At 43.0% G+C, this 143,110-nt stretch overlaps 3 protein-coding genes across 3 annotated transcripts; all 3 read right to left on the bottom strand.

The window, feature by feature from the left end:
* Positions 1 to 64,379: 64,379 nt before the first annotated feature.
* Positions 64,380 to 103,656, bottom strand: LOC106567624 (exocyst complex component 3). The gene is made up of 13 exons (XM_014137127.2): positions 103,515 to 103,656; positions 90,018 to 90,517; positions 89,038 to 89,258; positions 84,327 to 85,050; positions 83,794 to 83,908; positions 83,526 to 83,636; positions 83,226 to 83,326; positions 83,004 to 83,114; positions 82,539 to 82,674; positions 82,227 to 82,349; positions 80,311 to 80,466; positions 67,666 to 67,787; positions 64,380 to 66,080 (listed from the first exon to the last, which is right to left on the bottom strand). The coding sequence occupies exons 2-13, from the start codon at positions 90,488 to 90,490 to the stop codon at positions 65,762 to 65,764; spliced, it is 2,712 nt and encodes a 903-aa protein (XP_013992602.1). The 5' UTR covers positions 90,491 to 90,517; positions 103,515 to 103,656; the 3' UTR covers positions 64,380 to 65,761.
* Positions 103,657 to 108,944: 5,288 nt separating this feature from the next.
* On the bottom strand, positions 108,945 to 126,085 carry LOC106567623 (protein phosphatase 1 regulatory subunit 14A). The gene is made up of 4 exons (XM_045693484.1): positions 125,788 to 126,085; positions 114,595 to 114,675; positions 114,438 to 114,470; positions 108,945 to 109,476 (listed from the first exon to the last, which is right to left on the bottom strand). The coding sequence occupies exons 1-4, from the start codon at positions 126,052 to 126,054 to the stop codon at positions 109,306 to 109,308; spliced, it is 552 nt and encodes a 183-aa protein (XP_045549440.1). The 5' UTR covers positions 126,055 to 126,085; the 3' UTR covers positions 108,945 to 109,305.
* Positions 126,086 to 127,688: 1,603 nt separating this feature from the next.
* LOC106591243 (delta-like protein B) lies at positions 127,689 to 134,613 on the bottom strand. Its single transcript, XM_014182461.2, has 7 exons — positions 134,356 to 134,613; positions 134,022 to 134,261; positions 133,853 to 133,910; positions 133,475 to 133,732; positions 132,293 to 132,654; positions 131,714 to 131,930; positions 127,689 to 129,251 (listed from the first exon to the last, which is right to left on the bottom strand). Exons 1-7 carry the CDS (start codon positions 134,404 to 134,406, stop codon positions 128,530 to 128,532), a joined length of 1,908 nt encoding a protein of 635 aa, XP_014037936.2. The 5' UTR covers positions 134,407 to 134,613; the 3' UTR covers positions 127,689 to 128,529.
* Positions 134,614 to 143,110: the final 8,497 nt, after the last annotated feature.

Genomic DNA, 143,110 nt, shown 5'->3' with positions numbered 1-143,110 from the left:
TGCATGTCTCAACCTTCACCTCTCCTGAGCCCGTTGGGGAGTTGCAGCGATAAGACAAGATCGTAACTACCAATTGGTATCATGAAATTGGGGAGAAAAATGGGCTAAAATCCATTTACATGTAACAGTGTTGCTTCCATCCTGGGCTTGAACCAGGAACACATCGACATCTGCCTCCCATGAAGCATTGTTACCTATGGCTCCACAAAAGCAACGGCACTTGCAGAGCAAGGGAAACAACTACTTCAAGGTGTCAGAGTGAGTGACGTCACCAATTGAAACGCTACCAGCGCGCACTGGTAACTAGCTAGCCATTTCACACCAGTTACATATAGGCTATCGTAATTGATCAGCAGGAAATCCTGTGGATTTGTGGCTTTAAGTTACAAGAAAATCGAAAAATAATTATGTTCATTTGGAGGGTCATAAAAATGTTTTGAAAAAAAAAGATTTTAGGTGTATCACACTGCAAACAACTTTGGAAATAATTGATTTAGCATCCTATTGTTCAATGCTGTACTCTGCCTCTTCTAGCCTCTGGGTAGCGACAATGAGCTGTGTTTGTAATATCACTACAAGCCAGACTGGTGTAAGCATTCAGCAATGCATGCAGTCCCTCGCTGGATTAATAAATATTCACATCAATACATCTTAGCATTCTTAGATAAGAGGGACAGGGACGAAGACAGAGAGGAAAAAAGGAACGAAGGAGAGAGGGATAAAAAACACAGAAAGGGGAATACCTTCCAGTTTCGGAGACAAAAGAAGAAGATGAGTAAGCACCCGTCTCAAAGGTCTTGTGGTCTCATTGTAAACTGTGGAAGAACTTTGAGGTTGTGTGGAATCAGAGTATGCGACCCCAAATGGCTGTTCCGGTGCCATTTGGGACGAGGTACCAGAGAGACAAGGTGGCAGGGCCATGTGGGGACTGGGGAGGATGTCATGTTAACAAGGTCAAACCACAACTCCCTAATGATGGAAGGGGATTCACGCAGAGGTGACAGGTGTCACAGAGAAATCATGTTTGTCTTTTGTCCCAAGGCATGATTGTCCATATCTCTCCAGGGAGAGCATGATGTCCCTGCCACATGTTTGGGACTCATTTAGCAATGAATGTTATTCCGTAAAAACACCCTTCCACAGTAAATTAGCCAAATGTTCATGTTGTACGATGTACCGTCTTCTGCCTGGTAGCAACCTGGACACCTGTGCTGCTGTATTTGTTTGTTTACAGCAGTAGGCCTACTGTGAGTCCTAGAAAATGTTCCCCCTCAGGGACAATAAAAATGTTTTACTGTTCTACGATATCGTTTCCTATACTATCCTAAACCCTATCCTTTCCTTTCTTTTCTTATCCCATCCTATCCTTTCATATCCTATTCTATACCCTATACTTTCCTTGCTTATCCTATCCATTTGTGTCCTATCCTATTCTATGATTAGGGACTGTCTTGATGTACTGCATGTTCAACAATAATCATGTTGACTCACAATAGTGGGCTTTATCGATAAACTACAATAATACATGTAGCCTACATTTTGACAACAACAATAAAATCTGATAATGAGTCCCGGCGGTATTCATTAAGCACCAAACTGAAGACAGCGGACTGAAACAAGGAGGGGAGGGGACTATATCTGACTGTCAATTACAGATTAAAAAGGAATACCCAGCCATGATCTGTCCAACGATGCCTCTCTACCAGACGAACTCAATGCGTGCTTCGACAAAAATAACAATGAGCCGTGCATGAGGGCCCTTAGCGACCCAGGGGACTGGGTGATCTCGCTCTCCGAGGCCGACCCGAGTAAAGTTTTTAATGAGGTCAATACTCTCAAGGCCACGGGACCGGACGTTATTCCAGGGCGCATTCTCAGAACGTCCCTTCCGGTACTCCCTGTTCACCCATGACTGCGTGGCAGCGCACGACTCCAACACCATCATTAAGTTTGCTGACGACATGGATGTGATAGGCCTGATCGCCAGTAACCATGAGACAGCCAACAGGGAGGAAGTCAGTGACCTGGCAGTATGGTGTCAGGAAAACAACCTCTCCCTCAACGTCAGTAAGACCAAGGAGCTGATCGTCGGGCTGCAGTGGAGTGGGTCGAGCTGTCAAGTTCCTTGTGTCCAAATCACTAAGGACTTAAAATGGTCCACACACACAGTTCTACAGCTGCACCATTGAGAGCCACTTTACTGGCTGCATCACTGCTTTGTATGGCTACAGAGGGTGGTGTGGACAGCCCTGTACATCACTGGGCCCAGCTCCTTGCCATCCAGGACCTCTATATCAGGTAGTGTGAAAGAAAGGCCCAGAAAATTGTTTGACTCCAGCCACCCACGCCATAGACTGTACTCTGCTTCCGTACAGCAAGCAACAAGTCTGACACCAGCAGGCTCCTGAAAAAGCTTCTATCCCCAAGCCATACGTCTGATAAATAGCTACCAAAATGGCTACAGAGACTATCTGCATTGACCCTTCTATTTTATTTTTTACTTTTGCACTGACTCTATGCACACTCACAGGACTACACACTCACACTGACACTCCAACACACACACACACACACACACACACACTTAATTTGCTCACACACACAACACGCACACACATTCATACTGACTCTACACACAAGAACACACACTCACATACAATCATCATATACACTGCTGCTACTCTGTTTATCATATATCTCCTGACGCCTAGTTACTTTACCCCTATACTGTACATATCTACCTCTCCAGCATCCCTGCACATTGTAAATATGGTATTGGCACTGACCCTGAAACTGATCCTGTATATAGCTTACTTTTCTTGTGTTCTTCTTCTTTCTGTTTCTCGTGTCTTTGTTCTACTTCACTTTTTTTTTACAGTACTACTGATATTGATTTCTGCATTTTTTGGGAAAGAGCTTGCAAGAAAGACATGTACATGTAACAATAAAACATGAAACTAAGAAACAATCAATTTTGTTTTCCGTTGTAAAATATTTTGTTACGGTGTGCCCTAATGAAGACAACCAAGTAGTAGTTCCATGTTGGCTGACTTCAGCGAGGATGCCAAAGAGTTCCATAGGTCAGCATGTCTCCACAGGAGGGGGAAGTGGCAAGCTGAGTGCATGGTGCTCTCAGCTCGGGGATCTCCGATAAGGATCACACTGGGGGTCTAATGCTGTGTGTTTACCCTTGATTCTACCTCAGGTTTGGGCTTCCTGCAACGCCTCGAGAGAGCAGGGAGCACAACCTTGCTTACGTAAATAAGGCAGGGGGAGAAAAGCACACAGAGCCAAAGGTGAGACCCTGTTGCCATATTTCAAGACAGCCACCATTGTTTGTGTTCCAGACTTCTTTCTTGTCATGTAAAGTAGTTTCCGTTCCTGGGATCGGATCGCGCCAATAAATGTGTTGTTCTGCAGAAACAGACAGATTTTTTGGAGGGAGGTGAACAATAAAAAACAAAACACCGTGGGGGAGGCCCCTTAGAGAACAACTGTCTTTATTGTACTCTTTGTCTAGCTATTAGCTCCATTTGTTCACAACTCTGACACTTTGCCTAAAGCACCTTTAAAGGAAAGGTCACATTTAGGAGGGGTAAAAAGAGGACATCATTCACAATACAGACATATTTGCTGTACACGTGTAGAATATTAATTTGCACACTATTGTCATAGCTAAATAATCCTGCAGCAAAAAGATTTAACATTTAGTCCACAATGTTGCTTGATCAGCAGTTAGGCTATTAGCTGGACAAAGGTAGTGAACATGAAAAATGCAATGTTAATATAACCATGTGCTATGTTGTGTTCATAACCAAGAGGGAAGGTGGCAATTTTCAGTTGTGAAGTAATAAATACAAGTTGGATAAATGCACATGCTTTGAACTTGGCTAATGGCGATTGGCTAATGGCATACAAGCTGTGTCAACCATAAACTAAATGTACAGGTATCATGCTCACTAACAAATTACAGTGTCAAAAACCATATTAATAGATTATGTTTTAGAAATAATGTTTTGTTGTTGCATTTAAAGGAATAATCCACTCAAAACCACAAATTCCTATGATTTACATTGTTAAATAATATAAATACAGTATCATTCAACAGTTTGGACACACCTACTCATTCCAGGGTTTTTCTTTATTTTGACTATTTTCTACATTGTAGAATACTAGTGAAGAAATAGAAACTATGAAATAACACATATGGAATCATGTAGTAACCTGTCACGTCCTGGCCAGTATAAGGTCAATTGGTATTGTAGTTTGGTCAGGACGTGGCAGAGGGTATTTGTTTTATGTGGTTCGGGGTGGTGTTTTGGAAAATAGGGTGTTTGATTTAGTATTTCCGGGTTTTTGGGTTATGGTCTGTGTTTATGTATTTCTATGTGTTATCTAGTTAGTTGTATGTCTATGTTTGGTTAATTGGGGTGGACTTCCAATTGAAGGCAGCTGTGTGGTGTTGCCTTTGATTGGAAGTCCTATATTAGTTGGGTGTGTTTGTTTGTCTAATTGTGGGAGATTGTTTTTGCATTGCGTGTTTTGTAGCCTGTAAAACTGTTGCACTATCGGTGTTTTTTGTATCGTGTTCACGTTAGAGATTTATTAAATTCAAAGATGAACACGACCTCCGCTGCGTATTGGTCTACCTTTTCTGACGAGGACTTTTCTATTTCTTCTGAAGACGATGAATGCTGTGACATAACCAGAAAAGTGTTAAACAAATCAAAATATATTTTATATTTGAGATTCTTTAAAGTAGCCACCCTTTGCCTTGACGATAGCTTTGCACACTCTTCGCATACTTGACGGGTTCTGTAGACGGATGGATGTGTTCCAGACAAGTATACCCATACCATCTATTGGCTGATCTGGAGTGCAGGTAATTGTTTTTATAAGCTTTATGAAATGTGATGGTGTGTTATCCCCTATCTCCAGTGACAGAACTATATAGCTATAGTTCCTACACAATATCCTGATTTCACAGACCGATCACGTAGAAGTTAAATCATGGTGAAAATTGTTATTTTACCCGTTGAGGTAACATAGGCTTTCACCAAATTGACAGGAGTTTCAAGAGGTCAACATGTGGGAGAAGTCGGAGGTCAGGGATGATAGACGAGTTTCCCACTAGTAATTACCAGTTGGAGGGGTGTTCAAGTGGACTTTTCCCAGACATATGTGGAAAATACCACCTTTCCACTTTGTTATGAACGCAGGGTAAGTGCAGTTTTCAGTGAATTTATGTCAATCGGGCAGGACAATTCTCAGCAACAAAAGAGTCATCAAATTAAGATCCTACATCTGTAGTAGGAGTGTTTATCAAATGTAATAAACATTTTTTGACAATGTAATAAACCAGCTCACATCAACAAACACAAATCTACTAACCACATGTCATTAGGTGCATGAGATTTTGGAAAAGGCTCTGACTGCTACTCTTACGACTTGACAGTGACTATCACAATATCACTTTGTTTACAGGCCCACATACTAAAACGTTCCTTTTAGTTCACCGTTTCAAATGTTTGCGTAGGGGGGGGTAGAAAAACTCAAATACCTGACTAAGTGTAAAGGTGAGAACTATAGCCCCCTAGCATGGCCTGTGAACTTCCCCTTATGATCTATAATGAATACACAGCCATTGAGGATATCAGTTTGTCCACCCTGTTTTCTATTAAAGGTCTGACAGCACAGTCCCTGGAGTTAGAGGCCGATTATAGGCAGACTATCACATTCAACCTATAACGTATCCCTTTTAGCCCATCTATCCTATTTAAAATGGATTGAAGACAGAAACAGATAACTTGGATCCATTTCAACATTAGTGAGACCAAAGTGCTGTAACATATATAAACTAAATCATATAAACTAGTACACACATGCCTTTCTTTTTCCCATTGCAGTTAAGCCAAAACCACACCCGGCGTTCTACTACGCTCCCATTGGCTAGCTAGCGTTGTCTCACTCACAGGCAATCAGCGCAGAGACAGGGACCTTGCAAGGTAAGGATGGAAAGTGTAATTTAACAATTAGCTGCCTACTGTAATGCAGGTCTATTATCATGTTTGGTAACATTTGCCCATGTATTTATTTTCAGAGTTTCAATGAGTTGTAAAAATGTCTCAGAGCTCTGCTGAATTCCCTCAATTGAAGGTCAGCTAAGTTAACCAAGGCTACTTAACGTTACTAGCTTGGTATTTGAAGTTGTTATATTATCATTAGTAGTCTATTATCAGGTTAAAGCATATGCTCATTAATCATAATTTCTCAAATATTTATTAGCTAATCATTCAGTCGAATACTCTATTCTACAGCCATTGAATCTGTCTTTGAGCGTTAAGGGATGTTAATGGCTAGCTCGGTCCACGACATTATGTTATTATATTTTTCAATCTTGAAATACAAGGGCAAACATTATTAATTAGTGACTGAAATTTCTATCTACATGATATTCACTTCTGGATTGGAGAGCGCTCAAAGCGTTGTAGAACGCCCGTCTGAATAATGGGGTGTGGTTTTGGCTTAACCTCGTTGGGAAAAAGAAAGATGCAGTACACAAACACTTTTCAAATGTTCAAATCAAAAGGCGTTTGCACAGAAGAAAGTTCAGAACCGCTGGACAGCAACATAATAAACTAAAGCACTGATCATTGGGAACAGAGTGACGCTAAGGCTTGATCCATAAATGAAATAATTAAATAGGTAGCCTACAAAATTCAAACAATGCATATGTTCAATTCAAAAGGCCTGATTAACATGACATCACACAGCCACATCCTGAGTCCCTGGTGCCGACACATTCAGAAATCAAAAGATGGCTTAGTATTTAGTTAAAAAGCTCTGAAGGCCAAGAGAACAAGAAACACTAGGCCTATTCAATGAGAACAGTCCACTTTGGGTAAATAAAAAATACTTTGTTTTCAAAATGTAGCCTACGATGCAATACTTGTGATAATTGTAAGGAGAACAAATACTACCCAGCCTACATTTGAACACCACTGCAAAACCTTCGCTATTCGGCATCTTCCCAATTAAGTAGCCTAGTTTTGTTGTTTGGCAACTTGAAGAGAACTAGGGCTTCATCACTCGCAGCCCACCTATTCCAATGCATTGTGGAAACATGTGTATTGAATTCTACTATAGACAAAGAGCCAAAATGAGTAGCCTATAACACCCTGGCATGTAAACTATACTCGATTTTAGAAAATTCACATACTATAAAATGTTATATTTTTGCGTACTGATAATGCGTTGGGGGAGCGAGACCGAGTCAAGACCTAAACCCAAAAAATTTGAGTCCAATTCAAGACCATGATTGTAATTTTGTCAAATCACCACCAAAGTTAGTTCAAAATGTCCGGTATTTCTGTATTCATATTTCAGAGCATATTGATTCTTTATACATTGAAAATAGTGACAAAAAAATGCATGCAGGGGGGGAAAATAGAGACACTATACAAACTATTACTACTCTAACACAGTGGGGAACAATGGGACTGTCACTCCCTGATCTGTTTCACCTGTCCTTGTGATTGTCTCCACCCCCTCCAGGTGTTGCTTATTTTCCCCAGTGTATTTATCCCTGTTTCCTGTCTCTCTGTGCCAGTTCATCTTGTATGTTTCCAAGTCAACCAGCGGTTTGACCGTTCTCCTGCTTTTTGCATTCGGTTTTCTTGTCCTCTGGGTTTTGATCCTTGCCTGTTTCTGGACTTTGTACCCGCCTGCCTGACCATTCTGCTTGCCTTGACCATGAGCCTGTCTGCCACTCTGTACCTCCTGGACTCTGATCTGGTTTTGACCTTTTTGCCTGTCCATGACCGTTCTCTTGCCTACCCCTTTGGATTAATAAACATTGTAAGACTCCAACCATCTGCCTCCTGTATCTGCATTTGGGTCTCGCCTTGTGCCTTGATAGGGACTTTTACGCCTTCAGAGAAAGGTTAAGGATTTATAAAATATAATGATAATTCAATTATTTTCAATGTTCTGATTTAATCTCTTCAGTTTTTGTTGGAAAGGAAAGGGTTAACAATGAAGTGGAAAAAAAAGATCCAATCAAGATCCAATTTGTTTCTTTTTTTCTGGTCTCTGGGGAAATAAATCTAGCTAGCTAAGTCAGCCATTGGCTAGGCCATCAGAAGCTAGATAAAGGCATCTGCCATTGAACTGTATTCTTTTTTTATTTAACCTTTAGGCACATCTGTTCTCATTTACAATGACAGCCTAACTCCAGACAACTCTGGGCCAATTGTGCGCTGCCCAATCACAGCCAGATGTGATACAGCCTGGATTCGAACCAGGTACTATAGCGACACCTCTTGCACTGAGATTCAGTGCCTTAGACCGCTGCACAACTCGGGAGTCCTATTAACGAAAAGTTTGGAGTGACAGTGGAATCAACCAATCATATTTTTACTTAATGGGTGGGACAGTTTTTTTCTAAAACATATGGAAACTTCTGCCTTCTTGAAGGCTAACAGGTCACTGAGCAATAGATAGCAGTAGTTTTCCCACAGTCTAGCTAGATGGCTTTTGTTGTCGGCTAGTTTGCAGTGGCTGCAGAAGGTATTATCAAAGAGGATGTTGTTGCTAATTTGCTTTTCCCTTTGAAGAATAACTATCAACAAGAAGTTAACTTTCAAAAGATCATCACCTGGTGAGTGGGACTGTGTTTTTGACTGCAGCGCGCTTGCTGTTAGCCATCGCTCTGTTAATAACTTACAGTGGCAAGAAAAAGTATGTGAACCCTTTGGAATTACCTGGATTTCTGTATAGATTTGATATTAAATTATATCTGATCTTCATCTAAGTCACAACAATAGACAAACACAGTGCACTTAAACACAAATTATTGTATTTTTCTTGTCTATATTGAAACATAATTTAAACATTCACAGTGTAGGTTTGAAAAAGTATGTGAACCCCTAGGCTAATGACTTCTCCAAAAGATAATTGGAGTCAGGAGTCAACTAACCTGGAGTCAAATCAATGAGACGAGATTGGAGATTTTGGTTAGAGCTGCCCTGCCCCATAAACACTCACAAAATTTGAGTTTGCTATTCACAAGAAGCATTGCCTGATGTGAACCATGCCTCGAACAAAAGAAATCCCAGAAGACCTAAGATTAAGAATTGTTGTCACGCCCTGACCATAGAGAGCCCTTGGTTCTCTATGGTGTTGTAGGTCAGGGCGTGACTAGGGGGTGTTCTAGTCTTTTCATTTCTATGTTGGTGCTCTTGGTATGGTTCCCAATTAGAGGCAGCTGATGTTCGTTGTCTCTAATTCTCCATTGTTCCCACCTGGGTTGTGGGATATTTGTGTTAGTGTTTTGTAGCACTACATTACTTCACGGTTGTTTGTTTATTGTTTAAGTTTCACTAAATAAAATATGTGGAACTCTAATCACGCTGCGCCTTGGTCCGTCTCTCAAAACGATTGTGACAATTGTTGCCTTACCGTGGAACCCTTTCCAGCTTTATGTAAAGCAACAATTGTCTTTAAATGGAGAAATTTCAACACTGCTGCTACTCTCCCTGGGAGTGGCCATCCTGCAAAGATGACTGCAAGAGCACAGTGCAGAATGCTCAATGAGGTTAAGAAGAATCCTAGAGTGTCAGCTAAAGACTTAAAGAAATCTCTGGAAGATGCTAACATCTCTGACGAGTCTACAATATGTAAAACACTCCTCCAGCTCCACAATGAAATAGGGTGCAGGCCAGGCAGCAGGCTGTTAGCCAGCCTGCCAGCTTAGTGGAGTCTGCCACTAGCACAGTCAGCTCAGCTTTCCCCATTGAGACCGTGTCTGTGCCTCGATCTAGGTTGGGCAAAATTAAAAATGGCGGTGTTCGCTTTAGCAATCTCACTAGTATAAAGACCTCCTCCATTCCTGCCATTATTGAAAGAGATTGTGATACCTCACATCTCAAAATGTTAGATCCCTCACTTCCAAGGCAGTTATTGTCAATGAACTAATCACTGATAATAATCTTGATGTGATTGGCCTGACTGAAACATGGCTTAAGCCTGATGAATTTACTGTGTTAAATGAGGCCTCACCCCCTGGTTACACTAGTGACCATACCCCCCGTGTATCCGGCAAAGGCGGAGGTGTTGCTAATATTTACGATAGCAAATTTCAATTTACAAACAAAAAAAACAATGACGTTTTCGTCTTTTGAGCTTCTAGTCACTCACTTTTTATAGCTACCGTTTACAGGCCTCCTGGGCCATATGCAGTGTTCCTCACCGAGTTCCCTGAATTCCTATCGGATCTTGTAGTCATAGCAGATAATATTCTAATTTTTGGTGACTTTAACATTCACATGGAAAAGTCCACAGACCCACTCCAAAAGGCTTTCGGAGCCATCATCGACTCAGTGGGTTTTGTCCAACATGTCTCTGGACCTACTCACTGCCACAGTCATACTCTGGACCTAGTTTTGTCCCACGGAATAAATGTTGTGGATCTTAATGTTTTTCCTCATAATCCTGGATTATCGGATCATCATTTTATTGCGTTTGCAATCGCAACAAATCTGCTCAGACCCCAACCAAGGAGCATTAAAAGTCGTGCTATAAATTCTCAGACAACCCAACGATTCCTTGATGCCCTTCCAGACTCCCTCTGCCTACCCAAGGACGTCAGAGGACAAAAATCAGTTAACCACCTAACCGAGGAACTCAATTTAACCTTGCGCAATACCCTAGATGCAGTTGCACCCCTAAAAATTAAAAACATCTGTCATAAGAAACTAGCTCCCTGGTATACAGAAAATACACGAGCTCTGAAGCAAGCTTCCAGAAAATTGGAACGGAAATGGCGCCACACCAAACTGGAAGTCTTCCGACTAGCTTGGAAAGACAGTACCGTGCAGTATCGAAGAGCCCTCACTGCTGCTCGATCATCCTATTTTTCCAACTTAATTGAGGAAAATAAGAACAATCCGAAATGTCTTTTTGATACTGTTGCAAAGCTAACTAAAAAGCAGCCTTCGCAAATGGAGGATGGCTTTCACTTCAGCAATAATAAATGTATGAACTTCTTTGAGGAAAAGATCATGATCATTAGAAAGCAAATTAGACTCCTCTTTAAATCTGGGTATTCCTCCAAAGCTCCATTGTCCTGAGTCTACACAACTCTGCCAGGACCTAGGATCAAGGGAGATACTAGTGTTTTAGTACTATATCTCTTGACACAATGATGAAAATAATCATGGCCTCCAAACCCTCAAGCTGCATACTGGACCCTATTCCAACTAAACTACTGAAAGAGCTGCTTCCTGTGCTTGGCCCTCCTATGTTGAACATAATAAACGGCTCTCTATCCACCAAGCTCACTAAAAGTGGCAGTAATAAAGCCTCTCTTGAAAAAGCCGAATCTTGACCCAGAAATTATCGGCCTATATCGAATCTTCCATTCCTCTCAAATTTTAGAAAAAGCTGTTGCACAGCAACTCACTGCCTTCCTGAAGACAAACAATGTATACGAAACGCTTCAGTCTGGTTTTAGACCCCATAGCACTGAGACTGCACTTGTGAAGGTGGTAAATGACCTTTTAATGACGTCAGACCGAGGCTCTGCATCTGTCCTCGTGCTCCTAGATCTTAGTGCCGCTTTTGATACCATCGATCACCACATTCTTTTGGAGAGATTGGAAACCCAAATTGGTCTTCATGGACAAGTTCTGGCCTGGTTTAGATCTTATCTGTCGGAAAGATATCAGTTTGTCTCTGTGAATGGTTTGTCCTCTGACAAATCAATTGTAAATTTCGGTGTTCCTCAAGGTTTCGTTTTAGGACCACTATTGTTTTCACTATATATTTTACCTCTTGGGGATGTCATTCGAAAACATAATGTTAAATTTCACTGCTATGCGGACGACACACAGTTGTACATTTCAATGAAACATGGTGAAGCCCCAAAATTGCCCTCGCTAGAAGCCTGTGTTTCAGACATAAAGAAGTGGATGGCTGCAAACTTTCTACTTTTAAACTCGGACAAAACAGATGCTTGTTCTTGGTCCCAAGAAACAAAGAGATCTTCTGTTGAATCTGACAATTAATCTGGATGGTTGTACAGTCGTCTCAAATAAAACTGAAAGACCTCGGCGTTACTCTGGACCCTGATCTCTCTTTTGAAGAACATATCAAGACTGTTTCAAGGACAGCTTTTTTCCATTTACGTAACATTGCAGAAATTTTCTGTCCAAAAATGACGCAGAAAAATTAATCCATGCTTTTGTTACTTCTAGGCTGGACTACTGCAATGCTCTACTTTCCGGCTACCCGGATAAAGCCCTAAATAAACTTCAGTTAGTGCTAAATACGGCTGCTAGAATCCTGACTAGAACCAAAAAATGTGATCATATTACTCCAGTGCTAGCCTCCCTACACTGGCTTCCTGGGCTGATTTCAAGGTTTTACTGCTAACCTACAAAGCATTACATGGCTTCTCCTACCTATCTTTCCGATTAGGTCCTGCTGTACATACCTACACGTACGCTACGGTCACAAGACGCAGGCCTCCTAATTGTCCCTAGAATTTCTAAGCAAACGGCTGGAGGTAGGGCTTTCTCCTATAGAGCTCCATTTTTATGGAATGGTCTGCCTACCAATGTGAGAGACGCAGACTCAGTCTCAACCTTTAAGTCTTTACTGAAGACTTATCTCTTCAGTAGGTCCTATGATTAAGTATAGTCTGGCCCAGGAGTGTGACGGTGAACGGAAAGGCTGGAGCAACGAACCGCCCTTGCTGTCTCTGCCTTGCCGGTTCCCCTCTTTCCACTGGGATTCTCTGCCTCTAACCCTTTTACAGGGGCTGAGTCACTGGCTTACTGGTATTCTTCCATGCCGTCCATGGGAGGGGTGCGTCACTTGAGTGGGTTGAGTCACTGACGTGGTCTTCCTGTCTGGGTTGGCGCCCCCCCCCTTGGGTTGTGCCATGGCGGAGATCGTTGTGGGCTATACTCGGCCTTGTCTTAGGATGGTAAGTTGGTGGTTGGAGACATCCCTCAAGTGGTGTGGGGGCTGTGCTTTGGCAAAGTGGGTGGGGTTATATCCTGCCTGTTTGGCCCTGTCCGGGGGTATCATCGGATGGGGCCACAGTGTCTTCTGATCCCTCCTGTCTCAGCCTCCAGTATTTATGCTGCAGTAGTTTGTGTCGGGGGGCTAGGGTCAGTCTGTTACATCTGGAGTATTTCTCTTGTCTTATCTGGTGTCCTGTGTGACTTTAAATATGCTCTCTCTAATTCTCTCTTTCTCTCTTTCTGTCTTTCTCTCGGAGGACCTGAGCCCTAGGACCATGCCTCAGGACTACCTGGTATGATGACTCCTTGCTGTCCCCAGTCCACCTGGCCGTGCTGCTGCTCCAGTTTCAACTGTTCTGCCTGCGGCTATGGAACCCTGACCTGTTCACCGGACGTGCTTGTTGCACCCTCGACAACTACTATGATGATTATTATTATTATTTGACCATGCTGGTCATTTATGAACATTTTAACATTTTAACATCTTGACCATGTTCTGTTATAATATCCACCCTGCACAGCCAGAAGAGGACTGGCAACCCCTCATAGCCTGGTTCCTCTCTAGGTTTCTTCCTAGGTTTTTGGCCTTTCTAGGGAGTTTTTCCTAGGGAGTTTTTCCTAGCCACCGTGCTTCTTTCACATGCTTTGCTTGCTGTTTGGGGTTTTAGGCTGGGTTTCTGTACAGCACTTTGAGATATCAGCTGATGTACGAAGGGCTATATAAATACATTTGATTTGATTTTAAACAAGAATGGTGTTCATGGGAGAACACCATGGAAGAAGCTACTGCTGCCCAAAAAAACATTGCTGCACGTCTGAAGTTCGCAAAAGAGCACCTGGATGTTCCAGCACTACTGGCAAAATATTCTGTGGACCGATGAAACTAAAGTTGAGTTGTTTGGAAGGAAGGAACACGCAACAATATGTGTGGAGAAAAAAATGCACAGCACACCAACATCAAAACCTCATCCCAACTGTAAAGTATGGTGGATGGAGCATCATGTTTTGGGGCTGTCTCAGGGCCTGGACAGCTTGCTATCATCGACAGAAAAATGAATTCCCAAGTTTATCAAGACATTTTGCAGGAGAATGTAAGGCTATCTGTACGCCAATTGAAGCTCAACAGAAGTTAGGTGATAGAACAGGACAACAACCCAAAAGTAAATCAACAACAGAATGGCTTGAACAGAAGAAAATACACCTTCTGGAGTGGCCCAGTCAGTCCTGACCTCAACCCAATTGAGATGCTGTGGCATGACCTCAAGAGAGGGGTTCACACTAGACATCCCAAGAATATTGTGGAACTGAAACAGTTTTGTAAAGAGGAATGGTTCAAAATACCTCCTGACCGTTGTGCAGGTCTGATCCGCAACTACAGAAAACGTTTGGTTGAGGTTATTGCTGCCAAAGGAGGGTCAACCTGTTATTAAATCCAAGGGTTCACATACTTTTTCCAACCTGCACTGTGAATGTTTACATGGTGTGTTAAATAAAGACATGAAAAATTATAATTGTTTGTGTTATTAGTTTAAGCAGACTGTTTGTCTATTGTTGTGACTTAGATGAAGATCAGATCAAATGTTATGACCAATGTATGCAGAAATCCAGGTAATTCCAAAGGATTCACATACTTTTTCTTCCCACTGTATGTGTTTGAAATTGTTGCACTTAAAGTGGAAATGACAGCATTTTTAGCAACATGAGCTCTTATTCAAATCTGATCATATATAGTACCCTCCCAGGAAGGAAATTACACTTTTTAAAACATTTCTGACAAGCGACCACTTAGTTGAAGTTTTGGGGAATTACGTATACTAAGGCATTTGTGAAAATTCTATATCAATATAGAGTGGGAAAGCGGCTGTGCATTTGGACAATAAATAGACACTGCAGTAAAGAATGAATAAAAACATGTCTTGTCAAGGACTGGAGTCTACACAGATCGGTGCGCCATAGCCAATCAGAGCTACAGTAGGCCTTCATACAAACAAGCCATTTGCCACACGGGCCTGCCATCATTCACGTTGAACAGGACTGCGTGTTTACAGGCAGTTGGAACAGTGACTTTTGATTATTAGAACTAATTTGCCAAAAGCCACAAAATACACTTGAATGGATTTCTGCAAAAATAGAAACACCACGGGGTCTTACATTTGGGAACTTTACAGTCCTATTCAAATCACATTTTTTGGGGTCACACATATTTAGCTAATGTTATTGTGGGTGTAGCAAAATGCTTGTCTTCCTAGCTCCAACAGTGCAGTAGTATCTAACAATACACAAATGTAAAAGAATGGAATAAAAAAATATAAATATTAGGACGAGCATGTCTGAGTGGCATTGACTAAAATACAGTATATACAATGAAATGCATTAAACAGTATGTAAACCATTAAAGTGACTAGTGTTCCATTTAAAGTGACTAGTGATTCCATGTCTATGTGCATAGGGCATCAGCCTCTAAGGTGCAGGGTTGAGTAACTGGGTGGTAGCTGGCTAGTGATGGCAATTTAACAGTCTGATGGCCTTGAGATTGAAGCTGTTTTTTTTAGTCTCTCGGTCCCAGCTTTGATGCACCTGTACTGACCTCGCCTTCTGGATGGTAGCGGGGTGAACAGGCCATGGCTCAGGTGAATGATATCCTTAAGGATCTTTTTGCCCTTCCTGTGACATTGTGTGCTGTAGGTGTCCTGGAGGGCAGGCAGTGTGTCCCCTGTGATGCGTTGTGCAGACCGCACCACCCTCTGGAGAGCCTTGCGGTTGCGGGCAGTGCAGTTGCCGTACCAGGCGGTGATACGGCCCGACAGGATGCTCTCATTTGTACTTCTGTAAAAGTTTATTAGCCTTTCCTGTGGCTCAGTTGGTAGAGCATGGTGTGTGCAACGCCAGGGTTGTGGGTTCGATTCCCACGGGGGGCCAGTACAACAAAAAAAAAATGCATGAAATGAAAATGAAATGTATGTATTCACTACTGTAAGTCGCTCTGGATAAGAGCGTCTGCTAAATGACTAAAATGTAAATGTAAAATTAGGTTATTAGGGGCCAAGCCACATTTCTTCAGCCTCCTAAGGTCCACCCACACTGTCTGTGTGGGTGGACCATTTAAGATTGTCAGTAATGTGTTCAACTTCTCCACTGCGGTCCCATCGATGTGAATAGGGAGGTGCTCTCTCTGCTGTTTTCTGAAGTCCACAATCAACTCCTTTGTTTTGTTGATGTTGTGGGAGAGGTTATTTTCCTGGCACCACTCCGCCAAGGCCCTCAACTCCTCCCTGTAGGCTGTCTCGTCATTGTTGGTAATCAGGCCCACTACTGTTGTGTAGCTTGCAAACTTGATGAATGAGTTAGAGGCGTGCGTGGCCACGCAGTCATGGTAGAACAGAGAGTACAGGAGGGGGCTGAGCATGCACCCTTGTGGGGCTCTTGTGTTGAGGATCAGTGTAGTGGAGGTGTTGTTTCCTACCTGGGGGCGGCTCGTCAGTAAGTCCAGGACCCATTGCACAGGGCGGGATTCAGACCCAGGGCCCCAAGCTTAATGATGAGCTTGGAGGGTACTATGGTGTTGAAGGCTGAGCTATAGTCAATGAACAGCATTCTTACATAGGTATTCCTCTGGGATAGGTTAGTGTGCAATTGCGATTGCATCATCTGTGGATCTATTGGAGCGGCATCCAAATTGAAGTGGGTCTAGGATGTCAGGTAAGGTGGTGATATTATCCTTAACTAGCCTCTCTCAGCACTTCATGATGACAGAAGTGAGTGCTACGGGGCGATAGTCATTTAGTTTAGTTACCTTTGCTTTCTTTGGCACCATAGTTCCTGTACCCATCTTGAAACAAGTGGGGACAGCAGACTGGGATAGGGAGAGATTGAATATGTCAGTAAACACTCCAGCCAACTGGTCTGAGCATGTTCTGAGAACGCGGCTAGGTATACTGTCTGGGCCGGCAGCCTTGCGAGTGTTACCACTCTTAAATGTTTTACTCACGTCGGCCACGGAGAACGAGAGTCCACAGTCCTTGGGTGCGGACCACGTCGGTGGCACTGTGTTATCCTCAAAGCAGGTGAAGAATATGTTTAGTTTGTCCAGAAGCAAGACGCCGATGTCCGCAAAACATTGCTGGTTTTCCCTTTGTAATCCGTGATTGTCTGTAGACCCTGCCACATACGTCTCATGTCTGAGCCGTTTAATTGCTTTTCCACTTTGTCTCTGTACTGATGTTTTGCCTGTTTGATTACCTTATGGAGGGACTAATTACACTGTTTGTATTCAACCATATTCCCAGTCGCCTTGCCGTGGTTAAATACTGTGGTTTGCGCTTTCAGTTTAGCGCGAATGCAGCCATCTATCTCTGGTTTTTGGTTTGGGTAGGTTTTAATAGTCCCAGTGGGAACAACATCTCCTATACACTTCCTGATGAACTCAGTCACTGTGTCCGTTTATACATCAATGTTATTCTCAGAGGCAACCCGGAACATATCCCAGTCCGCGTGATCAAAACAAGCTTGAAGCATCGATTCTGATTGGTCAGATCAGCGTTGAATAGACCTTAGCATGGGTACTTTCTGTTTGAATTTCTGTCCAGGTTTCTGGGTTGAATTCCCGATCTGACAAGGTAAAAATCTGTTGTTCTGCCCCTGAGCAAAGCAGTTAACCCACTGTTCCCTGGATGCCAATGACGTGGCTGTCAATTAAGGCAGTCCCCTGCACTTCTCTGATTCAAAGGGGTTGGGTTAAATGCGGAAGACACATTTCAGTTAAATGCATTCAGTTGTACAACTGACAAGGTATCCCCCTTTCCCTAGCCAGAGCAAGATGAGCTAAAATCTAACGAAGGAACATTAGATAAACCCTCTCAAAATGTTCAGCTAGCTAGCTGTCAAAATTGTACTGATAAACAATGGGGAATTGTAGCCTCCTCGTCCTTCTGCAGCTTGCATGTCAATGCATGCTTGTCCCAACCAAGCACCCAAGCTAACTTGCTAAAGTTGGCTAGCTTGCTAGCCACTTCAAGACACAAATAAGAGAACACCTCACTCTGACAATTTTACTCGCCGTAGCAGAGCTGGTTAGGCTGTTTGTTTACATGTTATCTAGGACGTTCTTGGCTAACTATTACATTTTTTGTCTATGTTTACTGACACAGGTCATCTTCAGCAGGTGTTGCATGTTCGTAAATCCATCAGTTGTTCTGCCCTCTGGCACACTCAGACGAGAGTGCTCTGAATTCAGAGTAGATAACCAGAGTGATTTTGCAAACGCAAGAGATATGCTAACTGGATTACATTCGTTCAAGTTCTTGCTAGCTAACCAAATGACACATGCATCTCCAGCTGTGTATAGCCACTGAAAATTGATTTGAAAGGAAAAAGTCACTCACCCACTCCTCCAATGACATTACATGTCATCCTCCTAGCAGCTAGGGCGGGGAGGGCCTTGTAGCCATCTCGGAAGAGAGAGTAACAATGGTCGAGAGTTTTTGTAGCGCGAGTACTACAGGCAATGTGTTGATTGAACTGCTGTAGTGTTTTCCTCAAATTTGCTTTGTAAAAATCCGCAGCTACAATAAATGCGGCCTCAGGATATGTGGATTCCAGTTTTCACAAAGTCCAGTGTAGTTCCTTGATCAAACAACCATGAAATAGTAGGTCTTATAAAGTTGGTTTTGTAGCATAATTTGATATTTATATTTTTGACTGATATTATGACTGTCTGTTTGTTTCATATCTGCAAAGTAGTTAAAACGCTATCAGTTCCACTTTAAACTTTAGGTCACTGCTTACTTTGTGTGCTAAATGTGAAAAGTTTTTCAGTTGAAACGTCTTTACTACCCTACCGGCTACCGATGTCATTCTTCTGTGAGATGCTCCATGCCAAAACCAGTTGAGAACTGTACACTCTTGCTGCCTGCAGATGATATTAAACCGAAACTGTGCTATGTGTGTGGCACGCATGTGAATATATTTCACATGCCTGCATCAGTAGGGATTAAGAACCCATGCCCACTGAAAAAAATGGTGTATACGTTTACACCTGCTTATAGCCTCCACTACACCACTGGCCCTTTGCAGTGGTGATTTTCGCATGTGAATCTTGGTAGGGCTAACTAAAAAAAAAATGCCAGCAACTACACAATACATGAATTTGACTATAAGTGACAAATGGTGCCCATGAACTGTTAGGGCCTACATAAAACTGTCCCAAAAGCAGAGTCCCAACAGCAGTCCCAACACCTTACCAATGTTACACCTGGCTATCAATGGAGCCTTGTCTGGCAGCGAAACAGTTCATTCAGCCTCATTTACTGCCTTTAAAAAAACATAGCTGATATGGCTGACTTGCTTAAACAAATATGTTTTATACTGACAATTGAGATGTACAAACTATGGCATAAGGGGACGACAAGCGGATAAGACGTAATTTCGATTAAGACAATGAGCGAGCTAGGATGGACGTAGTCCATCAGAACATGGCCCGTTCTTACAGTATTCTCCCTGTACACCAAGTCAGAACCGTAGAATAAATAAAGGGGGCATATAAGCTCTAACAATATTGGATGATGACATTTCTCTAAAACAGGCTATAGGCTACATGTGCACCACCAAGTCAGAACAGTAGGCTAAATTATGTGGGGAAAAGGGACACATTTTTAGGGTGAGACATACACTTAGTATTACTTACTTTCTTAGCTTCAGTATACATATCTCCCTGGCATATTACATAATTTATGCACTAGCATACAATACATTTTTGGACTCGCCTTGTTGTGCTGTGCTCACTTGAACAGGTAGGTGGCGCAGAGCTCCTTCATGGGAAAATTTTGTCATCAAACTTTGTCATCAGTCTGGCATTCTCTGGATTTATGGTGCTTTCAAGACAACTGGGAACACAAACAAGGTCGAATCATGACATTATTGATCTTCAGGTCGGAGCTCTAGAAAGAGGTCTGAGTTCCCAACTTCGAATTCCGAGTTGGATGACCGTTCAAAACGTATTTTCCCAGTCTGGGGGCTAGTTTTTTTCCAAGTTCCCAGTTGTCTTGAACTCACTGAAGTCTGAGATTTCCCAGTTCTGAGTTTCCAGTTGTTTTCAATGCAGCAGAAGTCATGCTGGATTGACAGCATGGCCAATGTTGAATGTTTATCCTTTTAAGCTTGGAAAAGAGACCCTTAAACCCAGACTTGGGACCACACAGCCACTCCACTAAATAACAGGCTAGTGATTGCTTTGCAATGCTTGCAGTTAGCCACTGATTCCTTCCAAACCACTCATTGTTGACTTTGCGATTTCCAACTTGTTGTGTAATGTTTATGGCCAATGAGCACCGATACGATTTATCTATAATTTCTCTTCATATGACAAGGATTAAAAATCATTTGTCAGTAGACTGTCGACTTGAATCATCATGATGATGACTGCTAGCTTGCTAGATTTTTTAAGTATGATGTTGACATGATCAGTCCAATCAAAGCTACTGTAGATATTATATAATATAATGATTTGATGTAATTTTGTCTGTGGCCAATGACCTTGAGCCTTCTTGGATGGGCACTTCTAATGTAACTCTATGGCAGAACCCAAGAGGCTTGAATTTTTTACCTCTCCTCGTAGATTTTGAGGTGACGTAGTGTCCCAATGAGGGACAGAACACTGAGCCAATCACTGCGCAACTAGAGGACATTATCAACCCCTACGTTCTGTATTTTCCGCTGGCCCACCTGCCCTGAATGACGAGTTGCCACTGGCCCTTTGTGTTCTACAAAAAGTGCACTCTCCTACATGAGTCCGCTGTTATTACGATTGCTGTCCTTTTCAGAATCACGAACCTATCATACACTGAATACCTATAGCAGCTCTTAGGTATTTCCATCTGGAGGATGAATGCATTCACCACAGCAATGTCAATGAAGTGATAGAAAAATGTAATTGTCTTGTAGAGAACATTGTTGTAGCCAATCAGTGCATCTGACAGGTCCACACCTCCCATGCTCTTGAGCAGGTCATCTCTATGAATCCATCGCATGGTACCCCTATCAGCCCTCTTGGGCATGTTGTTTACTTTTGTTTTGGGAAAACCCACTCTGTTGGGATCAATGGTGCCAAAGGAACATATATTCAGCTTCCCTAGGTCTGTAAACAGGGTAGGGCTTGTGTAAAAGTTGTCCGCAAACAGTTTGTAGCCTGTCCCCAGCACAGGAAAATCCAATAATTCCATAATGGAATCATAACTAAGTCCCTTACCGGTGGCTAAGATGGATTTCCCCTCATAAAACAAAAAAATTCAAATTGTATGCACACACAGAATCGGCCAAAACAAACAGTTTTTAACCCCATTTTGTTGGCTTGTTACACATATATTGTTTGAGGCCAATTCTAGCCTTTAAGGTGGGCTGAAAATGGGTCTTGCAGCCCTCAACAATGCTGGAGTAGAGAGGTTTGATTTTGCAGAGCCTATCAAAGCTTGCTGCGCCTCTTCTCATTGTCATCGTAAGCTTATGGGTCACTGATATGAAGCGCCCTCAAGATAGTCAGAAACCTGTTAGAAGACATGACAGTGGTGGGGAAAGGCAGTTAGTTGAGTCTTGAGCTTATCCAGTAGTCCTTCAGGTTTTTCAACTTCACAAGCCCCATGTAAATGACCAGTGAGATGTAACAGAAATTAGCCCCATACTTGTTGGTGTTAGACACTAACGAACCAAGAACTGACAAGGAGAAAAAGATCTGGAAAAGATGAAGGGCGCTGTACTTTCCAGTCATGTCCAGTTGAGTTCCTGGCTGCTTCTTAGGTCGAAATGTTGGTGGAAGTGGCTCCACATCATCCTCTAGCACAGTGTGCCAACGGTCTTCTCGCTCGGTGGTAGTTGCCGCTGGTGCACTGGCCCTACTCCGCTTCTGGGCCGGCCTCTTCACACCTCTAGATGGCCGGGCAGGGGTGGATGTGGAGCCAGAGACAGCCGCAAGGGTCACACTGGAGGAAACAGTTCCTGTTTGATTGAGAGGGGGACAGAGGACTTGAATATGGTCTCTTTGGAGTTGGCTCCCAGAGGTCATCTAAGTCAGAGTCTCTAACGCTATTGAGAATTGAAAAAAAAAGTATACGTTTACTATTACTTATTTTATGTTTATTTAAGAAGGGTGTGAGCCTGTAAAACATATATATATTATATAGAGTATGGGGAACACAATCACTATACGGAAATATGTGGACCAATAGGCAATATAACATTCAAAAACCATAGCATGTCATAGCCAACGTAACATACACACAGGCTATGCTAATGCATTGTATTCCTCAGGTCTATATATATATATATATATATCTAGGAGCTGGAAACGGTAGATTTTTTAAAATGGAATATCTACATACTGTAGGCGTACAGATGCCCATTATCAGCAACCGTCACTCCTGTGTTCCAATGGCACGTTGTGTTAGCTAATCCAAGATTAGAAAACCCTTTTGCAATTATGTTAGTACAGCTGAAAACTGTTGTGCCGATTAAAGAAGCAATAAAAATGGCCTTCTTTAGACTAGTTGAGTATCTGGAGCATCAGCATTTGTGGGTTTGATTACAGGCTCAAAAAGGCCAGAAACAAAGACCTTCTTCTGAAACTCATCAGTCTATTCTTGTTCTGAGAAATGAAGGCTATTAGAAATTGCCTAGAAACTGAAGATCTCATACAACGCCTACTGTATATAGCCTCGCTACTGTTTTTCACTGTCTTTTTACTGTTGTTTTTATTTCTTTACTTACCTATTGTTCACCTAATACCTTTTTTTGCACTATTGATTAGAGCCTGTAAGCATTTCACTGTAAGGTCTACACCTGGTGTATTCGGCGCACGTGACAAATAAACTTTGATTTGATTTGTACTACTCCCTTCACAGAACAGTGCAAACTGGCTCTAACCAGAATAGAAAGAGGAGTGGGAGGCTCCGGTGCACAACTGAGCAAGAGGACAAGAACATTAGAGTGTCTAGCTTGAGAAACAGACGCCTCACAAGTCCTCAACTGGCAGCTTCATTAAATAGTACCCGCAAAACATCAGTCTCAATGTCAACAGTGAAGAGGCGACCCCAGGATGCTGGCCTTCTAGGCAGAGTTCCTCTGTCCAGTGTCTGTGTTCCTTTGTCCATCTTAATCTTTTCTTTTTATTGGCCAGTCTGAGATATGGCTTTTTCTTTGCAACTCTGCCTAGAAGGCCATCATCCTGGAGTCACCTCTTCACTGTTGATGTTGAGACTGGTGTTTTGCCGGTACTATTTCATGAAGCTGCCATAGCCAACGTAACATACACATAGGCTATGCTAATGCAGGGGCCAGAGCGAGCAGAGGGTCTAGGAGCCCATGACCTCAAAAAGGGGACCCATAACGCACTGGGCATAGACATCAGATCAACGTCTATTTTTTATTTACATTTGGTTGAGTTGTCAAGTAACGTGAATTCAATGTGAAATCAACAAACAAATTCACCATGTCATTGGATTTAGGTTAAACGTTGGGTTTCAGGTTAAACGTTGGGTGAAAAAAATACTAAAATCCCTTTTTGCAAATCCAATCAGTTTCCTTTATTGATTCAATTTTGATTTTGTTGTTAAAATGACTTGGAAACAATGTTGATATTACCAGTTTTTTCCCAGTGGGCAAACATTCTGTCAGAGTGACTATCGGGTTCTTGGTCACCTCCTTGACCAAGGCCCTTCTCCCCCGAATGCTCAGTTTGTTCCTTGAATGGAATTGGCTGTGGTTTTGGGGGCAGCAAGCAGCCGGGGAGACAAGGCATCATTCAGGGCTTAAATGCCCTGCATTGTGATCAACGCAGTTACAGGGCTCCTTGATGAAGTGGTCATCGTGCATCTGAAAAAATGAATGGATGATGCGTGGTACTTTTGATTATCTCGTGATCTTAACAAATCAACTTTTATTATGTAGTGATCATGAGATAAATAAGTCGTGATTTCGGGGGACGAGGGAATTGTTTTATTTATTCATATGTCCTCTCTGGACTTCCGTACTTATTAAATACTTTATAAATCACATTACACTGTAATGAATACTCAGGGAGAAAAAGGTGTAGATTCACGTGCAGAGTGCGGCAGGTGTTTATTTTGCCTTCGCGGAAGGCAGGAATCGTGGTCACAGGCAGGCAAACAGACAGGTGAATCAAAACTAGGACTGAAGGCCATGACTGGTTCTCACAAATGAGCTAGGAATAGGCTTAGTAGAGTCAAAACGAACAATACCTCACAAAGGCACAAACAGAATGAACTGAACTAAATAAGGAGCTGATGAGACCAGGTGAGTAACTAACAAAGGTGAAATCAATGAACAAAAATGAACGCTCAAGAACACAAAGAAACAGGGCTACATTCAAGAACACAACGAAACAGAACAATAGGTTGACTAAGAAAATAAATACAGAACCTTACATTCGCAAAGCATTTATAAACCTGTCATGAATCTTGGTAGAGCATTGCAGTGCCAGGATAGTGGGTTCGATTCCCGGGACCACCTACATGTAAAAATAGATGCACGCATGACTAAGTCACTTTGGATAGAAGCATCTGCCTCAAGAAGTTGTATATATTATATTACTCTAAAACAATTCTAGAACCAATATTGGCTATGCACTCCGTCTAGGGCGCATAGGCAAAATTGGACCTGACCTCAACTTTCCCCAAAATGCTGTGATGCAGGATGACACACTCTAAAGTGCAGTCATGCACGTCAAAACACCCTTAAAAGTTTTTATTTTATGCCTAATTCAGTTCTCGGTTTTGTTTTTCCAGGTTTTGGATTTCCTCTCCAGGAATCTGTTTTCCCCCCCAGTTTTTTCACATTTTTTTTATAGAAAAACAACAAAATTAGATTTTCTGTGGTTTAAGCATTGTTGTGAACACATCAGGGGACGACTTTTGAGATCTGGAAAAATCTAAGAAACATAGATAGTGTAGTTGCCCTTTAATTCATTGTACATGCCCTGCCCTGTTGTTCGGTTAGCCGTGTTTCTGTAGCGCAGTAAGTGCACATGTGATGAGTCAGAAAATCAAATGTCCACTTGTGGTGCCCCTGGACAGCGAAAAACAAGTAAGTTAAACTTTATTGTAATTTAAATTTGTGAGTTAGATTACATAGTGGGGTGTTGTAGATAAGTCCAAACTGACTAAATTATGAAAACACTGCTGGCAGAAGAATCCAATACAGCAGAGAGTTCCCACTTCAATGCAACTCAAACACGAACGCGATGGATATCCCAATGGCCCTGTCACGTTCATCGTAATAATTGGACCAAGGTGCAGTGCGATATGGTTTCCACATATTTAATAGTAGAAATGCACAAAACAATAAAGAAAGAACGAAACAAACGAACGAACCGTAACTAAGAGGTGCTACGTGCACTAACACAAAAACAATATCCCATAAAACACAGGTGGAAAAAATGCGTCTTAAATATGATCCCCAATTAGAGACAACGATAACCAGCTGCCTCTAATTGGGAACCATATCAAGCACACCAACCTAGAAATATGAAAACTAGAATACCCACATAGAAATAATAAACTAGAATACAACAGACATCCATATACTAAATCACCCCCTATTCATGCCCTGGCCTACTATACCATAGAGAAACAATGGTTCTCTATGGTCAGGGCGTGACAGTACCCCCCCCCCCCCCCCCAAAGGTGCGGACTCTGGCCGCAAAACCTGAAACCAAATGGGGAGAGTAGGGAGGGTGATCAGTGTCGGCTCTGGTGTGGGACAAAGAAACCGCTCATCCCGTGGATCCGCCAGCATCGGGGGTGGCTCTGGTGCGGCGTGAAGAACCTGCTCAGCTCGTGGATCCGCCAGCTTTGGTGGCGGCTCTGGTGCGAGCCGAAGAAACCGTTCATCCCGCGGATCCAGCCATGGACCCAGGCTGAACACTGTGCCTGGACTGGATCTCGATGCCGAGGAAGGCTCCTGCCATGGAGCGGGACTGGACACCGGCCCTGGCCTGAACATCGGTGCAGAGGAAGACTCCTGCCATGGAATGGGACTGGACGCTGTGTCTGGACTGGGCATCGGCGCCGAGGAAGACTCCGGCCATGGAGCAGGACTGGACGCCGTGCTTGGACTGGGCATCGGCGCAGAGGGAGGCTCCTGCCCTGGAGCAGGACTGGACGCCTTGCCTGGAAGCTCTGGACCGTTGACCCCCGCTGGAGGTTCCGGGACCGTTGACCGTCGCTGGAGGTTCCGGGACCGTTGACCGTCGCTGGAGGTTCCGGGACCGTTGACCGTCGCTGGAGGTTCCGGGACCGTTGACCGTCTCTGGAGGTTCCGGGACCGTTGACCGTCTCTGGAGGTTCCGGGACCGTGGACCGTGGCCGGAAGTTCCGGACTGGGACCTGTCGCCGGAAGCTCCGGACTGTGAACCGTCACCGGAGGTTCCGGGACCGTTGACCGTCGCCGGAGGTTCCGGGACCGTGGACCGTGGCCGGAGGTTCCGGACTGGGACCCGTCGCCGGAAGCTCTGGACTGTGAAGGTGCACTGGAGGCCTGGTGCGTGGAGCTGGCACAGGACGCACTGGGCTGTGGAGGCGCACTGGAGACCTGGTGCATAGCACTGGCATCAATGGTACCAGTTCGATGACACACCTCGCACGGCAAGTGCGAGAGGCTGGCACAGGACGTACTGGGATGTGGAGGTGCACTGGAGACCTGGTGCGTAGAACCGGCACACATGGTACCGGACTGGTGACACACACTTTAGGTCGAGTGCGAGGAGCAGGCACAGGACATACCAGACTGGGGAGGCGCACTTGAGGCCAGAAACATGGAACCGGCACAGGTTGCACCAGACTGCTAACCGGATCCTCTGGTCGGATGTTGAGCAGAACACACTTGCACAATATCTCTCTCATCTCACTCTCTCCCAATTTCGCCATTGCCTCCCTGACAGTCACTGGCTCTTCCCTCTGCTCAGTCGGCAGCTCCATGTGCCCCCCCCAAAAAAACTTGGGGTTGTCCTTGGGCTTTCTGTAGCCGTGAACCCTGTCGTCGTCGCTGTCCTCCATTATCTCCTTCCGATGTCCAGAAATCCTTCACCTGGTGAACACACTGCTTGGTCCTGGTTTGATGGGATATTCTGTCACGTTCGTCATAATAATTGGACCAAGGTGCAGCGCGATATGGATTACACATATTTAATATTAGAAACGCACAAAACAATAAAGAAAGAATGAAACAAACAACGAACCGTAACTAAGAGGTGCTACGTGCACTAACACAAAAAAATATCCAATAAAACACAGGTGGAAACAATGCGTCTTAAATATGATCCCCAATTAGAGACAACGATAACCAGCTGCCTCTAATTGGGAACCATATCAAGCACACCAACCTAGAAATATGAAAACTAGAATACCCACATAGAAATAATCAACTAGAATACAACATAGACATCCATATACTAAATCACCCCCTAGTCACGCCCTGACCTACTATACCATAGAGAAACAATGGTTCTCTATGGTCAGAGCGTGACAGGCCCATCTAATCCCTAATTGTCTGCGAGCGGATTACAAACCCAAATGCAAATGTGGAAAACACGGGGAAATCGGAGAGACTTAAAAAATGTAAGAACAAACTTCCCTTAGGGAAAGCGGATGAGCTGTCAGCGACTCTGCGCTTCCAATATGAATACCGGTAGGCCTGTTTGCTGGCGTTTGCTGACACTTGGCTGGATGACAGAGTCCCAAACAGGGAAGGGGATCTGTCCAGCTTCACACTGGTCGGAGCGGACCGTGATCAGACCGTTACAGGGAAACATCACGACAGGGGCATCTGCCTGCTTGTCAGGGACCAGTGGTGTAAATCGATCCTGGTAAGAGAGAGACTCTGTACCCCTGACATTGAACTGCTTTCTGTGTCACCCAACTATCTATCCGGTGAGTTCCCCCAATTATTTGTTACCGTTGCGTACATTCAACCAAAAGCTAATATAGAAAAACCATCAGAGATTATTTATAATCTGTCACAGAAACTGGAATCCATCTCCCCCGACGCACCCAAATGTATTTTATGTGATTTTAACAACTATACTTTGCACAAGGTCCTGCGCACGTACCACCAGTATGTGAAAAGTCATGCTAGGAAAAATAATACTCTTGATTTGTGCTATGGGACATCAGGCCACAATGTTATCTACCTCCGGCTCCTTGAGGGGGAGAAACCTACAGTAAGAACTGTCCAGATCTGGAACAACAATAGCATCACTCGTCTCCAAGGGTGTTTTGACAGTACTGTACGGGAGGTATTTGAGGACAGCAGCTCTGATCTTGATGAACTCACAGATGTCGTTTCAGACTATGTACACTTCTGTGTTGAGTCAGTTGTGCCTACTAAAACATGTCAAATCTTCCCATCAATAAACCTTGGGTATCAACAATCTAAAATCACTACTTAATAGGAAGAAGGCAGTTTATGCTGAGGGTAATAGACAGGCTTTAAGAGATGTACAACGTGAGATCCAAAGACAGATACTGGTGGACAAGGAGGCATACAAGCAAAGGGTGGAGAGGACCCTCTCCTCAGGAAACGCAAGGGTGGCCTGGCAAGGGATTAAATCCATGGCTAGTGCCCCCCACATAGGCAGGGGAAAAACCAATGATGACCTTGAGGGCCAGAACATGGATCATGAACTGAATGTTTCCTTCTCAAGATTTGAATCTGACGACTTTGTGTCGGAGGTAAAACAAAGGGAAGCGTCATTACAAATGTTTGTTTTTAAACAGGCTGATGTTGTTCAGGGGATGTAGCGCACACAAAAGCTCAGGCCCAGACAAAATAAATGGACATGTGTTAAAGCACTGTGCTGAAAAATTGGTTGGTGTTTCTACAGACATTTTCCAATTATCGCTCGACCAGCAACACGTGCCAGTATTGTGGAAAAACTCAATAATTATACCCGTTCCTAAAGCATCTAATCTCTCTGTGCTGAATGACTACAGCCAAGTCGCCTTGACATTCTTAGTAATGAAATGCTTTGAGAAAATTGTGAAGTCATATTCTTAGCCCCACCCAGAAGCTCCTCGACCGTTTCAGTTTGCCTATCAGCCCAGCAGGGGAGTTGATGATGCCATGCTTAATCTCCTCAACATGGTCTATAGACATCTAGAGGGTTCTAAATCCCATGTCATGGTTCTGTTTGTTGACTTTTCTTCTGCCTTCAACACAATCCAGCCTTACATTCTGGCACAAAGACTCATTAGGGACTTATCCTTAGGAAGGGGGCTGGTTTAGTGGCTGTTGGACTTCCTGAGCCAGAGGTCACAGGCAGTCAAAGTAGATCCCCACGTGTCAGACATATGCACCACCAACACAGGCTCTCCTCAGGGATGTGTTTTGTCCCCACTCCTGTACGTCTTGTACACTAATTGTTGTACTAGTTCCTATTCTGACAAACACCTTGGTAAGTTCTCTGATGACACTGCCTCGATCAGCTTGTTGCATGATGACGAGGAACACCATGGCCCAGTCCTAAATGCCTTTGTAGAGTGGTGTGACAAATCACACCTGGTCCTCAACACCAACGAGACCAAAGAGATGTGCATAGACTCATGAAGCGTACAACACCTAACCCTGCAACATTTATCAGAGGTCAGAACATAGAGATTGTAGAGGGATTCAAACATATTAGTGTCCTCTTGGACAGTAAGAGTAAATGTTCTGATCTACAAAAAGAGTCAAGAGACTGTACTTTCTCAAAAAGCTGGAATCTTTTAATGTTGACTAGCACACTGACTCTGTTTTACAAATCTTTAATTGAGAGTATTTTAACTTTTTGTATTGTTTGTTGGTTTGGCAATGCCACTGTCAGCCAGAGAAATATGCAAGCAAAGTACTTGGAGTCAGACAGGCCTGGATGAGATCTTTAAGGTCAGGGCCCTCTTCAAGGCTCACAAAATAATTTTAGACACAAGCCACCCCCTGACTTTAAACTACTCTGGATGCAGGTATAGGGCACTCCTCGGCAGGAGAAACAGAACTAGATAATAATTTGTGCCAGGTCTGATATCGCTCCTAAATAGCTCAGGCTAATGTTCCTATCAACCCAGTAAGGCCAATAGGCTAGTCTCTTTTTATTGCTATGTAACTGTTATGAAAGGTGTATTGTCAATTTGTTTTGTATTTAAAATTCCACTTGAAATGTGTACATGACACTGCAACAAAAGTTCCCCATGGGGACAATAAAGTCAGTAAAGTATAGCTACCTCAATCACTAGTTCAAATAATTTCAGCGACTTCACAGCAATTGCAAGCTACGAAATGTAGCTAGCTAGCAGGCTCAGCTAAATAAAAATTCCCCTAGAAACAGCCACGTCTCAAAGTCACGTCATGAGATTTGTAAAGGAAAGAGGAATAAAATACGAAACAAATGGAGTTTCCCATCTCCTCATTTAGATTATTTCTGGTGCAACACAGCAATGCCCTTATCCAGATGGCGTGACAAATGCATTTTCTAACAGACCTGCAAATGTTTTTGTTGTTGTTATTTTTAAGATTTAACGAACATGCTTTGGAAATGCTGGAAACATGAGTTTCCATCATTCAGAGAGGCAAGAACCATTCGTCCACCAGCTCAGGGACAAGCTACACAATTCACAGCCCTGTGTGATGTTTCAATGTATTGTTAGACTTTTTGAAACAATGTTTTTGTATTGTTTTAATAATGTAAAAATAGGCCTCATGAGCGGCGCAGCAGTCTAAGGCACTGCAACGCAGTGCTTGAGGCCTCACTACAGACCCGGGTTCAATCCCGGACTGTGTCACAACCGGCCATGACCGGGAGTCCTATAGGGCAGCGCACAATTGGCCCAGCGTGGTTAGGGGAGGCTTTGGCCGGGGGGGTATTCCTTGGTTCATCGCGCTCTAGCGTCTCCTTGTGGAGAGCCGGCGCCTGCAGGCTGGCTTCGGTCGTCAGTTGAACAGTGTTTCCTCCGACACATTGGTGCGGCTGGCTTCCGGGTTAAGCGGGTGTTAAAAAGCTCAGTTTGGTGGGTCATGTGTCAGAGGCACATGACTCAACCTTTGCCTCTCCCGAGCCTGTTGGGGAGTTGCAGCGATGAGACAAGATCGCTATTGGATATCACAAAATGGTGGAAATGTATGGTTTAAAAATCTCTTTTAATGTTTATTTGTTTTAGCTGTTAGTGAATTCCCCTAGTGTTAAAACATTTATGTTTACATCATTAAGCCTTTATGTTTGTGTTATGAATGACCAAAGGTGTCTGTCCTTTATAGTAAGTACAGTGTCAGTTGTTAGAGCATGGTGTTTGCAACGCCAGAGTTGTGGGTTCGATTCCCACGGGGGCCAGCACAGAAAAAATGTATGAAATGTATGCATTCACTACTGTAAGTCGCTCTGGATAAGAGCGTCTGCTAAATGACTACAATGTAAAATGTAAAAATATGATACACTGCAGTAATGTATGTGTTATAAATAACATGAGTCTGACTTTAAATTAAGTACATGCAATATATCTATTATAGACATGATAATGCAGGGGCGAACCAAAAGGCCAGCCAAACTCAACTGGTGGACCGCGGTCCAGGTCCGGACCCAGAGAAGGGTCAATCCAGACTGGACAACATCGCATTTTTGTTATATAAAAGTCTATCTTTTTTTTAGACAGTTCAAAAAATCTACCGGGCGCAGCAGCCTCTAACTCAGCAACCTCTCCTTATCACTTTCTTTTGGAGCAACGGCCATCTCTACGAGTGCGCCGTCTAATGCAATTGTGTGGTTATATGCAATGTCAGGAATCCCGCTTCCTGAGTCTGTTTCTGCCTGAGCTGACTGTTTTTTGTTTGGAGTGTTGTCTAAGGTTCCTGAACGCACCCTGTCTGGTTGCTAGGCAATGAAGTTAGGCGGGAGATCTAGTAATTACCCGCACCTGCATCTCATCAACCTTCTGCACACCTGGTCCTGATCATCACCTCTTCTTAAGCCCTGAGCTGACATCCATTCCCTGCTGGATCATTAGCAACAAACAGTATGTTGTGCCAGCGTATCAGCCTCATGTTTCCTGAGTTTGTTTTGTTATTCTGTACTTGTTGCCGGTTACTCACTCCCGTTTACTCTGTCTACAGTCATTCTCCCGGAACATTCAACTCCCTTGCCTGGCCGTCGGTGGATTCAGTGACTTCATTGGATCAACCCATTCACTCTCATCAACTCACCTCCGCTGCCGCTCCGTCTCCTGGATTACTCAATATACACATCAAGACGACCAATAAATACTCCCTTTCATTTTACTCACCTTGTCCTGGTCTGCTTCTGGGTTCTGTCTTAGAGAATCGTGACATGCAAATACAAGAGGCAGCGTCTTACCCAATCACATCAATCCAAATATCCTCTGCGGAACCTTGGGACAAACAGGCAGAAAGAAACAAAGATTTGACCATGGTTCAACTGTTAATGTCACAGATAGAAGGAGCTTAGTTACCAGTAGTGTCCCGAAATCAGGACAGTTGCTGCTCAAAATGCAATATTTGACTAGAATGGCGTTGTAAACAAAAGCCAACTTTCCAGGACATAGACATGTCTTATATGGTCAGAAAGCGTATATGATTGTTAATCTAATTGCAATGTCCAATTTACAGTAGCTATTACAGCAAAAAAAATACCATGCTATGGTTTGAGGATCGTGCACAACAACAAAACACTTATCAAGGCAACTGGTTTGATACATTCACCTCTGACGGTATATAATGTACTTACATTCAGTAATCGTGCTCTGATTTGTCATCTTGAGCGTCCCAGAGATAAAATGTAGTGTAGTTTTGTTTGATAAAATCAATTTTTATATCCTAACATGATCCATGTTGTATACAGCGTTTTGCATGAATTCCGAATCTTGCAACAAAACAATTTATGAAATCTAATCAGCAAAAGGTTGTTTAACCCGGTCAAGTTCAGTTTCTGTACAATCCTCAGATACTCTAGAATGCAGCCAAACTTGTTTCATCATTCTACATTACGTATTGGCTACACAACACCTCTTTTAGCCCACGAAGGACACACATTTTACGCACCAATGAGACGGGCGGTGTTCACTTGATTGACACTCTCTTGGTCCAATGACCAACTATCGTTTTGAAATGTAGCTAGCTAGGTAGCCAATGATCTGTGCATTCCAGCAGTATGTGAACGCACTTTGTACGATAAACAGCCATCATGCTAGAACTGTGTGCAACAGTGTTCATTCTCAGGAGAAAGCAAACAGGATGCACGGTAGTTTATATTACGCAGCGGTTCGTTCTCTTCTACAAACTTTTCTCAAACTTAAAAAGTAAAACATGGCTACTAAGAGTGGAAAAGCGAAATTGAAGTCCAAGTATACACATTTGGATGAGATAATTGCAGAAATTGACCAGGAGAGAGTGGATGAGGACTCTCCTGGTCTTGGACTTGATTCCAGTGCTGAATAAATGTTTTTGGAAGGAAACTATCCACTTTTAGATCAGTAAGTAAAATATGTTTTTTCTTCTCATGCTAATGCAGTTGTTTAAATGGGTGCATAATCATTTAACATATTTTTATTTGATTTCTATATATAAATGTCCTCTCACTGTCAACTGTGTTTATTTTCAGCAAACTTAACATGTGTAAATATTTGTATGAACATAACAAGATTCAGCAACTGAGACAAACTGAACAAGTTCCACAGATGTGTGACTAACAGAAATGGAAAAATGTGTCCCTGAACAAAGGTGGGGTCAAAATCAAAAGTAACAGTCAGTATCTGGTGTTGCCACCAGCAACATTAGTACTGCAGTGCATCTCCTCCTCATGGACTGCACCAGATTTGCCAGTTCTTGCTGTGAGATGTTACCCCACTCTTCCACCAAGGCACCTGCAAGTTTCCAGACATTTCTGGGAGGAATGGCCCTAGCCCTCACCCTCTGATCCAACAGGTCCCAGACGTGCTCAATGGGTTTGAGATCCGGGCTCTTCGCTGGCCATGGTAGAATACTGGCATTCCTGTCTTGCAGGAAATCATGCACTGAACGAGCAGTATGACTGGTGGCATTGTCATGCTGGAGGGTCATGTCAGGATGAGCCTGCAGGAAGGGTAACACATGAGGGAGGAGGATGTCTTCCCTGTAACGCACAGCATTGAGATTGCCTGCAATGACAACAAGCTCTGTCCGATGATGCTGTGACACACCGCCCCAGACCATGAAGGACCCTCCACCTCCAAATCGATCCCGCTCCAGAGTATAGGCCTTGGTGTAATGCTCATTCCTTCGACAATAAACGCGGATCCGACCATCACCCCTGGTGAGACAAAACCATGACTCGTCGGTGAAGAGCACTTTTTGCCAGTCCTGTCTGGTCCAGTGACGGTGGGTTTGTGCCCATAGGCGACGTTGTTGCCGGTGATGTCTGGTGAGGACCTGCCTTACAACAGACCTACAAGCCCTCAGTCCAGCCTCTCTCAGTCTACTGCAGACAGTCTGAGCACTGATGGAGGGATTGTGCATTCCTAGTGTAACTCGGGCAGTTGTTGTTGCCATCCTGTACCTGTCCCGCAGGTGTGATGTTCGGATGTACCGATCCTGCGCAGGTGTTGTTACACGTGGTCTGCCACTGTAAGGACGATCAGCTGTCCGTCCTGTCTCCCTGTAGCGCTGTCTTAGGCGTGTCACAGTACGGACATTGCAATTTATTGCCCTGGCCACATCTGCAGTCCACATGCCTCCTTGCAGCATGCCTAAGGCATGTTCACGCAGATGAGCAGTAGAAAGGCCTCTTTAGTGTCCTAAGTTTTCATAACTGTGACCTTAATTGCCTACCGTCTGTAAGCTGTTAGTGTCTTAACGACCGTTCCACAGGTGCATGTTCATTAATTGTTTTATGGTTTGTTGAACAAGAATGGGAAACAGTGTTTAAACTCTACAATGAAGATCTGTGAAGTTTTGGGATTGTTATGAATTATCTTTGAAGGACAGGGTCTTGAAAAAGGGACGTTTCTTTTTTTTGCTGAGTTTATTACTCAAATGTAAACAGTTTCCCAACAGTTGCCCCTTGCACTAGCTTAACGCAGTTTCTCTGGACCCCCCCTCCCCCCACCATCAAAACACTAGCTTACTAGGGATTGTTTCATTATGCAGTGTTGCCTACTATCTATAGTTATACAGCCTACCGTATTTAATTACTATTTAGCTGCTATTTATACATTTTTATGAAAAATTACACCAAGTAGCCTAACAATGAAGACAAAAGTAGTCGGATTGAAGATAAATTCAGCGACTACTTATTGTTGAACTCAGCGGGTTTTGTCTGGCTAATAGCCTACACAAATGTGCTGTAATATGCTGTACAAGGTAAATCAAATGAAATTAAATCCAACTTGAGACTCCCCTGGTCTCATGAAGTCCTCCTCGCTGCTACTTTTCTCTTTCTTCAAAAAAAGTCTGTCTGTTGTCTCTCTTTTTTTCTACACAACAGCCTGCAGGTCCAACTGTTTCCTATACTGAGTATTGCCAACCCAGACAGTTTTTCATGAGACATTGTGTATTATTTGTCCATTGCGCTGCACACGATTTAAACTTAGTCTTCAAAGATGCATGCCAAGATATACCATAGATAAGGGACTGTTGATATTGCAACCATACAACTGAAATGCCAGTATGAACGATATCGCAAACTGCTTTTTTTTGTTCAAACGATATCGCAAACTGCTTTTTTTTGTTCAAGCCCTCAAGAACTGTTGTAAATATAATAATCTGTTGCATCTGCCAATTTATTGGCTGTCCAGTGTCCAGACGACCTGTCCCCAGAGCTTTCTATACAGTTAATCTCTTTCCTTAATGTGTTGAGGAGAGCAAATAAGGAGAATGAGAGGCTCAATTAATTATTGCTAAACATGCACCTGTTAAAGAACACCCTCTGTTCTGTTAGACAAGTAACTCTTTATCCACATTATAGCAGGGGTGTAAAGCCATAACACATATGTTTTTCCAGCAGCAGACTATGATCAATAATGTCAAAAGCTGCACTGAAGTCTAACAAGACAGCCCCCAAAATCATTTTATTATCGATTTCTCTCAGCCAATCATCAGTCATTTGTTGAGTGTCCTTCCCTATAAGCCTGCTGAAAGTATGTTGTCAATTTGTTTATCGTGAAATAGCATTGTATCTGGTCAAACACCATTTTTTCCCAGAAGTTTACTAAGGGTTGGTAACAGGCTGATTGGTCGGATATTTGAGCCAGTAAAGGGGACTTTACTATTCTTGGGTAGCGGAAGGATTTTAGCTTCCCTCCAGGCCTGAGGGCACACCCTTACTAGTAGGCTAAAATTGAAGAAGTGGCTAATAGGAGTGGCAGTATCGTCTGCTATTATCCTCAGTCATTCTCCATCCAGATTGTCAGACCCCAATGGCTTGTCATTGTTGATAGAAAACGTAAAAAAATTATCTTCCACACTGACTTGACGGAATTCAAAAGTACAATTCTTGTCTTTCATAATTTGGTCCAATATACTTGGATGTGTAGTGTCAGCATTTGTTGCTGGCATATCATCCCTAAGTTTGCTTATAATGCCCCCCCCCCCCCCAAAAAAAGGAATTAAAGTAGTTGGCAATATCAGTGGGCTTTGTGATGAAAACAAAGGAGATGATCGTGGACTTCAGGAAACAGCAGAGGGAGCAGCCCCCTATCCACATCGATGGGACAGTAGTGGAGAAGGTGGAAAGTTTTAAGTTCCTTGGCGTACACATCACGGACAAACTGAAATGGTCCACCCACACAGACAGCGTGGTGAAGAAGGCGCAGCAGTGCCTCTTCAACCTCAGGAGGCTGAAGAAGTTCGGCTTGTCACCAAAAACACTCAAACTTTTACAGATGCACAATCGAGAGCATCCTGTCAGGCTATATCACCGCCTGGTACGACAACTGCTCCGCCCACAACCATGACGCTCTCCAGAGGGTGGTGAGGCCTGCACATGGCATCACCGGGCCAAACTACCTGCCCTCCACGACACCTACACCACCCGATGTCACAGGAAGGCCAAAAAGATCATCAAGGACAACAACCACCCGAGCCACTGCCTGTTCACCCCGCTATCATCCAGAAGGCGCGATCAGGACAGGTGCATCAAAGCGGGGACCGAGAGACAGAAGCTGTTTTTCAATCTCAAGGCCATCAGACTGTTAAACAGCCATCACTAACATTGAGTGGCTGCTGCCAACATACTGACTCATCTCAAGCCACTTTAATAATTAATAATTGGATGTAATAAATGTATCACTAGCCACTTTAAACAATGCCACTTTATATAATGTTTACATACCCTACATTACTCATCTCATATGTATATACTGTACTCTATACCATCTACTGCATCTTGCCTATGCCGTTCGGCCATCGCTCATTCATATATTTTTATGTACATATTCTTATTCATTCCTTTACACTTGTGTGTATAAGGTAGTTGTTGTGAAATTGTTAGGTTAGATTATTTGTTAGATATTACTGCATGGTCGGAACTAGAAGCACAAGCATTTCGCTACACTCGCATTAACATCTGCTAACCATGTGTATGTGACAAATAAAATTTGTTTTGAATGAGCCATCTGATTCAATGAATGATGGAGCCTAGTTTTTTTCCCCAAAATTTAATTTAAGGTGCCCCAAAGCTTTTTACTATCATTCTTTATATAATTTATAAGGCAAAAACCCTGTGCTATCCAGGAGCACGGGTACAGGACATCACAAGGCTGCTTCCGACTGTTCTATGACAGATGCCTGGAGCTGACACTGCCATAGTCCATGTGGGATCAAACGACATCAGGATGGCTAACTTGGAACATTTGAAAATTGATTTTAAAGAACTGATTTTAGCATTAAAAGACAAAAAAAAACAGCCAATCATTTCACGTCCAGTACCATCGTCGGGCCACGGGTGTGAAGGATTCAGCAGATGCTGGCATTACACATCTGGATAAAAGAATACTGCAGCTCTGCTAGTCACTTTTATAGACAACTTTGACACCTGTCAGGGAAATTGCAAGATTATGTTATAATGCTTGTATTGCATTATAATGGTTGTTTTATTCGACAAAATAGAGTATTCTGTTAACTATTGTGTGTGTGTTCTACTGAGGATGGGTCTCTATGAGATAACACTGACAGAGGAGATTTACGATGTCTTTGGGTGATAAAACCTAAAGAGCATTCCAGAGAACATGAGTTATTGTTTCTGCTCTATACCGTACCAGGAAGAGATGGTTCCAGTTTGGAGTCTTAACCTTGTGAACATTCTATGTATCTGTTGTTCGTCATGTAGGTTGAAAGGGGTGTATCATGGCTATAAAAAAACTTTGTACTTTTCTTTTATGACTCTCAACGGATCATTAGAAATGGTGAATCGTTGAAAGTCATTGCTATTGCAAAGCTCTTATTATTAAAGATTTAGTTTAAGTATAACTCTGACTTGTGTGATAAGTTTGTCTCTTCTTATTTGATAGTAAAGAAATTAACCACCTTATAGGAAACAGAAGATACTCTACAGCAGTGGCTCCCAAACTTTTTATAGTCCCGTACCCCTTCAAACATTCAACCTCCAGCTGTGTACCCCCTCTAGCACCAGGGTCAGCGCTGTTCAGATATCGGTAAGTGGACTGGAGGCGGGGCATGAAAGGGATAAGGAATACAGTTGTTTGTGTCATCCGTTTCGGGAAAGTACCTGCGTAATTGCGCACCCAACTCACTCAGGTGCTTCGCTATATCACATTTGACATTGTCCGTAAGCTTGAGTTCATTTGCACACAAAAAAAATCATACAATGACGAAAAGACCTGTGAGTTGTCCTTGTTAATGCAGACAGAGAAGAGAGCCAACTTCTTAATTATAGCCTCAATTTTGTCCCGCACATTGAATATAGTTACGGAGAGTCCCTGTAATCCTAGATTCAGATCATTCAGGCGAGAAAAAACATCCCCCAGATAGGCCAGTCGTGTGAGAAACTCGTCATCATGCAAGCAGTCAGACAAGTGAAAAAGATGGTCAGTATAGAAAACTTTAAGCTTGTTTCTCAATTAAAAAAGAGGTGTCAATACCTTGCCCCTTGATAACCAGTGCACTTCTGTATGTTGTAAAAGCGTTACATGGTCGCTGCCCATATCATTGCATACACGAGAGTTCAGGGGCCTTGCTTTAACAAAGTTAACCATTTCACTGTAGCGTACAAAACATCTTTCAAGCTGTCAGGCATTCCCTTGGCAGCAAGAGCCTCTCGGTGGATGCTGCGGTGTACCCAACTGGTGTCTGGAGCAACTGCTTGCATGCGCGTTACCGTTCCACTATGTCTCCCTGTCATGGCTTTTGATCCATCAGTACAGATACCAACATGGGCAGCAGCTACGTTTGGCTACATACGGACCGTTAGTGAAATTCCCGTGAGAGAGTAATGGTTAATGTGATTGGATGTTAATTATTTGACTAGGCTACCTGTATTTGACATTGTGTTGTTATTTCGCTGAACACTAGATGGTTTCATTATATTTTTGGCAGTGAAACAAGGCTACTCAGGCGAGGGGGAAAAAAACTCACCCAAATGTATAGCTCCGTTGGAAAACATAAATGGACTGTTTTTGAAAATGTTTAGGAAAAAAAATTGAGAGATGAAGTTTACATACACTTAGGTTTGAGTCATTAAAACTCGTTTTTCAACCACTCCCCAAATTTCTTGTTGACAAACTAAGTTTTGGCAAGTTGGTTAGGGACATCTAACTTGTGTGTGACTCAAGTCATTTTTCCAACAATTGTTTACAGACAGATTATTTCACTTATAATTCACTGTATCCCAATTCCAGTGGGTCAGAAGTTTTCATACACTAAGTTGACTGTGCCTTTAAACAGCTTGGACAATTCCAGAAAAGGATGACATGGCTTTAGAAGCTTCTGATAGGCTATTTGACATCATTTGAGTCAATTGTAGGTGTACCTGTGGATGAATTTCAAGGCCTACCTTCAAACTCAGTGCCTCTTCGCTTGACATCATGGGTAAATCAAAATAAATCAGCCAAGACCTCAGAAAAATAATTGTAGACCTCCACAAGTCTGGTTCATCCTTGGGAGCAATTTCCAAAAGCCTGAAGGTACCACGTTCATCTGTACAAACAAGAGTGCGCAAGTATAAACACCATGGGACCACGCAGCCATCATACCACTCAGAAAGGAGACGCTTTCTCTCCTAGAAATGAACGTACTATGGTGCAAAAAGTGCAAATCAATCCTAGAACAACCGCAAAGGACCTTGTGAAGATGCTGGAGGGCACAGGTACAAAAGTATCTATATCCACAGTAAAACGAGTCCTATATCGACATAACCTGAAAGGCCGCTCAGCAAGGAAGAAGCCAATGCTCCAAAACTGCCACAAAAAAAGCCAGACCACGGTTTGCAACTGCTCATGGGGACAAAGATCGTACTTTTTGGAGAAATGTCCTCTGGTCTGATGAAACAAAAATAGAACTGTTTGCCCATAATGACCATCGTTATGTTCAGAGGAAAAAGGGGGAGGCTTGCAAGACAGAAGAACACCATCCCAACCGTGAAGCACAGGGGTTGCAGCATTATGTTGTGGGGGTGCTTTGCTGCAGGAGGGACTGGTGCACTTCACAAAATAGATGGCATCATGAGGGAGGAAAATTATGTGGATATATTGAGCAACATCTCAAGACATCAGTCAGGAAGTTAAAGCTTGGTCGCAAATGGGTCTTCCAATGGACAATGACCCCAAGCATACTTCCAAAGTTGTGGCAAAATGGCTTAAGGACAACAAAGTCAAGGTATTGGAGTGGCCATCACAAAGCCCTGACCTCAATCCTATAGAAAATGTGTGGGCAGAACATAAAAAGCGTGTGCAAGCAAGGAGACCTACAAACCTGACTCAGTTACACCAGCTCTGTCAGGAGGAATGGGCCAAAATTCACCCATCTTATTGTGGGAAGCTTGTGGAAGGCTACCCAAAACGTTTGACCCACGTTAAACAATTTCAAGGCTACCAAATATTAATTGAGTGCATGTACACTTCTGACCCACTGGAAATGTGATGAAATAAATAAAACCTGAAATAAATCATTCAATCTACTATTATTCTGACATTTCACATTCTTAAAATAAAGTGGTGATCCTAACTGACATAAGACAGGGAATTTTTACTTGGATTAAATGTCAGGAATTGTGAAAAACTGAGTTTAAATGTATTTGGCTAAGGTGTATGTAAACTTCCGACTTCAACTGTATATATTTTTTTAAATGTGAACCACATTTTTATTTGGTGTACCCCCGATGGCATTACTCGTACTACCCCAGTTTGGGAATACCTGGTCTAAAGTCAATGCAAGTCTCGTATCCAGGGTGAATACATTTGTATTCATGTATATTAGACACATCACACAGGTGTCAGCTAAAATACACATCCCAGACAACACTGAAGAATGGGACAAGTAGACAAAGTGAAAATAAGTCAGTGATTGCATCCGTAGCAGTTTGTTTGAATTTGAGTGGTTACATACAATCCATGTTGACAGAATGTCTGTTCGACAGAGACGGACTGTTGCTGTACTCCCAGGTAAGGCCCTTACTTCTGATACCACTGAAAGCCACAGCATTCAGTCAGGCAGCTTAATTAAAGAAGATGTGTGTTACAATCCAGGCCCATGTCACAGCATGACAAATTCATTATGTACCTTTCATCACCAAAGCCATATTAGAATTTACCACACATGTTGATGAACAATTCAAATCTTTTGTTAGTGTCATTGACATATGGAAATACATATACAATATTCAATTAATAAGCATTGACTGCAAAAACGTATAGGGCAGGGTTAGGCAACCCTGGTCATGGAGTGCCGCAGGAACTTCATGTTTTTCATTTAACCAACCTGGAAGACCAGGTGTGTTGAATTTAGTCAATCACTGAACTAAGCAATTAGCTCAGTTGGTCAGAGCTGCTTTCAGTACATAAAAACATAATAGAACGTTCAATTGTACAGAAACGGTGCTGTACTGAACTGCCAGTTGAAAAATGGGGAGGGGTTGGGTTGTGGGTTCAAAATGCACCGCTGCCCTTTAAATATGTCACTGATTCCTTCAAGCCACACCCACGCGCACCCACCGAACGGAGCAAACGTATCTCAAAGTCTGTTCAATAACGTACAAGAACATTGTTGAAAAACGTGTCGTTCAGTACAAAACATTCTGTAATGTCGCAAACGTTCAAGCGAACTGAACGCACCCCTGGTGTGGTGCCTAATTGGAGCAAAATCTTGCAGTATTTGCCGCACTCCAGTAACAGGGTTGCCTGTGGTGAAGCTACTGCTGTGCTAGGTATTGGGCAACAGCTTTCTTCCAGGGCCCATATTCACAAAGCGTCTCAGAGTAGGGATAGTGATCTAGGTTAACCTCCCCCTTGTCAATGTAATTGTACTCAGTGTGAAGGCAAAAGTGATCATAAAATCAGTACTACTACTCTGGGATTCTTTGTGAATATGGGCCCTGGCCTGTCAGCATGCTGTCCGGTTAGCAATGCCAACAACAAAAACTTGAATAAGAATTAGCTTGGTCAGTCAGTAACTTGTTTTGCCACATAAACTGAAATTAGGCGAACAATTAGAATTTTATCAACCAGGAAATGGTGGAGCAATTTCTGCGTATTTTGTATTTGTATTTATATGGATCCACATCAGCTATTCTTCCTGGGGTCCAGCAAAATGAAGGCAGTTTCATAGACTCAATTTCCATAGGTATCAGCCTATTCAGTGAGACCCACAGAACTGTGAAGAGTTTACACACATATTAGTGTCATAGCTCTTATTGCAGGACTTTGAATGTGGGAAATCACCTCACTATTCAAGTTCAATTTTAAACTTTATTTTCCCAGAGGGCAATTGGTTTTGCAGAAAAGAAGCATAAAAAACAACATTGACCATATAAAATCCACATGGATCACAATGACCCACAGTTATTGTGAATAAAACGATCTAGCTCGTACATCAAGTCATAGGGCTGACAGCCATCAATACAAATATGTGTGATTTTGAAAATATGGGCCTTTTTGTGTCTCAGGTTTAGATTATTTAGATAAAATGTGAATTTAGATTTTCTTTATTTTACATCATTAAGTAGAGACAAATAACCTTAAGTTTTTTTTTCTTTCAATGTTTTTTCTTTTCTTAAGCATTTCTGGATTTAGTTTTTCACTGTTTCTGTCCTGTCTCACACCCAGACTTTGGCATTCTGCAATGTATTACACTTACAAAACTCCTTTATAATTAGAAAATATTTAATGCACCTGTTTAAAAAAAAGAGTCAAATAAATGTAAACTATATACATAGATGTACATAAGCCACTTGTTACTTTTTTTTGCACAAAATACAGTCGTCTCTAAGTATTGGGTCATTACCACCATGACAAGCAAATTACATGATAATAATGTTTTTTCAAAAGTTTGTGTTCTTGGTTACCATGGATGTGAATAGTGACAGTGGACCACATGGATGTCATGGAGGGAGATTATCACAGTATCCACAGAAAGTGGCGCCTCTCCCCGGTTGGGCGGCGTTCGGCGGTTGTCGTCGCCGGCCTACTAGCTGCCACCGATCTATGTTTCTGTGTTGTTTGGTTTTGTCTGTCTAGGTCTGCACCTGTTCCTTGTTTGTAATTAGTGTGGGGGGTATTTAGTTTGTCCTTTTTGTTCAGGTATTTGTGCGGGATTGTTTTGTGTCATTTCGAAGGGCTGTTCGTATTTTGACGCTGCCTGTTAGCTCAGCGTTCTGTGGAGCTGTCAATTATTATTGCAGGGCTGCGCCCCGTTCTCTTTATTGTTTTGGAGCTGTGCTCCTGTCGGGTGTTTAGGCGCCCCCCGAGTATTGCGGCTGCCTATTTTTCCAGGACTGGCCAGGGGAGTGGGCGAGGTTCGTGCCATGGGCCGCGATTGGCCCAGAACTCTCTGCGCCACTCCTCTACTAACCTGTCACCTTTCCAGGTTGTGTTAGGTTATCAGCCGGTCCTGGTGCCATGGCATCAGAGCCAGACGGAGGCTCCTGTGGTGGAGGAATGGGTACAGTGCTCGAAGGAGACCTGGAGTGCTGTCCAGGAGTGTCTGAAGCGGGCGGGAGGATGTCACAAGGAGAGCGCTGACCGATGCCGCAGTGATGACCCCGTGTTTAAACCGGGGGACAGAGTCTGGCTCTCGACCCAGAACCTGCCCCTCTGCCTGCCCTGCCGGAAGCTGAGTTCGCGATTTGTGGGGCCGTTCAAAGTCCTGAGGAGAATAAACGAGGTGTGTTATAGGTTACAACTTCCTTCATATTACCGTATTAACCCCTCGTTTCATGTGTCTCTCCTCAGGCCGGTGGTAGCTGGTCTGCTGCAGGACACTGAGGTGCGGGAGGGGCCCCGGTGTACACAGTCCGGGCCATCCTGGACTCCCGACGTCGGGTAGGGGGCCTGCAGTACCTCGTGGACTGGGAGGGGTACGGCCCGGAGGAGAGGTGCTGGGTCCCGGTGGGGGACATTCTAGATCCAGCCCTGCTGCAGGAATTCCACCGCCTCCGTCCGGATCGACCGGCGCCTCGCCCTCCGGGTCATCCCCGAGGCCGGCGTCGGCGCGCTGCTGGAGCTGCGCGTCGGGGGGGGGTACTGTCACAGTATCCACAGAAGATGGCGCCCCTCCCCGGTCGGGCGGCGCTCGGCGGTCGTCGTTGCCGGCCTACTAGCTGCCACCGATCTATGTTTATGTGTTGTTTAGTTTTATCTGTCTAGGTCTGCACCTGTTCCTTGTTTGTAATTAGTGTGGGGGGCTATTTAGTTTGTCCTTTTTGTTCAGGTATTTGTGCGGGATTGTTTTGTGTCATTTCGAAGGGCTGTTCGTATTTTGACGCTGCCTGTTAGTTCAGCGTTCTGTGGAGCTGTCAATTATTATTGCCGGGCTGCGCCCCGTTCTCTTTATTGTTTTGGAGCTGTGCTCCTGTCGGGTGTTTAGGCGCACCCAGTATTGCGGCTGCCTATTTTTCCAAACAGTGTTAATAAACATCTGTGTTTTTGGACCTCCGTCTCCTGCCCTTGACTCTGACCCTTCCTGCTACACTGATAGCCGTGACAGAGATTCACATTTTGATGCCTGGAAATGACAGAAAAATGAAGGTAAATATGACTTGAGAAGATAATGTTTTTATTGTACGTCATTACCAAAAAGGCTATAATTTCATAAAATTATGTCCGATTTTTTAAATGATGTATTAATTATGTGTATTTAGGATACATTGTATGCTAACTGTTCAACTGGAGTTAGCATGCTAGAATCCCTTTTATTTATGACCAAATACTTTAAAAATGTAATTTACACCACACGTCATTACCACCACATAATGAACTGTGATGGTAAGGACAGAATCTGGTGGTAATGACTAAATGTATTAGTTCATACATTTTGATTTACCTTAAGACCTGAAAAGACACACAAATTACATATATGATCATGGTTAAGTTTAAATTGAACACTTAGTTGCTAAGACTATAACATTTTGTATTATGTTAGGAGGATTGAGTGATTTTGATGTCTATTTATGTGACTTGCTATGGTTATTACTGACTTGAATTATTATAATAATGTTTTTCTATAAGATGCCCCCTAAATCAACCAAGGAGAGGACAAGGACATACACTATATATACAAATGTATGTGGACACCCATTCAAATTAGTGGATTCGGCTATTTCAGCGACACCCGTTGCACACAGCCATGCAATCTCAATAGACAAACATAAGCAGTAGAATGGCCGGTACTGAAGAGCTCAGTGACTTTCAACGTGGCACCGTCATAGGATGCCACCTTTCCAACAAGTCAGTTCGTCAAGAGCTGCCCCGGTCAACTGTAAGTGCTATTATTGTGAAGTGGAAATGACTCAGTCACAACAACGACTCAGCCACAAAGTGGTAGGACACACAAGCTCACAGAACGGGACCACCGAGGTAAGATTTGTCTGTCCTCGCTTGCATCACACTACCAATTTCCAAACTGCCTCTGGAAGCAATGTCAGCTCAGGAACTATTTGTCTCTTGTTAAGCAATAGAGTGCATTAAGGACAAAACCTAATCTTGAGTGAGCACACACCTGTCTCATGTGTCTGATTCCATAGACTGCCGCCGGTGAACAGTAATTTGTTTAATGTCAACCAGTGTTTTCAACCTTGTACATGTATTTATGCCTAATGCATTAAATCCCAAATTGTTCTAAAATATGCTTTAAGTTCTTGAGGCATGTAACCTTTGTTTTTTGAGGTTTTAAATGGTCTGTTCTATATCTTCAAAAAAATTAAACATGTACAACTGTGACAAAATGTTTAATGGTATTTTATATGAAATGTAATTTCCACCACAATCTGCCATTACCACAACGGTACATATTTTTGAAGAAAATGTGTATTAAATTACAATTGATATTGAGGATTTTTCCTATATGTGAACCTTATATGCATGTTCTTAAGATAATTCCTAAAATAATGTAAAATATTAAGATTTTGATTTGGTAAATATATGTTTCTGAGTATCATTCCCTTGGATGCTGCAGTGTACCCAAGTGGCGTCGGGAGCAACTGCTTGCACGAGCGTTACCACTCCACTATGTCTCCCTGTCATGGCTTTTGCGCCATCAGTACAGATACCATATTGAGCAGCTGCTACGTTTGGCTATATACAGACCGTTAGTGGAATTCCCGCGAGAGAGTAACAGTTAATGTGATTGGATGTTAATTATTTGACTAGGCTACCTGTATTTGAAACTGTGTTGTTATTTCACTGAACACTAGATGGTTTAAGCGAGGCTGTTCAGGCGAGAAAAAAACCTCACCCAAATGTATAGCCCCGTTAGAAAATATAAATGGACTGTGAAAATGTGAAGATTTTTTTATTTTTTTAAAACGTGATTCACATTTAAAAAATATGTGAATCACATTTTTATTTGGTGTACCCCCGACAGCATTGTGTGTACCCCTGGTTGGGAATACCTGTTTTAGGGTATCTGTACTTTACTATTTATATTTTTTACAACTTTTACTTTTACTTCACTGCATTCCTAATCTGGCAGACTCACTAAACACAAATGCTTTGTTTGTAAATTATATTTGAGTGTGCCCCTGACTATCCTTAAATAAATAAAAATCAAGAAAATTATGCTGTCTTGTTTGCTTAATATAAGGAATTTGAAATGATTCATATTTTAACTTTTGATACGTACGGATATTTTAGCAGTTACATTTAAAACCAAATACTTTTCGACTTTTACTTAAGTAGTGTTTTATTGGGTGACTTTCACATTCACTTGAGTAATTGTCTTTTAAGGATGGCAATTGGGTACTTTTTCCACCACTGCAGCATTCAACCTACATAATGCATAGTGCATTTAATATATTTTTTTAATTACTGAAATTGAAAACCTTGATTATTTTTTCATAATCAAACCGAAACTGAACCAAACTCAAGAAGAACTTATCGCTCAGAACTAGTTGCCGTACCATCACATAAAATAAAATGTTAATACAGACTCTATATAAGATTTATAAAAGAGAGTCATCAAGGTCCTGTCTACATGGAACTTTGCCAGTTTCCTGAGACAAAACTGCGCTTTGTCATATATTATCTCAGAATATACTGTAGTCTGAACATGTGGGAAACATGGTGGAAGAACCTGGATAATTTGAAATGTAAGAACACTGCACTATTGATAAGTGAAATAAATGATTATAGGTAAATGAGTAAAGAATCCACTCTGAAACTTATCCAATTAGTAATTAGTAGTTGATGTAGAATGTATAATGAATAGTTAAAGTACTGAACGTAAGTCCCATAAAGGTCTAGTAGAGGCTGGAGAGGGAGAGAAATGTGTGTGCGTAATAGTGGACCTAAGAGAACTGTAGACATTTGTTCTACCTTACCTAGCAACTTTGAGAGGCTTTGGAGGAAATATGGGAGTAACTCTCAAGGTCTCAGTAATCTCGGGGGGAAAGCACAGACAGCGCTGGATAGTGATTAAGAGTTGTGAGAGGTCCGGGGAGACATACATTCATCTACTGTTTGTGTGTATGTATGTGCGTAGGTTATCTACTGTTTGTGTGGAGGTGTGTGCGTAAGCGGAGAGAGAAGATAAAATGAACTTCTTTGTCAATGTTGGGCAGAACGTTCTCTTGAGTAAACTGTACAGACCTTTTGCAGAAAGCTGAGTCCTTGCCTAATTATTAACCCATTGTCTTACAAACCTTGGGAATTAGTCAAGGCTTATTGATTGTTAATTATTATCATTTGGATAATTCCCTTGACAACTATACACCACGGGAAAACACATTCATTTCAATAGCTAGGTTTCCATCCAGTTGGTGACAGATTTTCATGTGAATATTCTAAAATCCGCATCAAAATAATATGTGCATTTTCCCACCAGCGATGTGTTTCCGTCAAATTGACTTGTTGCAAATAAAAAGCTGTGTATGATGACGTAGTGCAATCAGTTTTTTGGTTAAATTCCCATGTACCAAATAAAAAAATACAACTCTACTGATGGTTTTCTCACCAAAAATGTTGAGTTATATAGCGAGTGTGCCAACTCTGGTATTGGCATGTACGCTCTTGCCAACAGCACTCAGGGTGCAGACTATATACACTAAACAAAACTATAAACACAACATGCAACAATTTCAAAGATTTTGCTGAGTTACAGTTCATATAAGAAAATCCATCAATTGAAATAAAGTCATTAGGCCCTAATCTATGGGAATACAGATATGCATCTGTTGGTAGGGGTGTGGATTAAAGAAAGGTAGGGGTGTGGATTAGAAAAACAGTCAGTATCTGGTGTAATCACCATTTGCCTCATGCTGCGCAACACATCTACTGTGGAATGTTGTCCCACGCTTCTTCAATGGCTATGCGAAGTTGCTGGATATAGGTGGGAACTGCAACACGCTGTCGTACACGTCGATCCAGAGCATCCCAAACAAGCTCAATGGGTGACATGTCTGGTGAGTATGCAGGCCATGGAAGACCTGGGACATTTTCAGCTTCAAGGAATTGTGTACAGATCCTTGCAACATACTGAAACATGAGGTGATGGCGGCGGATGAATGGCATGACAATGGGCCTCAGGATCTCATCACGGTATCGCTGTGCATTCAAATTGCCATCGATATTTGTGTTCGCTGTTCGTGCCAGCCCATACCATAAAACCACCACCACCATGGGGCACTCTGTTCACAACGTTGACATCAGCAAACCACTCGCCCACACAACGCCATACATGCTGTCAGCCATCTGCCTGGTACAATTGAAACCGGGATTCATCCATGAAGAACACTTGTCAGTTGTCATTGAAGGTGAGTATTTGCCCACTGAAGTCAGTTACGACGCGGAACTGCAGTCAGGTCAAGACCCTGGTGAGGACAACGAGCACGCAGATGAGCTTCCCAGAGATGGTTTCTGACAGTTTGTCTGCAAAAATTATTTGGTTGTACACTCACAGTTTCATCAGCTGGGTGGCTGGTCTCAGACAATCCCACAGGTGAAGAAGCCGGATGTGGAAGTCCTGGGTTGGTGTGGTTACACTTGGTCTGCGGTTGTGAGGATGGTTGGACGTACTGCCAAATGTTCTAAAACGACGTTGGAGGTCGGCTTATGATAAATAAATGAACATTCAATTCTCTAGGAACAGCTCTGGTGGACATTCCTGCAGTCAGCATGCCAATTGCTCGCTCCCTCAAACCTTGAGACATCTGTGGCATTGTGTTGTGTGACAAAAAGGCACATTTTAGAATGGCCTTTTATTTTCCCCAGTACAAGGTGCACCTGTGTAATGATCAAGCTGTTTAATCAGCTTCTTGATATGCCACACCCGTTAGGTGGATTATTTTGGCAAAGCAGAAATGCTCACTAACAGGGATTTAACCAAATGTATGCACCGAATTTGAGAGAAATAAGCTTTTTGTGCATATGGAAAATGTCTTGAATCTATTATTTCAGCTCATGAAACATGGGACCAACACTTTACATAATGCGTTTTTATTTTTGTTCATCATGTGAAGTTCATCATGATTTAGTTTATCTGTAGCCTAATAAACTGCATGCTTTCCTGATGAGTTGAAGTGGGAGGACCTCACAACATGTCATCGTGGGACTCCAAATTTACCTAGATATGATTCTCATTATATCAATATTTGTGCATAAAAGCATTTCCACCAGCATTTTTTACATAATGTGAATTTTCTCATAAGTGATGTGTTTCAATGTGTTTTTTTTTTGCTTAAGTTTTCATGTACCAAATAGAAATCTAAAGTTCAATGTGTTTCCATCACATTTTCAACTCTACCGATAGTTTTGTCACAAAAACTGTTGCATTAAATAGCAAATGTGCCTACTATGGTCTTGGCAGATGTGCTCTAGCCAACAGTTTGCAGATACAATGCGGGTAGCCTGTGTGGATAGGCTAGTCTACATGAGGAGCTTTGTATTTGTCAAACAGCATTCCAGCATCGATTTAATTTAATATTTATGTTGAACATACAAAATTACCATAATTGACATCAGTCCTCATTTAAGTATGCTTACCTACATATAAAAGCCATTGAAGCAGACCTAAAGGCATTTTTTGTAAAATCATTGAAATGAGTAAAATTGCTATGCAAATTTCCCTTCTAATATGGCATTGCTGGTATGACTCTGTTTTGACTTCACAACCACCTGGTAGAGCTCTGTTATTTCCAAAATAAACATCAAGTAACATTTTTTAAGAAGAGACAGTTAAAGGGTAAAGCTAAAAGTAAAGAGAATTTCTTGGCCAAATTATCGCAAAAGGTATATAATTTGATTGTGTAGCTTAATTAAGTTACTTTAAGATGATTTGTGCAGGTAATTTAAAACCTGCTAATTTTGACTTTGTATTGACTTGCATTGGTGTTTGGACAAAAATGCTGAAGTTAGCATTTGGTGACAGTAGCCAGGTAAACTGAACCAAAGCATGGATTGCTGTCTCTCCTTGTCCAAAGACTGCTTACAGGGCAAGGACACAACTAAGGGAGACATGGGATCAAGGGAGACAAATATGTCTCCCTTGATCCAGGACCTAGGATCAAGGGAGACACTAATGTGTTTTAGTACTATATCTCTTGACACAATGATGAAAATAATCATGGCCTCTAAACCTTCAACCTGCATACTGGACCCTATTCCAACTAAACTACTGAAAGAGCTGCTTCCTGTGCTTGGCCCTCCTATGTTGAACATAATAAACGGCTCTCTATCCCCCGAATGTGTACCAAACTCACTAAAAGTGGCAGTAATAAAGCCTCTCTTAAAAAAGCCAAATCTTGACCCAGAAAATATAAAAAACTATTGGCCAATATCGAATCTTCCATTCCTCTCAAAACATTTTGAAAAAGCTGTTGCGCAGCAACTCATTGCCTTCCTGAAGACAAACAATGTATACAAAACGCTTCAGTCTGGTTTTAGACCCCATCATAGCACTGAGACTGCACTTGTGAAGGTGGTAAATGACCTTTTAATGGCGTCAGACCGAGGCTCTGCATCTGTCCTCGTGCTCCTAGATCTTAGTGCTGCTTTTGATACCATCGATCACCACATTCTTTTGGAGAGATTGGAAACCCAAATTGGTCTACACGGACAAGTTCTGGCCTGGTTTAGATCTTATCTGTCGGAAAGATATCAGTTTGTCTCTGTGAATGGTTTGTCCTCTGACAAATCAACTGTAAATTTTGGTGTTCCTCAAGGTTCCGTTTTAGGACCACTATTGTTTTCACTATATATTTTACCTCTTGTGGATGTCATTCGAAAACATAATGTTAAATTTCACTGCTATGTGGATGACACACACCTGTACATTTCAATGAAACATGGTGAAGCCCCAAAATTGCCCTCGCTAGAAGCCTGTGTTTCAGACATAAGGAAGTGGATGGCTGCATACTTTCTAGTTTTAAACTCGGACAAAACAGAGATGCTTGTTCTAGGTCCCAAGAAACAAAGAGATCTTCTGTTGAATCTGACAATTAATCTTGATGGTTGTACAGTCGTCTCAAATAAAACTGTGAAGGAGCTCTGGACCCTGATCTCTCTTTTGAAGAACATATCAAGACTGTTTCAAGGACAGCTTTTTTCCATCTACGTAACATTGCAAAAATCAGAAACTTTCTGTCCAAAAATGATGCCGAAAAATTTACTTCTATGGGTTAGGTGGGACGATCTTCATCAGATGACACTCCTAGGACATTATGTTACACAATACATGTATGTTTTGTTTGATAAAGTTCATATTTATATCCAAAAACAGCATTTTACATTGGCGTGTGATGTTTAGAAAATGTATTCACACCAAAACGTCCGGTGAATGTGCACATCAATTTACAAAAATACTCATCATAAACATTGACAAAATATATAACAATTATTTTAAGAATTATAGATAGACTACCCCTGGATGCAACCGCTGTGTCAGATTTTAAAATAGCTTTACGGAGAAAGCACATTTTTCAATATTCTGAGTACATAGCTCAGCTATCACGGTGAGCTATCCAGACACCCACCAAGTTCGGGGCAACCTAAACTCAGAATTAGTATTAGAAATATTCTCTTACCTTTGCTGATCTTCGTCAGAATGCACTCCCAGGACTGCTACTTCCACAAGAAATGTTGTTTTTGTTCGAATTAATCCATATTTATGTACAAATACCTCCGTTTTGTTCGTGCGTTCAGGTCACTATCCAAAGGGTAACGTTCGAGCCCAGAACGAGAGACGAAAAGTCAAAATGTTCCATTACCGTACTTAGAAGCATGTCAAACGCTGTTTAAAATCAATCTTCATGGTATTTTTAACGTAAAATTGCGATAATATTCCAACTGGACAATAGCATATTCATTCAAGAAGAAAAGGAAGGAGGGGCGCGCTCGCGGGACCGAGCATTTCCAGTCCCTTTGTTGCCAGGCAGACCACTCGGTAACTGAGCTCCTATACTCTGCCCAGTGACAGGAGAATGCTCAAACCACTTTCTGAAGGCTTTAGACAGCCAATGGAAGCCTTAGGAAGTGCAACGTCACCCCACAGACACTAGCTTCGATAGAGAATCAAAAGAAGAACTACAATTCTCAGACTTTCCACTTCCTGCTTGGAATTTTCTCAGGTTTTTGCCTGTCATATGAGTTCTGTTATACTCACAGACACCATTCAAACAGTTATACTCACAGACACCATTCAAATCTACTAATAATATGCGTATTCTAGTTTCTGGGCCAGAGTAGTAACCTGTTTAAATTGGGTACGTTTTTCATCCGGCCGTGAAAATACTGCCCCCTAGCCCAGACAGTTTAATCCATGCTTTTGTTACTTCTAGGTTGGACTACTGCAATGCTCTACTTTCTGGCTACCCGGATAAAGCACTAAATAAACTTCAGTTAGTGCTAAATACGGCTGCTAGAATCCTGACTAGAACCAAAAATTGGATCATATTATTCCAGTGCTAGCCACCCTACACTGGCTTTCTGTTAACCTCTATGGGCTAGGTGGGACGCTAGCGTGCCACCCGTGGTGCACTCCATCAACAGCCGGTGCATTTCAAGAGCGGCAAATTTGAATCCAAATAAATGTCAAAATTCAAATTTTTCAAACATACAACTATTTTACACCCTTTGAAAGATAAACATCTCCTTAATCTAACCACGTTTTACGATTTCAAAAAGGTTTTACGGCGAAAGCATAAATTTAGAGTATGTTAGGACAGTACATTTACAAGAGTTGTGTGTAATGTTTTGTCAATTCAAAGACAGGGTCACCAAAACCATAAAACCAGCTAAAATGATGCACTAACCTTTTACAATCTCCATCAGATGACACTCCTAGGACATTATGTTAGACAATGCATGCATTTTTAGTTCTATCAAGTTCAAATTTATATCCAAAAACAGCGTTTTACTATGGCATTGATGTTGAGGAAATCGTTTCCCTCCAATAACCGGCAGTCAAGTCAGCGTCACAAATTAAATAATTAAAATTAGAAAACATTGGTAAAATATTATATTGTCATTTAAAGAATTATAGATTTACATCTCTTGAACGCAATCAACTTGCCAGATTTAAAAATAACCTTACTGGGAAATCACACTTTGCAATAATCTGAGCACTGCGCCCAGAAAAATACGGCGTTGCGATACAGACTAGACGTCATGTTGGGGAGATCTAAAATCGAAAATACTATGTAAATAATCCATTACCTTTGATTCTCTTCATCAGATGTCACTTCCAGGTATCACAGGTCCATAACGAATGTAGTTTTGTTCAAAAAAGCTCATCATTTATGTCCAAAAATCTCCGTCTTGTTAGCACATGATCTAAGCCAGCCGGACTTCTCGTCATGAACGAGGGGAAAAAATATATTTACGTTCGTTCAAACATGTCAAACGTTGTATAGCATAAATCATTAGGGCCTTTTTAACCAGAACATGAATAATATTCAAGGTGGACGAATGCATACTCTTTTATAACGTATTGGAACGAGGGTACCCAACATGAACTCGCGCGCCAGGTGTCTAATGGGACATCATCGTTCCATGGCTCTTGTTCGGTCAGATCTCCCTCCAGAAGACTCAAAACACTTTGTAAAGGCTGGTGACATCTAGTGGAAGCAATAGGAAGTGCCAAAATATTCCTCAGCCCCTGTGTTTTTCAATGGGATAGGTTTAAAGTCAATACAACACATCAGGTATCCACTTCCTGTCAGAAAATGTCTCAGGGTTTTGCCTGCCAAATGAGTTCTGTTATACTCACAGACACCATTCAAACAGTTTTAGAAACTTTAGAGTGTTTTCTATCCATATATAATAAGTATATGCATATTCTAGTTACTGGGTAGGATTAGTAACCAGATTAAATCGGGTACATTTTTTTTATCCAGATGTGCAAATGCTGCCCCCTAGCCCTAACAGGTTTTAAGGCAAGGGCTGATTTCAAGCTTTTACTGTTAACCTACAAAGCATTACATGGGCTTGCTCCTACCTATCTTTCCGATTTGGTCCTGCCGTACATACCTACACGTACACTACGGTCACAAGACGCAGGCCTCCTAATTGTCCCTAGAATTTCTAAGCGAACAGCTGGAGGCAGGGCTTTCTCCTATAGAGCTCCATTTTTATGGAATGGTCTGCCTACCAATGTGAGAGACGCAGACTCGGTCTCAACCTTTAAGTCTTTACTGAAGACTCATCTCTTCAGTAGGTCCTATGATTGAGTGTAGTCTGGCCCAGGAGTGTGAAGGTGAACGGAAAGGCTCTGGAGCAACGAACCGCCCTTGCTGTCTCTGCCTGGCCATTTCCCCTCTCTCCACTGGGATACTTTGCCTCTAACCCTATTACAGGGGCTGAGTCACTGGCTTATTGGTGTTCTTCCATGCCGTCCCTAGGAGGGGTGCGTCACTTGAGTGGGTTGAGTCACTTACGTAGTCTTCCTGTGTGGGTTGGCGCCTCCCCTTGGGTTGTGCTGTGGCGGAGATCTTTGTGGGCTATTCTCGGCCTTGTCTCGAGATGGTAAGTTGGTGGTTGAGGATATCCCTCTAGTGGTGTGGGGGCTGTGCTTTGGCAAAGTGGGTGGGGTTATATCCTTCCTGTTTGGCCCTGTCCGGGGGTATCATCGGATGGGGCCACAGTGTCTCCTGACCCCTCCTGTCTCAGCCTTCAGTATTTATGCTGCAGTAGTTTATGTGTCAGTCTGTTATATCTGGAGTATTTCTCCTTTCTTATCCGGTGTCCTGTGTGAATTTAAGTATACTCTCTCTAATTCTCTCTTTCTCTCTTTCTCTCTTTCTCTCTTTCTTTCTTTCTTTCTTTCTCTCTCTCGGAGGACCTGAGCCCTAGGACCATGCCTCAGGACTACCTGGCATGATGACTCCTTGCTGTCCCCAGTCCACCTGGCCGTGCTGCTGCTCCAGTTTCAACTGTTCTGCCTGTGGCTACGGAACCCTGACCTGTCCCAGACCTGCTGTTTTCAACAGCAGGAATGGTAGAGATACTCTCAATGATCAGCTATGAAAAGCCAACTGACATTTACTCTTGAGGTGCTGACTTGTTGCACCCTCGACAACTACTGTGATTTGACCATGCTGGTCATTTATGAACATTTGAACATCTTGGCCATGTTCTGTTATAATCTCCACCTGGCACAGCCAGAAGAGGACTGGCCACCCCTCATAGCCTGGTTCCTCTCTTGGTTTCTTCCTAGGTTTTGGCCTTTCTAGGAAGTTTTTCCTAGCCACCATGCTTCTACACCTGCATTGCTTGCTGTTTGGGGTTTTAGGCTGGGTTTCTGTACAGCACTTTGAGATATCCGCTGATGTAAGAAGGGCAATATAAATACATTTGATTTGATTTTCATTTGTAATTCGGGTGAACTATCCCTTTAAGTTTGTCCAATTGAGATACAATCTTTTTCTCAAAAGAGACATGGAAAAGGGATGACCTTTACAGTGTTAAGGTTTGGACAGTCTGATGACCTAAAGTAATAGTTTAACTTTCTTACTCATCATTATTCATGATACATAAAGTGCATTCATTTCTAAATGGTATAACAGATATGAATGAAAATACCCTCAAATAAAAGGTGGCATTCTGTACTGTCACCTCATATAAAACATTTGATCTCAAATCCAAAATATTGGTGTATAGAGCCAAATTAAACGTTTTAGCTTCATTGTCCAAATAAATCCGCAGTGGAGTGTATCTCTCCTACCTCTCCTGTCACTGACATGTCTGTTAAATAAAATATATAAAATATTAAAAGAGTTAAACACAACAACAAAAAATGTAGACCGTGATGGACCCCAATAGAGTATTTTGGGCATATAAATAATATCATTGTGCAATAGATTGTATTTCTATACATTCGAGCTCCTGTTTGCATTATGAAAATGAGGTGAGGTGATCTGTCCTGTGTGTGATGAGTGTAGACAGTGCTCCTGTATCGCATCCAGATCTCTAAGGACAGGGGATGTGATCGCGTAAATAAAGACAGCTGCATACGCACGCAGGATGAATAAGGCATCCCTCTGTTTTTTCTCACTATTATTCAAATGTCAAAACAGTTTACTCAAAGGAAAACAAATATCCCAGCCACTGTGGATGTTTACAGTGTCAGTGACATCATGCAACTCAGGCCCAACAAAATATTTGTAGGGATATACTTTGGCCAATTCGGTCTTGTGTTTCGTGGCATTGTATTATTATTTTTGAAATATGGTCGATCTCTCTCACTTTGTCAGAATTATGAATTGCCCTCAAGCCAGAATTAATCTTGTGTAGAAAAAATGTAAACACAATTAACAAAGTAAAGCAATGAATAACTTGTTATTAAACCCTGAGTTTATTTTTGATAGGGTTGTTTATAGTTCTCCTTATCCTTCTGTATGTTTTCATATTGAGTTTGATCCATTTTCACAATGAATATGTATTTTTGTGCATGACATGACACACATTTTAAAAACACAAGCATGGAACCTTAAATTTGACTTTGTGGCTTACATGTTTTCGTCTCAGAGAGAACACTTGTCTAAGTCGGACTAGATTTCATCAAGGTCATTTTACGATGCCCTCTGAACAAAAGTGTACATCTGCTTCTCATATTCTGGTCAAGGGTAATAATTTAAGGTGGACATGGATACTGACACAAACAGGGTGGGTGGTCCACAAGCCAGGAATCCAGAGAAAAAATACTGAGGCTGCAGCATCCCAAATGGCACCCTATTCCACTTATAGCGCACTACCTTTGACCAGGGAGCCCAATAGGCCCTGGTCAAAAGTGGTGCACTGTATAGGGAATAGGGTGCCATTTGGGATGCACCCTGAGTCTTTTTCTCAGTTCACAGGTTACGGAACCATATGTCTCCTACAGGGCTAAATAAAGAGTAACCTGATGGATACACTGTGATAACATAAATCAGGATATCCCATCGGGTTTGACGAAGTGCCCTATTGTTTTGATTCAAGTGGGTAGCCATCCTGACAGACGCAGAGCAGACGTATACAGTAGTGGAAGAGGACATGGGGTTCTATTGAGTCTTCCTCTGTCGGCCTGTAGTGTGTTATGGCGGGTTGCATTGTGATGTGTTGTTTATAGGAACGTTGTTAAGCAATCTATAGGCAGTCGATGCCACAACCCTGCCCTGCTGGGCCGTCACCCACTAGGAGAGAAAGAGTGCCCACTGGGCACACACTGGTTGAGTCAACGTTGTTTCAACTTAATGTGACGTGGAATCAACGTGAAAAAGACATTGGATTTGAAAAACATAATCAACCAGTACTGTTTTCATCTCATTACAACCAGCTTTGTAAACAATGTTGTGAACAGTATGAAAAATATTTTGAACGTTTCTATGTGGACTTTTTGATGCAATTTCAACTTATACATAGTTCTGATGATGATGTTGAAATTAGATTGATGTAACAACCAGTTAGTCAGGTTAAGTCAATGTATTTACGGGGATGTTTTACCCTAATTTCAATGTTGACAATGCTGGTTTTACTTTTTTTACTTTTTTCAAATCCAATGTATTTTCCAAGTTGATTCCACATCACAATACTTTGACAAATAATGTGTAAACAATGTTGATTCAACCAGTGTGTGCCCACGTGGGTGGACACAACTCAACCCTGAGGCACACTCAGACCAGAAGCTTGTATTTATAATCAAAGGGAATAGAGGGCCCAGTCTGTGCTCCAGACTGGGCCGACCCCTTTTCTCCCTCCCTCCTCAACACAGCCAGGCAAATCCAGAGCAAACAAACCAAAAAAATTTAGGAACCAAACCATGAAAATCTGTATTCATTGAGCGGAAAAAAAGAGGGGGAGGCGGTTGAGGCTTTGTTCCGAAAACAAACAGTGGATTGTTGGTGATTAAGTCAGATGTGTTTTCCAGTGCTGGCCCGTATTAATTAGGAGGAAGCTGTGTCGTTCTTCCCAGGGACTTCATTGTGCTGTTCTGTTGCTGTTGCGCCATTAAAGGACCTGATCAGTGGGAACCTCCATGTACATGAGCTCATTTGGTTCCTGCCCCTACCTGCCTGCCTCTGCCAAAAAGGTTGGTCCTTGCCTGGAATACGCACCGGTGGCATCCGTGTCTGTAGTGTTCTAGGTATATGAAAGGATGTCTGATAATGCCGTTAAATATCTATATAAATTAGAGTCAGCCAGCCAAGCTCAACATTCAAAGCAATGCCAAACTTAAATTTACTTACTTCCTGTCCTTCACAAGACTTGCCTAAATGGACAAAACAATGTGCTTTTCTAGGTCAAATAGCCTAGTCTCACAGTGTTCTGTACACTTTGGATGTTTCAACAGGGTTAGCATTGAAGCTAACATGGCTACAGCTAAAGGGTTAGCTCCAATCAACCGGTGGTGTAAAGTACTTAAGTGAAAATACTTGAAAGTACTACTTAAGTTTTTTTTTGTTGGTATCTGTACTTTACTTTACTATTTATATCTTTGACAACTTTTACTTTCACTCCGCTACATTCCTATAGAAATAATGTACTTTTTACTCCTTATATTTTCCCTGACACCAAAAAGTAGTCATTACATTTTGAACGCTTAGCAGGGCAGGAAAACTGTCTAATTCACGCACTTATCAAGAGAACATCCCTAGTCAACCCTACTGTCTCTGATCTGGCAGACTCACTAAACACACATGCTACGTTTGTAAATTATGTCTGAGCACAACTGTGTCCCTGGCTATCCGTAAATTAAAAAAACATCTGGATTGCTTAAAATAAGGAATGAAAAATGATTTATACTTTTACTTTTGATACTTTTGATTTATACTTTTACTTTTGAGGAAAAGAGAAGAGGGAGGATTAGGAAAGGATTGATGACAGCCCTAGTCGAGGAAGACTGAGGAGAGACATGACAGACAAAGTGAGCTGACAGGGGAGATAAGAATGCTATGGACGGAAACTTTCATGTCTGGTATTCTAAGCGTGGGGAATGAAGTCTGTCGACTAACCTTTCCTCTTTTGTCACATCCTGACCATAGAGAACTCATATTTTTCTATGGTAGAGTAGGTCAGGGCGTGACTGGGGGGTTTTGTCTAGTTAATTTTTTTCTATGTTTGGTTCTAGTTTCTTTTTTCTATGTTGGGTTTTTTGTCTAGTTTACATTTTCTATGTTGTGTTCTAGGTTCTTTTTTCTAGGTTGGGGTTTTTGTATGATTCCCAATTAGAGGCAGCTGGTCATCGTTGTCTCTAATTGGGGATCCTATTTAAGTTGTTAACTAGTGTTTGTGGGAGATTATTTTGAGTTTATGCATGTAGCACCTCTTCGTCACGGTTTGTTGTTTTTGTTTATAGTTTATTGTCTGTCTTGCATAGTTTCACATAGAAATAAAGATGTGGAACGATACACATGCTGCGCCTTGGTCTCTTTCATACGACAACCGTGACAGAATCTCACACCATCAAAGGACCAAGCAGTGTGCCCAGGAGGAGCAGGGATCCTGGACCCGGGAGAGAAGAGAGTTGAGAACATCCTGGACCTGGGAGGAGGTAATGGCAGGGGACAAGACCCTGCCATGGAAGCAGGCGGAGACAGCGAGAGAGGAACAGCGACGATACGAGGAACTAGCACGGCAACAACAGAAGCCCGAGAGGCAGCTCCAAAACATTTTTGTGGGGGGGCACACGGGGAGATTGGCGGAGTCAGGGTTGAGACCTGAGCCAACTCCCCGTGCTTACCGTGGGGAGCATGTGACCAGTCAGGCACCGTATTATGCGGTCATGCGCACTGTATCTCTTTCATACGACAACCGTGACATCTTTGTTTCAGATGACAGCGCAGCCTGGTACCAGGGACAGTTGACCATGCTGTCAACTTTGGTTGTCTGACAACTGAAGACATCCTAACTGTATTGTTTACCCATACGGTTGCAAAATTCCAGTAACTTTTCCAAAATTCCAACCTTTTTCAGAATGACTTGTTGGAGGATTCCTGCTTATTCCCTCTTGATTCCAGGAAACTTCCAGACAGGACTTTAGGGAAGTTAATAGAATTTTGCAAACCTACCCTGGTAGTTCAGTGGCCTTGTGGTTAGTATACGCCCTGAGATTGGAAGGTTGGGAATCCAATCCCTATCATACCAATGATGCATCTCCGCTTGGCAGAGGAGAAACAGTGCCTTGCAAAAGTATTCATCCCCCTTGGCGTTTTCCTATTTTGTTGCATTACAACCTGTAATTTAAATAGATTTTTATTTGTATTTAATGTAATGGACATACACAAAATAGTGAAATTTAAAAAAATTACTTGTTTCAAAAAATAAGAAAAAAGAAAAGTGATGCGTGCATGCGTATGTATTCATGCCCTTTGCTATGAAGCCCCTAAATAAGATCTGGTGCAACCAATTACCTTCAGAAGTCACATAATTAGTTAAATAAAGTCCACCTGTGCGCAATCTAAGTGTCACATGATCTGTCACATGATCTCAGTATATATACACCTGTTCTGAAAGGCCCCAGAGTTTGCAACACCACTAAGCAAGGGGCACCATCAAGCAAACGGCACCATGAAGACGAAGGAGCTCTCCAAACAGGTCAGGGACAAAGTGGGGGAGAAGTACAGATCAGGGTTGGGTTATAAAAAAATCTCAGAAACGTTGAACATCCCACGGAGCACCAATAAATCCATTATTAAAAACTGGAAAGAATATGGCACCACAGCAAACCTGCCAAGAGAGGGCCGCCCACCAAAACTCACGGACCAGGCAAAGAGGGCATTAATCAGAGAGGCAACAAAGACACCAAAGATAAGGAGGAGGGAGCTGTGAAGCTCCACAGCGGAGATTTGAGTATCTGTCCATAGGACCACTTTAAGCCGCACACTCCACAGAGCTGGGCTTTAGGGAAGAGTGGGCAGAAAAAAAGCAATTGCTTAAGAAAAAAATATGCAAGCACGTTAGGTGTTCGACCAAAAGTAATGTGGGAGACTCCCTTAACATATTGGAAGAAGGTACTCTGGTCAGATGAGACTAAAATGTAGCTTTTTGGCCATCAAGGAAAACGGTATGTCTGGCGCAAACCCAACACCTCTCATCACACCGAGAACACCATCCCCACAGTGAAGCATGGTGGTGGCAGCATCATGCTGTGGGGATGTTTTTCATCGACAGGGACTGGGAGACTGGACAGAATTGAAGGAATGATGGATGGTTCTAAATACAGGGACATTTTTGAGGGAAACCTGCAAAAACAGGTTTTTAGACTTTTTTGCTAATTAATAATCACATTTATAATAAAATATCACATTTAGATAAGTATTCAGAACCTTTACGCAGTACTTTGTTGAAGCACTTTTGCCAGAGATTACAGCATCAAGTGTTCTTGGGTATGATGCTACGAGCTTGGCACAGCTGTATTTGGGGAGTTTCTCCCATTCTTCTCTGCAGATCCTCTCAAGCTCTGTCAGGATGGATGGGGAGCAATGCTGCATAGCTATTTTCAGGTCTTTCCAGAGATGTTTGATCAGGTTCAAGTCCAGGCTTTGGCTGGGCCACTCGAGAACATTCAGAGACTTATCCCGAAGCCACTCCTGCGTTGTCTTGATTGTGTGCTTAGTGTAGTTGTCCTGTTGGAAGGTGAACCTTCAACCCAGTCTGAGGTCCTGAGCTTTCTGGAACAGGTTTGCATCAAGGATCTCTCTGTACTTTGCTCCGTTCATCTTTCCCTCGATCCTGACTAGTCTCCCAGTCCCTGCTGCTGAAAAACATCCCCACAGCATGATGCTGACACCACCATGCTTCACTGTAGGGATGGTGCCAGGTTTCCTCCAGCTGTGATGCCAGGCGGTCTGGTGCAGGTGAGTCATGAACACTCACAGAAGGGAAGTGGGACATTGTGTGCTATTGGTCACCATTGAAAAATAAGGATGTTCAAGTGGTCAATGTGAACCATCTGCTCTGAGTATAGAATTTGCTGCCACGTGTTGTAATTTTTCCATGGAAAAGGGTAAGAAAGCTACACATAGACATGTAGTGACATAGGCTTTTAGAGATAGAGGCCAATCTAGGGAGTGTGTGAAGAGAATACACAGCACATAACCCATACTGAGGTTGTCTGACTTGTTTTGAACAGCAGTGGCGGTTCTAGACCATTTCAACTGGGGGGGCCAAGCTGGGGCCAGTTGTACTGTTAGAGGGGCCAGTTACATTAGACGTTATTGTTGTCATATCGTTTTCTTCACTGCATTGCAGGCATTAGCAGGCAAAAGACCATGTTCATAATCATTAGTGTTCCGCGTTGCCACTGTCTATTAAAGGATGTAAAAAAAGAACGATAGCAAAAATGAGTTATGTCAAAATTATTTCATACTCCACATTTAGGGGGGCCACAAGGGGGTCCAAAACTGTTGAACAGCCCATGAGTGTTTTTAAAGCATGAAAAAGATCCAGCGTGGCTGAACCCACACTCCGACCAGCAAAAAGGAAGTTCCCTCATAGTGCATTGGCGTAAACTTGGCTCCAATAAAAGCATCCGTTTGCCACCTCAGCGGTAGACAACACGTTGCCTTTGTTTACCACAAAACATCCCCTCGGATGAGTCTGGAGGTACGACCCTTCAGTTTCCCTTTGCAACCAAGCACCATATAGGAGCCACGGTGGAACCCAAATGGACATACAGTAGCTGCCATAACACATGGTGGAGTATTCTTGATACACACAGGAAACAGTTTAGTGTGAAAAACCCAGTAGCGTTGCAGTTCTTGACACAAGCTTATGCGCCTGGCACCTACTAGGCATTTAAATATTTTGTCTTGCCAATACACCCTCTGAATGGCACACATACACAATCCATGTCTCAATTCTCTCAAGGCTTAAAAATCCTTCTTTAACCTGTCTCCTCCCCTTTATCTACACCAATTGAAGTGGATTTAACAAGTGACATCAATAAGGGATCATAGCTTTAAACTGGATTCACCTGGTCAGTCTGTCATGGAAAGAGCAGGTGTCCTTAATGTTTTGTACACTCAGTGTATACCCTTCATCATACACTATATCAGTTTGTCAGACTGCCTTTTGGTTTGTATTGTTCACCACTGCTGTTTTCAAGATGTTCAGCATTCCTCCCCTGGGCAGGTAACCACCTTTCTGTCATCAAACATATGCTTCTCAGCACATGACATTTTGTATTTTAAAGATTAGTTTGCTCCCAAACGTGACCAAATATACAGTATGTACTTCTATATATGGTAAAATATATGCTCCTATCAAATGAGATCCACCCAATCAATTTGGGTTTATTTACTATTTGGCAACATAATAGATCATATTCATTCACAGTTGAGTGTTCAAAACATTTACAAACCATGTCATATATATATATATATATTTCTCATACATTTCCATATATACGTGTATCAAACAATACAAAGTTAGAGAAAGAGCAGAGAAAAAATGTGCAGTATCCAAGACAAGGTTAGGATTAGGTTAAATTACCCATAGAATAAAGAGATATTGAACAACATATATATCCATAGGTCATACATTGCATTGGAATCTACAAAGCATTCAACTGGACAATAATTAGTTGGAATATGATGACAACAGTTTGAATAGTTTTGGTAACACTTTACATTAAGGTGTACTTAAAATGATTCTTAAGTTCAGAGTTCTCTGATACAGAGGGGTTGGGTTAAATGCGGAAGACACATTTCGGTGGAATCCATTCAGGTATGTTGACTAGGTACCCCTTTCCCTAAGTAGTTTATAAACAATGAATTGTTAGTTATAAAAGTTAAAGTTATAGCACATTAGTTAGCTGTAAGTTATCGTTAAATGAATAATTAACAGTTTATTAACTACTTATTTATGTATATAATTATACCTTAAGACAGTATTTCTCAATCCTGGTCCTAGGGACCCAAAGGTGTGAACATGTTTTTTTTTTTGCCTCAGCACTAACACACCTGATTCACATCGAAACGTTTGATGATGAGTTGATTAGTTGAATCAAGTGCTAGGGCAAGAACAAAAATGTACACCCTTTTGTGTCCCCAGGACCATCATTAAGAAACACTGCCTTAATGTAAAGTGTTACCCAATAAGGTTTACAAAACCATTGAAGTGATATATTCATAGATGATACAAAATCTGTGTTTCAAGTATGCCTTAAAATCAATCCAAGCAATGCAACTGTGTACTGGTTCTCATTCCAGACATGAAGAAATATCTGAGCTCGAGGAGCAGTAGATGAGCTTGTATGTGCTGTACCTGAGGTCAAGTAATTTTTTATCACATTCCTTTGAAATGTCTGTAAATGAGTGAGAAGTCAATTTACAGATTAATTAAAAGCGGTATTTGATAGTTTCACGTTTCTTTGGAGACTTGAATTTCTTATCAGTAGTATGCTTCACAGTATTCGGCCCCATAGTAGTAGTCGCAGCACATAATATGACAGATTTTAGGATTGAGTGCTCGTCAAATTGTTGTCAACAACAAACCTCTACCTATGTTATTTACAGCAGAAAGCCAAACAATTATATTACGCACCATCAGTATTAATTAGTCATACAAATGAACACATTGATACAGAATTATGAGTGTTACGGGTGAGCCTCTGTTCCACCAATGTGCTCCATATAATTTTCCTTGAAGTCAATCATCATCCAAAGCCTTCTCCTCGGTCAGGGGTTCCAGTGGCAGCGCGGTTCTGTTCCTGGGGGTTTTCTTGCGGTGTCGTCGAGGCCGGGCCTCTGAGAACCAGTTGGCGAGGGTCATGGCGACGCGGATGAGGCCCAGGTTGATGCAGTGCACCTCGGAGGTGACAGGGATGTCTGAGAAGAGGGCGTGATCCCTGCATAGCAGGGCAGAGCTGCCACTGCTCTCGAAGTCTCGGACTATGTTCAGGATCTCCTCACGCTCCGCCTGACGCATCATGCCCCGCACGTTCAGCAGGGTGGAGACGTGCTTCTTCCTGCAGGGATGATGAAGGGAGGGAGAGAAGGGGAGGAAAGGGAGGGAGATAAAGTCTGGTGTTAGTGCGTTTCAGTGGTTTTGATGCTGATTCATGATTCAATTATGCAGAGCAAAGGGCCATGACTTATTATGTTCAGTTGATCTATTGATAAAATAGTATGTATATTTCACGCCAATTAGACATGATTCAACAAAGATGTGACAAAACCTTAATTTTCTTCACCCGGTACATCTACCAGACTTTCCAAGTAAATTGAATTTAAAGTGTGTTGCGATTTTAAATTCACTTTAATTTAAGTTTGATTTGATTTGCTGATTGTTTCAATATGAACAAGAGGAAGGGTTTGTTCACAAAGCAATCAAGGGTGGGGTGAAACTGACTGAGCCTGTAAACAAAGGTGTTAAACAGTGGTTGGGGGGATGAGGGGCTGATGTAGGAACTATTGGAACATATGGGGGAGTCCCAGTGGTGTACTGCAGACTTTGATCTCTGAAAATACCAACGGCGAGTTGCAAGCAAGCAAACAAAAGGCACTCCTTGTGCCTGAATGAGTTAACATCATATCGACCTGCTTTAGCTCCATCCTTTGATTCCAGAGCGTGGCACCAGAATGTCTCCCGTGGGGTGGCAGGAAAAGGAAATACTCCGCAGAAGCTTCCTGTCTGCCGGGCCACGGGTCATGCGTCACATATTGGGTACGCTGCCAGCTAGCCAGCCAGTGGCTGACCCCATGAAACACACAAACAACGAGGGGCCAGGGACAGTACCTTATGGGGCTAACCAGCCTCTGCCACTCAAAACAGCTCCTCGGTCCTCTCCAAGAATAGCAGGGTTAATATAAGTATATTTCCGTGCTTCTTTTCCTTGTGTTGACCCATTGTGTCAACAGAAAGTCGACAATGAGTGCACAAAACATTAGGAACACCTGCTCTTTCCATAACATAGACTGACCAGGGTAAAGCTATGATCCCTTATTGATGTCACTTGCTAAATCCACTTCAATCAGTGTAGATAAAGGGGAGGAGACAGGTTAAAGAAGGATTTTAAAGCCTTGAGACAATTGAGACATGGATTGTGTGCCATTCAGAGGTTGAATTGGCAAGAGAAAAGATTTAAGTGCCTTTGAACGGGGTATGGTAGTATGCCAGGCGCATCGGTTTGAGTGTGTCAACAACTGTAACGCTGCTGGGTTTTTCACGCTCAACAGTTTCCCGTGTGTATTAAGAATGGTCCACCAACCAAAGGACATCCAGCCAACTTGACACAACTGTGGGAAGCACTGGAGTCAACATGGGCCAGCATCCCTGTTCCGAGGGCTAAAAGGTGGTGCAATTCAATAGTAGGAAGGTGTTCCTAATGTTTTATACACTCAGCATATATGTGGACAAAAATTGTGCTACCTTTGTCCACATGCCAAAAACAGCACTTATGAAACTGCACTGTGGAATGTAGGTTCTGTGTACTGTGGCATTGCGTATATATGAAATGGTGACCAATGAATGACACTTGGCAAATTAGTTCACTGTACAACGTTTCTAAACAGTGCTCTATACTGCATTCCCCAAATGATTGAAACCTTTACCGTATGTCTGGAAACTCCTTCACCAGAACAGCAACCTCCATCTGGATGGATGGAGTGTCCTCCAGTAGAATGATGTCAGCTAGATGAGTGAGGACACTGTCCAGCCAAGAGGATCCTGACTCCTGAGAGAAGAGATATAAGATAAGTCCTCATAAAAATGTGTAACACGAATGACCACCCAGAGACATATAAAAGCATTTGAAAATGCATATGCATTCTTCATTGTCCATTTTCGTCCTTAAAAGGTTTAGCTAATTTCATTGTTCTGGATGAGTTGCGTACTTTAAGTACAAAGGTCAATCATCTCCTTTGTCCATCAGCCATCAACGTATGGCTGATGGAAAAACCATTGAAAAACCATTGTCTCAATCCATGATTGTCGGACAAAGAATCCACCAAAACCACACATTCCTTTAATGTACAGTGTTAAATATCACTAATATGTGACAATAATGATTTTTGTAAACAAATGTTCCATTTTGGAATTATAATAAGAATGGTAGCAACATGGAAAATCATTGTGGAAATCTGTTGCAGCTCAAGTCGACTACAAAATCCACTAATCAATTCTCTATCTATGGGCTGACTGGCTAGCTAGCTAGCTAACGTTAGCAAACGTAGCTACAGACAATAATACCAAAGACAATATTAGCATGTAACATACTGTAGCTAGTTAGCTGTAAAATCGCCTAAACAAACCTTTGGCGAACACCAAACGTGATTGCTTATTTTTTTATTTTAGCAATAGCTTTTTTTCTGGCCACTCTTCTATGTTCAACCTGCAGATGATTGTGCCTCATAGTGGAGTCTAACAGGCTGGTCGCACACGCTCGCGTTGCAAAATAAATTTAGATATCTATGTTATTCAATTATTGCACCCACACTACTCGCGTGCGCCAACAAGTGTCTGCGTTGCCAAGGGCTAAAATAGAAATGAGTTCTATTTGTGACGCAGATTGCGCTGCAAGTCCTGCCTCTCCCATCTCCTTATTGGTTTATAGAAGCAGGTACCCACGTGCCATCTCCTCATTGGTTATACCCATGTGGGTGACTAAAAGACGAACAAGGTCAGTGGCGGTAATGCACCTAAATTATGAAAGTTGCCAATCGCAATATAAAGTCAAGAAAAGAAAAAGCCTGGAAGGAAGAGAGATGACTAGAAACGATTCGGTTGATGGTTTTATGTGTGGATTAATTGGCGGAGTAGAGGACCATGTGCATTTCAGGTAAAATAACAACTCAATGTTTATATCCCAGGACCAATTAGCTAGCAACAGCAAGCTAGCTAAATAGGACAAATTAGCTGGTTCAGAGTTTGTTTTGATACTTTCACCTGCGTGTCGTGATCGCGTTTGGTGTCCGGGGACAAAATACATTTATGCATGATGGCACATGCGCGCAGCCGATTTGGGTTCCGTGTAACATTCGCAATGGCAGATACACTTTTGAGGAGATGGGAAATGTTGCCCATGCCACGTTAATGGTCCATGCAGTGCATTATGGCCGATTCAGAGACAAGGAGCGCTCTCCTACAAGGAGTTAACAGTCTTTTGGGCGCTAGCTCAAAAACTCAAAATTAGCACAAACTTAATCAACAAGAAGTACAACATTACAAATATTTTCTGAGATGGCAAGATAATTAACTTTCTATCCATAGGATCATATAGCTTTGGAATCGTGACACAACATACTTTGAGGAAAATACCCATGTTTCTCAACATATTTTTAAACACATACTTTGAGAAGGGATTGTATGACGATTAGCTTAGCAACCTCGTCACACAGCAAATCAAATCAAATTGTATTTGTCACATGCGCCGTGTAGCCCTTACTGTGAAATACTTACTTACAAGCCCTTAACCAACAATGCAGTTCAAGAAATAGAATTAAGAAAATATTTACTAAATAAACTAAAGTAAAAAATAAAAATTAACACAATAAAATGACATAACAATAAAAAGACTATATACCGGGATACCGGTAATGAGTCAATGTGCCTGGGGTACAGATTAGTCGAGGTAGTTTGTACATGTTGGATGCCGAGCAGTCGCCATACCAGGCGGTGATGCAACCGGTCAGGATGCTCTTGATGGTGCAGCTGTAGAACCTTTTGAGGATCTAGGGACCCATGCCAAATCTTTTCAGTCTCCTGATGGGGAAAAGGTGTAACCGTGCCCTCTTCATGACTGCCTTGTTGTGATTGGACCATGATAGTTTGTTGGTGATGTGGACACCAAGGAACTTGAAACTCTCAACCCGGTCCACTACAGCCCTGTCGATGTTAATGGGGGCCTGTTTGGCCCTCCTTTTCCTGTAGTCCACGATAATCTCCTTTGTCTTGCTCACATTGAGGGAGAGGTTGTTGTCCTGGCACCACACTGCCAGGTCTCTGACCTCCTCCCTATAGTCTGTATCATCGTTGTCGGTGATCAGGCCTACCACTCGTGTCGTCAGCAAACCTAATGATGGTGTTGGAGTCGTGCATGGCCACGCAGTTGTGGGTGAACAGGGAGTGCAGTAGGGGACTAAGAACCCACCCCTGAGGGGCCCCGGTGTTGGTTCCATGTTTCATGAGCTGATATAAAAGATCCCAGAAATGTTCCATAAGCACAAAAAGCATATTTCTCTCAAATGTTGAGCACAAATGTGTTTACATCCCTGTTAGTGAGCATTTCTCCTTTGCCTAGGTGTGGCATATCAAGAAGCTGGTTAAACAGCATGATCATTACACAGGTGCACCTTGTGCTGGGGACTATAAAAGGCCACTCTAAAATCTGCACAATGCCACAGATGGAATGCTGACTGTAGGAATGTCCACCAGAGCTGTTGCTAGAGAAATTAATGTTCAATTCTCTACCACATCTGGCTTCTTCACCTGCGGGATTGTCTGAGACCAGCCACCCAGACAGCTGATAAAACGGATGAGTATTTCTGTCTATAATAAAGCCTTTTTGTGGGGAAAAATGTATTCTGATAGGCTGGGCCTGGCTCCTCAGTGGGTGATTGGCTGCGCCCCTGCCCAGTCATATGAAATCGACAGATTAGGGCCTAATGTATTTATTTCAAATGACTGATGCCAAATCTTTTCAGTCTCCTGAGGGGGCATAGGTTTTGTCATGCCCTCTTCACGACTGTCTTGGTGTGCTTGGACCATGTTAGTTTGTTGGTGATGTGGACGCCAAGGAACTTGAAGCTCTCAACCTGCTCCACTACAGCCCCGTCGATAAGAATGGGGGCGTGCTCGGACCTCATTTTCCTGTAGTCCACAATCATCTCCTTTGTCTTGATCGCGTTGAGGGAGCGGTTGTTGTCCTTGCACCACATGGTCAGGTCTCTGACCTCCTCCCTATAGGCTGTCTCATTATTGTCTGTGATCAGGCCTACCACTGTTGTGTCATCAGCAAACTTAATGATGGTGTTGGACTCTTGCCTGGCCGTGCAGTCATGAGTGAACAGGGAGTACAGGAGGGGACTAAGCACGCACTCCTGAGGGGCCCCCGTGTTGAGGATCAGCGTGGCAGATGTGTTGTTACCGTCAGGAAGTCCAGGATCCAGTTGAAGAAGGAGGTGTTTCGTCCCAGGGTCCTTAGCTTAGTGATGAGCTTTGAGGGCACTATGGTGTTGAACGCTGAGCTGTAGTCAATGAATAGCATTCTCACATAGGTGTTCATTTTGTCCAGGTGGGAAAGGGCAGTGTGGAGTGCAATAGAGATTGCATCATCTTTGGATCTGTTGGTGCAGTATGCAAATTGGAGTGGGTCTAGGGTTTCTGGGATAATGGTGTTGATTTGAGCCATGACCAGCCTTTCAAAGCATTTCATGGCTACAGACGTGAGTGCTACGGGTCGGTAGTCATTTAGGCAGGTTACCTTAGTGTTCTTAGGCACAGGGACTATGGTGGTCTGCTTGAAACATGTTGGTATTACAGACTCAGACAGGGAGAGGTTGAAAATGTCAGTGAAGACACTTGCCAGTTGGCCAGCGTGTGCTCAGAGTACACGTCCTGGTAATCCGTCTGGCCCAGCGGCCTTGTGAATGTTGACCTGTTTAAAGGTCTTACTCACATTGGATGCGGAGAGCGTGATCACACAGACGTCCAGAACAGCTGATGCTCTCATGCATGTTTCAGTGTTACTTGCCTCGAAGCGAGCATAGAATTTATTTAGCTCGTCTGGTAGGCTTGTGTCACTGGGCAGCTCTCAGCTGTGCTTCTCTTTGTAGTCTGTATTAGTTTGCAAGCCCTGCCATATAAGACGAGCATCGGCGCCGGTGTAGTACGAGTCGATCTTAGTCCTGTATTGAAGCTTTGCCTGTTTGATGGTTCATCGGAGGGCATAGCAGGATTTCTTATAAGCTTCCGGGTTAGAGTCCCGCTCCTTGAAAGCGGTAGCTCTACCCTTTAGCTCAGTGCGAATGTTGCCTGTAATCCATGGCTTCTGTTTGGGGTATGTACGTACAGTTACTGTGGGGACGATGTCCTTGATGCACTTGATAAGCCAGTGACGGATGTGGTACACTCCTCAATGCCATTGGAAGAATCCCGGAACACATTCCAGTCTGTGCTAGCAAAACAGTCCTGAAGTTTAGCATCTGCTTCATCTGACCACTTTTATATAGACCGTGCCACTAGTGCTTCCTGCATTAATTTTTGCTTGTAAGCAGGAATCAGGAGGATAGAGTTAGTCAGATTATAGTCAGATTTGCCAAATGGAGGCAGAGGGAGAGCTTTGTAGGCATCTCTGTGTGTGGAGTAAAGGTGGTCCAGAATTTTTTCCCTCTGGTTGTACATTTAACAAGCAGATAGAAAATAGGTAAAACTGAATTAAGTTTCCCTGCATTAATGTCCCCGGCCAATAGGAGTGCCACCTCTGGATGAGCGTTTTCCTGTTTGCTTATTGCGGAATACAGCTCATTGAGTGTGGTGTTAGTGCCAGCCTCGGTCTGTGGTGGTATGTAGACAGCTATGAAAAATACAGATGAAAACTCTCTCGGTAGATAGTGTGGTCTGCAGCTTATCATGAGATACTCTACCTCAGGCAGGCAAAACCTTGAGACTTCCTTAGATATCGTGCACCAGGTATTGTTTACAAATATGCATGGGCCCCTGCCCCGTGTCTTACCAGAGGCTGCTGTTCTGTCCTGCCAATAGAGTGTATAACCCGCCAGCTGTATGTTCTTAATGTCGTCGTTCAGCCACGACTCGGTGAAACATAAGATATTACAGCTTTTAATGTCCCGTTGGTAGGTTATACGTGCTTTCAGTTCATCCCATTTATTTCCAGCGATTGAACGTTAGCTAGCAGAACGGAAGGCAAGGGCAGATTAGCTACTTGTCGCCTGATCCTCACAAGGCATCCTGATCTCTTCCCGCGAAACCTACGTTTTCTTTTCCAGCGAATCACGGGGATCTGGTCGTGTGTCTGTAGTATATCCCTCGCGTCCAACTCATTGAAGAAGAACTCCTCGTCCAATTTGAGGTGAGTAATCCCAGTTCTGATATCCAGAAGCTCTTTTCGGTCATAAGAGACGGTAGCAGCAACATTATGTACAAAACAAGTTACGAACAACGCGAAAAAACAAACGAAATAGCATGGTTATTTAAGAGCCGATATGACAGCAGCCCTCCCCTCCGGCGCCATCTTGATCCACAGAGTGATAACGCTGGCATGCGGGACCAAGGACCTGACTTTGACTGGAATACAAATAATACATAAAAGATGATAAGGCTGCATTGAGACACAGGGCTTCTGCCTCGGCTCATTCAGTGTGTGTGTGCGTGCGTGTGCGTGTGTGTGCGTGTGTGTGTGTGTGTGTGTGTGTGTGTGTGTGTGTGTGTGTGTGTGTGTGTGTGTGTGTGTGTGTGTGTGTGTGTTTGTGTGTGCGTGCTGAGACACAGATTTGTGTTTGATTATGGCCATGTGTCTTGTTTATGTCACACTTTACTTGAATGAGAGAAACAGATCATGCTCTACTGACTTCCTGGTTTATGTCATGTTATAACAGATCTGTTCAGTAGCCAAATGTTTAATTTATAAGCCACATTTTATAACCACCGAAGGAAGACTGCTCTTGCTTGTCAAGCTATGGCTCTGATTTCTTGTACATTCAAGCCTTTTAAATACCCTTCAGTTAACAAACCATCTCTAGCTCTTTATTGAAGCACAACTTCAACTAATATTTGATCTTTAATCAGACAAATAAATAAGAGGAACACTGCTGTTCTGGATCTAAGGCCATCTACCGATGGGATACGTACATCACTATCTGGAGTCGGTCGGTGTGGTGATTGTCTCACTGAACTGTAGCGAAGCTTCCATCCAACTGATATTCACAAGCATCATAACATTTGACTTAAATGGAAAAGAAAGTCTGGAGCTTCTCGCACCCTTTGTAAACATGCTCTAAAGTGGCAGGAGCATCAAAATAACTGTCAGGGACTGTATGGGGTAAATGTTTCTAGTGTTAAAGGTTCTTTGTTGAAAGGGTTCTCCCTGGAACCAATAAATGTGTCTCCTACAGGGACAGCCAAACAACCCTTTATGAATCCTCTTTTTTTGTAAGCTGTATGTTTTTCAGACATACTTTCTCAGAAAGAAAGACAACAGCACGCAGTGTGCTAACACAGCTTAACCTCCCCATCCACTAAAAATATCCTCTTCCCTTTTAGACAGTGATTAAAAATGTATTCAACCCCCAGTTTCCACAGATGTCTCGTTCTGCTTCTCAAGCGAAAGGCAATCAAGGCTACCTAGAAACACATCAAAGTCATCCAGCTGACAGGAACAGGAAGTTCCTCAAAACACAGAGACTTCCTGTTATCAGCGCGAGGTGACAGATATTTGTTTCAACTGGCTCTTGGAGAGGGGCAAATGCCATGCTGGCAGACCCAGTTCCTCACAATCTCCCACCCCCTGCCTAACACTAACGTAGGCCTGCACTCATTCATCTCCATCTCACTGACAGCGGCCATTCTTCAGCCTTCTACCCCGTATCAACACTGTATGAGTTACGCCTGACCTGGCAACCCCCAGGGTCACGGGACCATTCGTAACAGACAGGCCTCTGCATTCCACAGCCGAAGTCCTTTTGTTTCGTCTTAAAAAAAAAGGTATAAAATATTTTTTAAATCTGCTTCTAAGTGATTTTTCAGAACAAGGTCAATGAAGATTATAGGGAAGTCAGTTTCTCAGTGGAAAGACTGACAGGGTCTGCCCTATGTTCCCTCAGCCTTATCTTTTCTGAGCCCTATGTTCCCTCAGCGTGTCCGCCCTATGTTCTCTCAGCACCTCAGCATTCACTTAACCAATTTCAAACAAAATTGGCACGTGTATTGTATTTTATTAGAGGGCTATTATAAATGCACGCTTAGGGTTTACCAAACAATTATTGCAAGTGTTTAGCTTAATCATCTTATTTCATTCAGACAGTTGTTCCCTTTCAGTCAGTCACTTGGTATAACATACTACGGCGAGTCAACGACCAATCCTATTCACCTGAAGAAAACTGAAAATTAAAGGAGCCAATGGATGCCGGGGCTCGAGATTCAGCTCCGACTTAGGTGTCTGTTAGTGGGGGGAGCGTACTTGTTTTTTTTCTGTTTGCTGAAAGCTAAGCACTTTCTGCTCTGCTTGTGTAGCTAATGCTTCCTTGCTTGGGTAAGAGGGCCAGTGGTAAGAGTTCAAAAAGCCTAACCAGACAAATTTGAACCTCCAACCTCATGCATGGGGTTTCGCAATGAAAAGTTAGTGCTGTCCTGTTTGCCTGGAGTGGAACCACACTCAGGAGGCTTGCCGGGAGAGAGCAGCAGCGGTGGTTAGAGTTAATAGGGTTGTCATCTCATCTGAGTGAGGCTCATTCCAGTTTCTCTGGCAGTGTTCAGAGTCTGGATTCCAGGGATGATATATGTACGGTTTTCAGAGTGTGAATAAGATGGCATCTGTACAGGGAGCCTAATGCCCCGGTTTTGGATTTGGTGGGGGAGAGTGAACCATTGGTGGTTAATGCACCTTTGATGGAGCTGTGTCATAGGCTGGCAGATCACCTGGGTTGGATTGGCCGTCTTCTTCTCCACAGCAGAGTTCCTCCAGGTTTGGGTGAAGTTATTTACCTCCTATCCATGCAGCGCTTACCCATGTTTAAAGATTTTGCTGATGACCTGGGAATCCTCTCATTCAACCAGGCTGGTGCTACCAGGTTACGGCGAGCTCAATAATGTAGAGGGTACGGAGGAGGCGGGGCTCATTTAAACACTGCCGATGGATGGAAAGCTGGCAGGTTACTTAGCTCCAGAGGCTAACAAGGGGGCTTATTCTAGCATTGTGCTTCCAAATACACAGTGCCGGTTCTTGGCGGATCAGTTGGACAAAATGTATCAGGCTGAGGGTGTGGCGGCCCTTTCGTTGAATGTGGTCCAGTGCTGCAGATGTATCATATCGATTTGCTGCAGAAGCTAAATAAGACCGTGGAGACGGGGAATCCGGTTTCAGAGCTTCTCGACGAAATCCATGCTATGGCTGATATTGTGCTGCGTCTGTACCGCTGTACTAACCTGGCTGTGGGGGAAAGTATGGGGGCAATCAAGGGTGGTGGCTTAGCAGGGCCCTCCTCCCCAAGCATTTGCTGTGGCAACAGTGCTTTTAAGTGGCTCGGTCAATGGGGCCAAGTTACAAGTTGCCGAAGTCCCTGAACCCAGTGTGGACCGGGTATCAGAACAGAGGTAATACGAAAGCACATTGTTTCTACCCAAGTATCCTTGGTGAGGGGTATCAAGACTGTGTTATTGTCCAGGTGTGGGCATAACAAAAAACGAGTTCCTTCCACACATTCAGACACACGGTTGTCAAGAGTGGTGGATATGAAAACAAGCATGATAAAAAAACAAGTGATCCCAGTCCTCAGGGCGGCGCTTTGCCTTTTCAGGAGATAAGGTATGGAAGACTGGCAGCATTCTCCAGTCCAGTGGGAGGCAAGCAGTTTCACCATGGGTGATGAGGATGGTGACAGGGGCTCTGTAGTGCCTCTGGGACTTCTGTTGACTTCTGTTGATGCTTTTGTTTTAGTGCTGGGTGACTGCTATGTGTCTGGACGTATCTCGGCACTGCCATCAGCTGCTCATGGTATCTCAGTCATGCCTAAGGATGTTAATTCCTTGGAGGGACTGTTGTTGCAGGGGGTTCTCATGGACCGGGTACTGTCCCACAGAGTGATCACGACATATGCATCCTTACTGGGATGGGGAGCGCTGTGTGTGGGCTACTCAGGAAGAGGGATTTGGTCAACAGCGCAAAGGGCACTCATATCAATTACCTAGAGCTACTGACTGTTTTCTATGGCTGAGCCGTTTCCTTCCGATGTTGGAGGGCCAGTATGTGTTGATAAGGTCTGACAACAGGATGGCGGTGGCATACATCAACAGGCAGGAGGGGATGTGGTCTCTCTCTCTCATAAACCTGTCCCGTTATCTGCTCGTATGGAGCAGTGCACATTTCAAGTCACTTAGGGTGAAGTATCTTCCCGGATCTCTCAACGTAGGTTTGGATCTGCTTTCCAGGGGGTGGTCCTATCTCTACGGAGTGGAGACTGCACCCCTCGATGGTTGCCCATAACACGTATTCTAGTCTGTTCTTGTCGATGATGGATCTGGATGCTCCATTGGGAACTGATTATTTGGAGTATCAGTGGCCTTGGATCCTGCTCTATGTGATGGTTGGGGATCTGTATGTGCTATCAGTACACCCTTCCGGGCTTTCGAGCAGTTCCCTTTCTCACCTCCTCTGTTTGCTTCCAATGAACAACGGAGGTTGCATGGCCTGTGTCTGGTGCACGCTTTACGCACGTGCTGTATATGAATAGGACCAAGGATATCTGTGTTTGTGGCCAGCTTTTTGTATTTTTCGCTAATCCATATGACAACAAAGGACAAGGATTGCCTAGCGGTGTGCGTGCTCACGCCACTAAGGGTGAGGCGGCTGCTTGAGCATTGTTCAGGGGCATGACAAGGTTTTATCGCTTGGATGTAACTGCTGTCGGTGTGGCTCATAGTGTTCTTATGGCTGGGACCAGGAGTGGGTGTTAGGCAGCATACAGGTTGTGCATTTATCCAGGTTAAAGCAAGTTTTCAGTGGGATGGAGCCTCCGGCTGCCGTGGTTCATCAACTCTAGTCGATGCTATACCAAGTCACAACAGGTGGTCTGATATTTTGGACTTTTGGTTCCTTTTATCAGTTCTGACATTTCAGGATCGCAAGGTAAGTTTTGTTTTTGGAACCATGGGGTCTATGGACTTGGGCTGCAGTGGCAGCATGTCAGTGCGCATAGCCAAGTTGCAGCAGGTTCTGGTTCCCTATATGGGGCTCTGACAGTTCAGGCCTCATGAGGCTCTGACAGTTCAGACTTATCAGGTAAGTATTAGGGAAAAAGGTGGCTTCTATACCCCCTTTTAGAGGTGGTGGAACCTTTCTGTGCTTGAGCTGCCCTGGGCATCCTAATTTGGTACCCTCTGAGACGGCTTGAGTCGTTGTTGCTCCTAGACATTTCCACTTCACAATAACAGCACTTACAGTTGACCGGGGCAGCTCTAGCAGTGCAGAAATTTGATGAACTGACTTGATGGAAAAGTGGCATCCTATGACGATTCCACCTTCAAAGTCAATGAGCTCTTCAGTAAGGCCATTCTACTGCCATTGTTTGTCTATGGAGATTGCATGGCTGTGTGAAACGGGTGCGACTGAAATTGCCAAATCCACTAATTTGAAGGGGTGTCCACATACTTCTGTATATACAGTGCCATGCAAAAGTATTCATCCCCCTTGGTGTTTTTCCTATTTTGTTGCATTACTACCTGTAGTTTAAATAGATTTTTATTTGGATTTCATGTAATGGCCATAAGCAAAATAGTCCAAATTGGTGAAGTGAAATGAAAATATTACTTGTTTCAGAAAATCAAGAAAAATTCAAAACGGAAAAGTGGTGCATGCATATGTATTCACCCCTTTGCTTTGAAGCCCCTAAATAAGATCTGGTGCAACCAATTACCTTCAGAAGTCACATAATTAGTTAAATAAAGTCCACCTGTGTGCAATCTAAGTGTGACATGATCTGTCACATGATCTCAGTATATATACACCTATTCTGAAAGGCCCCAGAGTCTGCAACACCACTAAGCAAGGGGCACCATCAAGCAAGCAGCACCATGAAGACCAAGGAGCTCTCCATACAGGTTAGGGACAAAGTGGGGGAGAAGTACTAATCAGGGTTGGGTTATAAAAAAAGATCCCAAACTTTGAACATCCCACGGAGCACCATTAAATCCATTATTAAAAAATGGAAAGAATACCACAACAAACCTGCCAAGAGAGGGCCGCTCACCAAAACTCTTGGACCAGGCAAGGAGGGCATTAATCAGAGAGGCAACAAAGAGAACAAAGATAACCCTGAAGGAGCTGCAAAGCTCCACAGTGGAGATTGGAGTATCTGTCCATACGACCACTTTAAGCCGCACACTCCACAGAGCTGGGCTTTAGGGAAGAGTGGCCAGAAAAAAAGCCATTGCTTAAAGAAAAAAAATAAGCAAACACGTTTGGTGTTCGCCAAAAGGCATGTGGGAGACTCCCCAAACATATGGAAGAAGGTACTCTGGTCAGATGAGACTAAAATGTAGCTTTTTGGCCATCAAGGAAAACGTTATGTCTGGAGCAAATCCAACACCTCTCATCACCCCGAGAACACCATCCCCACAGTGAAGCATGGTGGTGGCAGCATCATGGTGTGGGGATGTTTTTCATTGGCAGGGACTGGGAGACTGGTCAGAATTGAAGGAATGATGGATGGCTCCAAATACAGGGACATTTTTGAGGGAAACCTGTTTCAGTCTTCCAGAGATTTGAGAGTGGGAAGGAGGTTCCCTCTCCAGCAGGACAATGACCCTAAGACTACTGCTAAAGCAACACTTGAGTGGTTTAAGGGGAATATTTAAATGCCTTGGAATGGCCTAGTCAAAGCCCAGACCTCAATCTAATTGAGAATCTGTGGTAAGATTGCTGTACACCAGCGGAACCCATCCAACGTGAAGGAGCTGGAGCAGTTTTGCCTTGAAGAATGGGCAAAAATCCCAGTGGCTAGATGTGCCAAGCTTATAGAGACATACCCCAAGAGACAAAGTAGTAGGCATGTTGTGTAAATCAAATGATACAAACCCCCCAAAAATCTATTTTAATTCCAGGTTGTAAGGCAACAAAATAGGAAAAATACCAAGGGGGGTAAATACTTTCGCAAGCCACTGTATAGTGTATGTTATACCAAGTGACTGACTGAATGGGAATAACTATTGTTCGCTGAAGGAGGGAACGAAGTATAACATATTATCGCCCTGCGCCGTCAGGGGATTTGGGCTCGATGAAGAGAGGCACTGAATTGAGGAAATGAATGTGACCCCTGGTATTATAGCAAGAAAGGCAGGGCTTCCAAGTGCGGGCTTGGCATCCATTGGCACGCATGTTGGGTAGGATTTCAGTTTTCAGGTGAATAGGATTGGTCGTTGACTCCCCATAGTATGGCGTACCTTGTTCCCTCCCTTTGGGAACAGTAGTTATATTAATAACTGTACATTTGTGGTCATTATAACCATAAATCAGAGGGATGACTGACCATGTCTTTGAAGAGTCCTTTGAGCTGTTTGGCCTCGTCCTGAAGTCGGAACGCCATCCTCTTTCTCATCTTCGATGATGTGCAGATGACCCGTCCTCGCATGATCGCACGCACATACTCCACCAGGATCCGCCTGTGTACCTCCCCCACCAGTATCTGTCAATCAAATAATCAACCAGTCAATCGTTCAGTCGTCAATTGCAATATAAGTGTTGATAAACAAAAAAAATGGGATAGAAAGGGCAAATATTTATTATTTTATGTACAGTGAGGAAAAAAGTATTTGATCCCCTGCTGATTTTGTACGTTTGCCCACTGACAAAGAAATGATCAGTCTATCATTTTAATGGTAGGTTTATTTGAACAGTGAGAGACAGAATAACAACAACAAAAAATCCAGAAAAACTAATGTCAAAAATGTTATAAATTGATTTGCATTTTAATGAGGGAAATAAGTATTTGACCCCCTCTCAATCAGAAAGATTTCTGGCTCCCAGGTGTCTTTTATACAGGTAACGAGCTGAGATTAGGAGCACACTCTTAAAAGGACTGCTCCTAATCTCAGTTTGTTACCTGTATAAAAGACACCTGTCCACAGAAGCAATCAATCAATCAGATTCCAAACTCTCCACCATGGCCAAGACCAAAGAGCTCTCCAAGGATGTCAGGGACAAGATTGTAGACCTACACAAGGCTGGAATGGGCTACAAGACCAACGCCAAACAGCTTGGTGAGAAGGTGACAACAGTTGGTGCAATTATTCGCAAATGGAAGAAACACAAAAGAACTGTCAATATCCATCGGCCTGGGGCTCCATGCAAGATCTCACCTCGTGGAGTTGCAATGATCATGAGAACGGTGAGGAATCAGCCCAGAACTACACGGGAGGATCTTGTCAATGATCTCAAGGCAGCTGGGACCATAGTCACCAAGAAAACAATTGGTAACACACTACGCCGTGAAGGACTGAAATCCTGCAGCGCACGCAAGGTCCCCCTGCTCAAGAAAGCACATACACCTGCCCATCTGAAGTTTGCCAATGAACATCTGAAGGATTCAGAGGACAACTGGGTGAAAGTGTTGTGGTCAGATGAGACCAAAATGGAGCTCTTTGGCATCAACTCAACTCGCTGTGTTTGGAGGAGGAGGAATGCTGCTTATGACCCCAAGAACACCATACCCACCGTCAAACATGGAGATGGAAACATTATGCTTTGGGGGTGTTTTTCTGCTAAGGGGACAGAACAACTTCACCGCATCAAAGGGACGATGGATGGGGCCATGTACCATCAAATCTTGGGTGAGAATCTCCTTCCCTCAGCCAGAGCATTGAAAATAGGTCGTGGATGGGTATTCCAGCATGACAATGACCCAAAACACACAGCCAAGCTAACAAAGGAGTGGCTCAAGAAGAAGCACATTAAGGTCCTGGAGTGGCCTAGCCAATCTCCAGACCTTAATCCCATAGAAAATCTGTGTAGGGAGCTGAAGGTTCGAGTTGCCAAACGTCAGCCTCGAAACCTTAATGACTTGGAGAAGATCTGCAAAGAGGAGTGGGACAAATCCCTCATGAGATGTGTGCAAACCTGGTGGCCAACTACAAGAAACGTCTGACCTCTGTGATTGCCAACAAGGGTTTTGCCACCAAGTACTAAGTCATGTTTTGCAGAGGGGTCAAATACTTATTTCCCTCATTAAAATGCAAATCAATTTATAACATTTTTGATATGCGTTTTTTATTTTATTTTGTTATTCTGTCTCTCACTGTTCAAATAAACCTGCCATTAAAATTATAGACTGATCATTTCTTTGTCAGTGGGCAAATGTACAAAATCAGCAGGGGATCAAATACCTATTCCATCACTGTATTTCGCGCAACATGTTATCGTGTCAGGTATGTGGTCATTGGTGGATACCTGATAAGGTGGGCAGTCCATTCTTCTGAACTTCTTAAAGTGTTGCTTGATGCTTGCTTCGATGGCTTCAAATGCCTCAGTGTTGTTTAGCCACTTTCTCTTCACCAGCTTGTCACAGAACGGCTAGAATAAAAATACACAGCTTTCATTCACATGAAGTTGATGAACAGCTTCTCCTATATCAAAATGTTTGTGCTAACGTTAGAGCATGTTTGTTTGTATTTGATCAGTCATGAATAAGTGTGGAATTGGTGAGTTGTGTATTGAGGAAGTTTTACCGCCCTAACAAAAGAAAAAAGCACATTGCCTCACCCTGATGTGCTCAAATAGTTTTTCCGTCAGAACCCTCACTGATTGGTTAATGATCCTATCGAGGGAGGAGTTAGCTCTCTGTGTGGACTCCTCACTGCCCTGTGGGTCACACTGCCTGCAGCGCTGTACAAAGGACCTACACAAAAATTGGAATGCAAACCCTGTTGGTCTCGGAATGATCGTATTTCTGACATGGAAAAACCACTTGAACCATTTACAACCTTAATCATGTGTATAACCTAGTTTGATCATGTTGTTAACTCTAGCAAGATAGTTAACTTATTATTCGCAATGTTAGCAAGCTTGTCTATCGGGCTGGATTATCTAGCTAACTCATTGGTCTATGCACTTGAATGCTCTCTTGTCGCATTTACGACTTCACCAACTTGAAAATATACGTTTTCGATGAGCATTTGAATGGAGCATCAGTCAACACAATTGCCACGAGATGTACTGGGTATCTACCTTAGAGGAGGACAACAGTTGACCAGAGCGATGGTCCTGGAGATGTATCCATCACCCCGGTCCCCAAACTCAGCCTGGGTCTCATGGAACATCTCCACTTTTCTCTGGAAACTGGAAACACAGTAAGATTATGAAAAGAAATCCATATATATCGATTTACATACAGGTTATTGATTGAATATACTCATTGTCCATGTCTCTATAAGTACACATTCTCCTCACCTGCACAGGAAGTCAGACAGCCCATTAAGACTGCAGCGGGCCACCCTGGCCCCCAGAAACGAGCTTACAGCTGTGGATCTGTCTAGGTCCACCGTCAGTCTCTGTTACAGCCACACACATACACACTAATAAGGGTAGGAACTTCAAAATCCAACCAGCCAAAATAGGTCATTCCTGAATATTCATAACAGATTTACAAATGTCTTAGAGTTCTTTGCCACAATGTCACCAGACTGCCATGGTAATAGTGACCTACATATATACTGTACAGTAGTGTCTCTGAGTGACAGTGTGACAGACCTGGATGATGGAGCGGGCCAGATTGGATTGGTACTCCTCTATGTGCAGCATTTGGGCCCACCGCCTCTCCTCCTCGTCCAGAACCTGAGTGAGCTCTGTGGTCACCTTCTCCTGAGATAAACAACAGAACCCACACAACCATGAAGTGCATTGTCTATCCAAGCATGGGCAGTACCACTAACATTAGATTAGTGCCAGAAACATTACCTCTGTCAGTGGACAAGTTTTCACCTGACAGTGTTCAGTATTAAAGGAGGTGTGATTTTACCCTGACAGTGTTCAGGCAGTCCTGTTCCAGTCGGTCCACTGTATCTTGGTGCAGTAGGGGTTCTAGTGGGGAGTAGTTAATAGGGGTTTTCATGCCAACGGTGCCCAGGACATCCCTTAAAAAGACCAGAGGAAAAGGGAGGAAGTGCTACTGTCTGTCACTATTCATTCAAGTCTCACAGTTTGAATACCTGTAAAGATCTATATGTTCATATACACGTACATGGACTTACTAACTCTCATAAAATAAAAAGGTTTCTTTGTTTGTTCCCATAGGAGAACCCTTTGTTTGTGAAAAGGTTATACAAAGAACCTTTTAGTGGTGAAACGGTTTCATGTAGAATCTTGAGTTAGTAAAAAGGGTTCCACTTGGAACCAAAAACAGTTGTTTTCAGAGGGTTTTCCTATGTGGACAATTGAATAACCTTTTATGGTTCAAGGTAGTACCTTGTTTTCTAAAAGTGTATACGTCTAACCTGTTGTACATGTCATAGATTTTCTTAATGTTGTTATGTTATGAGTTCTGATACTGACCTGTTGTAGATGTTATAGAACCAGTCCAGCAGGGAGTAGACATCAGGGATCTGCAGCTGGGAGCTGGTGATGATGTTCAGGCGTCGGGCCACTGCCCGGTGGTAGCTCTGCACGTACACCTGGAAGGCCTGGAACTCCTCCGGGTAGACCGACACAACGTTCCTCCGCACCGCGTCCAGGTCGTCCACCATGCGGCCCCTCAGCCGCTCCAGGTACGAGGCTAGCTGCCCTGCCGGAGTTTTCACTTGCTGGGGCAGGCTCCAGTCAGACGCCTCCCCTACTGCCTGCCGCCATTTCAGCTTGAGCTGACGGGGCCGCTGGCTAGGATGGGGCTGGAGGCCCTCCCTCAGGGGCTGGGTCTCCTCTTTCTGTGCCTGGGTGGTGTCGGCCTGCTCCTCCTGCTGGATGACTAGCACCACCAGCCCCAGGTTGGGCCCGGCCGTTGGCTGTCGGAGTGACTCCCTCACCACGTCCCACATCTCCTTCTGCAGGGCCTCGTACAGCAACTCCACATCCTTGGCCTTGCGACAGCTGGCGTCTCTTGACACATTGGGGCTGGAGGGGTCGTCGAAGGACCCGAAAGGGGTCACTCCGGGAGGCGTGAATGAGGGTGTGGGGGGGTGGGGCAGGAGGGCCATCAGCTCGCACTCACGCTCCAGCTCCTGGATGTGTGTGTCTGCCAGGAGGAGGTCCCTCTGGTTGACCAGCTGTAGGATCTCCAGTACTGAGGGAAGGAGAGAGAGAGAGGAATCAATGTCATACTGTTTAGTCTATTGGTTTGTACAGAGTATTAATGTATGGGTAGGAGGCTACATCCTGTGTGAAATATCAACATTGACATATTGAAGGGTGCTGATATGTGTGATATTGAGCATATCAATGATCCAAGCCCAGCAAATGTACATTATACCGGAGTGTTGGTAGACACAATGTAAGTAACCTAATTCATGTCCCTCTAACTTCCCTGAATGCCTGATCATACAGCTATTGTATGCAGTAATCATGTGCCTATGAACCAGATTTATACTGTTAGCACTAAGGCAGTGTGCCCTAGTAAGAAGTCCACTGTGTGCAGCTCACCCTACACTAACCTAAATAACATGAGCATATCTACTTCTTCTAAGCTTCCCAGTAAAGCAATGCAAACAAGTAAGTATCCCAAAAGAAAAGTGCTCAAATAAGACCACGTTAACATATGTAGCTTAATAATTTGCTAGTAACAGATGACATTCATATTCTGACTATCTCTGAAACTCACTTAGATAATACCTTTGATGATACAGTGGTAGCAATACAAGGTTATAACATTTACAGACAAGACAGAAATGTCAATGGTGAAGGTGTTGCTGTTAATATTCAGAACCACATTCCTGTGAAGCTTAGAGAGGATCTCATGTTAAAACCTGTTGGGGCTAGGGGGCAGTATTGAGAATTTTGAAAAAAATATGTGTCCATTTTTAACTGCCTCCTACACCAACTCAGAAGCTAGGATATGCATATTATTACCAGATTTGGATAGAAAACACTCTGAATTTTCTAAAACTGTTTGAATGGTGTCTGTAAGTATAACAAAACTCATATGGCAGGCAAAAACCTGAGAAAAAAAAATTGTGGCTGTACAATTATTTTTTTTGTCATTGTTATTAGATACCACAGTGAGACAGGATTCATTTCGCACTTCCTACGGCTTCCACTAGATGTCAACGATCTTTATAAAGTTGTTTGAAGCATCTATGATGAACAGAGACCGGATGACAAGGAAGAGAAGTTGACCTCCCTGGGATGTCGTCACTTCATTATTTGCTGCACCTGCGCAATCATGTGATGCGATACATTTTTCAAATACGTTTTTCAAGACACAGGAGAGGTCGGGTTGAAACATTACTGATGTTTCACGTTAAAAATGGCTCTAAAGATTGATGCTAAACAACGTTTGACATGTTTGAACGAACGTAAATAGATTATTTTTTTAACTTTTCGGCGTGACTAACAACTTGGAGTTATTTGGACATCAATTATGAACTTTGTTGAAAGAAACCACATTTGTTGTGAACATGGGATTCCTGGAAGTGCCAATGGATGAAGATAATCAAAGGTAAGGGAATATTGACAATAGTAATTTTGATATTACATGGTTACAAGATGGTGCTAACCTGTATAGCCTAGCCTATTGTTCTTAGCACAGCACCCGGTTTATTGCAAATTGTGATTTCCCAGTAAAGTTATTTTGAAATCTGGCAATGCAGTAGCATTTTAACGAAATGTTAAACTATGAATATTAGAATGACAATATTATAATTTACCAATGTTATCGAATAGTAATTTTGTAATTTGTAACGTTGTTCACCGGAAGCATTTGAGAGAAAAAAAAAATCTGAATTTCACCGCTACTGTAAAATGCTGTTTTTGGATATAAATATGAACTTGATGGAACAAAAAATGCATGTATTGTATAACATAATGTCTTAGGAGTGTCATCTGAGGAAGATTGTCAAAGGTTAGTGCATAATTCTAGCTGGTTATCCGCTTTTGGTGACGCCTGTCTTTGAATTGACAAAGCATTACACACAGCTATTTTCAAGGTACTCTCCTAACATAACCTAACTTTATGCTTTCGCCGTAAAGCCTCTTTGAAATCGGACAATGTGGTTGGATTTAGGAGATGTTTATCTTTCAAATTGTGAGAAATAGTTGATTGTTTGAGAAATTGAAATTATTAGATTCTTGCAGTTTTGAATTTCCCGCCATGGTCTCTTGACAATGAATCCCTATACCGGGATAAGATCCCCAACAGGTTTTAAATACTCTTGAAGTAATATGGCTACAGGTTAATCTGCCTCACCTAAAGCTCATTCTGGTGGGAAGCTGCTATAGACCATCAAGCACTAACAGTCAGTATCTGGATAGCACGTGTGAAATACTTGATAATGTATGTGATATCAAAAGAGAGGAATATTTTCTGGGTGATTTAAATATTGACTGGCTTTCATCAAGCTGCCCACTCATGAAAAATCTTCAAAACTGTAATCAGTCCCTGCAACCTGGTTCAGGTTATCAGTCAGTCTACCAGGGTAGTAGAAACAGCACAGGAATGAAATCATCAACATGTATTGATCACATCTTTACTAATGCTGCAGAAATTAGCTTGAAAGCAGTATCTAGATCCATCGGATGCAGTGATCACAATATAGTAGCCATATCTAGGAAAACCAAAGTTCCAAAGACTGGGCCTAATATATAAGAGGTCATACAATATGTTTTGTAGTTATCCCTATGTTGTTGATGTAAATAATATTTGGTGGTCCGTGGTGTGTAATGAGGAGCAAACAGACGCTGCACTTGACACATATATGAAATAGCTTATTCCAGTTACTAATAAGCATGCCCCATTAAGAACACTACTGTAAAAATTGATATATCCCAGTGGATTGAGGAGGAATTGTATGGTTAAGAGGGATGAGGCAAAATAAATGGTAAATAAGTCTGGCTGCACAACCGATTGGCAAAAATATTGCAAATTGAGAAATCATGTGACCTAAACTGAATAAAAAGAAGAAGAAACTACACTATGAAACAAAGACAACATAAAGAGTGATAGTAAAAAGCATTGGAGCACCTTAAATTACATTTTGGCTAAAAAGGCAAACTCAGCTCCATCATTCATTGAATCAGATGGCTCATTCATCACAAAACCGACTGACAATGCCAACTACTTGAATTATTTTTTATTGGCAAGATTAGCAAACTTAGGCATGACATGCCAGCAACAAATGCTGACACTACACATCCAAATATAGCTGACCAAATTATGAAAGACAAGCATTATAATTTTGAGTTCCGTAAAGTGAGTGTGAAAGAGGTGAAAAAATGATTGTTGTCTATCAACAATGACAAGCCTCCGGGGTCTGACAACTTGGATGGAAAATGACTGAGGATAATAGCGGACGAAATTGCCACTCCTATTTGCCATATGGAACAGCAGGGACTGTGAAGCAACATAAACATAGGCACAGACACATGCATACACACACATGATAACATACGCACTATACATACACGTACACATGGATTTTGTATTGTAGATATGTTGTGGAGTAGGAGCCTGAGGGCACACAGTGTGTTATGAAATCTGTGAATGTATTGTAATGTTTTTAAAATTGTATACCTGCCTTAATTTTGCTGTACCCCAGGAAGAGTAATGGGGATCCATAAAAAATACAATACAAATCTCTTGACCTAGCATTTTGGATTGTTGTGAACACACAATGTACTACACTGTCCTTTGATTGTCCCTTGTCTGTTTTGGTCCCTATTGAGCTCTGCGAACAGTAGCTCTGGATGAAGTTCTATCTAAAGGGATCTGCAGTGGGAGGAAGTCAGTCATTTCCGGCTTTCATAGTCTGGTGCTGATTGAACCCGATGACTCAGGGGGTCCGGGGACCCCACACAGCTCATCAGAAACCAGCATGGGATTGGAGGAGGAAATACTGCAGGACCTGACCAGGAAGTTCCTGACTCGTAAAGTAAACACTGAAACTTACAAACACTGACTGTGGATGGTCTAAGGTGCTTATGCCACAGACAGAAGTAACCTGCACTGACCCTTCCATGATTCAGATGTTTCGATTAGGTGAGCTGTGATTGGTTGGCCCTGCAGGAAACATACCATATCTCCCCTCCTGATTGGTTTGTTTTGAAGCGCCTTGTATACCTGAGAGAGGTTCCCTGGGTTTGACCACTAGTGGCTCCTCCTCCAGCTCCTCCTCAGCCTCCTGGGAGTTGTGGTCCGACAGGGACTCCCTCTTCAGCTTGCCAAGGCTGACCATCCTGAGGAAGGAGGGCTGGCGGCAGGACTCAGCCTCGCTGTCGGCGCTCAGGTCACCACAAGGCAGACTCTCTCTGCGTTGCGTCTGCTTCCTCCGCCCTGCAAATCTACAAGCAGAAGAGAATCATTAGGAGAGGGTTGGAACTATATTATGCCACAGTATGACTTTGAAAGGCAAGGAATGGCTATGTGTGTATTTCCAGAGTGTGAAATATTGTGTGGAAATAACGGTACCATCTAAAATATAAATGGAATGGGATACATAATTGTTACCAAATACTGTAGAGTTCAATGTTAACGTGTGACCACCATATCTAGACTAGGCTTCATATGCTATAAATAAGCAGATATTTAAATGCTTGAGAGGTGATTGTGGCTTTCCCTGACTGGAGCACTCAAAGTGAAAACTGTTTGTAAATAGTGCTTAGGTACACAACATAGTATTAGCAAACAACGCAGTTATGTTCATGAACATAGTAACTCATGGAACATTTTTATATTACATAACCAAATAGGAAATGATTATGCTATATGCTGTGAGCATTTCCGTCATTTTGTTACAGCTTGATAGGGGGTCTCAGTCCTACCCGGTAACAGGAAAATCAGTTTGGATAGACAAGCAAATCAGTAATTAATGGAACACAACGAAAGCCCTTTGGTTGAGACATTACGAATGAAAATAGTTACTGAGTCATATTATATATAGACATTACATGTATGTTAATCTGTGGCTCTGAGCCCGTATTTATAAAGCATCTCAGAGTGGGAATGCTGATCTAGGATCAGGTCCTCCCTGTCCATGCAATCTTCATTGTGATCTAAAAGGCATAACTGATCCTAGATCAGCAACCCTCCCTCCCCTTTACCTGAGCAGGGTCATGATCTCCTCTGAGCTCCTGCGGAGGCCCTTCCTCTTCTCTTTCTCAGGCTGGGGTGAGTGGGGGTCTGTGGGGCATCGCTGGGACGGGAATGTCCCCCACCCGCTGCACCCCGACATACGCAGCCCCTTCCCCAGCTTCCCCAGGGTCTTCAGGGGCGAAGAGCCGCACAGCCGCTCAAGGGTTCCCCTCAGTGGCCTCCCCCCTCCTACTTTAGGGGCCTCAGGACCGTGCCTCTCCACGTTCACCTCATTCTCCTCCTCTTCCCCGTCACGTGAGGACCTGCGCTGGAAGATTTTTCCCCCACATACCCCCAAATTGGGGGGCTCACCCTCGTTCCTCTCCTCCTCAAGGTCCACCTCCTCGAAGGGGTTCAGGTTCAAGTTTAACCTGGGCAGGATGAGCTCACCATTCCCATGGTTACTCTTGATCCTCCCCGGGAGGTTCTTAAGGATGGGCATTAAAATGTTGTGCTCAAGAATCAAATACTGCAAAGACACAAGGCAAGTTAGTTAAAAGAGAGAAGGAGATCACAGATCATTTGAACAAGCTAGTTAGGCTACCAATACCAAGAGCTCAGTAGGAGTGTGCTGGAAAAGGTTGAACAGATAATGAAAGCTAAAACCAGAATGAATGGTAGAGTAATGTTGTACTCGAGGATCTACAGAATATTCTAATAGCATAGGAACTGTTGAAATAATATTATTAATTATGGACTTATGGACTCAGAGCTAAAATACCAACACAGATGATTAGCCAACAGTTCTTTCAAGTTACGACAGTACACCGTGCTATAGTAATGTACAGGTAACTGCCAGAATAAAGGAAACACCAACATAAAGTGTCTTAATAGGTCATTGGACCACCACGAGTCAGAATAGCTTCAATGCACCTTGTCTGGAACTCTATTGGAGTGATGCGACACCAATCTTCCACAAGAAATGTTATAATTTAGTGTTTTGTTAATGTTGGTGGAAAGCGCTGTCTCAGGCATCGCTCTAGAATCTCCCACAAGCATTCAGTTGGGTTGAGATCTGGTGATAAGATGGCCATGGCTTAGGGTTTCCATTGTTTTCATGCTCAACAAACCATTCAGTGACCACTGATATCGTATGAGGGCATAGCCATGGTAGCCAAAATATTATCCAAAATAATGGCCTGCCCAGCATTTTTATACTTGACCCGAAGCATGATGGGATGTTAATTGCTTAATTCAATATACTTTGTTTCCCTAATTTTCAAGTGTTTCCATTATTTTGGCAGTTACCTATAGATAATCCATATAGTGCATAATGACTTTCACCTGTACAATACATTTACAACCACCTGTTTATCCCATGTACATTATGTAGGACCTAATGCTCTAAGATCTTCAATTGTTTTAGGTTCCTGTACGTTAGATCTTGTTACGTTACAGCTTTATTCTCATCAATCTACACACAATATCCCATAATGAAAAAGCAAAAACAGGTTTTTAGAAATGTTTGCGAATGTACTAAAAATAAAAAACAGAAATATCACATTTACCTAAGTATTCAGACCTTTTTACTCAGTACTTTGTTGAAGAACCTTTGGTAGCAATTACAGCCTTGAGTCTTGGGTATGACGCTACAAGCTTGGCACACCTGTATTTGGGGAGTTTCTCCCATTCTTCTCTGCAGATCCTCTCAAGCTCTGTCAGGTTAGATGGGGAGCGTCGCCGCACAGCTAGTTATAGGTCTCTCCAGAGATGTTTGATCAGGTTCAAGTCCGGGCTCTGGCTGGGCCACTCAATGACATTCAGAGACTTGTCCTGAAGCCACTCCTGCATTGTCTTGGCTGTTTGCTTAGTGTCGTTGGCCTGTTCAAAGGTGAATCTTCGCCCAGTCTGAGGTCCTGATTGCTCTAGAGACGGTTTTCATCAAGGATCTCTCTGTACTTTGCTCCGTTCATCTTTCCCTCGATCCTGACTAGTCTCCCAGTCCCTGCCTCTGAAAAACATCCCCACAGCATGATCTTGCCACCACCATGCTTCACCATAGGGATGGTGCCAGGTTTCTTCCAGATTTGACGCTTTGCATTGAGGCCAAAGAGTTCAATATTGGTTTCATCAGGCCAGAGAATCTTGTTTCTCATGGTCTGAGAGTCCTTTAGGTGCCTTTTGGCCAACTCCAAACAACTGTCAAGTGCCTTTTACTGAGGAGTGGCTTCCATCTGGCCACTCTAACATAATGGCCTGATTGGACGAGTGCTGCAGAGATGGTTGTCCTTCTGGAAGGTTCTCCCATCTCCACAGAGGAACTTTGGAGCTCTGTCAGTGTCACCTCCCTGACCAAGGCCCTTCTCCCCCGATTGCTCACTTTGGCCGGGCAGCCAGCTCTAAGAAGAGTCTCGGAGGTTCCAAACTTCTTCCATTTCAGATTGATGGAGGCCACTGTGGTCTTGTGGACCTTCAACATTGCACACATTCTTTGGTACCCTTCCCCAGATTTGTGCCTCGACACAATCTTGTCTCGGAGCTCTACGGACAATTCCTTTGACCTCAAGGCTCGGTTTTTGCTCTGACATGCACTGTCAACTATGGGACTTAATATAGGCAAGTGTGCGCCTTTCCAAATCATGTCCAATCAATATAATTTGTAGAGACAAGGATGATCGATGGAAACATGATGCACCTGTGCTCAATTTAGTGTCTCATAACTTCTGTAAATAAGGTATTTTTATTTTTATACATTTGCAAAAATTTCTAAAAAACAGTTTTTGCTTTGGCATTATTGATTATTGTGTGTTGATTGATGAGTTAAAAAAAAAAGTATTTTATCAATTTTAGACTATATTTTAGACTGAAAAATGGAAGGGGTCTGAATACTTTCCGAATGCACGGTATAATTCTCATAATCAGTGTTTACTGTTTAAACTCACCTGCCCTCCACCAACATTTATTTTATTTACATTTTTTGGGTGTAGATCAGCTTTAAATTGCTGAAATATTTAGGCTTCTATCAATGCAATTGTCTCCATCATTTCCAATCCCCCATATCTTTTCTTTGTAAATATATACAATACCAGTCATAAGTTTAGACACACCGACTCATTCAAGGGTTTTTCTTTATTTTACTATTTTCTACATTGTAGAATAATAGTGAAGACATCAAAACTATGAAATAACACATGGAATCATGTAGTAATCCAAAAAGTGTTAAACAAATAAAAATATATTTTAGATTTTAGATTCTTCAAAGTAGCCACCCTTTGCATTGATGACAGCTTACTTTTTATTTTATTTTGTATTTTTTTACTTTAGTTTTAGTAAATATATTTTTTGTCATTTTCTTAAACCTGTATTGTTGGTTAAGGGCTTGTAAGTAATTATTTCACGGTAAGGTACTACACCTGTTGTATTCGGCGCATTTGGCAAATAAACTTTGATTTGATTTTAGTACACTACTCGTGTAAAGCAGGGCATTCAACCCTATAGGGCCACAAGTGCCCATGTTGGCCCATGCCGGATCTCAGCTAAGCATTAGATCAGATAAACAATAATGTCACCAACTATCATTTTAGGATATGTCCTTGAGAGATATTTAATGGACTTTATGACTGTAAAATCCAGCCACCCAGAAGTTGAACAGGTACCAGGCCAACACCAGTCTTAACGTCAACAGTGAAGAGGCGACTAGGCAGAGTCACAAAGAAAAAGCCATATCTCAAACTAGCCAATAAAAATAAAAGATTAAGATGGGAAAAAGAACACATACACTGGACAGAAGAACTCTGTCTAGAAGGCCAGCATCCCGGAGTCGCCTCTTCACTGTTGACGTTGAGACTGGTGTTTTGCGGATACTATTTAATGAAGCTGCCAGTTGAGGACTTGTGAGGCGTCTCTTTCTCAAACTAGACACTTTAATGTACTTGTCCTCTTGCTCAGTTGTGCACCGGGGCCTCCCACTCATCTTTCTATTCTGGTTAGAGCCAGTTTGCTCTGATCTGTGAAGGGAGTAGTACACAGCGTTGTACGAGATCTCCAGTATCTTGGCAATTTCTCACATGGAATAGCATTCATTTCTCAGAACAAGAATAAACAATAGAGTTTCAGAAGAAAGGTATTTGTTTCTGGCCATTTTGAGCCTGTAATCGAACCCACAAATGCTGATGCTCCAGATACTCAACTAGTCTAAAGAAGGCCAGTTTTATTGCTTCTTTAATCAGAACAACAGTTTTCAGCTGTGCTAACATAATTGCAAAAGGGTTTTCTAATGATCAATTAGCCTTTTAAAATTATAAACTTGGATTAGCTAACACAACGTGCCATTGGAACACAGGAGTGGTGGTTGCTGATAATGGGCCTTTGTACGCCTATGTAGATATTCCATTAAAAATCAGCCATTTCCAGCTACAATAGTCATTTACAACATGAACGATGTCTACACTATATTTCTGATCAATTTGGTGTTATTTTAATGGACAAAAACATTGCTTTTCTTTCAAAAACAAGGACATTTCTAAGTTACCCCAAAACTTTGAACAGTAGTGTATATACACACTGGCAAGAAAAAGTTTGTGAACCCTTTGGAATTACCTGGATTTCTGCATAAATTGGTCATAACATTTGATCTGATCTTCATCTAAGTCACAACAATAGACAAACACAGTCTGCTTAAACTAATAACACACAAACAATTATAATTGTTCATGTCTTTATTGAACACACAGTGTAAACATTCACAGTGCATGTTTTCTGTAGTTGCGGATCAGACCTGCACAACGGTCAGGAGGAATTTTGGACTATTCCTCTTTACAAAACTGTTTCAGTTCTGCAATATTCTTGGGATGTCTGGTGTGAACCCCTCTCTTGAGGTCATGCCACATAATCTCAATTGGGTTGAGGTCAGGACTCTGACTGGGACACTCCAGAAGGCATATTTTCTTTATGTTGAAGCCATTCTGTTGAATATTTACTTCTGTGTTTTGGGTCGTTGTCATGTTGCATCACCCAACTTCTGCTTCAATTGGCAGACAAATATACTTACAATCTCCTGCAAAATGTCTTGATAAACTTAGGAATTTATGATAGCAAGCTGTCTAGGCCCTGAGGCAGCAAAGCAGCTCCAAACCATGATGCTCCCTTCACCATACTTTACAGTTGGGATGAGGTTTTGATGTTGGTGTGCTGTGCCTTTTTTCTCCACACATAGTGTTTTGTTTTCTTTCTAAACAACTCAACTTTAGTTTATTAATCTGTCCACAGAATATTTGACCATCTGGAACATCCAGATGCTCTTTCGTGAACTTCAGACGTGCAGCAATGGTTTTTTTGGACAGCAGTGGCTTCTTCCGTGGGGTCCTCCCATGAATACCATTCTCATTTAGTGTTTTGCGTATCGTAGACTCGTCAACAGAGATGTTAGCATGTTCCAGAGATTTCTGTAAGTCTTTAGCTGACACTAAGATTCTTCTTAACCTCATTGAGAATCCTGCGCTGTGCTCTTGCAGTCATCTTTGTAGGACGGCCACTCCTAGGGAGAGGAGCAACAGTGCTGAACTTTCTCCATTTATAGACAATTGCGAATGTTGAAACTATGTATTCAATATAGACAAGAAAAATACAATGATTTGTGTGTTATTAGTTTAAGCAGACTTAGAGGAAAATCAGATCAAATTTTATGACCAATTTATACAGAAATCCAGAAATTCTAAAGGGTTCACAAACGTTTTCTTGCCACTGTAGGGTTAAAGGAAAATATATTAAATTATATATATTTAAACTAATATATACTGCTCAAAAAAATAAAGGGAACACTTAAACAACACAATGTAACTCCAAGTCAATCACACTTCTGTGAAATCAAACTGTCCACTTAGGAAGCAACACTGATTGACAATAAATTTCACATGCTGTTGTGCAAATGGAATAGACAACAGGTGGAAATTATAGGCAATAAGCAAGACACCCCCAATAAAGGAGTGGTTCTGCAGGTGGAGACCACAGACCACTTCTCAGTTCCTATGCTTCCTGGCTGATGTTTTGGTCACTTGTGTGGGATGTAGACTCCGTCTCATGCTACCACTAGAGTGAAAGCATGAGACGGAGTCTACAACCCACACAAGTGGCTCAGGTAGTGCAGCTCATCCAGGATGGCACATCAATGCGAGCTGTGGCAAGAAGGTTTGCTGTGTCTGTCAGCGTAGTGTCCAGAGCATGGAGGCGCTACCAGGAGACAGGCCAGTACATCAGGAGACATGGAGGAGGCCGTAGGAGGGCAACAACCCAGCAGCAGGACCGCTACCTCCGCCTTTGTGCAAGGAGGAGCAGGAGGAGCACTGCCAGAGCCCTGCAAAATGACCTCCAGCAGGCCACAAATGTGCATGTGTCTGCTCAAACGGTCAGAAACAGACTCCATGAGGGTGGTATGAGGGCCCGACGTCCACAGGTGGGGGTTGTGCTTACAGCCCAACACCGTGCAGGACGTTTGGCATTTGCCAGAGAACACCAAGATTGGCAAATTCGCCACTGGCGCCCTGTGCTCTTCACAGATGAAAGCAACATCCTCCAGCATGACCGGTTTGGCGGTGGGTCAGTCATGGTGTGGGGTGGCATTTCTTTGGGGGGCCGCACAGCCCTCCATGTGCTCGCCAGAGGTAGCCTGACTGCCATTAGGTACCGAGATGAGATCCTCAGACCCCTTGTGAGACCATATGCTGGTGCGGTTGGCCCTGGGTTCCTCCTAATGCAAGACAATGCTAGACCTCATGTGGCTGGAGTGTGTCAGCAGTTCCTGCAAGAGGAAGGCATTGATGCTATGGACTGGCCCGCCCGTTCCCCAGACCTGAATCCAATTGAGCACATCTGGGACATCATGTCTCGCTCCATCCACCAACGCCACGTTGCACCACAGACTGTCCAGGAGTTGGCGGATGGTTTAGTCCAGGTCTGGGAGGAGATCCCTCAGGAGACCATCCGCCACCTCATCAGGAGCATGCCCAGGCATTGTAGGGAGGTCATACAGGCACGTGGAGGCCCACACACTACTGAGCCTCATTTTGACTTGTTTTAAGGACATTACATCAAAGTTGGATCAGCCTGTAGTGTGGTTTTCCACTTTAATTTTGAGTGTGACTCCAAATCCAGACCTCCATGGGTTGATAAATTGGATTTCCAGTGATTATTTTTGTGTGATTTTTGTTGTCAGCACATTCAACTATGTAAAGAAAAAAGTATATAATAAGATTATTTCTTTCATTCAGATCTAGGATGTGTTGTTTAAGTGTTCCCTTTATTTTTTTGAGCTGTGTGTGTGTGTGTGTATATATATATATATATATATATATATATATATATATTCATTTAAATATGTATAATTTTATATATTTTCCTGTATTAATTTCCCCTAACCCTGCTACCCTTCCCCTAATTGGAGTACACTAATGGACAACAACACTTAGGCTTCTACTTCCAGCTTATATATACTATATACATTTTATGGACACAGTATGTTTTTTATTATTTTCTTTTTTTTCTTTTTTCCCTCTCCCCTCAACCCCTCCCATCTATTTCTGAACACCATCCAGTTTTGATTTCCATATATTTTTCAACAATGATGTGATGTTTCACAAAAGTTCTGAACCTTTCTATTCTCATAGTTTCTACAGATTGTAAAGGAAAGATTTTTGCTAAGAGTATTATTATATTATTGATCGATTGACAATTACTTTTCAAATCCTCCAGCAGTGCTATTTAGAGAGTTAGCTCCAGGTAAATGTTGCAATTCTTCAGCCATTCCTGAACCTGCGACCAAAAACAAGCTAAATACTGAATGGACAGTACCTGTCACGTCCTGGCCAGTATATAAGGTTAATTGTTTTGTAGTTTGGTCAGGGCGTGGCAGGGGGTATTTGTTTTCTGTGGTTCGGGGTGGTGTGTTTTGTGTAAAGGGTGTTTGATTTAGTAATTCCGGGTTTTGGTTTATGTTTAGTAATTCTATGGTTAGTCTAGGTTGTGTGTTTCTATGTTTGGTTGATTGGGGTTGGGACTCTCAGTTGAAGGCAGGTGTTGTCTATCTGCCTTTGATTGAGAGTTCCATATATTAGGGTGTGTTTGTATGTGTGATTTGTGGGTGATTATTCTGTGTATAGCCTTGTGCCTTACCAGACTGTTTATTTGTCGAGTGTTCGTTTTTTGTTATTTTGTATGTTCATTTTTGAGATGAATTAAAAATCAAGATGAGCATTCACGTACCTGCTGCGTTTTGGTCCTCATTCACCGACAACAGGCGTGACAGAATCACCCACCACCAAAGGACCAAGCAGCAGAGGAAGGAGCAGACGGAGTTTGAGTTGGACTGGCGGGAGAAGTGGACTTGGGAGGAAGTTCTGGACGGGGCCGGACCCTGGCATCAGGCTGGGGATTATCGACGCCCGCAGTGGGAAATTGAGGCAGCCAAGGCAGAGAGGCGGTGGTACGAGGCCAAGTACGCGCTGAAGGAGAAGCACGAGAGGCACCCCCAAGAAAATTTTGGGGGGGGGGCACACGGGTAGTTTGGCTAGGCGTAAGAAGAGCCGGAAGCCAGCTACTCGTGGTTATATGGAGGAGCGTATGGGGTGGAGAGCGCTATGTTTCGCTGAGGAGCGCACTATCTCACCCATACGCACGCACAGTCCGGTGCGCGTTATTCCAGCCCCTCGCAGGTGCCGTGCTAGAGCGGGCATCCAGCCTGGTAGGAGGATGCCTGCGCAGCGCATCTGGTCGCCGGTACGCCTCCGAGGACCAGGCTACCCAACTCCCGCTCTACGCACGGCTACCATCAGGCCCCTGCACAGCCCAGTCTGCCCTGTACGAGCACCCCGCTCGTACAGGGCTACTAGTTCCATCCAGCCAAGGCGGGTTGTGCAGGAGGTAAGATCTAGACCGGCTGTGCGCCTCCATAGCCCTGGGTTTCCAGCTCCTGTCTCTCGTGCGGACCCGGAAGTGCGTCAACCCAGTCCGACTCGTCCTGTTCCCGCTCCCCGCACTAGCCTGGAGGTGCGTGTACATAATCTGGTAAGCCCAGTACCAGCACCACGCACCAGGCTACAAGTGCGTCAACCCAGCCTCGCCAGTCAACAGTCATCGTCAGAGCTGCCCGCCAGTCAACAGTCATCGTCAGAGCTGCCCGCCAGTCAACAGTCATCGTCAGAGCTGCCCGCCAGTCAACAGTCATCGTCAGAGCTGCCCGCCAGTCAACAGTCATCGTCAGAGCTGCCCGCCAGTCAACAGTCATCGTCAGAGCTGCCCGCCAGTCAACAGTCATCGTCAGAGCTGCCCGCCAGTCAACAGTCATCGTCAGAGCTGCCCGCCAGTCAACAGTCATCGTCAGAGCTGCCCGCCAGTCAACAGTCATCGTCAGAGCTGCCCGCCAGTCAACAGTCATCGTCAGAGCTGCCCGCCAGTCAACAGTCATCGTCAGAGCTGCCCGCCAGTCAACAGTCATCGTCAGAGCTGCCCGCCAGTCAACAGTCATCGTCAGAGCTGCCCGCCAGTCAACAGTCATCGTCAGAGCTGCCCGCCAGTCAACAGTCATCGTCAGAGCTGCCCGCCAGTCAACAGTCGCCAGAGAGGTCAGACTGCGCTGAACTGCCGGAGTGGCCAGACTGCGCTGAACTGCCGGAGTGGCCAGACTGCGCTGAACTGCCGGAGTGGCCAGACTGCGCCTGAACTGCCGGAGTGGCCAGACTGCGCTGAACTGCCGGAGTGGCCAGACTGCGCTGAACTGCCGGAGTGGCCAGACTGCGCTGAACTGCCGGAGTGGCCAGACTGCGCTGAACTGCCGGAGTGGCCAGACTGCGCTGAACTGCCGGAGTGGCCAGACTGCGCTGAACTGCCGGAGTGGCCAGACTGCGCTGAACTGCCGGAGTGGCCAGACTGCCCTGAACTGCCGGAGTGGCCAGACTGCGCTGAACTGCCGGAGTGGCCAGACTGCGCTGAACTGCCGGAGTGGCCAGACTGCGCTGAACTGCCGGAGTGGCCAGACTGCCCTGAACTGCCGGAGTGGCCAGACTGCGCTGAACTGCCGGAGTGGCCAGACTGCGCTGAACTGCCGGAGTGGCCAGACTGCGCTGAACTGCCGGAGTGGCCAGACTGCCCTGAACTGCCGGAGTGGCCAGACTGCCCTGAACTGCCGGAGTGGCCAGACTGCCCTGAACTGCCGGAGTGGCCAGACTGCCCTGAACTGCCGGAGTGGCCAGACTGCCCTGAACTGCCGGAGTGGCCAGACTGCCCTGAACTGCCGGAGTGGCCAGACTGCCCTGAACTGCCGGAGTGGCCAGACTGCCCTGAACTGCCGGAGTGGCCAGACTGCCCTGAACTGCCGGAGTGGCCAGACTGCCCTGAACTGCCGGAGTGGCCAGACTGCCCAGACTGTCCCGAATTGCCAGACTGCCCAGACTGTCCCGAATTGCCAGACTGCCCAGACTGCCCCGAGATTGCCAGACTGCCCCCGGCGAAGCCAGAGTGGCCCGACTGCCCCCGGCGAAGCCAGAGTGGCCCGACTGCCCCCGGCGAAGCCAGAGTGGCCCGACTGCCCCCGGCGAAGCCAGAGTGGCCCGACTGCCCCGGCGAAGCCAGAGTGGCCCGACTGCCCCCGGCGAAGCCAGAGTGGCCCGACTGCCCCCGGGCGAAGCCAGAGTGGCCCGACTGCCCCCGGGCGAAGCCAGAGTGGCCCGACAGCCTGGAACGGCCGGAGCCAGAGCCACCTCCAGAAATAGGTGGGTTGGGGAGGGGGGTGTAGCACAGTGCCGTCGTTGACGGCAGCCACCCTCCCTTCCCTCCCTTTAGAAAAGGGGACTTTTTGTTGGTGTTGCTTGGGGTTATTTTTTGTTAAGGTGCTTCTGGGGTAGCACCTTTAAGGGGGGGTACTGTCACGTCCTGGCCAGTATATAAGGTTAATTGTTTTGTAGTTTGGTCAGGGCGTGGCAGGGGGTATTTGTTTTCTGTGGTTCGGGGTGGTGTGTTTTGTGTAAAGGGTGTTTGATTTAGTAATTCCGGGTTTTGGTTTATGTTTAGTAATTCTATGGTTAGTCTAGGTTGTGTGTTTCTATGTTTGGTTGATTGGGGTTGGGACTCTCAGTTGAAGGCAGGTGTTGTCTATCTGCCTTTGATTGAGAGTTCCATATATTAGGGTGTGTTTGTATGTGTGATTTGTGGGTGATTATTCTGTGTATAGCCTTGTGCCTTACCAGACTGTTTATTTGTCGAGTGTTCGTTTTTTGTGTTTTGTTATTTTGTATGTTCATTTTTGAGATGAATTAAAAATCAAGATGAGCATTCACGTACCTGCTGCGTTTTGGTCCTCATTCACCGACAACAGCCGTGACAGTACCAAAACAAATGATCTAATGATTCCATCTCTTCGCAGCAAAATCTGTAGAACTGGGTTGGTTGTATGGGTATATATATATATTTTAGTTGTTTTTGGTATCTTTTAGTTGTCACTGTATTAGACTAAGCATAGGTGATTAGATGATGTTGAAATGTTGAAGTTGAAATGGAGCTGGAAGAGCAGAGGCAGCTCCTCTTTACTTTGCGACTTGCGGTAACTCTGCGGTTCTAAATTAATAGTTGTTTAGTAGTCCGAAAATGTCTGAAACATTACCTTGCTTGACCATGCTGTAGGTCATGTAACTGTTTGTTACATGCAATATGTTTTGTGGACTTCACCGGACAGATGTTGCTCTCCGGTTTCGTAATGAAACAAATGTGTGGTTGAATATATTCTGCCACTGTGTCTTCTCATTGTCTCTGCCTTAGGCCTATATATCAGTGTCAAGGCATATGAACTAACAGGTTATAGAATAAACAACGCAATTATCACAACACATAGGTTGTAATATGGATTTTTGCTCATATTTTAGAGATTATTGGGATTGATCCCATTTTGAATTAGTTAAAACTACAGTTTGTGAACATTAAGAACAACTGCTGTGAAATATTTCAGCTTTGTTTTTAACAATAAGTGACTTTGGATTGAACTATTTTCACATTTTTATTTGGCGGATTCCAAAATTGTATTTTCCATTTTCTTTTACAATGCTCAGCTCATATCTTAACAAATCTTAAATATTCATGTGTTTCAGAGGAACACTGTGAAGCCATGTGTTAAACCACTCATTAACATCTCAGTTCAGAATCCCAAAAATATGGACAGTGTATGAATGTTGGATTGTGTTGAGGCCAATGTTCAGCTGGTGCAGACACATTGAACAGCAACACTGGGAGCAGGAGGAGAGATTCTAAACTAACACTGGACATTCTGCTCACTAGCAGTTTAGAAAATAACAGGAAATAAAAGTAGTGTCTGTCTGTTGCTGGCTACATTATTTTATTAACTAAAACACTTAACTATTTTTAACAACTTGGTGTAACTTCCAACTATGTCTATGATTTAATCACTTACAATTCCTCCCTAAGTTCAGAGTGAAAGAATTGATTGGGTCAACTGGTTTTAGTGCCTGGTTGCCTGGGACACTAGCTTGCTGACACTGCATGTCATAATATTTAGTACTGCAGCCTACTATATAACCATGTTTAACCATACACTACTGTATAATGCACAGGTATAGGTAATGTGCACTTATTATAAAGTGGGACACAGAGGTTTTGTCCAAAAATAACATATAATAATGAAAATATACACTGTGTACAAAACATTATGAACACCTAATCTTTCCATGACAGAGACTGACCAGGTGAATCCAGGTGAAAGCTATGATCCCTTACTGATGTCACTTGTTAAATCCACTTCAATCAGTGTAGAATAAAGGTTAAAGAAGGATGGTTAAGCCTTGAGACACAATATTGAAGTGCCTTTGAACGGGGTATGGCAGTAGGTGCCAGGCACACCGGTTTGTGTCAAGAACTGCAACAATGCTGGGTTTTTCACACTCAACAATTTCCCGTGTGTATCAAGAATGGTCCACCTCCCAAAGGACATCCAGCCAACTTGACACAACTGTGGGAAGCATTGGAGTCCACATGGGCCAGCATCCCTGTGGAACGCTTTCAACACCTTGTAGAGTCCATGCCCCCAACGAACTGAGGTTGTTCTGAGGTTGCAACTCAATACTAGGAAGGTATTCTTAATATTTTGTACACTCAATGTATAAACGCCAGTTAGCAGATGCTTTTATCCAAAGCTTGCACACATTTTACGTAACGTAGTAAGTAAAATATAAAGTAGTTCTTAAAGTCTTGGGAGATGGAAACATGAAAGGTATATGGAAATAATTGAATTATCAGCCCAGTCTAGAAATATGTCATATTGATTAAAAAACATGTTTTTTTAGTTTTTTTCAGAGAAAATCAGAACATGAGCACAGACCATCACACTATGGTACAACAAAGCTAACCTGAACATATGATGATTGTATAGGCGTTTAGAGAATTTGAGAAAGGACGGCAAGAGGTTCAGAAATCAGAAGTACCACATACGTCCCGCTTTTTCATAATATGAGAAATGTTTGGATTCCTCTTACCTTGTGTAGTTAATGCACAGAGTCTCAGTGGGATGTCATCCCGATGTGTGTTGTATGTATGTGTGGCAGAGTGTGTGTGTGTGAGGTTGTGTGTGTATCTCCTCTGTGGCTCAGCAGAGCACTGTGCTCACCCGGCTTCCTGACTCTGGCTGTATTGTAGCTGCAGATGATGCGTTTTCCTGAGGAAATTTCCCCCCAACACACACACACACACACACACACACACACACAAATACACTCACATGCATGTTCTGGGAGACTGCAAATTAAACTAATTACATGACCACTGGCAGCACATTCTGCTGCAATGGCTCCTTATTTTTTAATTCAGCACGTTTCTTTGTGTGTGCGCGTGTGTGTGTGTGTGTGTGTGTGTGTGTGTGTGTGTGTGTGTGTGTGTGTGTGTGTGTGTGTGTGTGTGTGTGTGTGTGTGTGTGTGTGTGTGTGTGTGTGTGTGTGTGTGTGTGTGTGTGTGTGTGTGTGTGTGTGTGTGTGTGTGTGTGTGTGTGTGTGTGTTTCCTCTGTGGTGTGTTTCCTCTGTGAAGCTTTTTAACAATCATTTGTAATATAGACCTTGAAGAGAGCATGTGAACAGATTAAGGGCTGGTGTGTTTGATATCTTACATGACAAATCAAAAGTATTTTGAGGCCCACAGTATGTCATGAATCATACATCTAGAACTAACATTTAGTTAATATTCAAAGATGCTAGGTACATTTCATAAGATGGTTGCTTTGCTTAGAAACCTTCACCGTGGAAAGAAGTTAACTTTAGTGCGTACTTACAATTTAGCATGACAACACTATTAGGTTGATTCCATGCCAACTTGAACAGAAGAAGTAAGCTTCAAACTTGCACCTCCAGTGATCAATTTTGTCCTCCTGTGCCCACTAGTGTTAGAATTGTGGATCATCTGGATCATTTCCTATAACCAACACAAGGGGGGTGTCTTGAGGAAGGTGATGTCTGTTAGTTGAGGATGTTGATACACCACATGAACAAAAGTATGTGGACACCAGCTCGTCGAAGATCTCATTTCAAAATCATGGGCATTAATATGGAGTTGGTCTATGGAGCCAGATACCTGCCAAAAGTTTCAGTCCGCTAGGTGTATCTCTACAGCATGGGCATATCTCTGGGTGACGTGGACATCCCTATGCATGCACCTTATCAAAATATGACTAATTCAATATTGCACATTCCATTCTCTGGGCTCTGTCAGTAGTACATACCAGGAATAATGAAACATTGAATAATAATAGATGTTTGGTGAATCTATGAATTATGTATGACCACTGGAGTCTTTGCCACTCAAAATAATTTTTTGGGGAATATTTTGAAATGTATTTCATCACTCAAAATCTTGCCAAAGGATATCCTGTAGGGGGGACAGTGGTGTAAAGTACAATGACTTGAAAGTACCACTTAAGTAGTTTTGCGGGGTATCTGTAGTTTACTTTATTTACTATTTATATTTTTGGTCAACTTTTACTTTTACTTCACTACATTCCAAAAGAAAAGTATGTACTTTTTACTTCATACATTTTCCCTGACACTCAAAAGTACTCGTTACATTTTGAATGTTTAGCAGGACAGGAAAATTGTCTCATTCACACACTTATCAAGAGAACATACCTGGTCATCCCTACTGCCTCTGATCTGGCGGACTCACAAAACACATGGTACGTTTGAAAATGATGTCTGAGTGTTGGAGCATGCCCCTTGCTAGTTGTAAATAAAAAACATTAAAATGGTGCAATATGGTTTGCTTTATATAAGGATTTGTTTTATTATTTATACTTTTACTTTTGATACATAAGTATATTTGAGCAATTACATTTACATTTGATACTTAAGTATAGTTTAAACCAAATACTTTTAGACTTTTACTCAAGTAGTATTTTACTGGGTGACTTTCACTTTTACTTCAGTCATTTTCTATTAAGGTATCTTTACTTTTACTCAAGTATGACAATTGGGTACTTTTTCCACCACTGAGGAGGGGTTAATATGAATTTATAATAATTTGACATGATTTGCATAGATCGGGTCATGAACATATGGACTTTGAAATGAACACGGGAGAGGCCTCCCGAGTGGCGCAGTGGTCTAAGGCACTGCATTTCAGTGTCACGCCCTGACCTGAGAGAGAGGGTTTGTTTCTCTATGTGGTTAGGTCAGGGTGTGGGGTGGGCATTCTATGTGTTATTTTCTATGTTTTGGCCGGGTATGGTTTCCAATCAGAGGCAGGTGTCTATCATTGTCTCTGATTGGAAGCCATACTTAGGCAGCCTTTTTCCACCTGTGTTTGTGGGATCTTGATTTTATACTGCTCGTATTTAGCCTGCAAGACGTGACGGTCGTTTGTATTTGTTTATTATTTTGTTTAAGTGTTCCAATTTAAAATAAAGATGAACACTCACCACGCTGCACCTTGGTCTAATCCTTTGGACGATCGTTACATTCAGTGCTAGAGATGTCACTGCAGACCTGATTAGATTCCAGGCTGTATCACAACCGGCCGTGATTGGGAGTCCCATAGGTCAGCACACGATTGGCTCAGTGTCGTCTGGGTTAGGGTTTGGCCAGGGTAGGCGGTCATTGTAAATAAGAATTTGTTCTTAACTGACTTGCCTAGTTAAATGTAGGCTAATTCTGGCATAAGCTTATTCCCACACTTTACAATAACTCAGTTGCAGTGGTCTTAGGTAGTCTCCGTATAGGCTATTCCCTCCATCATGACACTGCTGCCCAATTGAAGAGCTTGTGATCGCCATGCAGGACCATGCGTCTTCAGAAAAGCACCCCTCAGCCTCAGAAGATGTCCTTCTGGAGGCATGCAGTCATATACCCTAATGTAGGCCTATTTGCCTACTAGCCAAAAAAAGTGCAGAGCATGCGTGATGTGTGCATCTTGTCATTTCAACATTTAATTAATCATTCATTCAGTATGTCATCCATTCAGTTGCTTGTCTGAGTTCAAATTAAATTTTATTGGTCACACACACACGTTGTTATTTTTCTTAACTAGGCAAGTCAGTCAAGATCAAATTCTTATTTACAATGACAGCCTAGGAACAGTGGGTTAACTGCCTTGTTCAGGGGGCAGAACAACAGATTTTTACCTTGTCAGCTGAGGGATTTGAACTAGCAACCTTTCAGTTACTGGCCCAATGCTCTAAGCACTAGGCTACCTGCCGCCCAGTTGTTACATTTACATTTTACATTTACGTCATTTAGCAGACGCTCTTATCCAGAGCGACTTACAAATTGGTGCATTCACCTTAAGAGATCCAGTGTTATTGCAGGTGTAGCGAAATGTTTGTGTTTCTAGCTCCAACAGTGCAGAATAGAACAGTCATATCCATGAGTTTATTGAAATTCATGTGTATTCAAAATGATCTAAAATGTAATAATTCAATGTTTAATTTAGGCCTATCCAAAAAGAAATAGGCCTTCAACTTGTAGGCATTGCAATCATTTTGGCTACTGGTGTCTTGCGGAATAATTTTAGAACTCTATTTGTGTTTTATAACTGTTTCTATTATACGGCTCCAGTTAAAAAGAGACCCTAGCTCACAGGCCTCTAAATATAGTCTCTAAATAAATGTTAAACAAAATAGTTGAAGAAACACGTGTAGTGGCTGATAGGGAAAACAGTACTGGCAATAAGAATAGGCTATAGATATTCTTGACCATTTGGGACCCCTTGGCTATTCACTCAGGACAGGTTATAGCCAACACTTAATCAATATTTAGTTCTGTCTCATTTATTGAAATTAATTTAGCCTCTGTGTGACGGGATTGTGCAACACAAATGACTATAACAAGCCTACATACAGAGTGGAATTCGCAAACACAACAGTCAAAAATGCCTAATATAAGGCCTACAGTCCATGCTCCCAAATACTGGAAAAAGTGTGATTCATTAGGTTACGTTAGGTATAATGACTCCATGGATTCATGCCTCCAGAAGGGCATCTTCTGATCCTGAGGGGTGCTTTTCCAAAGGCGCATGGTGCTGCATGGAGATCACAAGCTCTTCAACTGGGCAGCAGTGTCACGATGGAGGGAATAGCCTATACAGAGACTACCCAAGACCACTGCAACATAATTATTATTAATTATTATAGTGTGGCAATAAGCTTATGCCAGCCGTAGCCTACATTTAACCTCTCCCTACATTAAGTCCATATGTTCATGAATCGATTCATAGAAATCATGTCAAATTATGTTTCCTACAGAATACGTTTTGACAAGATTCTATAAAAGATATTTTGAGTGTCAAAGACTCCAGTGGTCATGCATAATTCATAGATTTACCGAACATTATTCTATGTTTCATTATTCCTGGTATATACTACTGGTTATGATTGCAGACAGAGCCCAGAGAATGAATGGTGCAATATTGAATTAGTCATATTTTGATTAAGTGCATGCATGGGGATGTCAACGTCACTCAGAGATATGCACATGCTGTAGAGATACACCTAACAGACTGAAACTTCACTGTTGTAGTTATAATACAGCTAGTGCTATCTAGACCTGTGCTGGCAAACAAATCCATTGCATTAGCTACCTAAATGTGAAGTAAACTCAACTGAGGAGTAATAGAGAATGGAGACTTTTAACTTGAAAACGTGCAGGATTCCTTTTTCCGGTATCCCTGAATTCTGATTTTTTTTTTATACTGTGTTATGTTTGTTGAGTAGCATTCCTCACAGACCGTTTTGCATACGTTCTTTTTTGTTGGTGAGATTAAACTGATAAAACTCTGAAAGGTGTTAAGGTACGTCAGAATCGCAACACGAGATTTGCTCAAGCCTAAAATGTTAGTCCATAATCGTAACATGGTGATTATCTGTTCAAAGATAACATTTCATGTTTACCTTTCATGTTTCACACATGGCTTTTCTTACGATCCTGACAATAAGTACGTTCAACCTTTTGGCAGCTATCTGTCTCTATAGGAATTCCACCCTGATTGCATGCCTGTCCCAGCCCTGGCCTGTCATACAGACAAACCTGTACAAAAGAAGGACGGACGTACTGTAGGCTAGGTCACATGCAAGCCCAGAGTAGTAACACTGTCGCCTCTTTTTGAACTAGAGCCAAAGATAAACTGCCTAGAACAGTGCATGTGAAGCATGACAACCATAGAAAGAGGAGTTGCCTAAAGCACATACAGATCTCCAGGCCCGTATTCATAAAGCGTCCCAGAGTAAGAGTGTTGATCTAGGATTAAGTCCCTCTCTCTATATAATCTTCTTCATTATGATCTAAATGGCAAAACAATATCCAAGATCAGCAATGCTACTGAATTCAGGACCTGAGACCAGGCCAGACATGCTGTTCTTTTAAAACCTTGTCTAAGCAGCCTATCTACAGCGTCTTTGTGAATGACAACAACAACGACAATACAGGCCCTATAGTGATTGACAAATGTTTTATTTACCTTCATTTTAATATGACAAATTCATTTAAATTCACACAAAAATAAAGTTGGCAGTACAAACAAGAGGGCAAACTGGTTGGGGTCATCACTGTCAAGATGACCGGGATGAAATGGGGTGACTGGGAAACAAATTTACAGAAACATTCCCAAAATTCCCACTTTTCTAGAAATCCTGATTGTAGGATTCCCGAATACTTGGTTACTTGGTCCCTGCATATTCCCTCCTGACTCCAGAAATTCTCCAACCAGAATTTATGGAAAACGTGGGAATTTATGGAACATTTTCAGAGTTTTACGACCCTAGTCAGAGCTCATATGTCAGGGGTTTGGTGAGCTCAGGGGGTCTGGTGGGTGTGGGTTCGGGGCCAGTGGGATCTGTTAAAGTGGTAGGGCTCATGGCGGTGCTGGGCGTGGTTGTAGTGGGAGGGGTGTTCGATGCCCTCGGTAGCCAGCTCCTCCTGCTTGTGAAGGCCCTCCAGCTTGACCAACAGCTCTCCGATGAAGGCCTGGCATGGAGGGACATATAGTAGCATCATGTACAGTACCAGTCAAAAGTTTGGGCACACCTACTCATTCAAGGATTTTTCTTTATTTTTGCTATTTTCTACATTGTAGAATAATAGTGAAGACATCAAAACTATGAAAGAATCCATATGGAATCGTGTAGTACCCAAAAAAGTGTTAAACAAATCAAAATATTTTAGATTCTTCAAAGTAGCCACCCTTTGCCTTGATGACAGTTTTATACACATGGCATTCTCTCAACCAGCTTCATGAGAAATGCTTTTCCAATAGTCTTGAAGCAGTTCCCACATATGCTGAGCACTTGTTGGCAGCTTTTCCTTCACTCTGCTGTCCAACTCATCCCAAACCATCTCAGTTGGGTTGAGGTCGGGTGATTGTGGAGGCCAGGTCATTTGATGCACCACTATCACTCTCCGTTTTGGTCAGATAGCCCTTACACAGCCTGGAGGTGTGTTTTGGGTCATTGTCCTGTTGAAAAACAAATGATTGTCCCACTAAGCGCAAACCAGATGGGATGGCGTATCGCTGCAGAATGCTGTGGTAGCCATGCTGGTTAAGTGTGCCTTGAATTCTAAATTAATCACAGACAGTGTCACCAGCAAAGCACCCCTACACCATTACACCTCCTCCTCCATGCTTCATGGTGGGAACCACACATGCAGAGATCATCCGTTGACCTACTCTGCGTCTCACAAAGACACAGCGGTTGGAACCAAAAATCTCAAATTTTGACTCATCAGACAAAAGGACAGATTTCCCCCGTTCTAATGTCCATTTCAAGTGTTTCTTGGCCCAAGCAAGTCTCTTCTTATTATTGGTGTCTTTTAGTAGTGGTTTCTTTGCAGCAATTCAACCACAAAGGCCTAATTCACGCAGTCTCCACTGAACAGTTGCTGAGATGTGTCTGTTACTTGAACTCTGTGAAGCATTTATTTGGGCTGCAATCTGAGGTGCAGTTAACTCTAATGAACTTATCCTCTGCAGCAGAGGTAACTCTGGGTCTTCCTTTCCTGTGGCGGTCCTCATGAGTGCCAGTTTCATCACAGCGCTTGATGGTTTTTGTGACTGCACTTAAAGAAACGTTTAAAGTTCTTCAAATTTTCCAGATTGACTGACCTTCATGTCTTAAAGTAATGATGGACTGTTGTTTCTCTTTGCTTATTTGAGCTGTTCTTGCCATAATATGGTCTTTTACCAAATAGGGCTATCTTCTGAAAACCACCCCTACCTTGACACAACACAACTGATTGGCTCAAACGCATTAAGGAAAGAAATTCCACAAATTAACTTTTAACAAAGCACACCGGTTAATTGAAATGTGTTCCAGGTGACTACCTCATAAAGCTGGTTGAAAGAATGCCAAGAGTGTGCAAAGCTGTCATCAAGGCAAATGGTGGCTACTTTGAAGAATATAAAATATATTTTGATTTGTTTAACACTTTCTTGGTTACTACATGATTCCATATGTGTTATTTCAAAGTTTTGATGTCTTCACTATTACTCTACAATGAATGAGTAGGTGTGTACAAACTTTTGACTGGTACTGTATGTACCAGTGGAGGCTGCTGAGGGGAGGACGGCTCATAATAATGTTGGGAAAGGAGCTAATGGAATGGCATCAAATACGTGTTTGATGTATTTGATACCATTCCACCTATTCCACTCCAGCCATTACCACAAGCCTGTCCTGCCCAATTAAGGTGCCACCAACCTGTGATAAGTAATGTTCCCTTTCACATTAGATACATACACTGTGTCACACCTTGATCTGTTTCACCTGTCTTTGTGCTTGTCTCCACCCCCCTCCAGGTGTCGCCCATCTTCCTCATTATCCCCAGTGTATTTATACATGTGTTCCCTGTTTGTCTGGTGCCAGTTCGTCTTGTCAGGTCTTACCAGCATGTTTCCCATCTCCCTGCTTTCTAAAGTTCTGTTTCCCCGGTTCTGACCATTCTGCCTGCCCTGATCCCGAGCCTGCCTGCCGTTCTGTACCTGACTGACTCTGACCCGTTTACGAACCTCTGTCATAAACCCCGAGTCTGCTTGCTGTTCTGTACCTTATTGAGTCTGCCCTGGATTACGGACCTCTGCCTGCCTTTGACCTGTCTTTTGCCTGCCCCTTGTTTGGGTCAATAAACATCTGTGACTCCAGCTGTCTGCATCTGGGTCTTATCCTGAGTTCTGATACACTGAACAAAAATAGAAATGCAACTTGTAAAGTGTTGGTCCCATTTTCATGAGCTGAAATAAAAGATCCCAGAAATGATCCATATGCACAAAAAGCTTATTTCTCTCAAATATTGTGCACAAATTTGTTTACATCCCTGTTAGTGAGCATTTCTCCTTTGCCAAGATAATCCATCCACCTAACAGGTGTGGCATATCAAGCACCTGATTTAACAGCATGACCATTACACAGGTGCACCTTGTGCTGGGGACAATAAAAGGCCACTCTAAAATGCCACAAATGTCTCAAGTTTTGATGAAGTGTGCAATTGGCATGCTGACTGCAGGAATGTCCACCAGAGCTGTTGCCAGAAATAGTCATGTTCATTTCTCTGCCATAAGCCACCTCCAACGTTGTTTTAGAGAATTTGGCAGTATGTTCAACTGGCCTCACAACTGCAGATCACGTGTATGGCGTTGTTTTGGGCAAGCGGTATGCTGAAGTCAACGTTGTGAACAGAGTGCCCCATGGTGGCGTTGGTGTTACGGTATGGGTAGGCATAAGCTGCCCAATGAACACAATTGCATTTTATTGATGGCAATTTGAATGCACAGAAATACTATGACGGTATTTGTGCCCAGATGCTGTATTCCTGATATCTGTATTCCCAGTCATGTAATATCCATAGATTAGGGCCTAATAAATGTATTTCAATTGACTGATTTCCTGATATGAACTGTAACTCAGTAAAATCTTTGAAATTGTTGCATGTTGCATTTATATTTTTGTTCAATATAGATAATACATAGACAGGAATTAGAGTGGGAGACGGAAAATAGAGAAGTCTCAACCCCAGCCGCTCTAGGTTTGGTCTTCAGAACACCTGGATTCGTGTGTGTGTGTGTGTGTGTGTGTGTGTGTGTGTGTGTGTGTGTGTGTGTGTGTGTGTGTGTGTGTGTGTGTGTGTGTGTGTGTGTGTGTGTGTGTGTGTGTGTGTGTGTGGAGAAGCGTGTGTGCGTGCATGCCAGAGTATGAGAGCGGAGCGGAGTTGGAGCGAGCCCAATTTGACTGGGGTGGGGAGCAAGATTCCCAAAGGCTGGAGTGTCGGCCTTCTCGCGTGCTTCAATTTCGCTCCATTAGCACTCACTTCATGAGCTCAGGGCATGCCCACCCCAGCATGCATTTGTAGTCTACTTGTCATAGACTACAAATGCATGTGCTAAATCAAGGTGCTAAATCAAGGTGATTTACAAAAAGGAGGACCAAGAGCAAGAGAGGGAGTACAGTGATGTAGTGTCCACAACTAAAGAATCATTGTGGAATCTGAAAAGACACTTATCCCAAAAGCATGATTGTGTACCGACTATGAACTTGCATGCTAAAAGAAAGGAACTAAGTGTGTCATTGTAGCAAAGTATTTATAAACAAAACTCTGATCTCTTAAACGTTTAATTCATTTTTGTTCTATTACCTATATAATAGGCCATAATTGATTTTGGCCCATTAGGCCTGGTATACCCTAACCCTTACCCTACTTTCAAATAGGCTACATGTCATATTAAACAGCATATAAACGGGAGCCAGAAAGGGAGCTAGACAGGGAGCGTATATGAATTATTTAGGCTATATTATTTCAATTTTTTCAAGGCTATAGCCTACAAAGAAATACATTGTGAAGCATTTGCAAGTGCGACACAATAGGCTGGTAAGGACATAAAACCCTCAGCATTTGAATAACATTTTGTTGTATTAAATCATTATAGTCTATAAATTATGTATATAGGCTGTGACTTAAATACAAATTAAATGAAAAATGCCTTATTAGTGCCTTAGAATTTTTTGTTGTTGTTGCAATCAGTTTTTAGAGACACGAGTTAGGCCAGTCTGTGGCTTCAGGCTCATGCGATGGTGACTGGAGAGCCGGCCAGCAGCAGAGAATATCCTCTCCACACTTGCAGAGCCACTGGGGATGCTAAACACTCCTTTGGCCACTCTTACCAGGTTGGGCAGAGAGGCAGAGTTGTTTTTTTTGTTTTTCTATAGGTAGGCCTAAAGGTTTTTAGGCAAAATAACCCAATCAAACCTGAAAGCTCCTTGAAACTATGTTCGCTTCTTACATTCACCTTTCATGTTTATTCAAATACTTTTCATTCAAATCCATATGGTTTGGTTTCAATACTTTAAAAACCCAATTGGTAGGTCCAGGTAGTCACACAAATAGATGGGTGTTGGTTCAATTGTGATTTTAATGAATGTAGTGAGTTTGGAGCGGTGGTTCTTTTTCCTGTGAGTGTGGAGCGGTTTTTAGCTGAACGGTAGGAAAGGACAAGGAGCGCCAGAACCACCACTCCATGAGTGATGAGTGGGAATTCCAACAGCTCAACTGTGCTCACATGCTCTGGTGCATGTGCATGCACTGGCCTGCCCACACTGAGCAGGCCAGTGTGGGCCCTGTCCTTTGTCAAAATAGGTCCTTTGTTACAGCAGGGAACAGAGGGAAAAAGAGAAGAGAAGAAATAGTGAGAGAGAGAAGGCTAGGACAGACGGTCATTGTAAGGCATGTGGAGTGACAGTGGAAGGAGGTGTCAGACACTGCTGCCTCCTATCTGAGGCCTATACAGTGTGTGTGTGTGTGTGTGTGTGTGTGTGTGTGTGTGTGTGTGTGTGTGTGTGTGTGTGTGTGTGTGTGTGTGTGTGTGTGTGCAGACAAAATAAATAGGTATGACTCAATATGCATGATTATTCCATATCATAAAACATTAGGGTAAAACATACCTCTGTGTTGTTGCTGCATGTCTGAAGGATCTCCTGATGGTGAACAAAGTTTAAAGAAGAGAGAATTCCTTGTATCAAAATTCCATCAGTAAAATTATCTGGCAGTCTGGTTGGTTTGAGTCCATGATCAGAACAACTTTGGGTGGGCAGGGCCTACCTTTAACTTTTTCACTCGCTCCTCATTGCTAGCCAGGTCTAACAGATGATCAATGTTTACCTCATCTGGCATGTCATCCTCCTGCAAAACACAAGTCGGAAGTTTACATACAGTTACGTTGGAGTCATTAAAAATAGTTTTTCAACCACACCACAAATTTCTTGTTAACAAACTATAGTTTTGTCAAGTCGGTTAGGACATCTACTTTGTGCATGACACAAGTAATTTTTCCAACAACTGTTTACAGACAGATTATTTCACATATAATTCACAGTATCACAATTCCAGTGGGTCATAAATTTACATACACTAAGTTGACTGTGCCTTTAAACAGCTGGGAAAATTTCAGAAAATGATGGCATGGCATTAGAAGCTTCTGATAGGCTAATTGACATCATTTGAGTCAATTGGAGGTGTACTTGTGGATGTATTTCAAGGCCTACCTTCAAACTCAGTGCCTTTTCGCTTGACATCATGGGAAAATCAAAAGAAAATCAGCCAAGACCTCAGAAAAACAATTGTAGACCTCCACAAGTCTGGTTCATCCTTGGGAGCAATTTCCAAACGCCAAACGTTCATCTGTACAAACAATCGTACGCAAGTATAAACACCATGGGACCACACAGCCGTCATACCGCTCAGGAAGGAGACGCATTCTGTCTCCTAGAGATGAACGTACTTTGGTGAGAAAAGTGCGAATCAATCCCAGAACAACAGCAAAGGACCTTGTGAACATGCTGGAGGAAACAGGTACAAAATTATCTATATCCACAGTAAAACAAGTCCTATATCGACATAACCTGAAAGGCCGCTCAGCAAGGAAGAAGCCACTGCTTCAAAACCACCATAAAAAAAGCCAGACTACGGTTTGCAACTGCACATGGGGACAAAGATCGTACTTTTTGGAGAAATGTCCTCTGGTCTGATGATACAAAAATAGAACTGTTTGCCCATAATGACCATCGTTATGTTTGGAGGAAAAAGGGGGAGGCTTGCAAGCCAAAGAACACCATCCCAACAGTGAAGCACGGGGGTGGCAGCATCATGTTGTGGGGGTGCTTTGCTGCAGGAGGGACTGGTGCACTTCACAAAATAGATGGCATCATGAGACAGGAAAATTATGTGGATATATTGAAGCAACATCTCAAGACATCAGTCAGGAAGTTAAAGCTTGGTCACAAATGGGTCTTTCAAATGGACAATGACCCCAAGCATACTTCCAAAGTTGTGGCAAAATGGCTTAAGGACAACGAAGTCAAGGTATTGGAGTGGCCATCACAAAGCCCTGACCTCAATCCTATAGAAAATGTGTGGGCAGGACTGAAAAAGCGTGTGTGAGTAAGGAGGCCTACAAACATGACTCAGTTACACCAGCTCTGTCAGGAGGAATGGGCCAAAATTCACCAAAATTATTTTGGGAAGCTTGTGGAAGGCTACCTGAAATGTTTGACCCAAGTTAAACAATTTAAAGGCAATGCTACCAAATACTAATTGAGTGTATGTAAACTTCTGACCCACTGGAAATGTGATGAAAGAAATAAAAGCTGAAATAAATCATTCTCTCTACTATTATTCTGACATTTCACATTCTTAAAATAAAGTGGTGATCCTAACTGACCTAAAACAGGGAATTCTTACTTGGATTAAATGTCAGGAATTGTGAAAATCTGAGTTTAAATGTATTTGGCTAAGGTGTATGTAAACGTCTGACTTCAACTGTATATTAAAAATACACACACGTATACTGTATATTATTAGAGTAGAAAAGTAATAGTAGCAATGTCCATGTATCCAACTCTCCAAACTGTATCAGTGGTCTAGCCAGACAGAACAGAGCTCTGTTGTTCCAGACCAGATCAGCCTCCTCTCCACACAACTCCTCTGAACTGCCGGCCTGGTACCTGTTCAACTTCTGGGTGGCTGGATTTTACAGTCATAAAATCCATTAAAATTCTCTCTTAAGGGCATACACTAAAATGATAGTTGGTGACATTATTGTTTATCTGATCTAATGCTTAGCTGAGATCCGGCATGGGCCAACAAGGTGCACTTGTGGCCCTACCGAGTTGAATGTCCTGCTTTACACTCTTAGTGTACTAAAATCAAATCAAATCAAAGTTTATTTGTCAAATGCGCCAAATACAACAGGTGTAGACCTTACCGTGAAATGCTTACTTACAAGCCCTTAGCCAACAATACAGTTAAGAAAATAGAATTTACAAAATAAAGTTAAAAAAAAATATATATATATATATATATATATATTAAATATATTAAATGTAAGCTGTCATCAATGCAAAGGGTGGCTACTTAGAAGAATCTAAAATATAACATATATTTTGATTTGTTTATCACTTTTTTGATTGCTACATGATTCCATATGTGTTATTTCATAGTTTTGATGTCTTCACGATTATTCTACAATGTAGAAAATAGTAAAATTAAAGAAAAACCTGTCACGTGTGCTCCCTCTCCGGCTTCTAGGTCACCAGGCTGCTCGTTATGGCACACACCTGTCACCATTGTTACGTGCACCTGCGCGTCATCAGACTCACCTGGACTCCATCACCTCCTTGATTACCTGCCTTATATATGTCACTCCCTTTGGTTCCTTGCCCAGTCGTCATTGTTTCTGTTCCTGTGTAATTTCTGTGCATTGTTCGTGGATCTTATTTTATATTATGGTGTGTTTATTTATTAAAACACTCACTCCCTGAACTTGCTTCCCGACTCTCAGCGCACATCGTTACAAAACCCTTGAATGAGTAGGTGTGTTCCAAACTTTTGACTGGTACAGTAGGTCCTGGATGGCAGGAAGCTTGGCCCCAGTGATGTACTGGGCTGTACACACTACTCTCTGTAGAGCCTTACAGTCGGATGCCGAGCTGTTGCCATACCAGGCGGTGATGCAACTGGTCAGGATGCTCTCGATGGTGCAGCTGTAGAACTTTTTGAGAATCTGGGGACCCATGCCAAATCTTTTCAGTCTCCAGAGGTGGAAAAGGCGTTGTCTTGCCCTCTTCTTCTTGGTGTGTATGGACCATGAAAGTTTATTGGTGATGTGGACACCAAGGAACTTGAAACTCTCGACCCGCTCCACTACAGCCCTGTCGATGTGAATGGGGGCGTGTTCGTCCCTCCTTTTCCTAGAGTCCACGATCATCTTCTTTGTCTTGCTTATGTTGAGGGAGAGGTTGTTGTCCTGGCAGCACACTGCCAGGTCTCATCGTTGTCGGTGATCAGGCCTACCACCGTTGTGTCGTCAGCAAACTTAATGATGGTGTTGGAGTCGTGATTAGCCACACAGTACTGGGTTAACAGGGAGTACAGGAGGGGACTAAGGACGCACCCCTGAGGGGCCCTGGTGTTGAGGATCAGCGTGGCAGATGTGTTGTTGCCTACCCTTAGCACCAGGGGGGACGGCCCATCAGAAAGTCCAGCATCCAATTGCAGAGGGAGGTGTTTAGTCCCAGCGTCCTTAGCTTAGTGATGAGCTTCGTGGGTGCTATGGTGTTGAACGCTGAGCTGTAGTCAATGAAGAGCAAGCTCACATAGGTGTTCCTTTTGTCCAGGTGGGAAAGGGCAGTGTGGAGTGCGATTGAGATTGCATCATCTGTGGATCTGTTAGGGCGGTATGCGAATTGGAGTGGGTCTAGGGTTTCCGGGAGGATGGTGTTGATTTGAGCCATGACCAGCCTTTCAAAGCACTTCATGGCTACCGACTTGAATGCTACGGGGTGGTAGTCATTTAGGCAGGTTTCCTTTGCTTTCTTGGGTACAGGGACTATTGTTGTCTGCTTTAAACATGTAGGTATTACAGACTCGGTCAGGGAGGGGTTGAAAATGTCAGTGAAGACACTTGCCAGTTGGTACGTGAATGCTCTGAGTACACATGCTGGTAATCTGTCTTGCCCCGCAAATTTTTACCTGTTTAAAGGTCTTGTACATAGTTGTCAAGAACAGCTGGTGCTCTCATGCATGCTTCAGTGTTGCTTGCCTTTTGAGCATAAAAGGTATTTAGCCCGTCTGGTAGGCTGGCAGCTCGCGGCTGAGATTGCCTTTGTAGTGCATAATAGTTTGCAAGCCCTGCCACATCCGGCGAACATCAGAGCCGGTGTAGTAGGATTCAATCTTAGTCCTGTACTGACGCTTTGCCTGTTTGATGGTTTGTCTGAGGGCATAGCGGGATTTCGTATAAGCGTCCGGATTAGTGTCCGGCTCCTTGATAGCGGCAGCTCTAGTTGAAAAAAAAAGCTCCAGTTGAGCTTCAATGCCATTCAACTCTCCTTCCATGGCCTCTAACTGCTCTTAAATGCAAGTAAAACTAAATGCATGCTATTCAATCGATCACTGCCCGCACCTGCTCGCCCATCCAGCATCACTACTCTGGACGGCTCTGACTTAGAATACGTGGACAATTACAAATACCTGGGTGTCTGGTTAGACTGTAAACTCTCCTTCCAGACTCACATTAAGCATCTCCAATCCAAAATTAAATCTAGAATTGGCTTCCTATATCACAACAAAGCATCCTTCACTCATGCTGCCAAACATACCCTCATAAAACTGACCATCCTACCGATCCTCGACTTCAGTGATGTCATCTATATAATAGCCTCCAACACTCTACTCAACAAACTGGATGCAGTCTATCACAGTGCCATCCGTTTTGTCACCAAAGCCCCATACACTACCCACCATTGCGACCTGTACGCTCTCGTTGGTTGGCCCTCACTTCATACTCGTCGCCAAACCCACTGGCTACAGGTTATCTACAAGTCTCTGCTAGGTAAAGCCCCGCCTTATCTCAGCTCACTGGTCACCATAGCAGCACCCACTCGTAGCACGCGCTCCAGCAGGTATATCTTACTGGTCACCCCCAAAGCCAATTCCTCCTTTGGTTGTCTTTCCTTACAGTTCTCTGCTGCCAATGACTGGAACGAACTGCAAAAATCTCTGAAGCTGGAGACTCATATCTCCCTCACTAGCTTTAAGCACCAGCTGTCAGAGCAGCTCACAGATCACTGCACCTGTACATAGCCCATCTGTAAACAGCCCATCTATCTGCCTACCTCATCCCCATACTGTATTTATTTATTTATCTTGCTCCTTTGCACCCCAGTATCTTTACTTGCACATTCATCTTCTGCACATCTACCATTCCAGTGTTTAATTACTATATTGTAATTTCTTCGCCACCATGGCCTTGTCATGTCCTGATCCTAGTAAGATGTCATTTTCTATAGTAGAGTAGGTCAGGGCGTGACAGGGGGTGTTTTGGTTTGTTCTATGTTTTCTATTTCTATGTTTAAGTTCTAGTTTTTCTATTTCTATGTTGGGTTTGTTTGGGTTGATCTCTAATTGGAGGCAGCTGATCCTCGTTGCCTCTGATTAGAGATCATATTTAAGTAGGGGTTTTTCTTCCTGGATTTTGTGGGTAGTTGTTTTCTGTTTAGTGTATGTCACCTGACGGAACTGTTTTTGGTCGCTTTGTTGTTTTGTTAAAATATATTAATTAAAAGTAAATATGAGCACTATACACGCTGCGCCTTGGTACCCTTTATACGACCCATGTTACAGGCCTATTTATTGCCTTAACTTACCTCATTTGCACTCACTGTCCCGGCTGTTTAATGGATCGGACCAACGTGCAGAATGGTTGTAGTTCCACATATTTATTATACCGTGAAACGTTGCAATACACCAATAACTTGAAACAACAAAACAACAAACCGTGATGCAGAGAGAAATAAACACTACTCAAAAATTAACAACCCACAAACACAAGTGGAAAAAACCCCTACATAAATATGATCTCCAATTAGAGACAACGAGAACCGGCTGCCTCTAATTGGAGATCATCCCAACAACCCCAACATAGAAATAGAAACCTAGAAAAACCACAGAAACAGATAAGAAAACCACCCCAAAACACCCCGTCACGCCCTGACCACTCTACTATAGAAAATGACATCTTACAAGGGTCAGGACGTGACAGTACCCCCCCCCCCCAAAGGTGCAGACTCCGATTGCAAAAAATAAAAATAAAACTCAAACCATCCACAAAACACAAAGGGAGGGTAGGGAGGGTGACAAATGTCTATGGCAAACGTGGCAAATGTCTATGACAAAAGTCAGACAAATGTCTCTAGTGCTAAACCCAGAACCTTACTATCCCTCAGATCCTCCAGCAGCAGAGGTGGCTCCGGTTCAGGGCGTAACCCCCGTTCCGCCCGCAGATCCCTCCGCTTCTGTAACACCAGACCGTGGATCGTTATTGGACTAATCGGACTGTAGATCATTACCGGAAGCTCTGTGCTGCAGACTGCCACTGGAGGTTCCGGGCTACAGGCCGCCCCTGGAGGTTCCGGGCTACGGGCCGCCCCTGGAGGTTCCGGGCTGCGGGCCGCCGCTGGAGGATCCGGGCTGCGGGCCGCCGCTGGAGGATCCGGGCTGCGGGCCGCCGCTGGAGGATCCGGGCTGCGGGCCGCCGCTGGAGGATCCGGGCTGCGGGCCGCCGCTGGAGGCTCCGGGCTGCGGACCGCCGCTGGAGGCTCTGGACTGGGGAGCGCCGCTGGAGGCTCCGGACTGGGGAGCGCCGCTGGAGGCTCCGGACTGGGGAGCGTCGCTGGAAGCTCCGGACTGGGGAGTGTCGCTGGAGACTCCGTACTGAGGAGCGTCGCTGGAGGCTCCGGACTGGGGTCCGTCTCAGTAGGTTCCGGACTGTAGGCCGTCTCAGTAGGTTCCGGGCTGTAGGCCGTCTCAGTAGGTTCCCGGCTGTAGGCCGTCTCAGTAGGTTCTGGACTGAAAAACATTGTCGGAAGCTCTGGACTGGGAACTGTCGCCGGAAGCTCTGGACTGGGAACTGTCGCCGGATGCTCTGGACGGGGAACTGTCGCCGGATGCTCTGGACGGGGAACTGTCGCCGGAAGCTCTGGACGGGGAACTGTCGCCGGAAGCTCTGGACGGGGAACTGTCACCGGAAGCTCTGGACGGGGAACTGTTGCCGGAAGCTCTGGACGGGGAACTGTCGCCGGAAGCTCTAGACTGGGAATGTGCACTGGAATCCTGATGCGTGGGACTGGCATGGGTGGCACTAGACTGGTAACACACACCTCAGGACGAGTGCAGGGAGCAGGAACAGGACCCTCCGGACTGGGCATGTGCACTGGAGGTCTGATGTGTGGGACTGGCCTAGGTGGCGCCAGACTGGTAACACGCACCTCAGGACGAGTGCAGGGAGCAGGAACAGGACACTCCGGACTGGGCATGCGCACTGGAGGTCTGATGCGTGGGACTGGCCTAGGTGGCGCCAGACTGGTAACACGCACCTCAGGGCGAGTGCAGGAAGGAGGCACAGGACGTACTGGGCTATGGAGGCGAACTGGAGACCAGGAATGCTGAGCAGGCCTACTCCTTCCTGGCTGAATGCCAATCTTAGCCCGACACCGGTGAGGAGCTTGCATCGAGCGCACCGGGCTGTGAGTGCGTATGGGCGATACAGTGCGCATCACACCATAACCCAGTGCTCGTTCAATCACTCGCTCCTCAGCACGCCCGCTCCGCAGCGCTCTTAACGCCAGCACCTCTCTCCGGAATCTTGCGTCGAACTCCGCGCTCGACTCCCAGACTTGCTCCGGTTCACTCCTCAGCTCTCCATGGTAAGCACGGGAAGTTGGCTCAGGTTTCCCCCTGACATTGCCAAACTCCCCGTATGCCCCCCCCCCAAAACATTTTTTGGGGCTGCCTCTCACTCTTGCCTCTTGGTGGATATAGCGCCTCGTAGTATCGTCGCTCCATTTTTGCTGCCTCAATTTCCTCCCTCGGGCGGCGATACTCTCCAGCCTGCCTCCAGGGTCCTTTCCCATCCAAAATCTCCTCCCAAGTCCATTCTTCCAGCTGATCCCTACCATGCAGCTTGGTCCTTTTGTGGTGGGTTGTTCTGTCACGGCTGTTTAAAGGATCGGACCAACGTGCAGAATGGTTGTAGTTCCACATATTTATTATACCGTGAAACGTTGCAATACACCAATAACTTGAAACAACAAAACAACAAACCATGACGCAGAGAGAAATAAACACTACTCAAAAATTAACAACCCACAAACACAAGTGGAAAAACCCCCTACATAAATATGATCTCCAATTAGAGACAACGAGAACCGGCTGCCTCTAATTGGAGATCATCCCAACAACCCCAACATAGAAATAGAAACCTAGAAAAACCACCCAAAAACAACCCCTGTCACGCCCTGACCACTCTACTATAGAAAATGACATCTTACAAGGGTCAGGACGTGACACTCACTGTATATAGACTTTTTGTTTTCTTTTGTTCTACTGTATTATTGACTGTATGTTTTGTTTATTCCATGTGTAACTCTATGTTGTTGTATGTGTCGAATTGCTATGCTTTATCTTGGCCAGGTCGCAGTTGCAAATGAGAACTTGTTCTCAACTAGCCTACCTGGTTAAATAAAGGTGAAATAAAATAAAAAATGTTTAAAGGGCACATTGACAGATGTTTCACCTAGTTAGAATTTGAACCAGCAACTTTTCGGTTACTGGCCCAACACTCTTTACCGCTAGGCTCCCTGCCACTAGGACACCTGTATCCCCAAACCCAAAACATCACAGGAGAGCAGAACATCTGGCTAGTGATGTCACATGGCCAGCTGCAGTATGTTTACCCTACCTCAAGGATTATTAACCCCATCCTCTGTACGTTCTCTTCAAGTTTCTCATCCTTCATTCCCTCTCTTACAGAGAGGGAATGAGGAATGAAGTTCCGTTTCTGTTAATTTCCCTTTTTCCAAGTGGCCATGTAAGGCAGTGAGTTAGCATCCCCCAGCCACCATGTATACATGTGTCTCTGTCAGGAGGCTGCTGCTACAGTGGTGGCTCAAGACTTAGGCTACATCTGACATGGTATGTTATTCCCTAGTGCACTATCCATACATCCCTGGTCAAAAGTAGTGAACTACACTGCGTGCACAATTATTAGGCAAGTGAGTATTCTGATCTTATCATTGTTTCTATTCACATTTTCGAACTCCAAACCATATAAACTTGAATGCTTATTGGATTGAATCATTTTCAGGTGATATATATTTGTGTAATGAGGGAGGGTGTGGTGAAAGTGAATAACACCTTATATCAAGGTGTGCATAATTATCAGGCAACCTCATTACCTCAGGTAAAATGGGCCAAAAAACTAATTTAACTGACAATGAAAAGCCAAAAATGTAAAATGCCTTTCAGACGGATGCGACACTCTTTAAATAGCTAAACTATTGAGGTGTGACCATCGGACATTCAAACGTTTTGTTGCGAATAGTCAACTGGGGCACAAAAAACGCATGCGGAAGAAAAGGCGCAAATGAACTGCAAAAGACTTGAGAAGAATTAAACGTCAAACTACCAGGAACCCATTATCCTCCAGTGCCACCGTATTCCAGAACTGCAACCTACCCGGAGTGTTCAGAAGTACAAGGTGTCAAGTGCTCAGAGACATGGCCAAGGTCAAGAAGACTGAAACAAGACCACCACTGAATAAGATTCACAAGTTGAGGTGTCAAGATTGGGCAAAGAAATATCTGAAGACAGATTTTTCAAAGGTTTTATGGACAGATGAAATGAAAGTGACTCTTGATGGACCAAATGGATGGGCCCGTAGCTGGATCAGTAATGGACACAGGGCACCACTTTGTGTCAGGTGCCAGCAAGGTCAAGGAGGGGTACTGGTATGGGCTGCTATCATTGAGGATGAGGTAGTTGGACCTTTTCGGGTTGAAGATGGACTGAAACTCAACTCCCAAACCTACTGCCAGTTTCTGGAAGATTCTTTCGTCAAACAGTGGTACAGGAAGAAGTCCTCAGCATTCTAGAAGGCCATGATCTTTATGCAGGACAATGCTCCATCACATGCATCCAAGTACTCCACTGCTTGGCTAGCCAGCAAGGGCCTCAAAGATGCCTGAATAACGACCTGGCCCCCTTCCTCACCTGACTTAAATCCTATTGAGAACTTGTGGGCCCTTCTCAAACGTGAGATTTACAGTGATGGAAGAAAATACACCTTTTTGAACAGCATTTGGGAGGCTGTGGTTGCTGCTTCAGCGAAAATTGCTTGTGAACAGATCAAGAAACTGACAGACTCCATGGATGGAAGGCTCATGGCAGTTATTGAAAATAAGGCTGGCTATATTGGTCACTGAATATTTTTGAGGTCAAAAATGTTATATAATTGTCATTTTGTGTTACTTATCTGTTACACTTACTCTAAAAATTGAGAATAAACAAGTGAGTTGAGAGAAATTATTTTTGTAATTTAGTTGCCTAATAATTCTGCACACATATATTTCCCTGAGAAAGACAAAACTCACTTTTCCTTTGTTAAACATTCAGGTTTGAGGTTCAATAACATTTTGGATTGACTGAGAGCATTGTGTTTGTTCAACAATAAAATTAATCCAGAGGAATACAATTTGCCTAATAATTGTGCACGCAGTGTATAGGGAATAGGGTGCCATTTTGGACAGAGCCTTAGTCCACAGTGTACCTTGCATCTTCTCCAGTCCTTTTATGGGCACTGTGCCCTCTCATAACATACATATTGTATACACCTTGTATATACATCTCATATATCACACCCACAACAATGTGCAAGTCTGTCCTGTTAAGGACTACGCAGAACAGCTGGTTTAGAAATGCCTCTGTAATTTCAAGTGCAAGTTATTGCGTTGGAATATACTACAGTAGTTATTCTACATTGTTTGTGTCTCAGAGGAGTGTTCAATTGTCTGCCTGTTAGACATGGGTTATAAAGCCCTGTAATAGCCTCAGTGCTGCGAAAAGTACAAGTTTAATGTTGAGATCCATGTGTTATGTACAGTGTGTCTTTACAGAGCACAAACCCAGCCCTTTTTATATGAATATCCAACTCAAAGCCTTGTTTTTAAACTTAAAGTGAACAATTTTTTAAATCAAATTCTATTGATTTAGGCAAAGGTGAAAGAGCAAAGTTCTCATTCTTAAAGGATGGGAAACTTTCAGATAATATTGCCTGATTAGAAAGTTAACTTGCCATGATACCCAAAATCTCTTTACAGTCTGAAACCTATTGCCTGAGCACTTACATGACACTTTGTGTGGTGACCATTATTATGATCAATAGGCTATGACGGCACTCACTTTTCCCAAGTACAGCTCATCCAAGCAGTCATCGATCCATTTCTCCACGTCTAGTCGTCTCTGTAGCTCTTTTCTGTTGTATTTCACAGTCACTCGAGCTTGTCTCTTCTGAAGGTTGACTCCGTGTTCTCGAGACGTTTCCAAATCTGATGAGTGGACTTCATCTGCTCGCGTCTGTCCGACCCTGTCGGCTGCCATGTCTGATCTGACTGGTTCCCAAGCAAATGGGAGCTTGAAACACTGTGTGGGTTGAAGCGAGAATGTCATTGTGGATTCGACAACATTCAATGTAGCAAACCTAAAGCAGTCTCAGGGTTCTAGTTTCACCTCTTTCCTGCGGAAGCGCACCGAAATAAAGCGCATAGTAAAAAGTGACCGAAACATTGTAGGTTGGTAAACCAACACAGACAGAAATTAGGACAGATTCTGGTAAAAAAAATATATATTATAGAAACATGTGTTTGAGCAAGCGTTCGAATAATTGTGCTAATTGGGTAGGCCTACCTTGCATGCATTATACAATGGCAGGTTACTTCTCACATTTTATACCAATCGTTTGACATAAACCCCTCATTATAGGCTTATTTTCAAACCCAGCCAAATATGCATGTAAACAACATTTGAATTGAATGACATTTATACCTTTGTCTATCATAGGGCCAACTTGCTGTATGCTGATAATCGATAGGTGACAAGAGCTGATGCTTTTATAGTTTTTATTCAACACATCACAAACACTCACAGCAACACAAAACTTTAAACATTTTTTTTTAGCAAATGCCTCACAAAACTAACTTTGGCATGAACATAAAATTACACTGGCTGTTCTTCAGAAACAGCAATACACATGATCCGTGTATCAAAGTCACATGTTCATTGATTTCAGGTCATAAATAATTTCTAAGGAATATTCCTGGTGTATTTAGAATACACAGCATAACAAAGATGTAGAACAAGTTGTTTATTTAGGATCACATAAATATATCTCTGAATTTGTGACAAAAGGAAAACATTTTACATATAAACTCAGCAAAAAAAGAAACGTCCTCTCACTGTCAACTGCGTTTATTTTCAGCAAACTTAACGTGTAAATATTTGTATGAACATAACAAGATTCAACAACTGAGACAAACTGAACAAGTTCCACAGACATATGACTAACAGAAATGGAATAATGTGGCCCTGAACAAAGGGGGGGGGGGTCAAAATCAAAAGTAACAGTCTGGTTTAAGTACTGCAGTGCATCTCCTCCTCATGGACTGCACCAGATTTGCCAGTCCTTGCTGTGAGATGTTACCCCACTCTTCCACCAAGGCACCTGCAAGTTCCCAGACATTTCTGGGGGGGGAAATGGCCCTAGCCCTCACCCGCCGATCCAACAGGTCCCAGACGTGCTCAATGGGATTGAGATCCGGGCTCTTCGCTGGCCATGGCAGAACACTGACATTCCTGTCTTGCAGGAAATCACGCACAGAATGAGCAGTATGGCTGGTCGCATTGTCATCCTGGAGGGTCATGTCAGGATGAGCCTGCAGGAAGGGTACCACATGAGGGAGGAGGATGTCTTCCCTGTAACGCATAGCGGTGAGATTGCCTGCAATCACAACAAGCTCAGTCCGATGATGCTGTGACACACCGCCCCAGACCATGACGGACCCTCCACCACCAAATTGACCACATCGACAGTACTCATGCCTCCTTGCAGCATGCCTAAGGCGCGTTCGTGCAGATGAGCAGGGACCCTGGGCATCTTTCTTTTGGTGTTTTTCAGTGTCAGTAGAAAGGCCTCTTTAGTGTCCTACGTTTTCATAACTGTGACCTTAATTGCCAACCTTCTGTAAGCTGTTAGTGTCTTAACGACTGTTCCACAGGTGCATGTTCATTAATTGTTTATGGTTCATTGAACAGCCATGGGAAACAGTGTTTAAACCCTTTACAATGAAGAGCTGTGAAGTTATTTGGATTTTTACAAATTATCTTTGAAAGACAGGGTCCGGAAAAAGAGAAATTTCTTTTTTTGCTGAATTTAATAAATAACATAAATAAAATGAAGGTATAAAGACTGATAGTTTCATCTTAGGAAATGGTATGTTTGACAAAATAATAGTTATTTTTAAAATGAAAAATATATATGTTTTATCTTTTGGAATTGCTATTATCAGAGTTCTGGTGAAATGAGCTTACAAACAAAAACAGTGGGAAAAGTCAATACAGCAAATATATTCATCTCCTTGAAGGTCATTGATAAGTCTATTGTCTTCCAAAAAGGTACAGGTCAGAGAATCAGGTCTTCCTGTATTTGGTTTAAATGGTTCTTCCAGAGTAATTTGGTCAATATCACTGTGTTGGAGCAAGTGCAATGATAGGTAAGTGTCCATTGTAAGTTGTCATGTGGTATTGGTAGTCATCTCTTTGGGTTATTTGACATGGAAGACCTTTCTGATGAGATTTCCTAAAGTTCCCATTCTTCAAGAGGTCATTTACTGTTCTTCTTCACGACACAAGGTTGTTTTCCAACATGTTTTTTCTTGCTGTCAAAATGTGTAACAACATTTTCAGAATGAGGGGAATAATTTACAACCATTCAAACAGTCTTTTTCTTCATTCACTTAACATTTCAAAAAGAGAGAAAAATAAGTGCTAACGATCCCCTGTTCTTCCTCCCAGTTTTTGTCTCTACCTCCCCAGGTGTTTGGCTGTCCAGTCTCCTTTATCTGTCCATCTTGGGTCCAGGCCAGTGGCTCATCTCAGCCCAGCCCCGCTGTCCCCCCTCCAGAGGTAGTCCTGTCCAGGGGAGAATGAGTGGCGCTCCCCCCCAAGTCCTCGGCCCATCCTGTCGTCTGTGGGTCTCAGCGATGCAAGTGATGCCATGCTGAGGCGCGGGTCGCTGTTGCTGATCTTGAACAGGCCGCTAGCCGCCATGAAAGCCTCTCTCTCACTGGGGAAGCGGTTGATCCCCATCTTCAGGTCGTTGAACACCGCCGTGTCATTCAGCTGCTTCCTGCCACTCAGCCGGCGCCGCCGCAGCACCACAATGCCCGTCGCCAGGCCAAGGGCGAGTAACGCCAGGACGCAGGAGGCTGTGAGGGCGGTGGAGGAAGGTTTATTGGTCAGTCGGGGGGCAGGATGGAAGCTGGGTTGCAGCGTGAACTCGCAGCTGGGTCCCATGAAACCCGGCGGGCACTGGCACACGGGCCCCGTGAAGTGGGTGAAGCAGGTGCCGCCATTCTGGCAGGGCTGGGCACTGGCACCACGGCCGCATGCATCTGAGCGCAGGCTACAGTTCTTGCCGGCGTAGCCCAGCGTGCATGAGCAGGTGTAGTCGTCCACGCCGTCCTGGCAGGTGCCAGCATTCTGGCACGGCGCTAAAGCACAGTCATCGATGTTGAACTGGCAGTTGGCGCCAGTAAAGCCAGAGTGGCAGCGGCACAGCACGCTTTGACCCAGGTCTAGACACTCACCACCTAGAAGACAACATATCACACGGCGCTAATCAGTACACTGCAGCCTACCACATTCTGAAGTAGCACAAGATGTGATACATGGGATATCACACTGTTGGCACTTCATGCCATCATGAATTTATATACCCTGAAAACATGTATTAATTAGTTGTTCTACCAGCCAAGTGAAGTACTTCATTATCAGGTTCTTCAAGCAAGTGCAGGTGCGTACTTCAACCACTAGATGTTGCCAGAACTAAGGCAAGCTCCTCTCCATCCACTTTCACCTGTTTCCACTTTTTGGGGGAGCTGGTGGACTGTTTTAAATTCCTTGGCATAACCATCTCATTCGATCTGATATGGCCAGCCAACACAAACGCTGTGATCAGGAGTACAGGCACTCAAGTCAACTTCTACCAATGCACAGTAGAGAGCATCCTGACTGGATCCATCAATGTGTGGTATGGTAACACCAATGCATAAGACTGCAAAAGGTTTCAGAGGGTAGCACACACTGCAGAGAGAATAATTGGCACTACCCTCCGCGTCGTCGAGGCCATCTATGCAGACAGATCCCTTACTAGGGCCCAAAATACCCCTGCCAACCTGCGAGTGCACTGTTCTCCCAGCTACCATCTGGGCGGGTTACAGGAGCATCAAGACCTCCACTACCAGGTTCAAGAATAGCTTTAATCAGAGTGCAATCCTCCTTTTAAACAAAGCAACCTGGCTGCTGTTTTTCTCCTACTTTTGGAAGTTTACATAAACGAGTTAATGACTCCAACCTAAGTGTTGCAACCACTCCACAGATTTCTTGTTAACAAACTATAGTTTTGACAAGTCGGTTAGGACATCTACTTTGTGCATGACAAGGAATTTTTCCAACAATTGTTTACAGACAGATTACTTCACTGTATCACAATTCCAATTGGTCAGAAGTTTACATACACTAAGTTGACTGTGCCTTTAAACAGCTTGGAAAATTCCAGAAAATGATGTCAAGGCTTTAGAAGCTTCTGATAGGCCTTGAAATACATCCACATCTCAAATGATGTCAATTAGCCTATCTTCAAACTCAGTGCCTATTTGCTTGACATCGTGGGGAAATCAAAAGAAATCAGCCAAGACCTCAGAAGAAAAAAAAATGTAGACCTCCACAAGTCTGGTTCATCCTTGCGAGCAATTTCCAAATGCCTGACGGTACCACGTTCATTTGTACAAACAATATTGCGCAATTATAAACACCATGGGACCACACAGTTATCATACTGCTCAGGAAGGAGACGCGTTCTGTCTCCTATAGATGAACGTACTTTGGTGCGAAAAATGCAAATCAATCCCAGAACAACAGCAAAGGACCGTGTGAAGATGCTGGAGGAAACAGGTACAAAATGATCTATATCCACAGTAAAACGAGTCCTATATCGACATAACCTGAAAGGCCGCTCAGCAAGGAAGAAGCCACTGCTCCAAAACCGCCATTACAACGCCAGACTACGGTTTGCAACTGCACATGGGGACAAAGATTGCACTTTTTGGAGAAATGTCCTCTGGTCTGATGAAACAAAAATGGAACCGTTTGCCCACACTGACCATCATTATGTTTGGAGGAAACAGGGGGAGGCTTGCAAGCCGAAGAACACCATCCCAACCGTGAAGCACGGGGGTGGCAGCATCATGTTGTGGGGGTGCATTGCTGCAGGAGGGACTAGTGCACTTCACAAAATAGATGGCATCATGAGGAATGGAAAATTATGTGGATATATTGAAGCAACATCAGTCAGGAAGTTAAAGCTTGGTCGCAAATGGGTCTTCCAAATGGACAATGACACCAAGCATACTTCCAAAGTTGAAGCAAAATGGCTTAAGGACATCAAAGTCAAGGTGTTGGCCATCACAAAGCCCTGACCTCAGTCTTACAGAAAATCCTTTGGCAGAACTGAAAAAGCGTGTGTGAGCAAGGAGGCCTACCAACCTGACTCAGTTACACCAGCTCTGTCAGGAGTTATGGGCCAAAATTCACCCAACTAATTGGGGGAAGCTTGTGGAAGGCTACCCAAAATGTTTGACCCAAGTTAAACAATTTAAAGGCAATGCTACCAAATACTAATTGAGTGTATGTAAACTTCTGACCCACTAGGAATGTGATGAAAGAAAGAAATGATTCTCTACTATTATTCTGACATTTCACATTCTTAAAATAAAGTGGTGCTCCTAACTGACCTAAGACAAGGAATTTTTACTAGGATTAAATGTCAGGAATTGTGAAAAACTGAGTTTATTGTATTTGGCTAAGGTGTATGTAAACTTCCGACTTCAACATACTGTATGACTGAAAACATTTTTTAAAAATCTTTTTACTGTACATGTCTATGTACTGTACTATATGTGAGAGCGCTCCAATAAAGAATTCCAACTGCTTTAATACCTGCAAATAAACTATCAACTTCAATTTGAGCTTGATCCACTGAAGTCAGACTCACCATTCAGACAGGGGCTGTTGCTGCAGCGGTCCAGTTTCTTCTCGCAGTTTGAGCCAGTGTAGGTGGGAGGGCAATGGCAAGTATAGCCCCCCGTCAGCATCTCCATACAGGTGCCTCCATTGAAACAGGGCCCATCGGCACACGTCATGGCGATGATCTCACAGTTCTTCCCATAGAAGCCCTGGGGGCAGGTGCATGAGTAGTCGTTCTCCAGGTCCTAAAGAGAGAGATGATTGTCATTAGAGTATTTTTGATAATGTTGAGTTAATTGTCATTAGACAGACACCTTGACTGATATTTGGCTTTTTACAATCCATAGATGAACCATGATTACTGATCATGTTTCTGACATTGTGTCTTATTTAAACATGTTTATTACTGTGTTATGTTACACTGCATTTGTACCTTGGACACATTTCCATTTTACCTTCAAATGGACAATTAACAATAACATGGAATGCCAAATTACCTCAAATAAAAATATATATTGTTTCGCTAACACCCAATTGAACATATAAAAAAAGAATCGGAGCCAATATTGAACTACCCCTATTTCCTGTAAGCTGTAATATTACTCACATTGCAGCTGCCTCCGTTCTTGCAGGGGTTGCTGTCGCACTCGTTGGTCTCCAGCTCACAGTTGGTGCCACCGTAGCCCGGGCGGCAGTTACAGGTGTAGCTGCCCTGGCCTGTGTTTGTACAGGTGGCACCGTTGGCACATGGCCGATGGTTGGTGCAGTAGTTGAGGTCCTGGTCGCAGAAGAGGCCGCCCCAGCCCTCCTTGCAGTCACACTGCCACGGCTGGACGCAGGTGCCATGGAGGCAGCCCGGGTAGCGCACACACTCGTTGCACGAGGGCCCCTGCCAACCCATTCTGCACTTGCAGTCCCCAGGGGCCTCGCAGTAGCCATGCCTCACGCTGCAGTCTGCCGAACAGATGGCTGGTGGGAGGAGGGGGGAGAGGGTGTGATTATAATGAATGGGCAGATTGGGCACGCATGCGCCCCCCCCCACCCACCAACTCTGTCTGAGCCCCCCCCACTGCCGGCCCTCCCAACTGTTTGTTAAGTATTAAACCAAGCAGCTGGTGAGCACTCCACCGTAGGAACAGAAGCCAGGACTTTCTTTTCGCCCTCTGCCTCACGCACACCCCGCAACTCACACACACAGCATCTCCAACATGTGTCCCTGGTGAGTCATGGTTCTTTCTCCCTTTGTTATAGGGGAACAAAGGGCAGATCGAACTCCACAAGCCTTCCTTACTATAAAGTCTATAAAGCAACACGACAGGAGGCTTTTTGAGATAAAAGTGCATACTTAAGACTCAGCCAATTATGCCTGTCTAAAATAGTAGAGTGGCTGGTTATGGGATTAAATTGAAATCCTTGAGGCAGAAGAGTAATCTTACTTTAGAAATAACTTGGCACAAACATTTTCATAAAATTGACAATTAAAATGTGTTGCACATGCTTAATTGTTGGTGTGGTTATATGTAGGCCTGTATGTACAAATTATTGCCACCAATCATTCAGGTCTATATACTGCCCTTGTGACACCTTCAAAGAGCATTAATTGTTTTCACTAAGGACAATGCCAAAAATAACATTTGCCTCATTTATCAATATATCATTGTGTGCACTGTGCAGTCTATTTACAATAGGCCTATACAGTGCAGACTGAGACAACCTGGTTGACAGAATCTGAGTCTGGACAGTAATGTAGCCTAAAGTCATTGACGTTAACCAAGTAGACTGAACTTACGATCAGAACAGTAGTTGCCCTTCCAGCCCTCCAGACATTGTTTGTTCCCCTCCACGTCACAGGTGTAGTGGCCCAGAGTGTCGTCGCGGGGTCTGCAGTATTCGGCGCAGCTGTCGCCAAAGTAGTACTCGTCACAGAATGCGTGGTAGGAGTAGCGCAGCTCGCTCTGCTCCCCGAAGTGGACGTCTTGAGACCAGTCCTCGCCTATGGCCAGTCTTCTTCTGGTAGCCAAGCGGCTGACCAGGTTGTTTTGGTTGTCTGCAAAAATATAAGAAAAATAGTATTGTAGTAACCTATTGGCATACTGAATGTTTGAAAGTAACAGGTAGGCAGTTTTAAAAGAAATGCTATAATAAGCCTACTGCAACAACACCTTACCTGTGTATTCTGTAGGGATTTCTGCGTTCCATGCTTCAATGATCAGCGAAAATGTTCCCTGTAATAGAGGTAAATCCTGGATTAAAACGTGAATTCAAGAATGATAGAGTAACATAACAATTATTATTCCTTGTCTAACATTAGTATTTATGAATAAAATATTATTTACCGGCCACTTAAAATGGAACGGTATTCTAATAGGAGCGCTGCTGGAAATTGAGGTCTGATCTGCGCGGATGACGTTGGTGTGTCCTGTTCCAAAAGTGCATGGTGGCTCCGCATGGATAACGTCCTCTGAGTGTTTGAGACAAATTCTGAAAAAGATGTGGCAGTCCCTATGCCTTCTGCATATGCGCTGAGCAGTGTTGAACGAATGGACTTTCAACTCGAACACACCAGAAGATGATACCTGCCAAGAGAAGAGCGAATTGGACATTAGAGATCCGTTGTGCATAAAGCACGGCAATATTGAATGGTTCCTTATTGTTACACTTCGTACTTACCACTTGCACTACAGCCAAAGCAAAGACACATCTAAGAGGTAGCGAGGCCATTTCCGCCAGGTGTTTGGTTGGTAGCTATACAACAATTCGCAGGTGTTTGCACTCGTTGTGTCCAATACAAATGTGACAGGCGCGTATTCCCAAAAAGCTGGAGAGAAAAAAAAACATTGCAGTCACACCATAAAATTTGTATGAAAAGGTATAGCAGTCCTCGCTCTTCCCTATGTCCTGGTCGCTGGTCTTCACTTGTTTTGGTTCTGGTGGTTACTGAGAGTGAATGAATTTTATACCCCTGATGCGCGCCCCTGTCACGCGTCAGGAGGCGGGGCACGGTAAGACCCATGGGACAACCACGACGCGTCGGATCATGTGTGTGGATTTGGTGCTGATTAAATTTATCAGCAAAAAAAACATAAGGCCAATACTTAGAGCATAATCATATTTGAAGTGTGATTGGCACAATACACATTTTATACTGTTATACAGCTGCAACAAGCTGCAACAAACACTCAAACTGGACAATTTAATTTCAATCTCTTCATTCAAAAACTCAATCATGGACACTCTTACTGACAGTTGTGGCTGCTTTGTGTGATGTATTGTTGTCTCTACCTTCTTGCCCTTTGTGCTGTTGTCTGTGTCCAATAATGTTTGTACCATGTTTTGTGCTGCTACCATGTTGTGTTTCTACCATGTTGTTATGTTGTGCTTCTACCATGCTGTGTTGTCATGTGTTGCTGCCTTCCTATGTTGTTGTATTAGGTCTCTATTTATGTAGTGTTGTGTTGTGTCTCTTGTCGTGATGTGTGTTTTGTCATTTATATTTCATTTTGTATTTATTTTTATCCCAGCCCCCCTCCCGGCATGAGGCCTTTTGCCTTTTGGTAGGCTGTCATTCTAAATAAGAATGTGTTCTTAACTGACTTGCCTAGTTAAATAAAGCTTAAATAAATAAATAAAACATAAATACAACTAACTAGCCAAATGTCCACGATTTTGGAGTCGAGTTAGGAAATGTGTGACACAAGCATCGAAAACTGAATTTTTAGGCCTACATATTTAATTATTCAACTTCAATCAGACAAATAATAATATAGGCCTACAAAAGCATATGATTTTCAAGCAGTATAATGAATAGGCTTCACAGCCTAACAGCTCTACAGTATCTATACCTACTGGAAACATGTAACAGAAAAAAGTTGTTAATTTATGCACTTTAGCCTACCGACACAATGATGGTAAATTAAGTGTTAGACAGCATCACATGATAATAAACATTTGGGTTATGAGTGGTTATAACCTAGGCTACTATTCGATATCACCTATTCTTAGGCCTTTACATTCTATTCCAAATAAGTTGTTTTCACAAAACGTTGGCATAAGAACATGTATTGTTCAGTATCAATTCATTGTTCAGTATTAATTAATTTGTGGTAAATATCGATCTGAAGGAAGTAGGGAAGAATAGCATGATCCGCCCTTTCTTCAGTCACAAAATTGTAATTGCTCAGACGCGTGCGGGCAGGTTATGGATGAGACCTTTCAATGTGCGCTTTGGGGATATTCGGGGGTCTATTGTTGAGGTTGAGTCGGGGGAGGGGCACTCCCTCTGGACCCTGCAGCGGGCTAGAGTTTTTGCCTTTGTGTGAACAGCTGTATGGTAATCAATGGCACATGATCTACCGTGCGGTGTCCCCACACACTAGTGTTTTCTCAAACTGTCCTTCCCAACTGCACACTACTTTCTTAATGCATATTGATTTAGGGGGCATCAACAGGGGTATTTCCAGCATCTGTCGTGCTTATTGCCATTATAGCCTTTTAGAAAAAAAGGGTGCTATCTAGAAGTAGTTTAGCTATAGGACTAGGCTACTTTACACCATGCACGTTAAGATCTTTGACCACTTTCAGATCATATGTCTTTCCTGTATTATTAAAATGAACTATAATAACCCAAACAATTACTGTTGGATATTGGACTACAGGCAATTTAAAATATTACTATAAAATATCCAACCAACCAAGTCTTAACAATATGGGTAGCCTGCTGAGTGCACTGCCGTTTTACGCAGAGTAGACTCATAATTAATGGTTTTAAAGTGCGAAGAGATGTTGAAGTCTCCTGATGACTGAGAACAAAACTTTCTATCAAGCAGCACCATTTGAAAAAAAAGTTCTTCACGCGAAAGTGTGTGTGTGAGAGAGAGAGATTTAGAGGGAAGGGCCACCACTGCTTCTCGTTCGTGCATGGATATTCTAATGAGCGAGTGGCGCGTGCCGTCACTGACCCACACATCATTCCTGGCACACTTCTCTGCTACAACAGTACATCAAGTAATTCCATGAAGTTGCGCACAAATAAGTCACAAGTTGAGCATAATGAAAGAAGTCCTCAATGGCAAAGAAATATAGAGAAATGTTCAACTGAAATATGTAAAATGTAAAGGACACCAAGTAAACTTGACACAACTGGTCGAAAGCATTGGAGTCAACATGGTGCAACTCAATATTAGGAAGGTTTTCCTAATGTTTGGTATACTCAGTGTATATCTATTTATTATGCATGGGAATACTTTGGAACAGATTTCCAAAATTAAAATTACTTGGAGCTGATTTGCATGGTGTATTTACATTATTTTATTTAACTATGCAAGTCAGTTAAGAACAAATTCTTATTTTCAATGACGGCCTAGGAACAGTGGGTTAACTACCTTGTTCAGGGGCAGAATGACAGATTTTTACCTTGTCAGCTCGGGATGCGATCTTGCAACTTTTCGGTTACTAGTCCAATGCTCTAACCACTAGGCTACCTGCCGCCCCATTTTATGTCAAACAATAAAAAAAATGTATACAAAAAAATTCATACACTACCGTTCAAAAGTTTGGGGTTAGAAATGTCCTTGTTTTTGAAAGAAAATCTATTTTGTTGTCCATTAAAATAACATAAAATTGATCAGAAATACAGCGTAGACATTGTTGATGTTGTAAATGACTATTGCAGCTGGAAATAGTAGATTTTTTCATGGAATATCTACATAGGCGTACAGAGGCCCATTATCAGCAACCATCACTCCTGTGTTCCAATGGCATTTTGTGTTAGCTAATCCAAGTTTACTTCCGACTTCAACTGTACATGTGTGGGGGGGTGCACAGTGTGTTCTTTTACATGTTCTTTACAGAAAATGAGCTACGGCCAATGAGTCTCAGGATGAAAAAATAATTTATTGTATAATTTTTCTTTTAGTAAACATTGAAAATGGGTCCCACAACCCGGACATCACACAAGGGTTAATCTAACAGTGCATTTAATGTCAAAATAAATTGGCAGTTGTAGCCTACCATCCAATGAGGCCTATGTACTCACAATGGCCAATGTGCATACTGGTTCGCTCAACACATTAGCAGGCCCCAGAGAAACAGGTACAGGGGCTGGCGGGAAGACACTTTCATTACAGGAATCATAAGGATAATGTACTTTACTGTTTGACGAAATCATGGTTTTAGCCTTATAAAAATAGGATGTTTTTAGTGAGGTGAATAAATGTGCAGACCGCACCGATGCAACCAATAATTTTTTGCACTCCCACATCTAGGTGTCAAAGGGTCGCAAAATGTAACTAAATGTGACTCTTTTGAGGAAAATAGGTGTATGTCGCTTGTCACTACATTACTGGAGAGGCATTTGAATATTTCATTTTTTTTATCAAAATGCGTTTTTTGGCAGAAATGCATTCTGAAACATGTGAATTTTCATGTGCCTTAATAACAAACTTGTATGCCATCTGTAAATACAGATACAATTATTAAATTACGAGTATAGTTGTTATAGCAATGGAAAAAGTTAGGAGCCTTCCCATTGGCTGAGATAATAGATGGGCTGGACAAGCCGAGAAATTAGTTCAGATTGGTCACGCTTATGTCTATAGCATGAGCTGCTCAGTATGTGTAGGTAATCTTTTCTTACACAGACATTTTGAAAGATATCAAAAAGAACTGCATAAATGTTGCTAAGGCGCTCCACTTTCTGGAGGACCGTGTTTTGAAATCAGTGGAATGCCCGGTGGAAGCAGAGTATGATAGCTAAGGAGATGGAAAAAAATCTGCTGTTTGATTGCAAATAATAGAGAGGGAGTTGAAAAGAGAACACACAGAAGTAGGCTGTTGTAGGGGGCAGTATTTGGAAGTTTGGATGGATGAGGTGCCCAAAGTAAACTGCCTGTTACTCAGGCCCAGAAGCTAGGATATGCATATAATTGGTAGTATTGGATAGAAAACACTCTAAAGTTTCCAAAACTGTTAACATAATGTCTGTGAGTATAACAGAAGTGATATAACAGGCAAAAATCCGAGGAGAATCCATCCGGAATTTATTTTTTTGGAGGTGACACCATTTAAAATGCCTGTCTATGGGGAAATCAATGGAATACCTCCCAGATTGCAGTTCCTAGGGCTTAGATGTAGATGTCAATAGTCTTTAGAAAGAGTTTCAGGCTTGTTTTTTGAAAAATGAGCTTGAATTTGTAGTTTTTGTAGTTTTTTGGCTGTAGTGTTGTGGCGCGTGTCGGTGAGGGCGTGCACTTCGTTATTTATGTCCGGTAATGAACATACTATTCTCTGTCTTAAATTTTATCATTTATTTACATATTAGAGTACCTGAGGATTGATTAGAAACATTGTTTGACTTGTTTGGACGAAGTTTATTGTTAACTTTCGGGATTCATTTGTATGCATTTTGAACAAGGGAAACCAGTGGATTACTGAGTCAAGCGCGCCAACTAAACTGATGTTTTTGGGATATAAAGAAGGACTTTATCGAACAAAAGGACCATATGTTATGTAGCTGGGACCCTTGTGATTGCAAACAGAGGAAGATCTTCAAAGTTAAGTGATTTATTTTATCGCTATTTCTGACTTTTGTGACCCCTCTGCTTGTTTAGAAAATGCTTGAAATGCTTTTGTATGCGGGGCGCTGTCAAAAAGGTAAAGCCTTTTTGACATCTGACAAAGCGGCTGGATGAACAAGAAGTTAAGCTTTTAAACAATGTAAGACACTTGTATTTTCATGAATGTTTAATATTACAAATTTTGTATTTTGAATTTCGCGCTCTGCAATTTCACAGGATGTTGGCCAGGTGGGAGCCCAAAGAGGTTTTAAACCCCTGTCTCCGGATAACATCTTCAAACTAAGGGCAACCATGGCATCCATGACAGAGCGGGAGAAGCGTTCATCCATGTATATGGGTAAGAGAGTCTAGCTAGCTACATTTTCAGATATTATAAGTTCCTAATTTTGTCAGAAAGTAGTTTTCATTGCAAGTTAATGTGTACTGTTAGCTAGCTAGATAATGTTAGCTGGCTGGCTCACTAGCTAATGTTACATGTAGGATCTGTGTAGTAATATTATTTGAATCTCAGAGCAATTTGCATTGCTAGTTATAGCCTAATGTTAGCTTACTTTTCATTAAAATGCTAATCAATTTATAACATTTTTGACATGCGTTTTTCTTGATTTGTTGTTGTTATTCTGTCTCTCACTGTTCAAATAAACCTACCATTAAAATGATAGACTGATCATTTCTTTGTCAGTGGGCAAACGTACAAAATCAGCAGGGGATCAAATACTTTTTTCCCTCACTGTATTTTATCGGCCAAAAGCTGTCAATTACCGCTTAACAGAAACCCTGCGCCCCAGTAGCTTTCCATCGTCCCCCTACACACACCACGACGTGCTCTGTCCATTATGATGACATAGCGCAGCGAAGATAGAGATTTTGCACCAACTTGTCACTCAATCATTTTAACTTTTTATTGCTATTTTTATATAAGAACATAAAACTCAAACTGAGGGGGGACAAGTTTCAACTGAGGGGGATAAGCCTATTGCAACCATTGATGGCACTAGATTATCACCAGCAGATGTCTCAAACCATCAATATGTGCTAAATTCACCGCACAGCTGATCTCAATTGCAACCATTATTGGTCACCTCATTACCGCTCCCTAAAAGATGTCAGTGTTACCTTAGCCCAGTGGTTCTCAAACTAGGGGTCGCGACACCATAGGGGGTCACCTGATTTGATAATGGGGTCACGAGAGAATTTCCAGAATCCTGAAAAAAACTAAGCATATATATATATATATATATATATATATATATATATATATATACATATATATATACATAGTCCGTGTATCTCAAAATCATTGTAATGTGGTTAACCTTCAAAATCTAAATGAAAATGATGAAAAACTAAAAGATAAAACTCAACCAGAGAGCGGCTTTAGATCATGGGAAAAGGCCACACTTGATCGCTGCACTTGAATCATTCCCATTGTGATTGGCTAGGCCCGCTACGCTATGAAACCTCACACTATTGCAGAGACTTTAATATTACCGGCCACAATTGATATTGTGAAAGCTGGCTTTTTATAAAGGAGGAGGACACTAACAACAATCATTTGGGCAAAACTGAAAGAACTGACCAGACGTAATGGCTTCAAGCTAGCTAGCTAACATTGTTTATTAATGGATAACATACTACTGTGATACAGTGGGGGGGAATACAATTATTTTATGCTTGTAGCTAGCTAGGTAAGTTAGCTAGATAAACAACTGCCAGTAGCCACATCCATGACGAAAAATAGAAGAGATTTTACAATCTGAGATCTTTTGTATCTTGATTGTAAAACCTCTTCTCTTTTTAGTCATAAATATGGCTAGCTACTAAACAGAAAGCTACAACGTTATAACCAGCCACCTAAAGCTAGGTTTATCAGCAAACGTTAGCACATGACTGGAGTTGGCTAGCTAGTTAGGCTGGCGCCTGCTAACTTATGCCCCATGCTTCACATTTGTAACTTGTTAACAAACGTGTAAGATCAGCAACTGTATATAATTTTACTAGCTAGTTACAGTTGAAGTCGGAAGTTTACATACACCTTAGCCAAATACATTTAAACTCAGTTTTTCACAATTCCTGACATTTAATCCTAGTAAAAATTCCTGTCTTAGGTCAGTTAGGATCACCACTTTATTTTAAGAATGTGAAATGTCAGAATAATAGTAGAGAGAATGATTTATTTTAGCTTTTATTTCTTTCATCACATTCTCAGTGGGTCAGAAGTTTACATACACTCAATTTTGGCCCATTCCTCCTGACAGAGCTGGTGTAACTGAGTCAGGGTTGTAAGCCTCCTTGCTCGCACACGCTTTTTCAGTTCTGCCCACAAATGTTCTATAGGATTGAGGTCAGGGCTTTGTGATGGCCACTCAAATACCTTGACTCTTTTGTCCTTTAGCCATTTTGCCACAACTTTGGAAGTATGCTTTGGGTCATTGTCCATTTGGAGGACCCATTTGCGACTAAGCTTTAACTTCCTGACGGATGTCTTGAGATGTTGCTTCAGTATATCTACATAATTTTCCATTCCTCATGATGCCATCTATTTTGTGAAGTGCACCAGTCCCTCCTGCAGCAATGCACCCCCACAACATGATGCTGCCACCCCGTGCTTCACGGTTGGGATGGTGTTCTTCGGCTTGCAAGCCTCCCCCTTCTTCCTCCAAACACAATGATGGTCATTATGGCCAAACAGTTCTATTTTTGTATCATCAGACCAGAGGACATTTCTCCAAAAAGTACGATCTTTTTCCCCATGTGCAGTTGCAAACCGTAGTCTGGCTTTTTTAAGGTGGTTTTGGAGCAGTGCCTTCTTCCTTGCTGAGCGGCCTTTCAGGTTATGTTGATGTAGGACTTGTTTTACTGTGGATATAGATACTTTTGTACCTGTTTCCTCCAGCATCTTCACAGGGTCCTTGCTGTTGTTCTGGTATTGATTTGCACTTTTTGCACCACAGTACGTTCATCTCTAGGAGACAGAGCGCATATCCTTCCTGAGCGGTATGATTGCTGCGTGGTCCCATGGTGTTTATACTTGCATACTATTGTTTGTACAGATGAACATGGTACCTTCAGCCATTTGGAAATTGCTCCCAATGATGAACCAGACTTGTGGAGGTCTACAATTTTTTTTCTGAGGTCTTGGCTGATTTGTTTTGATTTTCCCATGATGTCAAGCAAAGAGGCACTGAGTTTGAAGGTAGGCCTTGAAATCCATCCACAGATACACCTCCAATTGACTCAAATGATGTCAATTAGCCTATCAGAAGATTCTAAAGCCATGACATCATTTTCTAGAATATTTCATGCCGTTTAAAGGCACAGTCAACTTAGTGTATATAAACTTCTGACCCACTGGAATTCTAAGTGAAATACACTGTCTGTAAACAATTGTTGGAAAAATGACTTGTGTCGTGCACAAAGTAGATGTCCTAACCGACTTGCTAAAACTATAGTTTGTTAGCCTGTTTAGGATAGGGGGCAGTATTTTCACGGCCGGATAAAAAAACATACCCGATTTAATCTGGTTATTACTCCTGTCTAGAAACTAGAATATGCATATAATTATTTGATTTGGATAGAAAACACCCTAAAGTTTCTAAAACTGTTTGAATGGTGTCTGTGAGTATAACAGAACTCATATGGCAGGCCAAAACCTGAGAAGATTCTATATGGGAAGTGCCCTGTCTGACCATTTCTTGGCCTTCTGTAGCCTCTTTATCGAAAATAGAGGATCTCTGCTGTAACGTGACATTTTCTAAGGCTCCCATAGGCTCTCAGAAGGCGCCAGAATGGGGAATGATAACTCTGCAGTCCCTGGGCGAAAAACAGTAGGGCTTTTGGAAAGTGGTCGT

The sequence above is a fragment of the Salmo salar genome, chromosome ssa13 (assembly GCF_905237065.1).
Source record: "Salmo salar chromosome ssa13, Ssal_v3.1, whole genome shotgun sequence".
Lineage (NCBI taxonomy): Eukaryota > Metazoa > Chordata > Actinopteri > Salmoniformes > Salmonidae > Salmo > Salmo salar.
Note: the sequence above shows the minus strand (reverse complement) of the source record. Positions and strands in the feature narration are given on the sequence as shown.

Bases quoted from the DNA above. Each gene is read 5' to 3' on its own strand.
- LOC106567623 (XM_045693484.1), bottom strand. From the start codon at position 126,054: ATGACATTCTCGCTTCAACCCACACAGTGTTTCAAGCTCCCATTTGCT. The intron at 114,676-125,787 runs GTGAGTGCCGTC...TGTGTTTTGCAG, and splicing joins ATGAGCTGTACTTGGGAAAA to GAGGATGACATGCCAGATGA. The intron at 109,477-114,437 runs GTATGTTTTACC...CCTCCATGCCAG, and splicing joins CATGCAGCAACAACACAGAG to GCCTTCATCGGAGAGCTGTT.
- LOC106591243 (XM_014182461.2), bottom strand. From the start codon at position 134,406: ATGGCCTCGCTACCTCTTAGATGTGTCTTTGCTTTGGCTGTAGTGCAA. The intron at 132,655-133,474 runs GTAAGTTCAGTC...TCCTCCCACCAG, and splicing joins GGGCAACTACTGTTCTGATC to CCATCTGTTCGGCAGACTGC. The intron at 129,252-131,713 runs GTGAGTCTGACT...GTTGTCTTCTAG, and splicing joins CAACAGCCCCTGTCTGAATG to GTGGTGAGTGTCTAGACCTG.
- LOC106567624 (XM_014137127.2), bottom strand. From the start codon at position 90,490: ATGCCCATCCTTAAGAACCTCCCGGGGAGGATCAAGAGTAACCATGGG. The intron at 83,637-83,793 runs GTAAAATCACAC...TGTTTATCTCAG, and splicing joins ACTGCCTGAACACTGTCAGG to GAGAAGGTGACCACAGAGCT. The intron at 82,675-83,003 runs GTAGATACCCAG...ATTTTTGTGTAG, and splicing joins AACTGTTGTCCTCCTCTAAG to GTCCTTTGTACAGCGCTGCA.